Below are 144,179 nucleotides of genomic sequence, written 5' to 3' on the forward strand. Positions count from 1 at the left end.
TTCAGCTCCAGAGGGAGATCGTGCTTTCGGCTGCTTGGAATCAAAAATCCGCTTGTTATTTAGAAACTAGAAAGCGGTATAAGGACGTGACCGCGGTCTTTATAAACATTCAAACCATTCATGAGCAAGAAGATGCAAAAGAAACTCAATTTATTTCCCGCGCGCACACAGAGAGCTGCGTCTCAGACAGACCTTTTTAGAGCAGCGCCATGACAGGTATGAAAGCCAGGTAGACTTAGGCTACTGTGTTTTCAATGGCATCAACTGTAAAAAGCTGTAGAAAGCTCCCTGATTACTTATCTATCAAAAAAACTATTGCGAAACGACGGCGTTTGCGACTAAAACGTCATTTTCAGTCATTCCAAAAATCATGGCAATGGATGTTGGTAGGTTTACATATCCCATCCACCGCACTAGCCATTATTTTTAATCGAAGGAGACGTAGGCGTGTAATCCAAGCATTAATAGCAAGGAAAGCCCCTTATACTTGGGAGCGGCACATATGAGGTGTTTCTCCCTCCTGTCATAAATTGTGGCATTTCTTTGTTAGAATCCAGTTTTCCCGTACTACTTTTGTCTTTAATGAGTATAATGAAGCACTCTGTCTCGTCTTCTGTCCAAATACCACACCGTCAGGTGCTGTAAATGCGTAAAAACTGTTTCCATTGCCTTTTTGCGAAATAATCCTTTTTCGAATTGCCTGAAAAACCACCTCATGCAAGCGTAAAAACTTTTTTGCAATATATGGGAGTTTTTGTGAAATTGACGTGTTTCCACTGGATGTATTTTCAATTTGCGCAATTTGAAGGGTAATGAAAACGTAGCTTTTGTCCATCGCTCACAGCCTCGCTTTCATTCCCGATTAAAAATCAGGGATGGCGCTGCTGTGATAAGGTACAGAGGTCTCTTTTGCATCTTATCGCACTTAAAGGCATGGTAGGTAAGTTTGAGAAACTAGCAGAAAACTGCTGGATTTTGAAAGTATTCAACAGAGAAACTCCCACCCCCTCCCTTCTAGGCTCCTTCCAAAGCCACGCCCCCAAAACACATGAACACGTGATGCCGACCGCTCAGCTGGAGAACGCGTTTACCAGCGCCGAGCGGAGAGGAGCGCAGTGCATGGAGTGACGTCACCTTTTTTTGCCTTGTTTGCCTGCGCTGACTGTATATGCAGGCACAGGTGGTGCTGGGAATTTTGACTGCTCTTTCTCTGCCTTAATTGTGAGAGTTCCTAGCTTCCGGCCGGTACGTGCCTCTCCTCTTTCGAAATGAGCGAGTCAACCGGGTGCGCGCATGTGGGCACTGGGCAGCTCCTGTAGCAGCAGGGGTGGTAGCCATGGTTGCGAGGGAGAGTGACAGTCGCCCAGCCAATCATTGCATTCGTTCCGGATGGAATAAGTAGCTGTGTTTATTGCAGCCCTGAGAGGACTACAGACACTCGATTTTTATACTCTCCTTTAGTCCTTTTCATAGTACTTACATTCTAGATATGTATTGGTATATAAAGACAGGTTAAACAAATTTGGGGAAAAGTGTTTTAGAAACAAACTGCCTACCCTGCCTTTAAACGGACGAAAATGCTCGTTTTAGCAAGTATCCTCATAAGCACAGTCTTAACTGAATTCAAATAAAAAGTCTTAATGAAGGTCAACAGATGTGTGTCAGATGCAAATAACCAGTAAACTCCTTAGCGTTGGGCTCGGTGAGTCCCTTTTATGACCCGCCCCTTTTGTTACAAAATATAGTTACAAAATCTGTTTGTTAAAAATTTGTTAACCCCAACCCACCAGGAATGTCACTTGGCCCATCTCAAAGCTGTGAGGTTACACTGGAATATGTGTGCGAGTTCGAGAGCCAGGTTAGTGTTTTGGACATTAAATTGTGCAGAACGGCGATTCAGTGCTTTGATTTGCTTCCAGGGCACGCTAACCTGCTAACCTGCTAACTGGTAACTTGCAGTACGGCGACGTGTCTTGTCGCCATGACAACAGCCGGCTCTCTGCCTGATGGCCTCCAACACCAGCCAAGAACTAACAGAGAGAAGGAAGACAGGAAAACAGCTAAAAATAAAATGCAAAAGAGCACATTTGAAAACAGACACACCAGGAGTCCAAATAATTACTACCTTATTTTAATTCCTTTAGTACTATATATAATAATATGACAATATGAGTAGTTCATGATGATATGATATGATATGAATTAGCCTATATTAGAGGGCCTATAACAATTGTGCCTGTTTTAACTATACCTTATTAGGCTACCTCTTTCTCTGGATGCTTTTGAGTCCAAGACCGGAAAAATAACATGCAAATTTTATAGGTTCTATAGTTTGTGTAGGGGTGGGTACATGTAAATATTTGTATGTAGGTTATGTAAGTAAAGTATTACAAATTATGAGGGAAAAGGAAATGGAATTTGTTTGTGTGAAAGTGCATTAACCTCAGTTTGTTTTTATCATAGTGAGAAACAATGTATGATCCTAATCTTTGTGAGGAATAACGTCACGGATGCTTTTGGGAGGACTATGACCGCGGAGGTTTTCATGCTTTTATTTCATGCGCTAATGGTGAGTCATAACTGTTAGGACTGGAGATGCTTCTCCATGGAGACGTGCTGCTGCCCGGATCTCGGCACTCTCCTAAAGATTCGCTTTGGCACATCTACATTTTTAAGCAATCTAAAGCTATATTCTATGCTTTATTTAAGTATTTGTTAATACTTTATTTTTTACAGTGTTCTTGTACATATTACATGTAGTTACTGATAACATAATTCCACGATACTAACCCTAAACCAAACCCTAACCCTGGTAAGTACATATCCCTGTGGTTTGGCTTAAGTCTAGTCAGACTAAAATGCATGTTTGAGCTGTTATAACTGAAAGCAACTTGCACTGACATATCTTAAAACATATCAGTGTCATTGTTTTGTCTCAAGACACACATCAGTAATGTTTTTTTTTTGATAAGGCTTGTTTATGAAAGCTAAATCTCCTAATCGAACTAAGGCCTAATCCTGGCTTAATTAAAGTCCTGTCCGTGAAACCAGGCCATAGTTAATGAAGTTAAACCTTAGTTAGATTAAGTGTAACCCAGTATTTTTAGTAATGGTGATGGCTGTCAGTTGGATAAAAAAAAAAAATGTTTGGTCAATTTAGTCAAATCATTCATGTTCATTTTGCATTTTGCAAAAACACTATGGCTGCGTCCGAAATCACATACTCTCTTGAGTTGGTACTTATTTTGAATAAATACTTTGCAACCGCTAAAAAAGTATGTTCTATAGGCTAGAATGTGTGTATGAATGTAATCTGGACGTACTACATATGCCATGCTTTCATTATCATGTGACCTACCAGAGTCAGTTATGTCCATTCACTGCCATTCATAAATCCACTCCGTGGTCTCATGGGATGGAAAGTGTCCATCGTATGCACACTTTAGTATCCCGCCGGAAGAAGTAAGTCATCCGAGTACTTTTTGCCTTCTCTTTTATGAGTACTGAGAATTCTGACGTACTTCTTTTGTCCCATGCTGTTTTTTCCCTACTATATAAAGGGAAGAGTGCGATTTTTTGATCAGTGCAATCAGTGATCAATTGATTACTAATATTTAAATACTGAATCAATTAAAAAATCAACTAAGATGCATAGCCAGAAAGCAAAAGTTCATCAAATGAACAATTTAAAAAAAAAAAAAAAAACATTCAATAAATAAAATAAAATGAATTGTGAATGCAATATTTTTAAAATACCAAATGAAATAAAACAAATTATAATAAAATATTCATATTTTCATAATAAGATGAATGAGATCCTTTTGGTGTTTTATATTGCCATTTAAATACTGTCAATATTTGCCCTGAAGTTGTTAGGGGTAGGCCTATAGACTTTCTATATTCTCTCTCTCTCTCTCTCTCTCTCTAAAGAGAGGGAGAGAGAGAGAGATAGAGAGAGAGAGACTTTCTATATTGCATATATATATATATATATATATATATATATATATATATATATATATATATACATATCTTTCGATATTTTGAGAAGTGTTTTTTGTCCACACAATGTCCAGAACCAACATTCTTTACAATCTTCTTTTGTTTTCCACAGAAGAAAGTCATACAGTCTTTCCTGTAGCTCAAACAGTAGAGTGTTGGTGCTTGCAACGTCAAGGTAATGGGTTCGATTGAGAAAGCAAGAACTGATACGAATGTAAATGTGTACCTTAAAATGCAATGTAAGTCGCTTTGGATAAAAGCGTCTGCCAAATGCATAAATGTAAATACAGGTTTGGAAGAAGATGAGGGTGAGTAAATGATGATGTAATATTAATTTTTGGGTGAACATTTTCCACGTTCAACTATGCAATAACCTGCAACTTTTGAACACACACACACATACATCTTCACTCATGCAGTGTGTTGTATGTATTACTGCTAAACAGAGGGTTGGTTTCAGTGTCATTTCCTCAATCTTTGTTCTGCGTTCATCCTCCTCTTATCCTGTTTTCTCTCTGTTGTACCAGGAAGAGAGCAAAAATTCATGTGTTTGTCCTTGCGGCTGTGAGGTAGGCTAGTGGATGGTTTTTTGCCGTGGATGGTTTATTTTTAGCTGCTTTTCTTATCTGTCAACATGTGCACATCGATCGCTCCACACCACCTTCACATGAATGAGCCTTTGACGTAGAAGAGCAAACTATCTGCCGCTCGCTGGGAAGAGAGAGAGAGAGAGAGAGAGAGAGAGAGAGAGAGAGAGAGAGAGAGAGAGAGAGAGAGAGAGAGAGAGAGAGAGAGAGAGTTTCCCCCTTTGCTTGGAATTCCAGTCTGCTCTGATGCACTGCTTCACTCTCGAATAGTCTGAAGTCTAAGGGCAATGTCATGTGTATAATGTGTATAATGAATCTGTTTATGTGTATAATGAATATATGCGTACATATTTATGTTTAAGGCATGGCTCTGTAGTGACCTGTGGACTAGAATGAGGCATGCAAGCAGGCAGTCAGATGCATCCATGGCAACCTGGTGAATGTGCAGAGCAGAGTAAACAACCACTATGGGCTGTGTTTGCATGTGTGTGTGTGTGTGTGTGAGAGAGAGAGAGAGAGAGAGAGAGAGAGAGAGAGAGAGAGAGAGAGAGAGAGAGAGAGAGAGAGAGAGAGAGAGAGAGAGAGAGAGAGAGAGAGAGAGAGACTGCATTTATGAGACCACCACGATAAGACTTGATCTAAGTGATATAGGGTAATTGCATGTGCACTGGAGAACAGAATACCGAACCACTTGAAATGAACTGTCAAGATGAACCACCCACGAGCAAAAAGCCGTCGTTCCACCTCCAGAAACGCTCATTTGAAATGTCAAAAGCATTACCAATGCAAAAAATCATTTGAGAGTGTTGCAGCATTTGAATGAATAGAATTTAAGCACAAAACAGGTGGGTGTGGGCCTGTGGGGGGTCAAGATGTCAAACCCAGGATGCAAAAAGAGAAAATCCCCACAACTCTCCACCCAGAATGCATTGGTTGAGTACAGACAATGGTTACTCGCTTTAAAATTATGTTCAGAAAGCTTTGCTAATAGGTATACCGGTAGTTGTGGAAGTCAAGAGAGTGGCCTTAGCCCTTTATCCGATTTTCTAGAAGACTTAAGGCCCGTTAACACCAAGGAGGACTATAACTACTATAACGATAAAAATATAGTTCTAAAAATCGTTCTCAATATTAAAGAATATAGCAGAGTTCAGTCACACCACAGCTATAAAGATAATGGCACAGAGATACGACATCGTTGGGAATGGGATCCCTTTCAGAACGATTTTGTCTAGCTAGCTAATTAACGATGAAATAAATTGACAGCCAATCAGAATCCATTCATGCTGTAACGAGCTCGAGCATTTAAAGTGGCAGACAAGCACGCGCTTAGAATAAACAGAACGATGTTGTCCGCTGGTGTGGACGGTAATATAGGCCTACAGTTATTTATATAGTTATCTTTATATTTATCGTTCTTGGTGTAAATGGGCCTTTACATGGAGCGTCTTCAGCTTGTGATGGGAGGATGCCTCAAGTTTAATTTCTCAAAATTGTGTAAACCTTTAATTAGCAAAAAATTGGCTATAGATAATTGAACCTTTAATAAAGACTAAGCCTGCATTGCTTAAGTTAGTCAAAACGGGTTAAATCACATAAAGCAGGGGCTTTCAAACTGGAGACTGCAGGGGGTCTGTGGAAAAGTATAAAGAAAAATAGTGTAAAAAATGTAATAGGCCTACATAAATAAATATTTTTTAAAAAATAAGATTAAAATAAATTAATCATATAAATCAATCATATTAATCACATCAACAGCTAAAAGATTGAAAAGCCCTGGCATAGGCCTACAGCACCTTTAAGAAATTTTGTAAGTAAGTGTTGTAACATCCTCGCTCGCCCACCACATTCTCCCCACGCATCACATACAGTAGGCCTACTCCTTAACCTACCAAAAGGGGACGCCCTCTTCTCTCTAAAACCAGTTTAGTTCCTGTTCAAATATTTATAGGCTATGCATATATAAAACATAGAAAACTCCTGGTAAATTTATACCATGCTTTGAAGCAAACTCAGACACAGTCATAATTAACAGCGGTCTTCACATCGGATTTTGAGACCCGCGAGACCCGCTCTGCGGGTTGTAATCTGTCGTGTCGCGCGCTATTTTTAGAACCCACAGCCGTGGTCACGTGACCGTCGAGAGCACGTCATTAATGTTGTTGTTGGTGGAGAAGCTGCAAATATGGAGGAAAGAGAGTTGAGGCAGGAAAAATTGTACTTTTCATGATCAGGGGAGGAAAATAGCTTGGCTAAAGTGATAAAGTGGAAGACAGACGGTGAAATAAGACGGGCTGTGACGGCGCCCGGAACGACAACAAGTATCAGGTAAAGTAGAAAGAAACATAGGCTACATTATCTGATAGTGATGGTTTATGTTCTGTCTTTTCCCTCCTGGATTTGACACCCACCGAAAGGCAACGGTCTTACCCGCAGGGAAACACATTATGTTGACAACGGATGTATTATGTATTGCATTTAGACAGCATTAGACCTTTTGCACATTGGCGAATTCGTACACCGGACAGCCTTAAACAAACATCAAGAGTTTGTCTGATTTAGTCCGAGCTCCTTCAAACTATCGCCCTTTCTTTGCCCGTGGGAATCGCCTGACGGTATGAGTTTGATGTTTTCATGACCCTCAGTCTCCCAGTATAATATCTGAGCGTTTTATACAGTCAGTTGAAGGATGATCGGCTTGAAATTCAGTATAACGCAGAAGATGTTCTCCTGAGCTGGAGGAGAAGCAAGCGATTATATCATATTCATCATGATCTTCTTGTATTGCGCAACGACATATGAAAAGAAATAGAATCGGTATTTGCAGCCAAACCGCAAGGTTATGATGCCATTTTACAGTGATCAGAATAAATGAGCTAACTGTTATGTCTGAAGTATTTTATTTAGCTATTAATGTATTCTGTGTGTTTTGGTTTCAACATAAGTTCTAGATAATGGTTATAAGCAAAATATGCTGAATTTATTCTCAGACAAAACGTCAACTGAATTATTTTTTTATCAGAGAGAACATTCTGTGCTATGGTAGAAGAGGTAATTTAATTATATCTATCTATCTATCTATCTATCTATCTATCTATCTATCTATCTGTCTGTCTGTCTGTCTGTCTGTCTGTCTGTCTGTCTGTCTGTCTGTCTGTCTGTCTGTCTGTAATACAGCAATGTTTGGCCTACTGTCTGTCTGTCTGTCTGTCTGTAGCCTAATACAGCAATGTTTGGCCTACAGTGACATTTCCAATAGTTACAATTTGGTTATGAGACATTAAGTGTATTTCTCAGAGGTCAAGTCAAGGCTGTCTGCTGTTGAGCGTTTTCACCTCTCTTGTCGAGTGGGTTGACTGAGGACTCCAAGTAATCAAATCATTTCTCAGTTGTTGTTTTTTTTCCTCCTGGTTAACTCATCAAATTAAGTCACAACGTCAACTGTCCCAGGAAAAAAGCTGGTGTATCACTCATGCACCAAGATTGACATTTTTCTCTTGGCTACAGCAGGATGTGGCTCATTTGTTTTGATTTGTCTGAATGGAAGATGATGCCATTATAGCATTATTATTATGTTATGACTTCAAAATGGGTGTAACAATGAACACATCATTGTAGGTTAGTATTAAGTCAGGTTCAATTATGTAACATTTATTAGGCTAGGTGAACTGCAACAAAAATGGTTTTGGTTGCACTTTTTGGTGGTGCTTCTGAAAGTAGTGACATTTTTTTTACATGCATTTAGAAGATTATTGACTGAATGTGTGGTTTTTCAACCATTAAAGAAGCTTAAAAAGCTGTGTTCGCTCTTTAGGGTATGAGAGGGGTCAGCAGATAGTGGATATTATTATGACCGTGCTCAAGGATACAAGCACAATCTGCCTTAGTCACGTTTACTAGTGCCATTAGTTATTTCCAGGAAATTATGCAGTCTTCACTGCTTATGGATCTGGTAAGGGCCACCATCTGTTTTTGAAGAGAGAAAAAAAAGTGTTCCTTAAAAATGTGATTTTAGAATTGGCGAAGCAATGGGTCCAGGGATTGATACACTGATGTGTCCATGTAGATTTAGAAAATTCTGACCTGGTTATACTCAGGATTGATTTTTATGCAAATCAGATGAATTACATATTTAGCCATGACTCTTGGTCTGTGCTCATGTGTTCTGGATTCTGAACCTAAGTTGCGGATATTAACAAAAAAATGAGTTGTGCCCCCTGATAACATTGCTATTTTCACACACACTGTTTGCACTGTTTTAGAGTTATGCAGATCACAAACTGACCCAAATTCACTCACAAAATATCTGCTGTATATAACTTCCAAACCTGCGATTCGGTTAGGAGTGATGATTTATGTATGCACAGGGTTGATCGTTCCAGCCAAATAATTGGATGAATAAGGTGCAATCTACAAACTAGAAGCATAATTTAGGTGTCAGTACAGCAGTAGTCTATGAGAGCAGAGAAGAAATGGAGAACAAGACAGTGGTTTCTGAAGTAAAGGATGTCCTTGTATTCTCTTATACATCACCTTTGACTTGACTATACAATACAGATTCAAGATAATTTGCATAGGATTAGATTAGGATTACTTTCCTGTTTATTTGGCCAATATATTTGCACTAATAGGTGACCACAGATGCATTAAAAGGTTATTAAAAATTGCATAACGGTTATATTTTGGTAGTTTTATTCAATTGCATTTGGTCTTATCTTACAGTATGCCTAGTTTTTGTCTATTTTTGGCCGTTTGCTCGTGTTTGTTTTGATTGGCTCAATCTGACAGGCTATTGGACTTTGATCCGCTCTTTCAGAGACGCTGAGTTTCACATTGCCTGTAGTAAAGTAAAGGGATTGTACGTTATAGGTGCACATATACTTAGTACTTTCTGTTTTCATAGTAGGTCAATAAAAGGTGCCTAAAACATTGTTTAATTTTTGCACTGGACATCTGTAGTTTTTCCAATTGTGTCTGTGTGTAAAACTTGTTCCACTTCTTTGGTTGCCTTGTGCCTCACCTATACACGTCCATGTTCACACCCTCATCTTTACGACGTGGTTTGTCAGAATGGAATGCAGAATTCTGGTCTGTTTTGCGTTCTAAATGAAGGGCACGATGAGTCCTAGTAATGAATAGACCTGAACCTCTGCACCACCCACAGCCACACCAGGCTCCTTTAGCCACTTAACAATATGAGCATAACTCCTCTGGGCCAGAAGGTGAGTGTGGAATGTAGGAGTGTGAAAATCCGAAAATATTTTGATGCGCTGAAAACAGATGTTGCCGTGGTTACGCTACACGGATGACCCGTACCCTCTTTCACGATCCTGTCCGCTCCAAAGGTGTCCAACAACTCCCTTTCAGGATTTCAGCAGACTGTTGAGTGTATAAACACTTATGTTTGAGGTCCATTTTTGGGGGCTTCAGTGTTGGGAAATCCACTTTCTCTTCCATAATTTGTGCAGATGATTGGTGATTTTGTTTAAAAATCGCTCTGGACATTCCAGGCTCAAAACAGTGATTAAAGTGGCTTGTAATCAAGGTGTGTTTCAGATGGTGTGACTTCCAGTTCCAGGAAGAGTTTGTGTAATGAGCTTGTGAACATGGTAGTGATCATAGGGGCAGGAATCAGGTGGTTTAGCTGGGCCTCATGCACTCTCTGCAACAAATGAGAAGTCAAAAAAACAAGACAAGAATAGTCAGTTGTCTTTGGATTTAATGGGTGCAGCATCCACATCCATCTAAGCTAGGCTTATATTTAATATGTTGTGATATTATTAGATTGTTTTTGTCATATACGCAAATATATACACTAGCATTTAAAAATTTGGGTCAGTATTTATTTTATTTTTAAATGGAATTAATACTTTTAATCAGCAAGGACACAAATGATCAAAACAAGTAAAGGCGTTTGCATTGTTACAAAATATTTCTATTTCAAATAAGTGCTGTTCTTGTGAACTTTATATTCAAAGAATCCTAAAAATAAATAATAGTAATGGTTTTCACAAATACATTGCGCAGCATAACTGTTTTCAACATCTGGTTGCAGCCGTTGATAGCTGCCTTTTTCTGCCCCGTCCAGGTAGTGTAACCACTGTTGTGAACTATGCTTCCAACGGTGTCTCTAGGAACATTTAGTGCCTTCCTTATCTTTTTGTATCCTGTTCCTTATCTTTGAAGGGCGAAGATATCTTCTCTCAATTTTTTGGACCATTCTTTTGATTTAGCCATATTTCTAACATGCAGTCAAACTAAAATAAAATTAAAAAAAAGTTAAAAAAAGAACAGTATTTATTTAAAATAGATTTTTTTTTTGTAACATGTACACTACCGTTCAAAACGTTGGGGTCAGTATTTGTTTTCTTCCTTTTTTGAAATAAATACTTTTTCAGTAAAGATGTGTTAAATTGATAAAAAGTGATAGTAAAGATTTATGTTGTTAGAAAATATTTATATTTGGAATAAATGCTGTTCTTTTTAACTTTTTATTCATCAATGAATCCTGAAAAAAGTATCACAGGTTCCAAAAAAATATTAAGCAGCACAACTGTTTCAGTATCAAATCAGCGAATTAGAATGATTTCTGAATGATCGTGTCATGTGCAGACTGGAGTAACACTTATCTCACGAGACGAGACACGAGATTGGGTTCACGAGAACGAGACGAGATTTTTGCACAATATTTTATAGAAATCCTCAATGACAAAATTCATGACTGGAAAAATAGTCTGCAGGTGCCATTTTAATTTTTTTAAACTAATAATCTTGTAATGAATGTCATTTCAGTTCTACTTTATGAGTATGAATTATCAAATGCATTGAAAGACAACAATAGGCCTATACAAGCACTGTAAAAGGTTTTGCAAATGACTGTACATGATATATGAGCTTCCAGAACTTCTGATTGAGGCTGTGTGTGACCTCCTAATATTGAACTCTTTTCCACAAATTGAACATAGAAATAAAAACAGTATAAATGACAAAAATAAATAACACTTTATTAAGTGCAAACAATAAGTGCAAGTGCAACCATAATCAAAGTACTCTCTCAGTAGTCAAGTGCAAACAGGTACCAAGACCAGAGCCACACTACACAGTCCAGAGATAGGTTTGATATTGGGAGACAAGCTATTGTATGTAGCTAATTTGCGCCCATCAGGGAGCTCGTGTTTTGCTTTCACTTTCAAATTCGCGATCACATGTACTCAGTGTTTTGGGAGCGGCAGTGCTGAGCGCACATTCGCCAAGATAAGGGTTTTTTCAGACGATAAGGCTCTGTTGCGCAACGAATCATCTACCATCGTCACACGATCAATCAGTGAACTGTGATTCGTGCTGCACCGTGTGCGACTGCAACTCCTGCTGGATGAGCAGAGCAGACGTTTACAGTACTTTACAATGGTTTTTATTTTTATAAAAACAGCAAAACGATAGCCTGACTTCGTCATACTCATATTCTAGTCAGAATGTGAGTCTAATACTGCTCCATAGGGCTTTGATTATGAGACGTGTCTTAAAGGTATAGCGGAGGATTTTCTTTTTTCCGGGTGGGTAGCCTATACTATTGGTCCACCTAAGTGTCAATCATTCTGGTGATATGTTTACGTAAGGCCGTCGTACGTGCTCGTCCCTATGTAGTTTTCGCTTTCTGCGCATGCGCACTTTCAGTTGTATTATGTGTGATGAGTTACGGTTTCAGCCATTCCTTTGAAAATGGCTGAGGGTCGAAAGAGAAAAAATGTATACGTGTATGATAAGAAGAGAAAGGCCGCAGGATATAGAAACAAGACCAGAGTGATTTTGGGTGAATATTGCACACGCTGGCGTGCGCTAAAAGCACGGCCGCATTAACAATAGGGCTAGGCGGGGCTAAAGCCCCGGGGCCCGAACAAGGAGGGGGCCCTTGATTGGCTGTGGAGCAGATACTACTAGCCATCTGATTGCCAAAGCCTTACCACGCAACGCCCCCCACAAATTAGCCCTGTTATTTAGTAGCGCTTTGCCGAATATTCCATGCATTATCATGGAATCATTATCATTAATATTATAGTGACCGTTCGCAAAGACCCGCCTTTTTTAGTTACTGTGTGACAAGCCAGGCGGCTCTCACGAGTCACGCACATCATGTTCTCACTCACGCACTGAAAAATACATCGCGGGGCAAAGACTAACGTTACACAATTGACTACGAGAGAGAGTTCAGAGCAGCTTACTGTTGATATGAAACAAAGTCTCAGCTTTCAAATATTGTAATTTAAATAATTTAAACAATACCGTTTTCAAGTTCAAGTCCACTGACGTTAATCTACTGACAGCTTTGTTGTCGGACAAAATTGCGTATTCGGCGTTATGATTGGCCATGTCGCCTGTCAATCAAACCCCCGTGGTCAGCAGGACAGGGCATGGTGAAATGAAACGTCACGTTTTAATTTAACATAATACATTTATTCTATATTTAACTTGTGAACGATCGACCTGCTGCTGGACATAGGCCTATAGATGGCTGCCTGGAGTGCCTGCGCCTTATTAGAATATAGCTACGCATGCATCAACCAATAAATCGCCTCCACCCTTCACTTCATCTAGAGTCTAGACTATTTTTTAAAACACAGCGTCATCGTCGACCCCACAAATTTTCGGTAAGTTTGATTATTAACTTGATGGATGTTTGATATTGCTTTTTGTGTTTGATCAAACTCTATATTCACCTAAAGGGCTGGCGATAATATATCCGGTAGAAATATGTAAATTTTGCTGAGACATCATGATGTAAGTTTATAAATTAAACGCGTTTTTAATCATTGTGGTTTGACTTTGGATACAAATTATTTTAAATGATGGTGAACTTGAGGCGATTTTGCACAGCACACTTGAGTTCCGACCCTGAGGTCTTAAAGTGACAGTAGCTGCTAATAAAGCTGCTGTCGCCATTTGTGTCCATAATGTTAATCAAACATCAGAAAGAAAGTAATTTACTGCCCTTGAATGAATCACTTTTGTAAAAATTAATAAGAATGAATGTTGAATTTATAGTGAAAACTATGTATTGTATATATTTGATTACTTTATACAATATAATATTATTCAGTGCTTTAAGTTTTTCAAGGTCCATTTCTTATGTGACTTTGTTCTATTGTTATTTGTGACTCTTGTCATCGGTAAGCTTGAGATTCTTTTCTTAAGTTACTATTATTTTTTGTGATATTGAAATTGGTCACAAGAATTATGAAATGTTAGTGCCATTAAATTTTGATATGATAAAAAATCGTTTTAAAAGTAATATAACTTAACTGTGAAGTATATCATAGATGGATAAAATGACTCTTATAATGATAGAACATTTAGCTCATGTAGTTGGTGACCTGTAGTGGTGGGGGGGCCCTGCAGTAACTCATAGCCCCGGCGGGGCCCAGTGAGCTCTTAATGCGGCCCTGGCTAAAAGCACAGGTTGGGCTTCCCACTGATGCCGCAGTTGCGAAGATTTTACTAGACAGGTAAAGTTTGTCATGCTATTTGGAGAAATCCATTTAAAATCACTGCTAGTAAACGTTTAATAGGCGTTCCCTCTCGGGAGCAAATAGAGTGTTGCGCATGTGCATTTTTTAAAAAATTGGAGAGGGCGGGTCTTCTCTAAAATTCGGAAAGATCCTCCGCTATACCTTTAACCGAACCAGAAAAAAAAAAAAACTCTGCACTCAATTGGATAGACCTACAACCAATCAGAGCAACGCAGTAAGTGACGTATGTTGAGCTACGCATAGTTGTCAACAGAACTCAACTGCACGCACGCTGGAAGAAGTAGTAAAATAATGAGTGTTGCTTCTTTTACTTGGTCCTCCATGAGTGCGACCAAAGGAGAAACCACAAGGACCACATCCCATCTTCTTAGCGACCATCGGAGCCAGCTGATAAATTAAACTTTTGCCGAATCCCGTAGGAAGGACGGCAAACACATATTTCCTATCGACAAATGCCTTGATTGCAGGTCTCTGTTCGTCTTTTAAATGAATGCGCTGTCGATTTCTTTTACAACAGACGCGATAGCGGAATCTATACATCTCAATTCTGTGACAAGATGGCCGCCAGGTGCGGACGTCGACCTCCATTGGCCAGCAGCGCGGACGAGACATCTTGCCTTTGTTATGTATATCTATGCTCTAGACTACATTTCAGGCGAGGCAAGGCGCATCTCAAACAAGCCTCTTGTCACATTTTAGTCTCGCGAGATCTCGTGCACACCCCTAGTATTTATCATTGAATCATACAATGACAATTAGTCTTTTTATTCATCATTCTGAATCCCCCCCCCCCCCCTCCCCCACACACACACACACTGTTCAGCCTCCCTCTCAACTTCTGTGTATGCAGTCAAACCTTTTGTGTGTTTGTCTGTAAGCGTTCTTGTCGGTTTCTCTGACGTCTGGTTTCTTAGTAATGCTCTGGATTGTGTGGTGTTGCTCAACAGAGCTCTGTGTGAATCTGAATATCATTCTTTGTCAAAATGTAGTGAACTATTGGGTGAGTGAATAGCAGTCTTTTTGCGAACTGTGTCACACAGCTTATTTTAGACATTACTGTTTTAATTTATACTGGTCTATATTTCAGCAGAATATTGAAAGGAATGGACCAAATTTCCCAATAGACGTCTGACAGTTTTCTGGGTTTATATTTTTAATGGGTCTCTTATTCAGGGTGATTTGCGGTGAGTAGGCTATGCACAATTTTGCCAATTTTGAGGGACATAAAGCCAGGTTATTTTTTTGGGAAATCCACTTCTACCTCCACAAGATGCATTGATTCATTGTTTTTTTTTTTTGCTTTTTTTTTTTTTATTCCTCTGGGCAATACAGGTTAAAAAAGAGCTGAGTAAAGTGCCATGTAATCAGTGAGTAATCTAGTGACTACATCAAAGGTTTGTTTCAGAACGTGGGTAAACGAACAGCTTACAATATAGCCATTGACTTAAAAAAAAAATACTATGGAAGTCAATGGCTACTGTTAACTGTCTGGTTACCATCATTCTTCAAAATATCTTCCATGTTCAGCCCGTGGTCTGGGGACAGTAGAAAAGTTTAGAGAAAAATAAAATGTATTATTTGTTCTGATTATGTAATTTAGTTTAGATTAATTCTTTATTTTATTATTATTTATTATATATTAAAAAGGACAGCATTATTAATTGTATTTATTTATTTCTATTATGTTAAAATTGACTAATATTGGCATTTTAGCACTGTTTCATTCTCTAACGAATGGTCCGAAATCATAAGATTTATCACTTTATTTTTTTACAATTTTATAGACAGTCGTCAGTTGTATGATTCTCTTTAGTGTTATTTGTTAATTGATCATTTATCAGTACTCAGTACATGGTAGACAGAAAAAGATACATTGTTGACTTCATAGTTAATATTTTGCAGAAAATATTTTACACATTTATATTATTTTTTATGTTTATTATTAGTCTTTATACATTGAAAATATATAGCTGCCATTGTATTTGGGAGGGGGTCTCTTTTTAATCGCAAAGTGATCGTATTGTGGCATCCAAATGACTGAAAAGACTAGATAATGGCTTGAAGTGTGTCATGCAGCCGTTGCTAAAGGGATAGAGAGATTAATTTGTCTTTGTGGATGTGAGCCACGCAGGATCCTGGAACACAGCGGGCAGAGACTCGAGGTCTGACGGAGGACACCACCACTCTCTTGGGCGGCTGCCATACCTGACATGCTCCATGCTGCATGCTAATGACCAATTTCAGCTTTTCGTTTGACCGCTCTAAAGCAGCAAGGACTCTGTAACCTTACCTAACTGCATACACCTGCTACTAAATATGTAACTGTAAATATTATAGACCTTATATGTTGTAGAATGTTATTAACGTGTCCATTGCATGACGACACATGACTGATTGTCCGTATTTGTTTAAATTAGTGTTAACTCTGGTGTTCATCTTTGAATTTGAAGGGCCTCCTTTAAAATCAAGTCAAACAAGCCTCTTGTCTCATCTCGGTAGAATGACCCAAGGGCTTTTGTCTCCGCCGTCTCTCCAAGGTGAGCACTTCCTGGGTCACCAGGCAGTGTTCACCTGATTTCGTGTGGAACAGCTCACCCGTCGCCCTGCAATCGAACAGGCTGCTTATTCCCACCGGCCCGTCGCGTCTGTATGTTCGTCCCGAGGAAGGTAGAGCGGCAGGGAGAGCGGCAGCACGCTAAATCTGTTGTACTATTATAATCCTTACATGCCACTTGGATAATGCATCCGAAGTGCTCCAGCCAGCTTTCAGAGGTGGTTAAAGGTTTTAAATACTACAATTATTCTTGTGACTGCTTTCTGCCACAACTCCTTACAGTTTTGTGTCACTAAAGGCACCCACACACTACAAGATAATCTGTCCAATTTTGTGCCCAATTCTCCCCTTCTGACATTCCTTGTTACAGGTCTGCCAGGTTCCTGCACTAGATTTCCCATCACTCTCCTCTGTTCCCACCTGCATGTAATTTCTGATCACACACACCTGCACCTCATCATCACTACCACTACAAAGCACTCACTTCACCACAGTTCACTGTCCGGTCTCGTTTGTTGGATAAAGGACTCCTTACCTTGCCTTACAACAATCGGCCTGACTTCCAGCGATCTATCTCCAATCTCCACTCCAGCGTCATTCTCCAGCGTCTTGTTTCCCTTCACCTCCGTGTGATTCTCCTAGTATCTCCGTGTCTCTAAGTCTCCAGCGATTCTGCATATCCTCCTTCCATGCCTTCAGCGATCCACCACCATCCCTGTAAGAAGACACATTCTTTTCACTGCCAGCACACCACTCTCCAATCCAGAATTGCACTTCCCACTCACCTGCTTCCCGTTCACCACCCCTGTTGTTGTCAATAAACTTCCTGTTAGCTTTCATCTCTGTCGCTCGAATCTCATTCCGTAACATTCCTAGGCAAAGTCCTGATTATCTTGATGGTTCTACAGATTATTTTATCAGATTTTCCTTTGGTGTGAGGTGTGTTAAGAAGAGTGATTAAATCTGCTCGGAAGAACATTGTCCATTAGCTATTTATTTGATATATTTATTATTTTTTTATTGACTATTTAGTCTTACTTTTATTTTACTTTTTTATTTCTATTTTACAGTGTGTAATAGCTGTGTGTAAAAGGTCAGCAAAGATTTAAAGATCAAAGTGCACAATAAATAGTTATTATCTCCCAAAAGAACTGCTGAAACGAGTCGTCGTCAGTAATTCCAGTCTTACATTCGTAACATTCATACGTAACAATGTAACAAATTTGCATAATGCCCAGGTTTTTATGGGCTGCCCGCGAACAACATCTACTTTGACCCGCCCTCAAATGCTGTAGCTGTGTTGTGTACTTGTCTAGAAGACACTTTTTTCTGCGCTGCAAAATATTCTACACATATTCACATATAATATTCTATACATATTCTCCTTGTATACTCTTCCAAAGGATTAGGATGTGAAGTGTCAGTGGTTTAAATTACCACGGCGATACAACAGCAGTATTACCTTTTGACGATTGTTTCTCAAATCTCTGCGAGGTCAACTTTATGAAGTGAGTTTGGAGTAAAAGCATGTTATTAAATGTTGTCTTTTGTTGGACAAGAGGTTTCATAAATGCTTCTCATGTTTGGAAAGATGTTTGACGCGGGTTTGTTTTTTCAAATGCACTCACAGTGCTTTCAGATGGAGCAGCGTTTACAGAGCCGTACATCAATGACAAGCTGCGCATAAAAAATGATTGCAGCCGTTGTGATTTCAAAATCGCGATAAGCCAAATCGGTTTAAGTGCGATTACATGGAAATTGCGATTAATCGTGCAGCGGCTAATCCACTGTAGGCCTACTATTACCTAAAATTGTCTCTGTTAATGCAGATTGTCTGTTGTTCTTGCTACTTTGAGTAACGATAAAAGGCTGGAGCAAGATTTGTTTTACAAACTGTAATGTTACATCAGTCATTCACATTAGTGCTCGGCTAACATATGCACCACTATAAATTAGACATCATCGGTTTGTTGATAGACATGCACTTGTTAATGCTAATGGTGAGGAATTACAGTTGCAACATCTCATAATGTAAAGCGTATCACTGAGAAACATCTTGCTCAAATCGTCCTTGTGATGGATTTGGGTTGAATAACTAGCCTGGTTCTTCCAATGTTTCATCATCGGACTCGCGCTTTGATTGATATGGTCAAATCGACTTCAACTTACCGTCTTTACAGTGTGTACAATCGCTGAGGACTCAGGAAGCCTCCGGAGCTGAAGTCTAGTTATGGTAATGGGTCTCTGACATGCAGTAGACCAATCATAACAGACTAGGCCATCTGACCAATCAGAGCAGAGTAGACCAATCATAACAGACTGGGCTGTCTGACCAATCAGAGCAAAGTAGGCTCTCGGAAAGGAGGGGTTTAAAGAGACCGAATCTTCGAACAAGTTGTTTTAGTGTGCTTGAGAAATGAGGTGATGTGCAATGTATATTATGAGAAAATGAAAGAAAATTCGATTTTTTTTGGACATTTGAGGCATGTAAACTTTTTTAAATCAAAAACAGTGTAGCCTGAATCCTGAAATTAATACTTAATGAGTCATGAGAGATTCTCTTAGGTGTTCTCTTAGATTCGTTTGACTTGTGTGATCGTTCCTTACCATTCCCAGTGCGGTTCGTTTAACCCTCTGGGGTCTGAGGTGTTTTCGGGGTCCTTGAGATGTTTTGGCATGCTCTGACATTTGTGCATTTTTCAGTTGCTTATAAACATATTAATGGCACAGGTGAAATTACACTCTATATAGCACACACAGGGCTACCATTATATGTGAGCAACATGTATGTACATGTTTGTATTTTTGAGAGAATATTGTTTATGCGTGGTTATTGAAAAAACTAAAAAATAAATTTTCTAATATATGGCCACAAATAACATACTAAATATCTGTCCACAAGACTTTTGACTAGTGGATGTTGTCGCCTAGAGTATTTGCTTCAAATTGATCTGAAAATCATTCTGGCTAATCATTCACATAAAACAATAGATTGTTTTAAATTGTGAAAAACATTTTTTTGTTTGCAAAGGCAATATGCGGATGGGCGGATCGGCCCAACCCCCTCATGAATAATTAGGCAGTTCTCACCTGAGCAGACTGCATACTAATGAGCCTTTCATTCAGGGGTGTCACACAAGAAAGAATGCAAGGACAATATATATATATAAATAAATAAATATTTATATACACACACACACACACACACACACACACACACACACACACACATATATATATATATATATATATGTGTGTGTGTGTGTGTGTGTGTGTGTGTGTGTGTATATAAATATTTATTTATTTATATATATATATATATTGTCCTTGCATTCTTTCTTGTGTGACACCCCTGAATGAAAGGCTCATTATATATATATATATATATATATATATATATATATATATATATATATATATATATATATATATATATATATACACATATATATATATATATATATATATATATATATATATATATATATATATATATACATATACATATATATATATATATATATATATATACAAACAATCAAAATATAAATGAAAGCCAAAAGCACATTTTTAGTCACACATTTTAGCCATCCACATACCATTTTTAGCCATCCACCGCGGTAAAAATAAACCAGTCGCATTTCAAAGTCGTACGCGAAATGACCGCCAGGTGGCGCAAAGGGACATTTAGCAAAACGTAAGTGGGGCTAATGTCTATTAACAGTAGCCTAAGGATGAAATACTACAAGTTATGGTAATTTCCAAATAAGCCTACAACAAATTGTTGGTCATACAGATAAGATATAATCTTTTAAAACTGTAAAAGGTTAAAGTAGGCCTACACTCACAGGCTAAAGACAAAACGTTTTCTCGCTCATGTGAGAATCAAACGTTTGGTTATTTCTCAGTAACAAAATTCATAGCCGAGCGGTAGAACTGATGGTTCATCATCAAGATGACACAGGTTCAAATCCCGCACAAACATGGTCTGCTGTATATTTTATATTTATTATTGCAGAGAGATTTGTCTAGCTCTAAAACTCTGTTACACCATACAGTTTTGTTTTATATAGGCTATATATATTTTTTTTTTTTTTTATTCCAGGCTCTCACGCCACCCCCCCGATTTCTCACGCTGAAGTGTCAACCCGGTCGGTCAAATTCCTGAAAGATATAGTTTATCTATAGATCTACCTGTTGAGCCACTCGTGATCGACTAGTTATACCGTAAATTAGTTAAAATATCCCGTAATCTATTTAGAGCGAGCGTGCATGCGAGACAGATATTGTGCTCCAAACCGTGCGCGCGCATGGCAGAGAGGTCTGTTCCCTACAACCTAGAGTTTTTAAAAACATGGTTTTAAGTAAAGTGTGATTTGCCAGGGGGGACTGGGATTTCCTTCTGGTCTAAACATCCCTACTTCTGCTGAATTATTTTAATCCCCACACCCCTCCCTCCACAGCTAATCAATGCTATAGGCTACTTCACCAATATCAAATATATAAAATAGAGATATGCAACAGGCACGTTTAAACGAAAAACAATAAAATCAAAACCAGCGTTTCAGTTGTTCATTAGTTCCAGTGGCCTTAATGCATGCACGGCTTTTCAAAATTTCACAAAGCGTGTTGAGATTATTTTGAATGAAATATTGAAGTTTATAATTAAGTGTTTTGGCACACCACGCCGAGTGACCCTATGCATTTTTCTAAAGTCGGGTTTTATTCTGGCATCGTGAGTTAGTGTTCGACAAACGCGGCGGCGCGTTCATTTAGATTAATTTATTTATCTCATTATTACAGCTAAAATAACTTAATAGGCGACTCCGTAATTTTTTGGTCATACAGATAAGAGTAGAGTAGCTTACATCGTTCAAAACTGTAAACTTGTATTCATATTAGGCTAACGACAAAAACAGTATATCTGTCCTCTCTGTCTCCGGGAACTGCGCGTCACAAAAATGAACCGAAAGCCACTTCAGCTCAGTCACGATAAGAAATCGGCTATGTCTAAAGCCTTTAAATGTCTAAATATTTAGGCTAATAAATGTTATCTGATTATGTAGGCTAATCCATATGAAAACGAGAGGTACAGAGGATCTACTCAAACATGCGCTTCCCAATGAGAAAATGACAAGACATGGGTGAAAATCTCGCTCTAATTAAATGTAGGCTAAATCGCCCTGAATTAAAATGTAAAAACATAATAATGTATTTGTCGAAATGTTGCGATATTGTTTCATTTAAGTTCATAATTATTCTATAAATGTTATTTAATTTAGCAGCATTACCACGAAGCACCGTGTTTCGATATTTATTTGAATAATACAAAATAAAATAAAAACTTAATTCACAAATTGCATGCCTGGTTGTAAGGATCCAAAGATCCCTGTAGACTTTAATATTAAGTGACAACAAATTCACAAGCGTTTTTTCAGATTATATTTAGTTTTGCTTGGAAAAAGCTGCCCCAAACCAGTTTTATTTCATCAATTATTGAAATAATGAAATATTTAGTAATAAACTTTTATGACAGAAATATCACTAGGCTACATGTAACTTAAATCATTTAATTCCTTCATTATCAACACTGTCTAGAATGGCGATTTAAGTGTGAATTGCGACTTCTCTTTGTGTTAAGTCAGCCTCAGACTCCGATAGCCTGTGGGGGGGTTGGAGGGACAGTTGCTGGACAAAGGTGTTAATGTTCCTCTTTCATATGGAGAGTGTCGGATAGCCAGCCTGATGAGCAGGCAAAATTATTGTAAGGATAAATCTGTGTCCAAATGTAGGCCCCATATCTTATTAAATTATAAATATTGTAGTTTATTTATTGTAGCCTATTTAAAGTTTTTTTTTCACACAAAATTTCAATTGAAGTTATTGTAAGGTGAATTCAACAAGGCATGCTGTGTCTTTGAAGCAACAATTAAAGGTTAAATAATTTTTTCGTGATTTGTATGGCTGACACGCAGCGACATATACAGTATTATCAGCTGTATGATGTGTTTTTACCCTGAAATGATTAATTTCGAGAGAGAGACCCGCGCGCGCAGCGAGGGAGACTAAATAAACTTGTTAAAAAGAGATCCAGCGCGAGAGAGGCAAAGAGAAACGCATGTTTTTAATTTAATTATGTTTCTTTGGACAATTTTCGTTTTGTAGGCCTACTGTTTTAATTGTTTAATTTAGCTGTAATTTCTTTGGCAATACAAATTTAAAATGTCGCAAGAATAAGATTAGCCTAGTGTTTCTTATTTTGCATCGCAAAAGAAATAAACTCTAAACAAGATGCAACCCTGTTTTAAATTAAACAATTTAAACCTTGAAATGTTCGAACTTGGTTTCAAACTTAAGTAATTTTAGTGTTCTTTTACATTACACAATAATTTAGCAGACTAAAGACGAGCTTCTTCATTTTCATTTTCTGATCGGCTGACAATCTTCATCAGTTTTTGTCGTTTGTGCAGCGGCTGCGGTTCTACAGGAATGTAGCAAATTTATGTTGTAATGATAATCAAACAAAACTCTTGACTTTAAATAAGTAAACAGATATAAACAGTTACCTATTTAAGCATCAAGGTGGGAAAATATAAACGTAGGACAACATCGGTTAACAACATCTATGCTACATTGAGATTCGATCTCGGGTCTGTTGAAGCTCCTCGAAGCTCGTGTCGTTGCGTTGATCACTGAGCTATCGTCTGTACGCTGTTAAAGTTGTAAAGCCTCGTTCATGTAGCCTAAATGTTTTTATTGCAATGTTTTATGTTGAAATGTTTTCATTATTTATTCAATTACATTTCAGTAGCCTAATTTCAGTATTGTGATTATGAATTATTTTAACTACGTTTCACTTGTTGAATTCTTCTGCTACCAGCTTTCAATCGCTCTGAATCAGCGCGGTGCGGCAGCAGATTACGCATTAGAGAGAATAAACCGGAATAAACGAACACTTTTCAGAGTCTATGATTGTAGCGCCTCTTAGCGGTAAAAGGCAGCAAATACACCACACATTTTACCGCCGCGGTGGAACAGCTGATGTGGGCGTTGTCATGGCTTGCCTCGACATTTGCGTTTGAATAGCGCGCGTCGTCCGTGGGCGTGTCAGATTAACGCGTAATGAAGTGTAATGAGCTGGGGGAAAAAATACTGACAGCACTCTCTTTTCATACAGATTGCATAAACTGAGAATATTTGTTTTTTATATAAATTACTTCATTTAAAAGAAGAGAATTCAAGCTTCATAAAGAAAAACCTCTCGTGCCTGTGTGACAAGTAATCGCGGAGTTACAGTTAATCTTAGGACGCGTTTCAGAATGGACTTCACTGACAGAGAGAACGCAAAACTCGCATCATGTTTGTTTTTCTTTATTTGGTGAAAAGCACAACACTTTGTTTTTATTGTGAGTATCCACAAAAAAAATAGAAACTTAACAGGATCTAATGATGTACAACACTTATATGTAAGATCAAAATTAACAGAGTAATTTGAGTCTCTTTTGCACTGATAAGGAAAAAAGTGAGCTGGTATCGCCGGCGAGACCGCCGACCCCAGAGAGTTAACCGTCCCTGGCCCGCTTGGAAGAGGTGAGCCAGAGCGGGTTTCAGTTGGGTTCGGGCTCGGTACGCATGTAGTGTGAGCGCTATCTCTGCACCGGAGCACGGAACAGTGCTCTACTAGCCAGCAGCCATATCACCCTGTAGCCCAAGACTGGTTGCCCACTGAAGCTAAGCAGGGCTGAGCCTGGTTAGTACCTGGATGGGAGACCTTCTTAGAAAACCAGGTTGCTGCTGGAAGAGGTGTTAGTGAGGCCAGCAGGGGGCGCTCACCCTGTGGTCTGTGTGGGTCCTAACGCCCCAGTATAGTGACGGGGACACTATACTGTCAAAGAGCACCGTCCTTCGGATGAGACGTTAAACCGAGGTCGTGACTCTCTGTGGTCATTAAAAATCCCAGGATGTCTTTCGAAAGAGTAGGGGTGTAACCCCGGCATCCTGGCCAAATTTGCCCAGTGGCCTCTGTCCATCATGGCCTCCTAATCATCCCCATATATATATATATATACTGATTGGCTTCATCACTCTGTCTCCTCTCCACCAGTAAGCTGGTGTGTGGTGAGCGTTCTGGCGCACTATGGCTGCCGTCGCATCATCCAAGTGAATGCTGCACATTGGTGGTGGTTGAGGAGATTCCCCCTTCCATGTGAAGCGCTTTGAGTGCCTAGAAAAGCGCTATACGACAGCAAACATCTTCAATCGCTGGACAATCACGCAACCATGCCTAGAATGAGAACACCCTTCACCCAGTTTATTGTTCTTTGACTACTGGTATGCCATTCATGGGTTTATCTCCCCCAAAAGTGTAAACATCGAGCCCCCGGGCACCATCAAAACATGAGTGGTCTGCGCAGATCCGTCAATCTCTTTCCTTCCTATAGTGTTAGTTGGGGGCGTGGCTACTGTAGCAGACGGAGGCAGAGGGTGTTTAGCCACTAAGATGAAGACTGACGCATTACATGGGAAAAGACATTCAGGTTCGATTACAGACGTACAAGCAAAAATTCAATGCTTTGCGACCTTCAAAGATTAAACAGGTCATGAACACTTCAAAGTGAACAGGGCATTGCTATGCTATGCTACGTGCTACAATGGACGCTTCAAAATAACATCATCATACCCTTTCAGAAAGACAAATGCTTCTTATACGGTTTTATGATTTACTTTATTGTGTGGGCAGCCTCAAACAGCTGTGGCGCTTCGTCAAAAATGCGCCCGGTGCATATACTTTAGATTGGTTTTATTATAAACGACACGCTCACATTCGCTCTAGACAGAGAGTTAGCTGCTCAGTTGCTAACTCATGAAACACAGCTAAGTATTCCTAATATGTTGGACCTTTTATTGAAAGTAACCTACTTTAACCTGTTGAGTCATGCCTTCACAAGCACCTGTAAGATCTGTGACGTTTGAGTTAGGGGAGGCGCAATGTGCGAAAGACTCGTTTGCAGAACATGCTTAATTTTTGCTTTAAGTGCCTCTAGCGTTGCAGAAAATTGCATGCCTTTAATGAATAGTTCAATAAGAAAAGTAATTAAATTAAAATCTGGGAAATTTGTGTCAACCCAGCCCCATGAGATACTGTGTTTAGGCCTAAAAAAGCAAGAACAACACTTCAAAAATGATACAAGACAACAATAGATGACTTCCCAAAATGAGTAAAAAAACACAATATGAGTGTAATAATTGTAGTGCAGTGTGTGGAATGAGCTGGAGCTGTGCTTATATTGCTTAAGGTAAGCCTGAATCTAAAGATTATGAAGTGTGCCTTGATGCTTTACCGATTACTCTGGGGTTTGCTTCACCATTTTGTGACACAGATGGTAAAATTAGTGGACCTCGATGGTCTGGAAACCTTCATTCAGAGAGACGCGGGAGGCTTTAACATCAAGCACTGACACTAATCAACACATCTCCACCCCCACGCTATTCACACCTTGTTGAGTGACTGATGCCTTCTCATATTCTCAGCCTCAAAGAAAGAGAGCTAAGCACCTCAGGAAGGATGATTCTCTTAAGTGAGCCTGTGTTAAAACTCTTATCAAATGTCCCATCCTTTTAAAGAGTATTAAACGCTGATCAGCACTCTGGAACGAAGCCTGACCACTTGTACGAGAGTGGAGAGAGACAGAGAGGAGTGACAAAGATTTGGACAGGAGGAGCTTTCAGCTCTTCCATTAAATCACTGACAGAGCTTTAAAGACCAGCTTCAGCCTGTTCTTTAGTCAATACAGGGCTTTCCAGGCACTGTACCAGCATGTTAGCGCCCCACAAGGCCCTGGGACATGTCAGAGCTGGCTGTGGCCAAAGAAAAGAACAAGCCTTTCAGAATGACAGAAGAAACAATCCATATTGGCCCATAGTTTTATTAGCAGACCATGGCAGAAAATACTCAGACTTTCTGTAATGAAACTTGATTTCTATGGTTTCATGAGTGAATGTAAGTGGTGCTTATGCCACAATTTAAGGAAAGCGCCGATGGGACTGGAAAGATCTGCATGTCTGTCATGGCGCAAAATCGGTCAAGACATGCTTTTTTTTTTGGTGGTAAATAATACTAGAGATGTCCCAATTTAGCACTTTTTTAAAGAGATTTTTTTAACTGATCGGTCTCGGCCCGATCCTTTATTTTACGTCAGCTGTCATGCAGGTGTCGTGCAGGTGGGTTTGCCAACCGCCATTAGGAAAGCAGAAGCTCAAATGTGTGGTGCCCGAGAACCATTGAGGTCTGTTCTAGCACATCACATGCACGTTCAAGCTTCCATGTTTAACATATTTGATGTGCACCTTTGTAACAAATCACTCGAAAGTAATTTATTACTCGGTTCAATCCAGACGGTTGTCGTGCTGGTCCTGTAGTTGCAGCCGTCGCGTGCGCTAACGCGCCAAGTACACTGCTGCCGTTAACGCCGGACAGAAGGGGAGTCACACTACCTTATGGAAAGAAGCGTAAATGGATGGAGAAGCATAGTTTACTGTAAAGCTACGTCTTAGTTTTGCTTATCTTGGCGAAAGCCGAGTACAAATCAGCATGAAGTTTTAACATCTACTCTCGTGTAATGGAATTCATTTATTTTTATCTGCCTTCAGACTATATGAGACGTCGTTGTCATAACGCGTTGCTATGGGTTGGCGTCTTGCTTTGGACTTGACTGACAGACTGACATTCTGACGCCACAAGCTTCATGCATTCTAACTTTATATTCACTTTTTTTCTTTTTGTTGCAATTATTCTGCTTATAGGTCTATAAATATAATTACTGTAGTAATTGTTATATTGGAAGTGCATGATAGATGATTTTACATTTTTGCCCCTGAGACATTGGATTGATTTGAAAACTTTGATGTACTTGAAGTGTGCTCAAACCACTTGGAAAATACAAGTATCGCATAGGGACTCGGTGTTAGCAGATACTCAATATTCAATTACTCGGATTGGGCGCACATTTAAACAATTGAATTTAGTTTTCAGTCGTTTTATTTTTAAGTTCATTAGACAAAATGAAATTGATATTTAATATATCATTTATTTTTTCATTTAATTCATTCACTTAATATTGTTGATGAGATTTTAGTCAAAAATAAACATCGATTTAAATAAATAAATATAAGAAAGTATTTGTAGATTGAAGCTATTTGGTTAACTTAACCAATATACACCTCCATGCAAAACTGCAACCATTCTTGATTGTGTTCTATTCTTTATACATAATTCATCGTTTATATGTTTTTAAGAAGCAGTGCTTTGATATTTTAACTAAGATTTATTTGCATTATGTGTCCATTCCAACTGTTTATTACTTGATTCTCAGTCGTTGATGACTTGATTTTTCTCTTATTTCATTGGTGAGCATCAACACGATTGCAGGTTGTTAAACTAGAGAAACACACAGATCTAAAGAACAGTCCTGTAGACCTTCATTATGTTGAGCCACATTCTTAAATGCTCATAAATTGGGGATTTGCAGTTTGAGATTAACGGTTTGAGATTAGCAGTCGAAACATTACACTCAAGAAATCCAGCTGCCATAAAGTCCTGGCCCAAGTTCAAAAAGTGCGTCAAAGCAAAACAACAAGACTATTTCCGACATTTATCAGTCACTCATTACGGTTTATTGGCTCTGAGCTGAAAACACACATGTGTTCGTACATATATTGATTCATTTGGATATGCAAGGAGGGACCTGGAACACTGTTCTTCACTCAATAATTCAAGAAAACTGATTGATTGATTGATTGATTGATTGATTGATTGATTGAACTATTCCATACCAAAGGAAGTGTGCTGTGGTCACACTGGGTCATTAGACAAATCGCACTGTCGGGGGACAGCCAGACTTTACTTGCATGATTCAACCAGCAGGTGAGGCTACCGTCCCAGTGCATACAAGGCAACTCGAAGCTTGTTATCTTTTCAATGCAGTGCTGCAGTTTTACCAGTGATTTAATGCAATTAGTCTGTGCATATTGTTCAAAAGTATCTGGCAAATTTGTCCAAAAAGGCACCTGGTGTGCAAGGAAAGGTTTTTGAAACCTACAAAAAAAACCTATTTTCATTTTTTTTTTTTTATATTAATATTTCATGTTGGTGTGTTGATTTGCATAAGAATGTGTGTTTCAGAAACTCGAATGCTTTGTGATGCATAACATTATCTTCTTGAATACTGAACAGACCTAAGGCTCAGGAAGTGTGGGCCAGTGTTTTAATAATCACTAAAACTAGACGGTCGAGAACCTCTCTATTCTTTGCTTGGGGCAGGGCTCATGGTAGAATGAAAGGCAGCGTGGGTAATGTGCTATCCTGCTGCGTATTCAGTCGCTGCTAGGCAGCGTGGGTATTGTAGTGCGTCTCCACTGACTTAGAGGCAGGGTGAGTCATCCATTAACATCCTCTGGATCTGTTTTGTAAGCTGCAAACATACAACTCTGTTATGAGCACAACATTCTGACACAGGCGTTAATGACTCTTACAAACCCCGTTAATATGCAGCTAGGGGACTTTATTCACTCTTTGAAAAACAAATGAGCTGTTTTGCTTTATGTTATTATTTATTAATGTTTTTGGTTTTCAGACAGGTCACAGCCACAATCTACTGTAATTTTGAGGAGGGTATTTTTTGGCTTGAAGGATGTCAGTGGTCTCAGTTTCATTAACGTCAGTGTGTTTGTATCTGTTGCAGTGAGGGTGTTCAGCTGGCACCAGCGGCCATCACAGCCCTCCCCGTGAGGGTTACGGTCATGGCTGACACCGAAGACCCCCTTTAGAACTCGCTGTCTTGCGGCATCTTGCCTCTGAACCAGAGGTTGCACACTGAGGTTTATCCAAAAAGCATCTTTGCCTGCTACTTGGGGAACTTTAGAGGCAGAGAAGATCAGTGTCAGCGTCATCCATGAATTCACCAAACACACCCGGTAAGAGTTTTTACTCATGTTGCACTCTGAAACATTGATGTTTGCTAATAGAAGATTTTGTCTCAGTTGATATTTTTTCCAAGTATCAGATTTTTAAACCTCCATGTTTTAAAGATCCAATTTTTAGTGTGAATAATTGAAATTATACATATAAAATATTAGTCTAAAATATTATTTGAAAGATATTTGGTTTCTATTAAGTTACCTTATTTGGTGTAATTTTTCTACTCATACTAGTATTATTTATTTTGCGGTCCCTTGGGAAAACCCCTTGACTACACGACTTTTGCCTAGATATTTGCCCCTGTCTGCAGTCTGGGGGAGTCGACACTAGTTGCTGAAAGTCAGAGCCAGTCTGCGCATTTTCAGTAGTTGGAGTTTCACAGAAAAATGCACGATAGGCACAGACTCTGGTTATTATACAAACATGTCTGATATTCACATATTGTATTCATTTGTCATGTGTCTCCTAGCAGCGATGTATTACATGGTTGGTAAGTGTATGATGTCTGGTGTTTTAAAATATGTATATTAGATTTGAAACTTCAGAATCAGCTCTTCAGTCTTCAGATTCCATCTGGGCCTCCAAAGAAGAGCTGCAGCACATGAACGTTTGCATTGTCTGATATTGACACTGCTCGTGCTCACCATGGTTGGACTTGCACTCGTTTGCTTTTTGTTCAGCAGCCTCCATCACAGATTTTTTTTGTGTGGTGCTTTTCCTTAGATGACCTGTGTGAGAATAGAACTTTTTTGTTGTTGTTGATGTTTTACGGACAGATGAAACAAAAAAAATAATAGCTTTTTTGGCAGCAAACACTTAAGATGGGTTTGGTGTACACAGGGATAAAAAAGTACTCCATGTGTAAAATGAAATACTCTGCTGTATCTTTAATGCTGTCGGCCTAATTTTAAGATTCAGAAATTGAATCTATTAATCTATTTGGAAACTAATGATTAATATAGTTTTATTTAAAGGCATTTGTTCTTGTAGTAGTAGTGGTAGTGATAGTGGTAATGCAACCTGACTCACAGCTGAAGCATTACAGATCACGTTTCGAAGAAGATTTTTGGTCTGTCAGCGGGCGAGTAACCATTTGTTATGATTGTGTGCGTAATTGCGTGTAATTGTCTCGTCTCAGGTGAAGCTTAGCCAGATTTGTTGCTCAGGCAAACAAAACCTGTGGATTTTGTCCATCGTTCTTTATCTGTTGCCGTACCCTGCAGCTTTCTTCTCCTCCTCGCCCCTTTCTTTTCCCATCAGCCCCCCCCCCCCCTCTTAATGCGCCTTTAATTCATACCTTCGGCCCTGTGCCCGCCCCCACTCTCTCCTCCCCAGCCTCTCCTCGCCTGGGTCTCTCTGACTCTCTGCCGTTTATAATTAGAACCGGTAACAACCTCTATTAACCCTCTGTCCCCCTCATGACGTCTTTGAATGTCACTGGATGCCGTGGCAACCTTCGACGCTTCGCCCCATTCCACATCAACACTGCCCAGAGCTCTTTGCTGATTGGCCTGTTTGCTCACTGTGATGCAAACTCATTGGTTCTTTTGCGTATGGTTTCTGTGTGTATGCCAGTGTGATTGACATTTTATTGAGCGTGCGGCTCCAATGAAACCAGCTGAGGAAGGTGCTCTTAATATTTAACCCTGCAGATGGAGTGTTTTGTGTGTGTGTGTGTGTGTGCAAGGTTTTGTGTTTCTCTATTGATGCGATTAGCTGATTTGTCATGATAGCTATTCAGCTAGCAGGTTTCAAGTCTTGTCCTTTCATTTTCATCACATTGAGGAGTTTTACCATCTTCTCTCTTTGAGGTCCCATTGAATTTGAAAACAACTGTGAACAACAACAGTGGGATAATGGACCAAATGTTTGAGTTTGGATTTTGAGAGCTCATACTGGCGCTACTATCATCAGTTACAGTACAACTTTTTGTGCTCCTGTTATTGATTGACTCTACAAACAGATTCACAGCTTAATAGAACAACAGTTAGAAGTATCGCCATGAAAAGTATGTTGTCATGGTTGAGTGGCTATAATGAGCGCACGACAAAGGAATATCACTAATAAAGTCTTTATTTATAAGGTGGTTTGGCTAATTCAGTTTATTTCAGTTAAAAATATTTTTAATTAAAAAAAGTTGTGAAATAGCGGTGATTATTCTTAATAAATATTAAATTTATATAAAAATGATCATTGTAATTTAATACGCACTTAACACTTTTAAATGTAATTTTTTAGCAAATCCATTTCACATACTGTACATTATAATGTTGTTGTGATGCCTAAATGATTTACATCTAAGTGATTTACGATTGATTTTAGATTTTTTTTACTTATGCAAGCTTAGAATTTTACTATCTGCCATAACATTAAAATAATTATCGGTTTATCAGTACCAGAAATGTTATAGCATTGCATCCGCATCGCTTGTATCATATTATTGTTGTAATAACTTCACGTACCTAAAACACCCCTTAAATTACAGTGAAATCACTGTGATGTTGTTCCACATATTTTGGCATATTGCTTTATTGTAGAGCTCTGTCATAGATTAGCCAAGCTCTCCAAGCTGAAATAATCAGTTAGCTTCATGTTAATCATCTCTAGATGCTTTTGATGTTTGTAGAGTGGCAAAGGACCTTGCTTTGCCTGTCTGTGATTATGTCCAGTGAGCCTGGAGCTCCATGTGATCCAGCACATCCAAGCCCATCAAGGAGAAACAAGTGTCAATCCATTCAACCATGCAGTTAGGCCTTTTGTTCTCTTGGGGACATGTCGTACAGTTCTGTTCCCCCAATAAAAGGGCATTTCATCTGCTGAAGCCCGGCTTCACCATAATGGGCTCCATGCTTCGCACCAGTCAAGTTCAGGGACACAAGTGTCAAACGTTGTACACTGTCACTTTGTGCTCATATTCTTTTGGTGGTCGTTTGGTACAGCATGTCCATGTCTAGATTATATCGATTATTAATGGCGTTTTTAATGAAGTTATCACCAATAACACAAAGTGATGCGTAAACACATTCAGAGAAGCTATGAAGTGACGAGAACATTTATTTTGATCCCCCTTGAGTTTTTAATCGATAGTTTCTTGAACTCGGGTTAGATATTATCTAATATGTGACTTCTAAAGGGTTCTTCATTGAAGAATGTACTAGTGTTTGTTTAATAATAAAATGCTCTTAGTGTCTACTTTCCTTCCTCACTTTTAGTTTTAATAATGAGTAGGGCGATTTGGTCAAATCTAGGGGTGTAATGGTATACAAACAAGAAGACGGTTCGGTATGAACCTCGGTATTGAAGTCACGGTTCGGTATGGGTTCTGTACAGCAGAAGGAAGTAAACTAAATACAAAATTGCTTCTTTTTTTTATTTTTTATTAAACAGTGGGTTATTGAACAAATTGTGTCTCTCTCTTTAAATAAATTCAATTATAATTAGCATTTTCTTAAGGATAAAAATATCTATCTCAGTTAATGCTGTAAACTATATATAGGGAGCCATTTCTTGCACATTACTATAATATTAAAGGTTACAATTAACAACAGAGCCCAAACTATTAAATTCAGTTTATATTTATTTTTAGATATATATATTATTCTCAAGCTGTTTTATTGATGTCTTTTCACGTTTGAAACACTGATCGAGAGATTACATGTAAACATATCTATGCTTAAATCGTCTGTTCTTCTTCTTCTGCGCTTTTTCCTGTTGTGGCGGTTAGCAAACAGCGTTGCATTACCATGCACGCCCCCTTCTGGATTGTATTGTGATTCACCTGTGAGTGACTGTCGTTGTCTGACTGCATGCACCGAACCGTGACATCCGTACCATGACTATTCGGGACGAATACATGTACAGGCGAATACATATGCATGGTTTTGGTTCGGTCATATTTGGCCTAATAGCAATTTTGATGTTATTCTGATTGTGTATAATCCCTAATAATGAGATATTTCTTATTTAACAGTAATAATCGCTGTTAGGGGTGTAAATCGGAGCCTTAATGACGATTCGATACGATACCGATTTCTTAAGCCAACGATTCGATTATTTTCGATACTTCAGAATTTCCCACGATACGATTCAATTCGATTCAAAACTCGATATTTTTTTTGTACACGATATCTAGTTTCAAATAAATCAACAACATTTTTTTTAATAATAATAGCCTTTTATTGAGAATACTGAAACAACATTTGTGGCGAGCTGGACATTTCACTTTAATTGCCAGCTCGCTCTGACGATTCCATCGCTCTTGAAAGTCAGACTCAACAATGTGTGTGAACATAGATAGACTAACGCGTGTGAAGTAGAAGAGAATAATGAGGTTAGCGCCACCCGCAGCTTAGGAATAGGTTGTACGCATATGTCGAGCTGATGCTGAAAATAGACAGGCGGCAAAATAAACACATTAATCGATACTCTTGCGGACGCATCGATGCATTGAATCGTCGGCTGTATAATCGATGGATCGATACGAATCGATTAATATTTACACCCCTAATCGCTGTTATATCTGTTTAAAAAGAGTGCATCATGTGGAAAATCTAGAGTTATATGTAAAATATAGCCTAGTATTTGTGTATTCACAAACATAAAACAAAATTTACAGCGATGACCCAATATTGTTTTTTTTTTACTGATTGTTTTTTTTTATGTTTAAAGTATAACTTGGCTGATTTTTTCTTCAGATTTTACTTCTGCTTTTTTTTTGTCCCTGCCCACAGACAGTCGGATCGGAAGATGGTTATTAACAAAACGGTTATTGTAAGGGTACCGGATAAAAAAAAAACCTCCTTTCTACTGTATAGGCAGACAAGTTTTATTGAAAGCCCATTTTGCAAGTGATGAAGTACTCCTTTAAGTGTGTAATATGCAGATCTGGTCAGAGTCGAATTGTTATAATCTGCTTTTTTTTTGTTGAAAAATTGAGAACATTTTTTGATAGATCTGATATTAAAGAGTGGTGAAAGCATTTGCGTAATAATGCTCTTACATTCATTTTAGCAACACATCACATTTAACCAAAAGCTCTAAACATAGCATTTTCCAGAAGAAATTGCACACATTAAATAAACATTGCGTTGAATGTGCATGCGCTGTTCTTCATGCATAATTTTTATTAACTTCTGTTTGCAGTTGCAGCTCAACTCCCATTATAATTGGACCGGTTTGTTATCTGAAAAGTGAGCGAGACACGGGTCAGTAAGCACCGCTTTAAATGAGTCAGCCTGTTTGAAACATTGATTTTTCTGGAATACCGCAGGAGGCCTTCCTCCAACACAGAGGATCTTGTCATTTTCTGCATGTGTTAATATTTGAATCGGTGGAATAAATACACACAAGTGTGTATGTGAACGTGTGCGTGTTCTCTGGCAGGGAGGAGCATTGCAGTTGGGGCTGTGCAGAGAATGAGTCATCGCAGCGTTCTATTTGAGGAGAAATAATCTGTATGCATCCCCTGTGCTGTGTGTGTGTGTGTGTATGTGTGTGAATCCTCACTTTGGGTGTAAGTGCATCAGTCTATGCCTTGATATGAGTCATCAAATGATGATTCTAAAAAAGGTTGTTTTTCTCGCTGTAAATGTATACGGGCTTCATATCAAGCTTTCATGGGCAGTTTATTGACATGTTTGACCGCATTTGCTCAGCCGGATTTTTTGGCTTGTGTGTGTGTGTGCATGTCCTTTCCCATTGCAGAGCAGAACTGAAAGCTAATTCTCTTTGCCTTTCCCTCACAGGAATGTCTGGCAGTCGCTCAAACGAGGACATTTAAGAAACAGTTTTGCAAACTGGAGCTAATTTCTCATTCCTTCCAGGTGATTCCATTTCATTTCTTTTATTGGGTTTGTTTTTGGACTTGACAGCACTTTCAAAATAGATAGTGCACACCTGAGAAATTCTCTTTGCTCAAAATAAAGACAGGTAACAAATTGCTCATGGTTGGTTGTTGTTGTTCAGGCGATATAAAAAGGCCATGGACTCTTCTGTTCTGTGTTGGATCGACTTGCAGTGAAATGGATCACACAGCACAAGCCGAGTTCTTTGAGCGACTGGGTCGGATTCAGGTGCAGCGACATGTTACTTGTCAAAAATAAAATGCACAAAAAAAAAATGTTAGGGTGTTATGGGTTGTTGCTAAGGTGATCTGAGTGATGAGCACATAGCTATGCCATTGCTAGATGGTCTATATGATATTTTGGTCTCTACATCGGGGATGTGATTTTTTGTCTATATTTATACAGATATCCATATTTTCCAACCTAAGAAAAGTGTGTCCCACGTGAATTCAAGAATGTGAATCCAAGGCGAAAAATAGCTGCATTTTGTAACACATTTAAAATATTTTCATTTCATGCATGGAGACTGTAGCTTCCCGATTCCACAGCACAAGCTAGCAGTGCCATCTAGTGACTGTGTGGGACTCCCTTAACATCTCAGCCAGGGTCCAAAATTAACACCCGCCAAGTGCCGTATGTGAGTAGAAATCGATGTTGGCGAGTATACTGTAAAAAAAATACTCGCCAGTTGGCTGACGCTGTGAGTTCGGGTCGTGCATTTGAAAACGCAACATGTGCCAACCATCTTCCCAAATTTGTAATGAGAGTCATTTATAAATTTGTTATCAGTAAGAGAAGCTTTAAAGAGCTCTGCAGTTTTTTGTCAAATAAAAAGGTTCAATAGTTTACATTTGAAAACAAACAAAAAAAGATTTAAAAAATGAAAGCATACTTAAAATACATTTTCCTAACATGGCAGCGGTCACAGGAGAGTCCCCAGTAAGAGAGTTGGTTATCTGTGTGAGAAACCACTGTGTTTTTTTTGGCTTTGTTTTAATTAATCCCATCCAAACCGAGACTATTTTTGTGGGCTCATAAGTGTGAGTTAATATAGTCCATGTTATTTAGGGTGGGAGAGAGAGTTCACATGCTCCCAAAGCTTCAACGCATATTTAGCCCATCTGTCCGCAGCCACAGTGAGGAACGGCCACATTTATTTACCATTCTTCTCCAGCGTCCAAGATTCCTTCAGAACCCAGTGGCAAAAGGTTACGGCTCGCTTTGGGTTGGCCTTAATTGGGTCAGGTCTGGCTAAAGGCGAGAGACTAGCTGTCAAACAAAGTCTGCTGCCCAAGTCCTTGACATTACCAACATGAGTTCATCACTCGTAAAAAAATGGGCTTAAAAACAAGTGGTGCGCTCCCCCCCACCTTCCCAAGGCTAAATATAAGCCCAACTAACGTCAGTAAGCCTAAAAGGTACATCAACCTATAAATAACAGGGGCGGCTGGAAACTAAAGCAAACAGACGAGACTGAAGTTAAAAGGACCACGTAAAATCTTCAACGTGCGTGCAGCTGTGGGACAGATAGCAGTTAGGCATGCCTAAAGAGCAACAAGTGCAAAGTCTAAGCGATTTGCAAGATGCAAGCATGCATTGCATACGCACACACTGATCATGATGCATGCTGTCGAAAACTTGCTTCTATTTACAGAATCAGATCAAATTATGTGTTGGCCCTGCAATGGGTGCCAAAACATTGAAAGTTGACTGCTTTGATTTCGCCAGCGTAAACACACACACACACACACACGTGCGCAGCCTGTATTTGCCCTCTCAGATCCCGCCCTTATGGCCAGGCAATGATAGTCGATGCTGGGTACGTGCACTTCTGTTCCATGTTGTTTTTTTAACATGTCCTTTTTTCAAACAAGTGCTTGACAAAGCTTCTCTTTGATTGTTGCCTGCTCTTGAGCCAAATCCATTTTCACCCTCCAACACACTAGTGGTCATGGTGACAGACTGCTCTAAGAAAAGCACGTCAGAGGTCTAATTTAGGCGCTCTGGATAAATCTTACCCTTTAATATTGGTCTGCGACCAACTTTCCTTGCATGAAACAAATGTTTAGCTGTCATTGTAAGAAAACTGTGAAACAGTGATTTGTTTTATCTTCCTTCTCAATTCGTTTTATCTTCCTTTTTTAGTCTTGACACATCTTTTCTGGGGCTTTGTGCTTGTGCAACAGGTCTGTCTGTCTTGTATAATAAATGCAATGAACAGTAGGCGATGGGTCTCTAAACTGATGCAGAACGCAGATGCCCGATAACCTTGTCATATATCATTCAGGAGGACATGAAATCAATGGCGCATTTCACAATAGATGCATTTTGCTGTCCTCACGTCAAAAATATTTAGTACATTACTGATTTAAATTCACCTCCAGACATCATTCTGGTCTCTTTAAACATTGTAATGCTCATGTAGGTCACCATTATCTATTGGAAAATGTGCTTTTCAACAGATATAAAAAAAAAAAAAATCTCAATACAGTTTAAACACAATTTTTTCTAATTATTCTCTTGTTTTAATAAATGGCTAATTTACCATATATGTGCTTTGTAAGTTGCTGCTGTTGATTTGAATGATAAATAATATAGTGCCCTCGCAGGTTTGGTAACGCTGTATTGGCCACCCTAGTCTTTTGACCCACATGCGCTTGTGAAACGGTGACCCTTGTGTTCTCTGTGTCAATAGTGCTGACGCAAATTCCTTGTGTAAACAGCAAGCAGTTCTCAGAGCTTAGATTTAAATGCTTGCGTTTCAAATGCGTGAATTAGTTCCAATCATAATAGCGTGCATTGGCACAAATTAAGCAGCGCTCGTGTTGCTTTGTATCTCGTTTGCCCTCGTGTTGGCTTGTATTATCAAGTTAAACTCTGTTTGGTCTCACTCCTCCAGTCCTGTCACGGTCTTGTGTCAGATTGGCTCCTTTTTTGGCTCCTATTATTTTTTTTGGCTCCTTTATTTACGTGATAAACAATCAACCATCCCCTCTCTTCCATCTTCCGTCTCTCTCTCTCGCCCCTCCTCTCCCTTTCTCCAAGTAAGCTCTCAGCTCCCGACTCTATTTATAGCACGGTCCCGCCCCTCCCCTGTCGCTCGGCAGCTATTTCCAGCAGCCTGAAGCAGCTCCAGTCTGTTTGTAAACTCCACGTCTCTACACCTCTGCTCTCCCGTTCGCCACGCACAGCGGGCGAAGCTGCAGAGATTCGGCTTTAAACAAATAGGCTACATAAAAGCAACACAGTCACACTAAACAGAACAACGTCGGACGGTCCACTTTAAGCCCATTCATCAGGAGAGCGAGTTGTACTGTGCTGTAGCGAGGACTGGCTGGCTGTACAGAGAGGCGAGGGGAAGGAAGGAACAGAGAGACCGGCAGGCATCAAATCCCCCAGTGATCTATTTTGTGATCATCTCTCCTGTTTCGGTCGCTTTCATCTCGGCTTTCCAAGCTCCGTCGCATTTCGTCATGGGGAAGTCTCTCTTTTGGAGTCTGCCGATACCACATGCCTAACTTCAGATGATTGCAGGATACAGGCTGCACGCTCAGACAGGGGGGACTTGGATACAAGCCACACTCGGACTTGTCGGCGTGAATTAGCAGTTTGTTTCTGACATAGACAATTAGACAAGAAGGTGATGTGGTTTATGAATAGACTCGTTTGTGTGTCGTACAGCTGATGGTTCTGAGTGGACAATTTAAGGATTTGTCTACGGCATTTCCTTCCACAGAGACGGCTTCTGCTTGCATTTTTTATTTGATTTATTTTTTATTAAACCATGGAGCTAAAGGGCAAAGCGATTGATGATTCTTTGCATGCATGTACATTTTGATAAAAAAGGACGCACTGCCTTTTCCCCTCTTCCTTCAAATGTGTTTGCATTTTTCACTTTTTTTGATGGAGAGTGGGTTGCCATCTCCTTTTTCATGTTGATTTTGCTTTATTTTTGCATTTATTGTGTGGCGGTATTTTGAGACTGGCATGCTTTTGAAGCCAACCGTACCGGGACTGTGCGCGATGTTGCAGACGATCTATGAGACCGAATCCTGCTTTTCTTCAGACAGCACGTCCAGCAGAGAGCGACCCGTGGAGCTGCTTCCTCAATCCAGAAGCACCAGCATGCCTAGCACTGGTGAGTTAGAGAGAGAGATAACGGGCTAGAGAAATACAGATACACAAATGCAAGCATGCTTGAAGATAAGTGTATTGGTTTCGGGTGGCAGGTAGAAATGTGTTTGCTTTGCTCTCATTTGAAGATGCATTGAAGTCAAAGGTGTTGATGTTTCTTTGATAGCACAACAGACGTGCTGTGGCTACACCTTGACTTTGTTTTGTCTGGGTCAAGCTATGTTTGGGTAAAACCATGAGGGTCATGGTGTAAACCTGAAACAAAGGTGGCTGCTTTTCCTTTACACAGTACCATGACCAATGTCACTCTTTTGCTATTTTTTTTTCATTGCATTCTCTTTGGCTGGTTAATCTGTTGAGGATATTAGGTTAAGATAGTTAAGTTAATATGGTCAACATGTGGTTTCGAATGCTCCTGAAAGTATTTAACCCAGTATTAGACGCAAATGTGTTGTGGCAGTTGCAAATGACCACTGTGAATTTGAACTTGAAGCAGTTTTTTTTTTATGTTGTCAGATTTGAAAATAATATAATTTTGCTCCCCAGAGTTCGAGAGGCTCTTAGCCTTATATTGGCAGAGCAAACTTGTCTCTCGTCCTTGTCAGAAGTGACGTCAACATTCCCGTCAGAGCTTTGCGAGGTTTGGCCATCTCTCACCTGCGCTTGAATCAACACAGAGGAATGACTATATAACAGTGTGTGGGTGTGCAAGCGCTTCTTTTGCCTCGCACTGGCCCTGTTTATCTGTCACCTGTTCAAATAGATAGATACGCCATTATTTTAGATCCATTCACCTCTTTATTTGTAGAAGGGATCCCTTTGTATATGTTTAAAATTTATTAAGGCATTTCTCTGTTGATTTAGGGCAACAGAAGTTTTCCCATTTAAATAACAATTTTATATTTTTCATTATTGTACAGAGTTAGGAAGTGGAGCCTTTATATTCATACTTTGTTTTATTTGAATTATGTTCCCATTGTTTTCGTCATATCCTGGCAACTTAAACAAATCAGTGACACTTATAATGTCTTATTTGTTCACATTAGTTAACGCATTAACTAACATGAACTAACAATGAGCAATATACATTTACAGCATTTTTACTAACTTTGTTAATGTTAGTTAAAAATGTTCATGTTAGTTCACAGAGCATTAACAAATGTTAACATATACAACTTTTGATTTTAATAATGTATTTGTAAATGTAGAAATTAACATTAACTGAGATTAATAAATGCTGTAGAAGTGTTTTTCGTTGTTAGTTCATGGTAACTAATGTAGTTAACTGATGTTAACAAATGAAACTTTATGATAAAGTGTATCGTGTGATTTAAGTATTCATTTCTTTAAAAAAATATTACTGACCCTGAATATTTGAATGTTAGTGTACTAATGCCTTTTTGAAGCTGTATAAATTCACATCAGTTACTGGATTATGAACAAACTTGAATTACCAATAGTAATTCATAAAAAAAACAAAAACAATAGTCATGCATAAATTAACATTAACCAAGATTAATAAATGCTGTAAAAATGTTGTCTGTTGTTAGTTGATGTAACATTGAAGCATTAACTAATATTAACCGACATAACTTTTTTTAAAGTTACCATTATCATTTTCTAAATATACTTTGTTTTGTGTTTTGTTGGAATCCTATAAGAAAATTCCCAGGGTGCCTTTGTTCCATTGTATGAGTAAAATCCAATACAATTCCTTTAGGATCTTTTGACTAGGACTAGACAAAAAATGTCAAAAGAGTAGAACCTTCTCCTTTAATAAAACATGCTAGGTGTTTTAGCATGTGTCATAGTTGTTTACTCTTCAACACTAGTGTAGAATAGAGTGCTGACATGTCTAATTGTCCTTAAGGGAACCTGACACTCATCCGCATATGCTGTAACACATCATGTACAGCATGTGTTCTGATTATGCAACACAATCTATAGCATCAGGGTTTGCACAATTATTGTACGGGTCTACACATCTGTCTGTGCAATTGTGTGCATTCTCCACTGGTTACTTACCGGTAGTTTGTTTAAAAGTGGAATAGCTGCAAGACATTCTGTAAAATATTCAACCGGGAGGTGTCTGACATGTGTGGATGTGTTTTGTTACAGCAGACGCTTTCAAATTTGCAGACTCTACAAAGAAATGTTCTGACGTCGGTCAAAAAATAGTTGGTGCACCTTTTAAGTACTTTATGATTGAGGCCAAATGAGTTCCCTCACCAGTGTTGGAACATTTCTTTGCAGATTTTGCAAGCTATGACGAATTTACCGGATAAGCTGAGCTGATCTTCTAAACTTGCTGAACTGGGATCGAATCATTATAAGTCGATACTCCCTGAGGAGGTTTTTAATTAATTATACCTGTGTTATGTAATGGAAAAAGCCTTGCAACATCCTGCTGAATCATTATGGATTAGATGGACGGCAGATTTGATGACCGACTGGTGGCTGCCCGTCCGAGCTTTTATCTGACTGAAAACATGTGACCGTAAAACAGTCCTAGAGAATAAAGAGAAAATAATTTAAATGCAACTTTAAACAGTTGACTTTGTGATAAAGAAAACCCCTGCTAAGAATTCAGACAATTGAAACGGCTTTGTTCTGTGGTCTGTTTAATCTGCGTTGCAGAAATGTAGACCATAATAGTAGTTTGTGTTGTGTCAATCACTTCAAACAAAGGCAAAGAACAGTATCTTTGAAATCAGAGACAGAAACTATCAACACTGAAGCCGAAACATTACATAAATGTATTGAATTTGGGGTGCTGATATAGAAATCAATGGCATGACTTTGACATGCCCCCGTCCTCTCGGTTCACCACCTACACTCTTTATATGTTTTAGATATTATATCATTAATTTCCCTGGGATAACCCACATATAAAGATCTCTGGCAAACTTCCTAAATAACAAAGAAGCAATATCAATATTTTTTGTAAGTAATGGGACATGCAAACAATGCTACATTAACGGTAGCGAATATGAATGGCGTATTGGGTATACAAGTGCCATCTGAGTTATATGTCAGAAATAGCTAATGGATTTAGCCAAACAGACTGGAATTGTCATGCAAGGCCATGCTGTCATTTGCCACCGGAAAATGTTGCCAATAAATGGTTATGCGAAAAAAGGCCCTGAGTAATAGTCAATGTGAAACACAAAGTACAATGGGAGCAACCCTTAGGACTTTGGTAATCTATTGTATTTCTTGGCTATTAAACATTTATTTTTATCCATAGATTTTTGTTTTCTGGTGGCTTATCAGTTGGGCCAGTAAATCAGATTTTTACTTTTTTACTTTCACTAATAACATTTTCACTGCCTACACCATAAAAGAATGATCAATTTATATTTTTGATAATGTTTTTATGTGTTAGCCTAGGCTATGTCTTTTTGCAACAAGCTGGGAATTATACAGTTATAATGTAGCCACAAATAAAACATGTTTTTGCTGGAAAACTCATTTTATATTATGTATGTATGTACTATTATGTAGTTTTTTAACACATTCTTACTGATTCTTTCATTAATGCAAAAGAATGTAACTGTGGTTTGAGGGAGTGGCTAAAAAGTAAGAGAGGCTGGTGATGTCAGACAACAAGAAAAATCGTTTCAGAAAAAGTTTTTTGTTATTTGGGATGAATAATGCACAAGTAAGTCAAGCAATTTGCATTAAAAATAAATTTTGATTTTGTAATCCCATGAGAAAGGTGAACTTCAGAGCTTCTTTGTCTTAAACTTTCATTTGCATTGCAAGTGTGCTTTCTTATAGTCGCCAAAATTAAGAGCTCCTCTAAATTTAGGTGTATCGTTTCAACCATGGCCAGTCAACTGTCTCCCTAGTGATGCCCTGTGCTATAATAAGCAGCACGCCTGTTTACAGCCCTATGGTCTCACCGCCATGTCTTGAATGACAACTGGTGCTTTCATGGCACTATGGGAATGCATTAGCTCCACCCACTATAACCTTTCAACACCTACTTTGAGGTCTATTCTCAAACTGCTGTGCACTTGGTGTCGTGGTTGACAGACGATCTAAATGAAACAACATGAGTCAGTCAATCAGTGATTCAGACGTTGATTCAGTGGATGATTCAAATGATCAGTTGTTTATCTGTTGCTCTTTCTTCGTGCTGCAGTTATCGATGTTGTTTCCGTGTAGGTGTTCTTTTCACGGGTTACAAAAGTGCCCCCGTCTACAACAATGGGGGTATGATGCAAAAATTACAATCTGTGGTGGACTACAAAATGCATCACATAATCATTAAGGGAAAGTTGGGTGCTTTTTACATGGTGTTGACAGGTGAAGCTTATTTTAGGTTTAACAAAAAGAAAAAGAAAATAATGAATGCTAAAATGTTCTTCACTAGTAGTTCAGTATCAGGAGATCATAGCGGACACTGAACATTCAGTTCAGATTGAGGACATTGTGCAGCATAGTGGACATAGTATACAGTATGTATATACTCCAAGATATTCTGTTTGTATCCTATACATGATGAGCTAATAATATCTCACTGGTCTCAATTTATTATCTTCTATTATTGGGTTTTAGAATAGTATAGTCTTATTATGGCACTCAGGGATATTTCTGGATGCAAGATAGTATTGCAGACAACAATATGCATAAATTGGTGAGGGGTGAGGCCTCTTCTTTGAGGTTGTGTCCTGGTTGTTGTGTTAGATTTTTTACAACAAGTCGCACTTAATTTCTTGTTGTTGCTAGGCTTTTCTGGGTGATTGCATATTAATTTACTATAAGTCAAAAGAGCCACATCGGTTTATATCCAATATAATTTTGATTTGGCCATTTTGTCATCATTTTATAATTTGCACATAATCTATGACCAGTTGGGGAGAGTAAATGAAGACAGAATTTTAATTTTTGGGTGAACAATCCCCAAACAAGCTCATTGAACAAGAATAAAAGACAACAAATGATGAGATTTAAAATAATTGAATAAAGATACATTACAGCTGCAAAACTGGAAAAATGTATAGCATTTTATATTGATACATTTTGTTTTTATGTAGCCTAGGCTTTATTTAAGCTGTCAGACCACTAAAAGGCACATTTATAATGAAAAAATATTATGTATGTTCCTTTGTTTTTTGAAGGTTTTGTTTGTGTAACGGTGTGGTGTAGTCAGGAACAGGCTGAAGACTCTTTTTTTTTTTAATCCAAACACTTTAATAGCAACACTCAAGAATCAGGTAACAGACAGGGGAACTCACATTAACACGATGTAGGTATTACGGTGACCGGACAAGGAGTGAAGGAGAAGGAACAACTTAAGTAGTGAACACAACGAGGATAATTACTAAACACAGCTGACGCACATGAACTAATAATGATGGTAACCAACGACAGTGGCGGGAAACTGAACAAAGAAACGTGACAGATGAAAACACACTGAAAGTCCATGAACTAAACTTGACAGTTTGAATTTATTGGAAAATTATATGAGTGGCGTGGAAGATATGTGTGCAACCCCTGAAACTCTACCAGGGCGCAGACGATGGACGCTTAATAGTGGTGGTGATGTGTACACATTCATAGAAAACAATGGTTTAGAAATTGTGGCTACTGTATGATCTGCTCATCTTCATTTCCCTTATGGTCTTAATAAGAAATGGCAGCAAGCATGGTTGCTCAAACATGGATACTAGGAGATAAAAAATACTCAAACATAGATACAGATCCATTTTGTTTCTCTTGCCAAATGACCCATGACTGTAAATTCCTGATATCTTTTAATATCCTTTACTGGAAATAGTTTCATAAGAAAAGGAATAACCTTTCTTCGACACATGCCATCCAAACACCTCAGGAGATCTGTAGAGTAGAGGCTGATATTCAAAGCAAAGATCTAGTTCCTTCTCCGACTTTCACAATTGCCGGTCACCCAAATGAAATTTGTTTGTAAGAAGAATCAAAAGTGTTGTGGGGATTTGGGATGTTGTACCCACCAGAGGCAGTTCAGGCCAGAGAAATGAAACCACTGTTGGTGGCATTTTGTCAAGGATGGTCCCTTTTGTGGGCCACCCACCTGTTTCTCTGCTGTTTAGACTGAATATTAATAATGTTAATAATTAATAATCTTAATATATATGGTCATAATTAAATTATCATTTCTAAAGGTTCTAGTTCTGGAGGAGCTTTTCCCCATCCCACCCAAATGCTTTGCAGAATAGTAATGGTGCAGTGAAAGTACTGCTATTAGTATTTGAAAATGAATCAATACTAACTTGAAAAACCATAACACCACCTTGATATATATTTCATGTCTTTTTTGAGGGGGGGGGGGATCTTTTTCTTCTTCTGCTGGAATACACCCTGCGACCCCCTCTCTGCTTCTTTCTAAAAAGTGGTGTGAGATGAATTCCGCACCACACATTGAAGTTTACCCAGAAAACAACATTCCTCTCATGCAAGCGTTTGACGTCAATGCTGGTGCATTTATAGAACCTGTAAACAGTGGCCGGCACTCAGCCTGCTACTTAGCGATGACATTTCATCGTCTGAATGTTTATGCTTTGCATGTGGCTTCATCTTCTTCTCTGCTTTTTTTCCTGCTCATGAAAGGTTGTACCATTTGAACCAGAGCCCTAAGGAATGGTGGTTGGGCATACGCAGCTCACGCTATGATTGGTAGAGGTTTTGCTGTTGAATGGGACACTGTTTTGGGGCTGATGGGGAAGGAGGGGGGTGATGGGAAATGGAGTTGGTGGCTCAAGTTTAGTGCCATATGATGCCTACAAATGACAATGGATTCAGCTGTTATCGGTAGGGACTGGTTCTGCCACTACCGTTACCAATGCAGGTAAGGCAGATATTAAAATTCAATATTTTGTCAAAAAGAAATAGAAAATGGAATACTATAGGCTAAAATCAATCATTGTAGATGCTAAAAGTGAACTTATGCATCACAACATTATAATGTGCTGTATACCAAATTGATATTAGTTTAGAGATTTGCTAAAGTTTAACAGTGTTATTAAAATATTATACTTTTTAAGTATCAACTTTAAGTGTTAGATCACAAAGGTTATCTAATTGTAGAAAATAGAGAAAAATGAGCATGCACAATTAAATATTTAATACTGACTGACCTATATCTAGCCTTCTATATTTAATTGTGCATGCTAGTTTCTGCATATTTTTACTTTTTCATTTGCATTCAATTTTTATAACAATATTAATTTAATTATTTAATAACAATGTTACATGTAATCTTTAGCGGGTCTCAAAATAACCATTTTCATACTGTACATTGCTGCTACATCTACATTAATCCACATTTTCAAGTGTTCAAAAGTTTCACATCCACACTGAAACGTCGGAAAATGCCAAATTAATCTCATTGCGCATGTGAAAAACTTCATAAACACTCACTGAGATGATATAGACGGAACTGACAAAATGAAGTTCTCATGCTATTCTTCTAGCAGGATCATTTTGTTTACCAAAATATCTCACCATTAACTGGTGCGTCCAGGTTGCACTCACTCACCATTATATGTTTGGTCTAAAACGCAACTGTCCTCATGTTTTGCCACTGGACTGCAAATGTGAGTACATTTTCTGTCATCTTTGCAGGACTGTGATCTGAAGAGTGTACAAAGAAACATATCTTTAGCAACAGTGTGAAAGTGAAGAGCATTTAAAGTTTTCGAATACCTCCGTTTTCACAGTCCACACTACAACAATTTTATCCACTTGGGAGTGCGTTTTCAAAAAGCTCCATCTTTGTTGATAAAAACCAGTGTGGACTGAAGGCCAAAACAGAGAGAAAAAAATTAGTTATTAGTAACGTATTAGTGTGGACAAGGCCTGCGATATTGTAAGCATAAAATCATGCTTAGCATTTAATTTTTTTTTTTTATGTTTTTTTTTTTATGTTTTTAGTATAGAATTTTAATGATCATCATGCAAGTAGTTGTGAAAACCTTTATACGTAATCTTCCACGCACAAAGCAACAGGAAAACAAATTGAGCCTAACGGTTGGTGCATGTGCTCAAACTGGCGACATATCCCGATAACACTTTTCCCATAATATGCCGTCTTCTCTCAGCTGTCCTATAAATAATTAAAAGGCCAACAATAAAAAATAAAAAGCCCTGTTCTCGCTAAAATAAAAAATGGCACCGTTCAGCAAGCGTGACGTGAACAAATCGACATGCATTAGCCGATAAATGCTGTTGACTTCCAGCAGTGTCATTATCCACTTTAATTGACGTCATCGTCTGCATGTCTTATGGATCAAGAGTCATTATGAACTAACATCATGTGGTGCACAAGCCCTCTCTTTCCCTTTTTTTACAGCTGTCTTTTTTTGGGCTTCCACCAAGGAACTGCTGGTTTCTTGTTTTCCCAGGGCGAGGGGAGCCTACCCCTCCTTTAGGCCTGCCAAGGCATCGGAGGTTCCTGGGGCCCATAAATCACACTGGCTATTTGTAACTCTCCCTTACCAGCTTAAAACCCCAAGTTTAAGCTGCCAAGAAGCCCTTCCAAAGGATGTAAATATCACCCAGCTTTCCTGCACCTCTTCTTTTCCTCAAGTTTTGGTCTCAGTGTCGCAAACCATTGGCTGGATCTGACCGAGTCCATTTGATTCTCTCTCTCTCTCCCCTAGTTCTCTCGCGCTCGTTCATCTATGTGCCGTTAACAAGGAGAGGATGCAGAACCGATTTGACAGGGCAGCCTACCGCACGTCGCTGTGTGCTATTTCTGGAAAGCAATATTCATGCTTTTTTCTTTCTCTCTCTCTCTGCCTTTCCATCTCTCCCGCTCGTTTCTCTGAAGCGTAGCTGGTGTACCGTTGCTAAAGAAAATAACCATGACGTAAACCGGGCTCTCTGCAAAATAGACTTTAAAACAGGGGGATGGTAGAACGCGCCCAAAGAGCTCAAATAATAAATGGTTCCTCCAGGGAGGCAAGAACTCGTTTCAGTCAAAAAAGCAGTAAAATCAATATGAAACCACAAACTATTTATAAAAATGAAGTACATTTAACGGAAAAGTAATCAGCCCTGTTGGTTCTGAAAACGTCACCCCTTGCACTAAAGTCCTAATTGATTGATTGCAACTTTTTCTTACAGCGATTATTTGCTCATTGCCGTGTGGTTTCCACTGACAGCTTTTATTTGAAGGCAAACTACCATGGGCTCCTAAAAAAAAATGTCTTTCTTTCATTTTTTTTTCTTCCCCTCATTCTGTCCTCATTCACGAAACCTTCTTAAGAAAGAGGTTAAGAAAATGATTGAGATCAATTCTAAGAAGTTTGTAAGAATGTTTTTAAGTGCAAATCTTAAACAATTCTTAAAATTTTCTTAAGAGTATCTTTTTTTTTCTTAAGAAGAAATAGATAGGCTTTGGTGTTATTTGATTGAAAGGCAGGTGTTCCTGAAAACTCCTCAAAGGCCATCTTTTTGCACTGCCTGCAGATTACCGTAGTTCTCAAAAGCGCTTGGCTTGACGGGAGTTAATCACTCAGCGCTGTGATTTTAATGCACGGTTTCAAGTTAAAATAGTTTTTTTTTGAAAGAGCCTGTCTCAAGATGCAGCGGTATTTCCCATTCATTTGCGCTCCATCTTTCTTGCGCTCTTTCAAGAGTGAATGCATCATGTAGCCTGCGCGTCCACTCAGTGCACTGTTAATGATCCATTGGTTTCACTTGTCCACATTTCTGGTACTAGTAATATGTTCATGTCAATTCATTAAACACCTTACCTTTGGGGATTTAAGACAGGTTTTGGGTTATCCTAACTTTAAGAAGTTATATATAATTGTTTTTAAGAACATTCTTTTCAGGAATATGAATACTACTTAAATGTTTTAAGAGCAATCTTAAGAAAAAAGATAAGAACATTTGGTCACACTTTAGATTAGGGTCCAATTCTTACTAACTAACTATTAACTACAGCTTTTGCCTTAATAAACTCCTAATTACTGCTTATTAATGGTACAATATGTAATATTTTTGTATTAAAATATCCAAAAACCACTTGCACAGTGTTATATATTTCATTCAATTGTGTACTTACATTATCCTAAATGTTTCCAAGAATTTGTAAATACAGAGAAATTCACAATTTTAAATAGTGCCCGTCACTTGTTGCCTGTCAATGACGTAATATCTGCGTTATCCCTGGTTTCCGCTTGTACTGCCATGGTAACCATGGCAACAGACGTGGACAACTACGTAGTGTCTAGCGGCACCCTGTTGTTTCGTTCAAACATTATGGACCATAGCAAGCAGACTTTTGGACGAAAGGAGAAATAGGAGAAATGGCGTTTTCGAGATGCCGAGAGCTTCGCGACAAACTTTGATTTTACAGAGATGCCGTTCCTTGCATGTGCTTTATTAGACAGGTGAGCAAATGTACATAAAACGAATCAATGTTATAACATGATGAAATGTTAGAATATGGTCAGTATGATATTCTAATGTTGATCTAGCTTACTGCTAGTCTCATACAGCCAACAAACTAACACATAGAATAACATTATAACTTTCACCACACTCAAATGCAGTTTAGTGTGATAGTGTGGACCAAGTGCAACCTCATTACTTTATATCCGCGGGACTCGCGTGAGGCGCTAAAATCTGTCTTTCATTAGCAATCGCGCCCTGCTTCATACCACAGTCATGTTAAAAAACATGAATGTATTCACTCATCCATAAGCATTATTTCCCCATAAACATTACTAGATCCATCGGCATGACGACAAGTTCCATGATTCCACGCTCATTCACTGCATCATCAACCTTTGTTATTGTTTTGAAGAGGTTGACAACCCCTAGCGGTGAAAAACTATATATTGTTCCGTTAATAGTTAGTAAGGTAGTTGTTAAGTTTAGGTATTGGGTAGGATTCAGGGATGTAGAATATGGTCATGCAGAATAAGGCATTAATATGTGCTTTATAAGTACTAATAAACAGCCAATATCCTAGTAATATGGATGCTAATAAGCAACTATTTAATAGTGAGAATTGGACCCTAAACTAAAGAAGTTACCAAACATTCATAAGAAAAGCTTTTGCGAATACAAAATGGTCTTATCTTTTTTTTTTCTTAAGTTAGAAAATAAGACTACAAATAGCAGTTAAGAAAAGTTGTATTCTTAATGTTTTGTGAATCCGGCTCCGTAATATTGTTGGTTCATAGTACGAATTTATCTCGTTCTTGCTGTGGGTGTGTGTACGGTATCTTTTTTAATATATCACTGACCTGCACCTTATAAGCCCCTAGTTTGTTTCTGTGCTGGGGAAACACATCCCATGATTCACTGCTGTGTCCCAAAGCTTACCAACAGAGATGCTTCTGCAGAACAGAGGGAAGTGCAGGCACATTTATTAATGACTGTCCTTGAGGTCCTACCTCAGCGTCCTTAGCTTCTCTTGCACACTTAGTGTCCTTTTTATATCTCTCTCTGTGTGTGTGTGTGTGTGTGTGTGTGTGTGTGTGTGTGTGTGTGTGTGTGTGTGTGTGTGTGTGTGTGTGTGTGTGTGTGTGTGTGTGTGTGTGTGTGTGTGTGTGTGTGTGTGTGTGTGTGTGTGTGTGTGTGTGTGTGTGTGTGTGTGTGTGTGTGTGTGTGTGTGTGTGTGTGTGTGTGTGTGTAAACTTTGTATGTATATAAACAAAAAAACAATATTATAATTTAAAAATATAAAAACACATAGTATATTATAATATAACATTTTTGCTAGGTAACGATTATATATCATTTGTATAAAAAAGTTTAGCCAGTTCTTTTTTTGAAGATTCTTTGTAACATTCTTACAAACATCTTAGAATTTTTTTATCCGGCCCCTGATTCCTGAATAAAATGTTTAGCTGTTTCCACATAAATATTAAGAAACACAACTGTTTTCAACATTGACATTAATAAGAAATGTTTCTTGAGCAGCAATTAGATCTCTAAAGGATCATGTGACATTGAAGAAAAAGTCTTTACTATTAAAATAACTATGGTATGGGCCGGGGCTGTTTTTGAACTTGGCCTCTTACTTCCATTCAAGGGAAATCTTAATGCTTTAGCATACAAAAGCATTTTGAACAAAGCTATGCTTCCAACTTTGTGGGAACAGTTTGGGGAAGGCCCCTTTCTATTCCAGCATGCAGTGCCCCAGTGCACAAAGCAAGGTCCATGAAGACATGGTTGGATGAGTTTGGTGTGTGAGAACTTGACTAGCCCACACAGAGCCCCCATCAAACACCTTTACGATGAACTGGAAGCTAGATTGCGAGCCAGGCCTTCTAGTCCAACATTAGTGCCTGACCTCACAAATGCTCTACTGGTTGAATGGGCAAAAATTCCCACAGAAACACTGCCTGGAAAGCCTTCCCAGAAGACTGGAAGCTGTTATAGCGGCAAAGCGAGGACCAACTCCATATTAATGTCTGTATTTAGAATGCAATGTCCCTGGTTTAATGGTCAGGTATCCCAATACTTTTGTACACACACACAAACACAGACACAAACACACACACATAATATATATATATATATATATATATATATAATACTTTTTTGTTTTGCATTTCTGAGGTTTTTTTCTTGTCACCCCTACTTTTTTTCTTTCTCTGTATGTCTATTCCTCTTTGTCAACGTCTCTCTTTGTCTCTGCACAACAGGGCTTTGGACTAACTGCTAAAATAAAGCTCCCCTGGCTGGAATGAAAGCAGGAAATGGTGTCAGCAAATTGTGTCAGCTGTAAGTTTCTCTTTCAACTGAGCTCTGAAAACAAAAGGAAAGCCCTTCGGGAGAGAGGAGAGGAGAGCGTTAGGTTGTTGCTGCCATGAGGGATATCGTCCCTGAGGATATAGCGGTTAGATGTCAACTTAACCACTGTTTTCGATGGAAAGTTATCCTTAAAAATGTTTCAGTGCTTCAGCTAGATAGTGTAACTCATTGTCAGATTATTTTCTGGTTAGGTGCTGGTTTAGATCACAGCACATCGGCTCACATCTATGGATTGTTCTTGCTTGGAGTCCTTGGGCAGAGCTTTTATGACATTATTGAGAGGCTAACAACATGCTTTTCACGAGGGTCCTCAGGTTTCTGCAAAGAAACTACATGCTGCATTCATCTCAGACGTCTGTAATGCCGATCCGAGATGGGAGGGAGGGAACAGCGAGAGAGAGAAAGAGAGAAGCACAGCCGCCTGGCAATGTTGTGTCTTAAAATAGATTTGCGCACTTTTAAAAGCGCAGAGTGCACCCCATCCCCCCCTCGCTCCCCTCCACTCCCCCCAGAGCATTATTAATCCAGGGCTATTTATAACTGTGCTTTTCGCAGGCAGACTGTGTTCTGTCGCTGCTTGTGTTTAATCTCTTTTGGGAGTGAAGGGGAGAATGGGGGCCGGGGAGGATGAGGAGGAGGCGAAGGTGTAGAGGAAAGCGGGAAAGACAAAGGGGAAGGAGTTTAAAGCCAGGAAAGACCCCCTGCTATGGTGGAAATGGGGTCGTTTTTTTCAATACTTACAGTAGACGAGGGGAAAAAGCAGCATGGTTTCTTTTTAACATTTTTTTTTTCGACCAAAGAGAATTCCGTATTGTGATAAACATCTTTCCATGGGCCAACTATTGCAAGCTTGGGTCTCTCTAGACTAGATGATTGTCGTCTGTTGTTGTGGAAGTACAGAGCTGTGTATGAAGGTGCAGGAAAGTGATTAGAGGAAAGGCAATCAAAGCTTTTGTCTGCAGAACTTTTCACCTGTACAGATCCTTCATCACATGAGAAATAGCCAACAATATATCCTCCTCATCCTCCCTGTCCTCCACTTCACTTCCAGAAGAGACTAAACACAAGCAGCGACAGAACATATATATGTATTTATTTATTTATTGTGACTAAAAGAGGTCTTTCCTGCATTAAATAAAATAATAATTATTATTATTATTAAATATAATTGTACTGAAATGTACTGATCCAAAAAAGTATTGTCCGGACCAAGGAAATATAGAGACCGGACCTCTTGGAACTTTAATTGAATACCCCTGATCTAGGGTGTTACAATTAAAAAACAATCCTGTGTGCTCTAGTCTTATTGTCAAATTCAAATCTGACTGTGCTGGGAATTGTGATTTAACAATTGCCTAGCTGCTTTTAAACAAACTAAGCTAACCGCTGCATAACGGGATCAAGTGTAAATAAACACACACACACATTTACAAACACACACTGGCACCATGCTTTAACGCCAGTGACACGGAGTGAGAGGAAGCTATTTCTAGTCCTTCCACCAGGCGATTAGCATAATCCATGGAGTACGATTTAATCTGATGAAAGGTAAATCTGGCTACTCAAGCACTCTCTGGCCCTCTTCCAGACACTCCATTGATTAGTCCTCCTTGGCTTTTTATCCAAATAACATCACCCAGTTTTACTCTGTCTGTCGTATCTCGTTCCTTTGCCCTTCTCTCTCACTCACCCAACCTCACCCATAGCTTATGCAACACCTTCTTTTATTTTTAATGAGGAGGTACCTCTCTCTCTCTCTCTCTCACTCTTCTATTTCCATCCTGTCAGGTTACAATGCTCTTACCTCGTTTTTAATACATCGTAAGTGCCTCAGCAGAAATGTTTTTTTTGCTTTTTAAGGCCTTCCCCTTGGGACAAGCTCACCACTGTCCTCATTTATACATCACCTGGAAAAACTTTGAACAACATGGAAAGATGTGCATATATTGATGTACATGTATGTGTGCAAAACGTATTGGTATATTGGTACCATTTCAGCCAAAATAATTTTAAAAAAGTATTTATTTTTATGTTCATTTTACATTTAGATTACCTTTCCTTTCATCGAACGAGATGGGCATTTTTACAAGATGTAAAATAAGTCTCTGATGTCCCCAGAGTGTGTATGTGAAGTTTTAGCTGAAAATAGCCCACAGATCATTTTGGATAATTTTTCATACAATGTTAAAATTGCCACTTTTTGTGTCTGTCCCTTTAAATGCAAATGAGCTGGTGCTCCCGGCCTCCTTTCAAGAAGAGGGCGGAGCTTCAAGAGCTCATGCTCCAGCATACCGACAACAACAAAACAGGACAATCTGAAAATGTCAGAAACTGTCAGTATCGGAGTTTAGCCTTGTTTGTTCGAACCGGAGTCTGACAATGATGGAGAGACTCAAGAAGAAGTGACAACATGTAGAATGCAACAGGACGTTTCTGAATGGTTAATTGATGAAATCTTCAAGTCATCGATTAGCATGTGTTCCGTCATGATAATCATAAATCGCTGTACAGGTGCTCGTGTGGGAACTGTTGTAAAATGCCTACAGAGCCAGTGAATATATGCTGCATGGAGATAGAACAGGTATAGTTTAGTTTAATTACGGTTATAAGTTATGTTGTCATCTTGCTTTTATGACATGCTATTGCATTTGTGTTACGCACTGTATTGTAATAAAGGTGAAAAGACGGATGCGCCAGCTTGAGCAGACTCACAAATGTATGATTGACCATCCTGGACTGGAGCCTCGAGCCTGTTTGTTTAAACGTGTATTCTCTTCAGAATTCATGTATCATTTATTGAGCCGACTATGGTCCAGCGTTGAAAAGACTCTCGTTTGTGACGCAGTCCGGCGCGAAAATGATTGGTGCAAACGTGTAAAACTTTTGCGATTTTCTTTGGGACATTTCCTTCAAAAATTTAATTAAACCACAATGTCCTCAATGACTCACATGGCGGGAGTCTATGGAGACTCCCAAAACACGACACTTGCAATGCCTCTTTGGCGCAGACATTATACATCTCCAGCTGCTACAGCGAGGACATAGAAGTGGTGGACTCTGTGCTTCTCACTCAGGGCTGTCTCTATGCTAATAGGGCAGATCGTCACCAGCTGTGGGCGTGGCTTGTCCCTACAGTAATGTCATTGTAGGGGAGAATCTGAATCAGCTCGTTTCAAGAGACTGCTTTTGATTTATGGGAATTATAAAAAAAGAAGTGGAGTTTTACCATTATAGGCTGGTTGTTCTCCCACACTGCACACACACATCTGTGTTCAAACACCTTATAAAAGTGAATGTTGCATAGGTCCCCTTTAAAAATACTAATACAATTTATTAAGCAAATCTCGAAATGAATATTCATTTTTCTTACGGTACATTGTTGTGATGCCTTAATTCACTTGTATTGGATTTAAAGCAATTAATTTTAGTATGTAGTGTTTTATTTTTTCTAATTTATATAGACATATTAGTATAGAACTTTAATATCAGTAATCTTTCAGTTAAAAATAATTCTTGGCTTATATTGTCCAGAATTTTAATATAACGATGGATATTAAGCTTTTGTGTGGCTTTACTATAAAAGTACTAAACATCCTTAAAAATGTTACATTTACTCGAGAAGCAGATTTCCATAATATATCTTAAATTAAGTTTATTTTTCCTTTCCCATTTGAAAATAGTTTTTTTTTTTAAACAAGGGACAAGAAGTCTTAGTAACTTTGATCTTTTTATGGCCTAATTATATTGTCTTGTACAGTACACAACATGCATGCTTGATTCTGTTTTTATCAGTCTGCTAGTTTGTGTATATGTGCGCTATATGTGTGGGCGCTGCAGTAATCAGTCGAGACTCCACTTTGGTCAGAGCTCTCTGAGGGAAATTGCCTGGAAACCCCCTTAGTCTGCCCAACCTCCTCACTGAGGACTTCCTCAGAGACTCCAGTCCCAGAGTACCTCCCCCTTTTCTATTTTTGTCCTTCATGCGTTTTTCATTTCTTCCTTTCAACTTAAAAAGAGGTCCTTAATGAGTAACTACCAATTTGGAGGCGGGTGATATTTCAAATGGACGAGAAGTTTGAAAAAGGATAGACATTAGCTGTGACGGAATTGCCATTGTCTTTTGTTGGACAGGAAAGTGTTGATAGGAAGGCTGTCTTTAATAGTCTCTGTACTTGCTAATTATCACCTCAAAGGAGTTTTCCTTAGGCATGTGGGAGTCTTTCACATAGATGTTGTGTTTGGACAGATTACTTATCTGTGGTGCTACTGCATTCACGGTAGACTGTGAACAAACATGTTAACAAAACATTTAATGGCTGTAACCAAGTTTCAATATTAATAGAGCTTAATTTTAATTACATATTTAGAAAGTCTTAAGGGAAGTTTCACAATCATAGGTACGGTCATATGTTCATTCTTCAGGATTATTTCTTTAGCTGGTATTTTACGATTGCTTTTGTACACTCTGGAACTATCAGCAAAAAAATGACATGAAATAAATTTGAATTAAAGATACAAAAGGCAGTATTTGCAGTGAGGAGACCATTACATTTGTTAGAGTAATTCACACATGCTTACTTGAGTCTATTTGAGTTATTCATTTAAATAACTGGCTTATAAGTAGGGATGTACGCCATGACTAAATTCATTAACATTTAAATGGAAGTCAAAAGAATTATCCTTTTAAAAATAGCCTAATTCATCTATGGATCAAATAGTGAAAAACCCATACTGAATCCCGCTGAAAAATAAGTCATATACATGGGATGTGCCTGCCTTGCATTATGATTACTTGCATTATTGATTACAATGTACATTAAACGTAAGCATTCAATCAACATTAACCAATGTAGACATTTATTAGAATAAACTGAATCAATAGGACCAATAAGTACAAACTCAACAGTCTGTCATGAACAGAATTCCTCAAATAAATGTAAGCCAACAAAAGTCAGCAAGTCATGGTATTGCTGTTGGGTATTGTTGTCCCTCATAACAGGTAGTATAACAAGCCCATAAGCGAGCTTAATTGTTATATTGTAGTTTTATGTTGTTGACTAGCAGCAGCAGTATTGTTTAGTTGACTGGTTGACTAGTCTCGCACATCCCTACTCAGAGTCATTCTTTTGTGAATCAGACTACAGTGTTCTCACAGTATGTTTGTTTTTGCAGCCCATGAAGACAACACAATAGTCTATCTATAATTTATAGCCTTATTATTATTTCACAATTCACAGTCTTTTAACATGGAATTCACCCATAATCTCACCATTTTTGGACAGGCTTCTTCATTAACTGAAGTTTTGGGCCATTTGTTGCATACCACACTGAACTTCACACAAGGGAATCATACCTGTTCTTCTCCTGGAAGACTAAGGGTATCTGGGGAAACTATGGTAAGCTCGTCTGGTCAGAACAGTAGCGGTAGCCCTGGCGACCTCGGGTGGCCATGCTCTGACGTCAATGGCTTGATAAAGTCGGTCGGCCTGAGGGCGCTAGGAAAGATATTTTTAGCCCCTGACTGATGAAGGGGGAGTAATCTGATTTTCATGTAAGCCGAACGCTTCCGCCAGGCATCCAGCAAAGAAACCGGATCATTATCATGTTGGTAAACTTTAGCCGATGCTGGGAGGGCAACCCGGCCCACGGTAGAGGCTGAGTGACATGTGAGTTAATGTGTTCTCAGCTGTAAGTGGCCCCCGCGTAGTGGTATCCTACCTCACACTCGAGGTCTCTGCAGATTCAAGGACACCACAAAGACTCTATAACTTCATACTGCCTATTTCGAAGTGATGTGCCAATTTGGTTTATTAGTATACAGCAATGCAAGGATTTAAAGTGCTTTTCATAGTTTGATGAAAAAAGTATGCCAGGCATGTCCAGGAGGTGTAGTATTCTGTGAAGTATGCATGCTTTTTTTCCAAAATTGGCTATTTCTCAGTTATTTAAAAAAAAGTTAATAAATGTGATGACGATGCCACCCTTGAAGGTAATGAATTATCCTAGATGCTACCTTGTCTGTCCCATTGCATTTACATTTACATTACATTTATGCATTGATTTGTGAGATGCTTTTATACACAGCGGCTAAATTACATTGAGGGTATATTTTTTTTCAAACCGTAACCCATGGCTTTGTTGCTTGTGCCATGTTCTACTGTATGAGCTACAAGAATGCAATACCAACATTTCAGTGCAGGCACCAATTTGATTATTATTGTTTCATTTAGTATTGGGAATAGAAATTAATACAGTTTTTTTTTTTTTTTTAAGAAATGAATACTTTTATTCAGCAAGGATGCATTAATCAAAAGTGACAGTAAAGACATTTATGTTACAATAGGCTTCTATTTTAAATAAAAACTGTTCTTTTGAACTTTTTATTCATCAGAGAATTCTGAAAAAATTCACTCGATATTTGTAAAAAAAAATATTTTTTTATTTTTATTTTTTTATTATACTTTTATGTCTAATATAATTACGAATTAAATTGCAGCCTATGAGCTTTCCTTACTCATAATCCAACCATAATATGCCACAGAAATCAGGGGCAGGGGCAAGTTCAATTCCTTTTGTTCCCCAATGCCGTTGAAGTTGAGTACTTAGATTCGGACTAATGTTTGGAAGCTGCTTTGACCTGGTCACCTTTAATTGGTGAGATTTGTTTCCCTGCCTTTGTAGAAAGCTCATGCTAATGTGCACACGAGCCTGGAAACACATCGCTATCCCCATGGCAACTCATTAATGCCACCTTACTGCAGGGAAAATGATGTATTTGATGGAGGAAAAAAAAGTACAACACAAACAAAATCAGGAATGTTGGGTTTTCCGAGGTCTTTTTTTAGTACATCAGTTGTGCAAAAGACTGGCTCAGAAGCTTTGGGAAGCTCAGTATTCTTGGGTAGTGGTACTATTGGAAATAGCAGAAATGGAGAGAAAGTGACTGGTTGGGCTGATTTTTAGGACGAGCCTCAGGCCATCACCTTGGTTTCCCCTCTAGGTTATATAACCACATCCTCTCTTTACCAGTACAGTGCCCTACCATAAGGAAGGTCTTGGCTGTTACTTTTTTTCTAATGATCTAAAAGGAAGCTGTCGCCCTTTTACATTGAATTTACAATTTTGGACATTTTTCTGTGCTGCCCTTCCCTGATAAAACCGAGCTCAGTTGGATTACATTCCCAACGGGCTACAAAGGACGACAACGTCAACTAGCCAGTCAACATTTGAGCTTGATTACACCTGATTACGGTAACATGGGCAGACACAGACAAACGTCAGCCCTGCATTTACAGACACATCATACATGAACCACAGAGTACCCTCTCAATTTCAAATGCACCCATTGGCCTTTGCTTATGTAACTGTGTGTTCTAAACAAATTGTATGTTTATGTGTCAACATGCTATTTTAAGTGCTACTAGCATAGAGGTTAAGGGAACATGTTTGAACCCAGGCAGAGGTGACTGATTATAAAATACAAATGCAACAGGTGCGTGCATGTAAGCTTTAGTTGTTAGCTTTAACAGGTTATCATAATTCTAATGGCTGGTAGATGACTCGTTAATTTACTGTATCGCTCTCTTTCCAGCCGTGGATGTGAAGACTTTGTTACCATCTGGGATGCAGAGCCCGGTGGGAAGTGGAGGAGATCAGGGCGGAGGTAGCGGAGGGCCGGTGGACCTGCGTACAGACCCTCGTCTGAGCACACTAAGCACAGTGGACCCGGCGATGAGAGAGAAACAGCTTCAGCACGAGCTGCTCTTACTCAAACAACAGCAAGAGCTCCAGAAGCAGCTGCTGTTCGCCGAGTTCCAGAAGCAGCACGAGGTTTTGACACGCCAACATGAAGTGCAGCTACAGGAGCATCTTAAGGTATGACCCTTGCTGTCCTCTCGGTACACATCATCTCCTTGAGCTCTGATTCTTGACTGATTTTCTTCCTGAACAGCAACAGCAGGAGATCCTTGCAGCAAAGCGTCAACAGGAGCTGGAGCAGAAGAGGAAGTTGGAACAGCAGCGTCACGAAGAGATGGAGAAGCAGAGACTGGAACAACAACTGCTCATGTTACGGAACAAAGAGAAGGGCAAAGAGAGTATGCATCTCTCCATTAATCCATCTATTATATACAATAGATCTACAGCGAGCGAACTCATTTCATGGCATGTTCACCGCTCATCATTTCCTGTTATTTAATTTCCAAAATGGGAATAGTTTAAATGCACTGTTCACCTTTTAGTTCAATGAGTAAACACCTTGCTGAGCAGTACGTGGGTGATGTTTATCTCTGTTTGCTGTTATAATTATGCATTGTCATGGATATTCTTTAAAGTACTTTAGGCACAGCAGGCACAAATTGCTGTATTATTTCTCTTTGGTTGTTAACTATTAAAAATAACACAATGCAGTACTAGGATTTATTGAGCCACAAAATTAACATATTGGATCTGTTCCAAAACCTTGTGAGCTGCCTACATAGTATTCTAACAGAGATGGAACCTCATAAGTGCACACATACTGTAGGCACCACTTATTTGCAGCACCTGTGGGAAAAGTCTCTTCTCAAAGTTGATTTCAATATAGTTTGATTAGCATGTTGCTAATGTCATGAGTAATGATGCTGAAAATTAAGCTTTGACATCACAGGAATAAATTACATTTTAATATACATTAAAATAGAAATCAGTTATTTACTGTTTTTACTGTATTTTTGTTCAAATAAATGCAGCCTTGATGAGCATAAGAGACTCATTAAATTGACTTCTTATTTTTAACCAGTAATGTATTTACACTGCCTGTCCAAAAATTGGCTAATACGTTAGAGTCTATGATTGGATCATTATTGCAGTAATTATGTTTCTAGCGTGTTATATGTTTGGCAACGGTTCTTCTAACTCTAATTGATGAAGTGTGTAGCTTTACATTCCTTGAACAACCACGTAGGAAGACACATCATGTCCATGCATTGTCAATGCAAGATCTTGACCAATAATTGATGCTCCTCTTGATGGAAATAAATGTTGTGATGTTATTTCCATCAAGAGGTAAATACATTTTTTTAATAAATCCCCAACTTTGTTATTTGTCCAGTGCTATTAACATAAAACCATGCAGGTTGTTAAATAAAGGTGCTCTAAAATGTTTCTGTGATTAGATGTAGAATTTTCACCTAGCGGACAATAAAACGGAATGAGAAAAGCCCATAGATTTTCATTGAAGGAGGGGCACCAACCATATATAGAGACCACAATATCACAGAGACTTCATAGAGTTGTGTTCTTTTGACTTTGGTTAGTTAGCAACCTCAGAACACCCTAGCAAAGGCATAGCAATGCCCTAGCAACTACATAGAAGACACTAGCAACCGCATAGCAACACACTGGCAGCTATCCGCAAACCCATGATAATGACTTTTCCAGAGGTGAACGAAACTCACTGTTTAAAAAAATATATATGTCAAAAACTGATTCAAAATCACTCTCCTCCAATCCAACATCACCTGTGTCCTTTGACTCTTGTTATTAGGTGCCATCGCCAGTACTGAGGTCAAACTGAAGCTGCAGGAGTTCCTGTTGAGCAAAAAGGAACCTGGCCCCGGTGGACTTAACCATTCCTTCCCCCAGAAGTGCTGGTAAGAGGAACCTTGCTAGTCCATATCACTCAGCCTTATTCTGGGCTGGTAAACCCAAATTCAAAGCGCATTTTTAAAACAAAAAATTTTTTCAGCAGTAAACAAAATTAATGCTTTTGAGCATGAGCCACATTATGCTGGAAGTTTATGGGTCTCGTGCATTGTGATGGATGAGTCTTTGTAATGGCCTGTGTTTGTTTTCAGGGGGGCTCACCACGCGTCCCTGGAGCAGAGCTCCCCTCCGCAGAGCAACACACCGGGCACACCGCCCTCCTACAAACTCCCACCGCTGTTAGGGTCCTATGAGGGCAAGGATGACTTCCCTCTCCGTAAGACCGGTGAGTAGACGTCTTGCACGTGTGTTTCGTAAATATTGCATAAATGTTTCGCATAAATGTTGAAATGAACAAAGATTAATAATAAATGCTGTAGAAGTGCAGTTCGTTATTAGTTCATGTTAACTGATGTAGTTATTTAATGTTAGCTAATGAAACACTATTGTAAAGTTTTACCAACAATTATATTTGAACTTTATATTCATGGAAGAAATCCTGAAAAAGGTCATGGTTTCCACATAGAGATTAGGCAACATTGATAATAATCAGAAATGTTTCTTGAGCAGACAATCATCATATTAGAATGATTTCTGAAGGATTATGTGACACTGAAGATTGGAGTAATGATGCTGAAAATGTAGCTTTGATCTCAAGAATAAATTACATTTTAAAATGTACTGTATTAACATAGAAAACAGTTATTTTAAATTATAATAATATTTCACACTATTACTGTTTGTACAATATTTTTAATCAAATAAATGCCGCCATAGTGAATATAAGAGACTTAATTTAAAAACACAAAATATATCTTACCAACCTCAAACATTTGAACGGTACGGTACATTTAATGTTTGAAAATCTCCCATCGACTTGCACTGTAAGAATGTAACGTCTAAATAATGATGATGTCATACTGGCCCACTCTCTTCAACTGTTGATGTCAGCTGGGTCACATTTTCTTTGTCTCCCATTCCTCTGGCTCTCTTCTCCTTTTCTGGATTATTATACCAATAAACACTATCCTTGTGCTGCCTTGCAAGCCCTCATATTTCCTCCGGGAAATGCAAATGTATTTTAATTAATTGTTTCAATGAGTAATAGTTGCGACATTGACACTGCATTATAAAGGATTACTGTGTTTGCATGTAAATGTCAGATGATGATTTTCTTTCTGTGCATGAATGACGCTGTTATGGAGTCAACAGTGTTTTTGTGTGGAGAATTTTGAGCTCTTTAACATTCTAGAGGTATCACAGGAGGTGTGTGTGTGTGTGTGTGTGTGTGTGTATGTGTATGTGTGTGTGTGTGTGTGTGTGTGTGTGTGTGTGTGTGTGTGTGTGTGTGTGTGTGCGCGCGCACAGGGTTGAAGACTCTTCAGTGAGGAGTCTGCAGATGTGAGTCATAATGAGTCATCAGAACAGTGGACCAACACATAAACGCACACCTTAGTGGCTATATTAGTGACGAAATGGATTTCATACTAAAATAATGATATTTATTATACCCTACCTCACAATCTAACCCTCACACAATCTATTGGCATTAATACATTTCAAGCGAAACACAAATTGGCCTGATTTTGAGAGTTTCAAATACCAAGGACCACCTCAAATGTCTTGGATGTTGTTTGACTATATTTGTGAGGATGTTTTCAAAGTATAACCTGAGTACACACACTCATACCGGTCATCTGCTGTTCACTCTCATAGCTGCCAGCCATACTCCAAAACACCCACACAGATTCAGTGAGTTTGTTCCCACACAGACACACATCTGCTATCTGCTTTTTACACACAGCTATCTTTTAAACTGTCACACCCACGCTGCTTTATAAAGCTCACTATAATAGAACTGACACACATATACCATACAGAGGATAGGAGGACACTTGCGCACACACACGCCCTCTAGCTTGGACTTCAGCACACTGATAAAGTAATCGCAGACGGGTCTGTTACCGTGGGCGAAGAGCTTACTCCATATTACCACTGTTATGGCAACACCACAGCAATCTCCTTACATAACCTGGCCTCAGTTTGTGTGTGTGTGTCTTTCCATCACGTCCCCTCCCCCTCGTCTCACACATTTATTTTTAATTTAATTAAACTCATACTAAAGTCACTGATAGCATTAGGCACTAAAGTCCTTTCTGCTCTATATGCTTAGTGTGGCTGTGACGCACAAACGGGCCCAGAAAAAACACAGGGCTCGGTCAAGCCGCATTACACACGGCGTGTTCGGGTAATTGCCCCACTTCCTTAGTCTTTTTTCTGTTTCAAATCCCTTTTTACTTCAATTAGTTTAATTTGGCCCATCATCTCCGGAATCAACAAGAGATAAAATCAGCACACTGTAAATATAACTTTTATCTACAGCTCTGTGTGTGAGTGTGTATGTGAGTGAGAGAGAGAGAGAGAGAAACAGGGAGGGATGTGCGGTTGCTGTCCATGGTCCTGATGCACAAGAGCGACAGATCCAAAGCCTCATTAGTAGTGTTCATTAAGGCAACATACATAGGGTTGGTGACTTTGAACAAGCCCCTAAGTGTAATTAGTCAACTTTGCTGTGCAACTAATCTTGCACCGTTTGTGCCACGGACACACGTGATACCTCAAATCATGCGGGTGTGAAATCAAGTGATTTGAACTTTTTTCTTTCTCTCTCTCTTGTTCAGCCTCTGAGCCCAATCTGAAGGTACGTTCACGGTTAAAACAGAAGGTGGCTGAGAGGAGAAGCAGCCCACTGCTTAGACGGAAAGATGGTACTGTGATCAGCACCTTCAAGAAAAGGGCAATTGAGATCTCAGGTAAACAATATGTGAGAATACAGAACTGTTTGCACAACCTCATGGGTAATAATGGGACAGGAAGCCATTAAAACTTTTTTAAGCTGAGGACTCTCCACATATGATGATCTCTATCTGACAGATCTTAAAATTATCTTAAAATATAAAGGCAGCTATAAACATATCCACATTTAGGATATTTTAAGTTTTACCATATATTTGTCATGAATATAAATATATATAGCGGTCTAAATTTTAGGATAGGGGCCACCAAATATGTATAAAATATTATATTGAAAAATATTAAATTTCTATTATTTAATTCTTTTTTGACCCAGCCGTGAAACTAAATGTCAAATTCAGTACATTTTTATTTACAATTTATGTATTTGTTTAGTTATTATTTATTAATCATTTTTTATTGTATTTATATGTATTTTTAACACTATTTAGTTTATTAGTTTGCAATTCAGATTTAGATAAAACATTATTATTTAAGTTTATATAAATTTAATACAAATAAAAAGGTTTGGGATAGGTGTGCGTTCAACTTGAGTTTATATGGAAGTTGTAATTCTGAGATTATATCAGCACCTGAGTTGTGTTCAAATGGCCTGTGAATAACAGACCTCTGCCGTCAGATGATAAGTGTGAAGATTTTTCAAACATAAGTAATGAACACGTGGGTATCGTGTGATTTCTGTACTGTTAAGATAAAAGAGCTTGGAGGAAGGGAACAGTTTAACATCCTGCTGATACATTAAAACGGGTTCAATCAGTCACAAAATATTGTGAAATCATCAGCTATATTTCCTACCGATGCAGCTAAAATGTGATTGTTGAAATCTGTGTGTGTTTCAGTGTCCTCTATGTGCAGCAGTGCCCCTGGCTCGGGTCCCAGTTCTCCGAACAGCTCTAACTGTGCCATTGCAGAGAATGGCTCCAGCGGATCCGTCCCAAACATCCACGCTGAGGTGAGAGACTTACCCCCAACACGTTTGCTTCTCTTCTGCTCTTGCACTCTCCTTGGTTCACAAAAGGTTAGGGATGAAAAAAGACAATAAATTGGCTTCACCTAGGTAATGACAGCGTTTCTATGGAAACAGTCTACCGTACAGAGCCTTGTGATGGCTTGGGCTTACATTGATATGCTAATCCTAAAAAAAAAAAACACATGTTCTGAAAGTCATCCTTGCAGTAAGTTGTGTCTGTAGGCTCTAGAATGGCCGCAGCTGCTCTGGATGGACAGCAGGAAGCAGCCTGGGGTCGACCATGCATGCTAAGCAGCTAGCCTTGAGCATCACCTTAACCTTGAGAGCCGGAGAAATTGTGTGTGCACATGCCACAGAGGACTTGAAGCTGTAGGGGAGGAACGCTGAATTCGAATGAGCTAGTTTGTGTTTGATTTTGGATGACCACTCTATTAAATGCAAAACAAAACACTCTTTTTCAGACAAATATTACCATTTATAACAATTACATGTCGTTTATGCTTTTATAATTTTTTTAGTTATGCTAAATAATTCCATGTAATTGTTTTATGGACAAAATCTGTGTCTGTGGACAAAATTCTATTATGACTCTCTGTGGTCACAAAAAAATCCCAGGATGTCTTTCGAAAGAGTAGGGGTGTAACCCCGGCATCCTGGCCAAATTTGCCCAGTGGCCTCTGTCCATCATGGCCTCCTAATCATCCCCATATATATATACCAATTGGCTTCATCACTCTGTCTCCTCTCCACCAGTAAGCTGGTGTGTGGTGGGCGCTCTGGCGCAATATGGCTGCCGTCGCATCATCCAGGTGGATGCTGCACATTGGTGGTGGTTGAGGAGATCCCTCCTTCTATGTAAAGCGCTTTGAGTGCCAAGAAAAGCGCTATATAAATGTAATGAATTATTATTATTATTATTATTATTAAAATAGATCATGCAATGCACGAAGGTCAGACTTATCTTTTATTTGTTATGAATAATTGTATCTTTTGAGAAATAGAAAATAATCCAATTAAATATATATATATATATATATATATAAAAATGGGTATTATAAACGAGGTAATTTATGATATTAATATTTATATATAATATTAACATTATAAAATATACATAGAATAATAATAATATTTACTTATATAGTATACTTAAATAGTATTTTATGATAATGTTTTTAATTTTAATAATATGCAAAAAAAATTCCTGCAATTATGTACCTTTAACATAATATGTAGCATTGCATAGTATCTTTTAATTTGTTACATTATTGCTGTGAACATTTTTCAGTCTCATCAACCAGCAAAAAAGGAAATCCCTCTGTCCAGCGTCTAAAGGCTGCATACCACTCCCCAAAAATAGTGTTAGATCGTTATTCCAGAGCGCCTTTGTAGCCTAGCAGTGCAACCTCAAGAGATGTGATGGATAAATGTGAAGGAGAATAGAATGCTGACATCATCGCAGCTGCAAGTAGGGCACTTTGCCACGGAATGTCCGCTTTGTCTCTCCCTACCTCGTCTTTTCTGAGTGTAACCTTTGAGTCAGAGTGAGAATGACGTAGCTCAATAAACAACGTATAATGAAAGATTTAAATTGTGTCTTTGGGGATGAATAAACGTTGCCTTGTAAAGCAGATCCATTCGTTTTTGTTCTTTGGCTTTAAAAAATGGCTGCACTCCAAGTCTAGGGTCAGATGATTGGATTACCAGCACTCAGAAACACCTCTGGATTTCTCACTTGGATCTTTTTGGGATAATTTTTTATTCATTCGGAATTCAAAAATGAACCATCCATATAACTGCTTTGCCCATTTCTTGAACATGGCACAGAAACTGTTGTCTTCTTCAGGTGGTGCTCGTCTATTCCCAAATACAGACAATCCATTCCCACATGCTGCTTTCCCTGTCAAAAACTTAGTAAGGATTTCCAAAGAAGAATGCTTTTAAGTGATCAAGTCATGCCGAGACTTCTTGTCTGGGATTCCTTCCTGAGATAAAACGGCTTCTTTCCTCAAAGTTGTGGTGTTTGAAGTGTACAACCTGAAATACACAGTTGTGTTCAAATAAATAGCAGTGCGTTAATAAAAGTGAATAGAGTGCAACTATTTTTTATTAATAGCTTTTATTTCCAGATTTCAAATGTTCTGGAAACATTACACATTCCAAATCAAAGCATTAACAAATTTGATCAAGTCTGCATTATTTCTTTTACAGGAAGCAAAGAAAAGGAATATCAATCTGTTCAAAAAAATAGCAGTGTCGACATTTCAAACTTTTTTAAGATTAAACTTTACTTTAAATTACTGAACTAATATTTAGTTGCATAACCATTGTTTCTGCGAGGCATCGAGTCAAACCAACTTCTGGCACCTAGAAACAGGTATTTCAACCCAGAATGAACAAAATACATTCCACAGTTCCTGGGAATTTTTGGGGTTTGCTTCAGAAACTGCATTTTTTATGTCACCCCACAAGTTTTCATTGGGTTTGAGGTCAGGAGATTGAGAAGGCCACTCCACTACCTCGATCCTTTTCGTCTGGAACCAAGATGTGGCTCGCTTACTCGTGTGTTTGGGGTTGTTGTCTTGTTAAAAGACCTATTTCAGGGTCACTTCCTCTTCGGAATATTGCAATATAATCTCTTCAAGTATTTTGATGTATTCAAACTGACCCATGATCCCTGCTATGCGATAAATAGGTCCAACACCATAGTATGAAAAGCATCCCCATACCATAATGTTTGCGCCACCAAGCTCCACTGTCTTCACAGTACTGTGTCTTGAAGTCAGTACCTGGGGGGCGCCTGACGTACTGCCGATGAGCACTAGACCCGAAGAGAACAATTTTTCCTCTCGTCCGTCCACAGAATGTTATGGCATTTTCTCTCTGGGGCTATCAATTGGCAAATTTGAACCGATTCTGCATATGCCGTTTTTTCAACAGTGGTGCTTTACGGGGGCTTCTTGCTCTTAGATTAGCTTCGATCAAATGTCTTCTGCCTGTAACGGTACTTACAGGTAATTTTAGATCATCTTTGATCTTTCTGGAGGTGACGATTGGCTGAATCTTTGCCATTCTGACTATTCTTCGATCGGTTTTAACAGTAGTTGCTCGTTTTCTTTCGCGTGTTTCAGGTTTTTGTTGCCATTTTAAAGCATTTGAGATCATTTTAGCTGAGCTTCTTTCTACGTTTTTTCCTCTCCAATCAACTTTTTAATCAAATTACATTGTTCCTCTGAACAATGTTTGGAACGGCCCTTTTACTTAGCAATTCAGAAGGAAATATATTTTATAACAATGTGTGAAACATTTGCTTCCCTTCTTCCTTAATAAAGGACAATGACAACAGTTTTTTTTTTACAGAATGAGTGAATTATCTAATTAAACTCCACACTGCTATTATTTTGAACACGCCCCTATCAATGAATGAGTCAATTACTCAGAACAAGCAGCGTGCATGTCATGACAGTTGGGTCTGTTCTTTTTCTATTACACTACTACATCTACAAGTAAATGATCTGCAGTGCAGAAAAATCACTACTACTAAATAACAGTGGTTCATCAGGTTACTGATGTTGTACTGCTATTTTTTTTTTATTCAACTGTAGGTCTCGTTGTTTGTCCTATGGGGCTTATCTCTTTCTCTCCTTTTTATCATTCGGCAGCAGTTGCGTTCTCTGCATCAGTCTTTGACTGGGGATGGGACACCAAGTCCCCTGAGTCTCTACACCTCTCCATCTCTGCCCAACATCTCTCTGGGACTGCCTGCCAACGCACACATCACGGTAAGTGTCCTCTGCTAAAGCCTGGTGGCTTTGTGATAGTTGAGATGATTCAGAGTTTGCAAGTGGTGTAGGCTGAACCCTAGTGGGCTTGCTAGATTATTAGGTTGGTTTCACACTAGGGCTTTTGGTTTAGTCTCAAGAGTTTGGTTGAACTGATTTTCAGAAGTCAGATGCACACCATCAAACCGCACCCTAGTCTGCTTGAAAATGTGGTCTTGGATACGGTTCATGACCCAAAAGTATGTCAAAGGATGGAGAGCGGGGGCCAGTTGGAATGGAATCGAACCTCTTCTGGATTGGTCCAAGCAATGGAAACTTATAGACCTTATAGACTATAGTTGTAGCTTTATGGCAAAAAGCAGCTCAACATTCCCAAGAAATGGCTAAATGAATAGGATCAGTGTACAAACAACCAACTGTATAAAATTAACCCTACTCTGTGTAAAAATTGCATCTTTATTTTCAGCTAGATCAAATATACCGATAATGCCGATCAGGACATTCAGTATCTCTTAAACATATTTTACTAAATTGTTCTGGTTATTGGAAATTATATTACTCAGGAAACACTTTTAGAAGAAATTTAAACAGTCAACCCTGAATCCGTTTTTTTTTTATAGGTTTATATATAGGTTTAACCAACCAACATTATTCCCAAGTCTGCAGAATACATTTTCGTTCTCTTCTTCTCTACTCTAGGCCCCCCAGAAACTCAGTCCCCAGCAGGAGGCAGAGCGGCAGACAATCCAGAGTCTGCGTCAAGGTGGGGCACTGACAGGGAAGTTCATCAGCACATCGTCCCTACCGACGTGCCTTCCCACCGGGGCATCCCATGACCCTGAGCCCCCTTCCGCCTCTAATAGCCACAGTAGCCATTCCTCGCTGCTCCAGCACGTCCTACTCTTGGAGCAGGCTCGTCAACAGAGTGCACTTCTCGCAGGTACAAACCAAAACGTATAGAATACAGTCATCTTACCTCAAATGCACTGTTATTTGCTTTGGGTAAAAAGATTATGCAAATACTCTTACGTTGTTCTGGCAACAAGAAGTCTCAGTGTGTAAGGGACGATACATGCTGCCACGAGTTGCAAGTAGTTGACCTGAAAGAGAAAACTGACCATAAAAAGAGAAAATGTATTAATGCCCACTGTAGTATCCCTTGAGACAGCACATTGTTTAGAAATAAGCAACATGCAAAATGGAGCATGTGTAGCTAGAACACTCTATGTCTAGTTTAAGTACTTGCGCTTGTTTCAGGCCTTACGGTCATACTTTACCTCTTTTTCCTTTGTCATTTTGATGACTTGCTAATATGGCTAACATTATGGTTGATAATATTAATGGAGTTTTGTGTATATACAGTATGTCGGTTGCACAAGAAGGACTGTGTGTGAAGAAGAAATGTGAAAAGTCATAGTACTTCTGTACCAAGTTGACAAAACTAACATTAAAAACATTGTTTGCATCGCTTCGTAACCTTACTGGAATGTCCAAACATAGTTAATCTGGGAATTTGTATTAGCTCACACTTTATCTCTATTTTCAACCCACAGTTCCCATGTACGGACAGTCTCCGCTGGTAACGGGTGAGCGAGTGTCCAACAGCATGCGTACAGTAAATAAGTTGCCTAGGCACCGACCGCTGAGCCGTACTCAGTCAGCGCCCCTGCCGCAAACACCACAGGCCCTGCAGCACCTCGTAATGCAACAGCAGCATCAGCACTTCCTTGAGAAACAGAAACACTACCAGCTACATAAGGTAGAGGGAGCTCTGATGGTATGTTTGATGCTCTGGCCAGCATTTATTCAAGCAAAAAACTTTTTTGGTTTATGTGGTTTGAACGATTTAGTAAAAGTTGCTAACGAGCCCCACCTTTGTTTAGATCCTCTCCAAAGGGGTGGAGCTTCCACGACAGCCTCCCACTCACCCAGAGGAGACGGAGGAGGAGCTTACGGAAACCACAGAAATGCAAGACGAGCGAGGGGAGGGGGCTGATCATGTAAGGGAGGGGCTACAGAAAGAGAGCTCTGGTGAGACCACACCCCCTTCGGAACATCTGGTCCAGTTTAAGGGAGAAAGCACAGAAAGTGACTTGGAGGAAGAAGATGATGATGATGAAGCCATTGAACTAAGGGAATGTGATGAAGAGGGCGCTCCCTATGGCCAGGTGAGAAATTACAGCGTGTTGCCTTTTTTATACTGAGGTTTTTTGTTTGTAAGTTAAAGGTGAAGAGTATAATTTCTGCAGCACTGGTGTCATTAAACGGAATTGCAAAAATTATTTTCAAAGAGGTTTCTTGAAAGCCATCATCTGCCATAGGTCTAACACCATTGGTATTTACATGGGGGAAAATGACACACACAACCTTTAAATGTGATTTTCTGAGCCACCAACATGTACTTTGCATGGTTCAGCTAGTTTCTTGAACTTCTAAGGATCTCTAAACTTCTAATACTCCTGTTAACCTTTGTCTACCATTCTAATAACAACTGATATGGTCAGCTTTCTATATTTATCCCTTTCTCCTTTATTGCCGTTCCCCATTCTATTTTGCATAACATGCAAAGCAATCAAAACTTATTCAGAAACTTCAACTTTAGTGCCGAGCGAGCAAGGCAGAGCAGTGACTACGTATGAGTCACTTTTCAAAACCTATGCACCTGTGAAACTTAACTTACTGTTTCCTTTGATATGAAACATGTTTTTTACATTTATTATTTTATATTTATTAAACTAGAAGCAGCTGTGCCTCAAATCTGTGTGGATTTCGTGTTGTTGTTCAGCTTTTAAGATCCATCTGAACGTCTTTCCGATGCTTCTGTCACTGCACATTTCGAGAGCTTAAGTGCGTAGGCAAGTTCCTGATGAGCGTTGCGACACTCATGCGGGGGCTTGGTGACTGGAGATCGAGGGTATCCCTCTCAACCAGAGCGATTGCAGCTTTTTCGCCCCCTGAAAAGGAGGGATTAAAGAGGAAGATTGCTCTCTTCTCTTCCTCCCACCAGTGACTCACCACTGGAGGCTGGAGGGGAGCGGACGAGAAGAGGGAAAAAGAAACGTAGAAATAATTGCTAGATGGGAAGACGCAATGAACTCGACTTGGTGGAGGTTCCTCTGAGAGCAAAGGTTTATCTAGTTTGCGGTGCTTGCTTAGGTGTTTAGCTTTAGGGTTTTACTTTTGCTCATACTTCTGAGTTAGAGATTTAAACAAACCCCTATCTCAAATGATTAAACTTTGATATGAAACTAAGGCATCTAGGAACCAGAAAAGGCTTAAGGCAAGCTTTTGCCACCTGAGCTAAAACAATTCTTAGCATTGTGCTGCCATTAGTGGCAAGCAACGTTCACATTTTGTTCAGAAAATGTAAAAATCAGTATTTGCCAAAGAGCTAATTTTCATAGACCTGCACTTTTATTCTTGGATTTATACTTATCTTGCAAAAAAGTATAATATAAATATTATACTTTATATAATATAAAACTTTATATAATATACAATTTTTTACTTTATATAATATAAAGTAAAAAAAAATATCATGAATTTCAGATTTGGTACAATAGTGTTTTTTTTTTTTTTTTTACATTACTATGATAGTAATACCATGGTATTCTTCAAAAAACTGTTTAAAATACCATATTATTTAAACAGTACTTTGAAGAATACCATGGAATTATAATCTGATATGGTCATTTTAGCAAGGTACTATACATTTTTATGAAATTTGAAATAAAACCATATTTGAGCAGGCTTATTCATATCTTACCAGTGTTATTTAAGTATTATTTATATTGTAGTATATTTTTAATAGTTAAGTTACTGTGGACTTTTTCAAAGTACTAACAGTACCATCTAATCTGATACCATCATTATACTGCAACATCATTGCACTTTTCATAAAGACTTTTTGTGTGTAGTTTTGTAATATGTTATTAATCTATTGATAAATGTGCATTATTTTTATCTCACAAATCTTGAATCAGTGAATATATACAGTGCCTCCTTAAAAAATTTAATGAGAAAAGAATACATATTACAAAAATAAAACAACACAAATATTACAAAATGTGATTTAAATTTTTTTTGTGTGAGTTTTAACAGACCCCCTAAAGCATGCGTTGGGTAATTGAGAACAAATGGGGGAAAGTCATATAACTGTATATGATTGGTTTGTGCGATAAATCCCGCCTCTTGTTTTCATACGTGTTCGCGAATCGGTCTAAATGAACAAAATTAAGGCGTTAATGGGAATACTAATTAAAAAGTATGTAAGCAACACCCACTTAGATATCACCGCTTTGTCATGTCAAAATCAAACTTGAAATTGCCTAAAAACATAGGCAATAGTTGTGGGGGTTTTTTGAGCGAGCAATTAGCTTGGTGAAATTAATGTTAAAGTAATGTTTTTAATCAGGAAAATGCGACAACATTAAATGTAACTGGGACATGAATTTACATTTGATTTATAAAAAAAAAACATAAAAAAAAAGACACTGTGAGGTCTTTGCCTCCCCATTTCAGAACACCACTGCACACCACTGAGATTGCATTATCTATTCCAGCCCATTCGTTTGCATTTGCAGATTTAATCCTCCAAAAGAGCTCATTTTGATCTTAAAACAGCCCCCTGGTTATGAGGGAGGGGGGAAGGAAAAACAAATGAATGAGTGAGAGTGAATGAGAGGGAGAGGGAATTATTGAAAGAAGAGCAACACCCTCCTCCTCGCGCTCACTCTGCCTGCAATCATTGAGAAAAAATTTCAAAAGAGCACAGCATTAGAATTCAGACTGCATCCTCCTCGCGCAGCAGCAGACTCACACACTCACACACATCTACACATACACTCCTCCGTGAATGGACCTTCTCTGACTCATCTCTCCTTGGTGATTCATCTCCTCCTCCGGACCCCGCCCGCCTTTGCTGCCCTGCACTTCACACCCAATCACAGCCCACCAGGGTGATGTGACACGCCGCAGTGTGTGTCTGTTATGCGGTGACATGTAGTCACCATTGAGGCAGCGATATACGAAACACTCCATGTCACTTTGGTCAGTCACGGCCCCTAGCTGGCCTTTCCTTCTCATTAAAACACACCCACCTACACCCTTGTGTGTGTGTGGATGCTTCTGCTTGCTGCTGTGTGTCTTGAATACAAATTGAGCCCCCGTCACCTGCCATAGTGAGAGAGACAGATGCTGCATAGCTTTAGTGTCTCGAATAAAGAGAGAGTTGGTATGAAGAAGGGAATTGTGCATATATGTGTGTCTGTGTGTGTTGACATAACTTCAACCTCAAGGTCTCATGCAAGAAGAAAAAACAACTAGTAAGAATCCCATCATCTCGCATGGGCCTCCATTGCGCGTTGTACTGCATCAGCGGCTGTCTTGCTGCACACACACACGTTCATTCCGCTCGTCTGATATAGAGCAGACTCTAGGGCTGTTTACTGCAAAAGACTTTTGAGTAGATTTTTGGCAAATGTCCGCTGGGTTTCTTTGACATGCTCCAGACCATCTACTTGTACATGTACATCATGTACTGATGTTTAGTCTGTTATGATCTTAACTTGCTCTTTACACTCACTCACTCCTGTGTTATTTTAGTAGTATTTATATAGAATTATAGTCTTTATTAATATTTAGAGTTTTTTTAGTGTTCATTTTAATTTTTGTTAAAGTTTGTGTCATTTTGTTATGTGCTTTTGTCAATTTGATGTTTTACCAGTTTTATTAGCTCTTGTTTTTTTGTTTTTCTGTAGCTTTCAAGTTGATTAAAGATTTACTTTATATTTGACAAGGCAACATTTCTTTAAATTTTATATTTATTATTATTGTTGTTATTATTATTATTATTATTAGGGGTTCAGGCACAAAGTGCTGAAACCCTATTGTAATTGTAAGGATTTGTAAAACTGATCGTACAGACCAAACTGTAAGTGCCAGAGACTTGAAACCTGGCCAGATGGTAGGCCTCAATTTGGGGAGAACCTATCAGAGTATGACCCCGATTGGCCCATAGGTAGCGCTACAGCAACCAAAAGTACTAAATTGCTCATAACTCCTAGAACGTTTGACTTAGACTCAAGGTTTTTACACCACTGCACTGTGATCCTTGGCTCAAGACGGACAAAATGTATATCTCCAGGGTCATTTAGAAAAGGGGCGTGACAAAATACACTCAAAAGCCTATAAATCCTAAAGGAAAACTCAGAACTTCACAAAAAAACGATGAGCATATGTGTCATAACATGCTGAAGAAGCATGGAAAGTTTCATGGAGATCGGACCATAGGTGACGCTATAACTGTTAAAAACCATATATTACCATATATTGGTAAATTGCCTTTATTAGCTGTAAATGGTCTTTTCCATCTATTATGTCCGTGGTTACATGCTTGCTAAATAAAACTTAATAACTTTTGATGCTTTAGTGCTTAAAGGCCTCAAAAGCTTGAACCCCGATAAATGCTTTTACATTGATGTGACTGTGTCCATGTTTCTGATTGGTTGATCTTGGCTGGAGACTTTTTCAAACTCTATTGAAGTGACTCCAAAAAGTTTTTTTTTAAACTGAATTACATGAAATATTGTTGATAGTGTACTGAACCTAATGAAACTGTACTGAAGTGAATTGAGCTGAACTTATTTAGAGTGTAAAGAATAAAACAGTACTGTACCATAGAGAACTGAATTCAATTGTTCTGACAAGAACCGATTCAAAGTGTGCTGAACTAAATCAAACTGAGATGAACTGAACTGCTGAACTGTAATGAATTAATGATGATTGTGTGCTTTTTCCGCAGTATTTGGACCAGCAGCATGTGCAGCAACTGAATGTGTTCCAGGCTTCCCTGTCCATCACGGGAATGCCCCACAGACCCCTGGGAAGGGCACAGTCGTCGCCCGTCACTTCTAGTCTTAAAGCAGCACCCCTGAACGAGGTGCCCATTAAGCACCTCTTCACAACAGGTACGCTGCACCGCTGTCCATCAGTCGAACAAGACAATATCCTTAGTAGATTGTGTTTTTAATCATTTCCTCACTCTCTGCAGGGCTGGTGTACGACACCTTCATGCTAAAGCACCAGTGCATGTGTGGGAACACACACATCCATCCCGAACACGCCGGTCGCATTCAGAGTGTTTGGTCTAGGCTGCAGGAAACGGGCCTGCTTGGTCGCTGTGAGGTGAGTGCGCCATCTTCTGGAAGGGTGGAAGAATTGGCCAGAAACAATTAACGGGAAGCTTCATGTTAAAGCTCATCTTTTTCCGTTAAAAAATACAACACCGCTCCATTTACCTGAAAATTCAGCTCTTTCTGTTCAAAAAGTTTGGGTAAATTAATACTTTTATTCAGCAAGGACACCGTAAATTGATTAAAGGTGACAGTAAAGTCATTTATTTTGCAAAAGATTTCTATTTCAAATAAATGCTGTTCTTTTAAACTTTTTAGTCATCAAAGAATCCTGAAAAAAAAAATGGTCGCGGTTTCCACAAAATATTAAGCAGCACAACTGTTTTCAACTTATAATAACATTTAAAAAAAATGGTTTCTTGAGCAGCAAATCATCATATTAGAATGATTTCTGAAGGATCATGAGACTGGAGTAATGGTGCTGAAGATTTTTGAAAACATTTTAAAATATATTAAATATAATACATTTTCACAATTTACTGTTTTTACAGATTTTACTGTATAAATGCAGCCTTGGTGAGAATAAAAGACTTCTTTCAAGAGCATGAAAAAATCTTAGTGCACACAATTGTTAAATACTTTTGAGCAGCATATTTTTAAATAGATAAAGATAATTTAAGCAATCATTTAGTGGTAAAATTGCACAGCTATTGTTTACAATGTAATTCAGGGTTCCGTCAGTCACGGAAAATTTTAAACAAAACTGTTGAATAATTTATAATGGCTCAGTCATTATACCAATCAAAATGTTTTTTTTTACAAATAACTGTAAAGATAATAGGCCCCTTGTAGTGGCTTGGTAAATCATGGATGCTGTCTCAATGTACTTTCTATGTTTGTTTGTGTGCAGAGGATCAGGGGAAGGAAGGCCACACTAGATGAAATCCAAACCGTTCATTCTGAGTACCACACGCTGCTCTACGGCACCAGTCCACTGAACCGACAGAAACTGGACAGCAAGAAACTTTTAGGTGTGCTTTAGAAGCTCTCTGTTGTGATGTGTGAATGGAGTTTCTGCCGTCTTGATTTTAGGACACCAAAACAGGATTCTCCTCCTAGTACACCATCCACAAAAAGCTTCCCTTGCTTGCTTCCTATTTGATGGGTTGCTTAAGCAAACCTCCTTTGACAGACGCCTAGGCTTTTTTTAGGTCCTAGACATTTGCCCACCCCCGCTTCTGAGTCACCAGCAAAGTGTGTGTGTGTGTGTGTGTGTGTGTGTGTGTGTGTGTGTGAGGGTGAGAAGGTTCAGCTACGGACAGAGTTGCCATCACCACCTCCACTTTTATGTGAGGCACACTTTGAGGAAGTGCAGACTGTTTTGACCTTGAGTGCTCTTTGTAGAACAGTGAGACAGATGATAGTTGTCAGCGTCCTCCAATGAGCATCCTTGAGACTGAATAAGTTATGTCAATTATGTCATTACCCCTGAATAGATAATATGTGAACAACAGATGTGTGCCTAAACATAACACTCCTTCAGATCAGCTTCTAATTTCCTTTTTTAATTTTCTAGGCCCAATAAGTCAGAAAATGTACGCTGTCCTACCGTGTGGAGGCATTGGGGTACGTTTTTTTCCATTTTTGTGTCCATTTGTCCCACTTATATAATAAAGAATGAAATGGCATTCACATTGCATTTAACTCTATGTACTAGGAAGTATATATAAACAAAACAGAATTCATCTGGATTTGTTTGGATTGTGAAATGTAGATATTATTGGATAGCTTTTTTTATTTTTGGTTATTGTTAATATTATTATTATTAAGGTACACTATGTAACTTTTGGCCCTCTAGCAGTAAAAAAACAAAACTAATATGCATTTTTCAGAAGAACATTGTTTTGTTTGTGCTTCTGCTCTGCGTGACTGTGTTTAATGAAATGACTCTCACGATAGATAATGCTTTACAATGAACTCTGTTATATAGCTACATATGGCAATTTATCTGTCCAATAAAATACCCTTCTCACCTGAATAATAAAAACGCCATCTACATGTCATTTCAAACAGTTTAAATCCTTCAGTTCTCGCCATCTCCGAAAAGCCAATGTTGATTTTGGTTTTATTACGAGCTTTGTCGCGATCTCCTTTTGCCAGCAGACCCTCCTCTGTTCTGATTCTCCGGAGGTTCAAGTTTTAGCTGCTCCATGTTAATCTTTCTCGCTCGTTGTGTCAACTAAACTATGCCACTCCCACATGCGTCAAAGTAGCCGGAGCAACGTTTCTCTATTTACGAATATGATGAGACACGCTCAAACGAATCACGCAAGTACGCAATTTACTGCGAAAAACCATCCCACTCGGTCTAAAGTGTAAATAATTATAATAAGCTTACCATAGTGAATCAGGGTAAGACACAAACACATTTTGGAAGATTTGCTGATGTATTTACTCATTATTTAAATTTAGTTAATTTTGAACAAAAAGTTACATAGTGCACCTTTAATAATAATAATGTTTTACTTTAATGTTATAATTTAATATAATAATATTTAATGTTATAATTTAATATAATAATATATTAAAAATATATAATATATTTTTATAATAATATTTAAATTATTATATTATTATTATATTCAATTATGTAAAATAAATAAAAAATCTAAATAATAATTAGAATACTCACTATTAGTTATTTAAGTATAATATTAAAATAAAATTATAATAAAAAAACATTTAAATAGTAAAAATAGTAAAAAAAAAACATTTAAATGAATTGTCCCCAATAAAACCATGGACATTTATTGAGGAAGTGAATAGGATCAATTCTGAGTTTGTGACAGTAGGTCAGTATAACAATGATATGTAACTAGAAGTGACGTCATCTTCGAAATCGATGGACTGCATAAGATATGTAACATGATTTTATGTCCTGTAGGTGGACAGCGACACAGTGTGGAACGAGATGCACTCGTCAGGTGCCGTCCGTATGGCGGTGGGCTGCGTCATTGAGCTGGCCTTTAAAGTTGCTGCTGGGGAGCTGAAGGTTCATATTCGCTTCTCTCACCACGGATTCGTGTCTATTTGATGTATATTTGGTATAAATATTATTTGCTTATATTATATGACATTTTCTTCTGTTGTCCTCCTCTTCCTTCTCTTCTATTTTTGTTTGATGGATAGAACGGTTTTGCGGTGGTGCGTCCTCCTGGTCATCATGCTGAAGAATCCACTGCCATGTAAGTAGTTTTGAAAACTTTTGAAACTTTAATTGAGAGTCTGTATAAAATGTTTAATTTCAAATATTTTAATGTAATTTAAAGCCGTTTACTTTATCATGTTTATTCTACATAAACATCCCCACATGTTGAACATTGGATTGCTTTATGTCATGCTGTGAGTTGTGTGTGGCCAGATGTTTGATATCTAGATGTACTGTACTGTAAATCATTTATGCGGGTTCACATAAATGAGTCCACTGCTCTGTGTGTGTCTTGGCAGGGGTTTTTGTTTCTTCAACTCAGTGGCCATCACTGCCAAACTCCTGCAGCAGAAACTCGGGGTGGGCAAGATCCTAATCATAGACTGGGTGAGTTTTTAGGGTGAGCTCCATGCGATACACAGTCTCCTGTGATGTTACAGTCCTAACAAGAAATATTATTGTACTGATTCAGTTTAATTTTGATGAACAAGAAGATTAAAATCTTCTCTAAAAGATTTCAATTCTTTTCATAGGATATTCACCATGGAAACGGGACCCAGCAGGCTTTTTATAATGACCCCAATGTGCTGTACATTTCCTTGCACCGTTATGACGATGGCAACTTTTTCCCAGGCAGTGGCGCTCCTGTGGAGGTAACAACATTTCAGTCACTGTGTGAAGATGCTTAAAGGAATAGTTCACCCAATAAATTTAATTTCTGTCATTATTTACTCGCCCTCGGGTTTTTCCAAACCTGTATGAATTTCTTTTTTCTTCTGAACACAAAAGAAGATATTTTGATGAATATGGGTGACAAAACAGGCCCAGGGAGGCATTGACTTCCAAAGTATGGAAAAAAAATACTGTGGAAGTCAATGGGATCCATCAACTGTTTCTTCAAAATATCTATCCCTTTAATTTGTGAATGGTGGCTTCCTGTAGTCATATGACCAGAATTGTCTTTTTTTTCTAACTGGTTTTCTCATGGGATATGTATAGGTAGGTGTGGGTCCCGGAGAGGGCTTTAACGTCAACATTGCCTGGACCGGCGGAGTGGAGCCACCTATGGGTGATGTGGAGTATCTGACTGCCTTCAGGTGAGATATGCACTTTCTGTCTGTTAGGGGGAAAAATGCTAAATATAACTCTTTTAACATTAAAAACATTTACTCTGAACCCATTACATGGTTTGAGGAGCTGTGCAGATCATTTGTAATTCAAACACTTCCTGTCTGTGTGCTTGTAGAACGGTGGTGATGCCCATAGCCAATGAGTTCTCCCCAGATGTGGTGCTAGTGTCAGCTGGCTTTGATGCAGTGGAGGGCCACCAGTCCCCCCTCGGTGGATACAACGTCACCGCCAAATGTGAGTTTGCTGTTTTACTGTTTCCAGAACCAGAGGTCAGATGGCACAAATTATCATTTTGTACCCCCTAATTGCATAGATGAGTTGTATTATACACATAAAAGACCATTTAAAATGCAGTCATACATGGACTACCTAAGATCTTCTGGGTCAATAAATATTGCTGTCATACTGGTCGTACCACTAGACAGTATTAACTCGATAGAATTATAGACTTTTAACCTGCATTTCTGTTAAAATTGGGGGCGTTTAAGGTTTTTCATGAAGGCTTTTGAGTTTGTTTATAGTTCATGAATTACCCAGCATGCTCCTGGCTCTCTGCGTAGGTTTCGGCCATCTCACTAAGCAGTTGATGAAGTTGGCTGGCGGCCGTGTGGTTTTGGCACTGGAAGGAGGTCACGACCTTACCGCCATATGTGACGCATCTGAATCCTGCGTGGCTGCATTGCTTGGAGACGAGGTACCCGTCATTCATTCACACACATCCAACTAGCACACGATAGGATTATATAGGCTGTTCTATTTTGGGGTCTCGGTGATAAAACAAAGGGTTAAATCTTAAATAATATCTGTCTGCTAGCATTTAATTATGCCAGGGGTACATATTAAAAGATCTTGTAGAGTAAATAAGTTCATTTCAAAATTGCTGTTATTATTTTTGGTGTCTCTGGGACCCTAAACATAAAAACAGTATCAGCAGAACATGAGCTTTTAATAGCTTAAAATAAGTCACAGTAGGTACTACTTTTGAATAAGTAATTACCAGCGAACCTTAAAAAGTACATTCTATATAGTATGAATGTGTGTAGTGTGAATATAATACGGATGTACTACATACGACATGTTCTCATTGTCATGTGACCTACAAGAATGAGTTGCGTCACTTCAATGCCCTTTACAAATCCTCTCCCTTCCCCTCATGGGATAGTGTCCTTTGGACGTGCACCTCTCACCGCAAATAGTAGATCATCCGAATACTGGGAATTCAGACATTCTACACACACTGTTTTTTACTTATTATATAGTAGGGAAATATGCAATTTTTTGATGCAATAGTGTTCCTGTTGGTGAAATAAACATATAAATTATTTTATTTCTTGATCTATTAATGTTTTGTGTGTGTGTGTGTGTGTTGCAGTTGGATCCTCTGCCACTGATGGTACTTCAACAGAAACCGTGTCCAAAAGCAACAGCCTCTCTAGAGAGGGTCATTGAGATTCAGAGTAAGTGAGAAACCGAAGGAAACTTGGTTAAGAATTACATTAATTTCTACATTCAGTCCCTCTTTATTTTATAGTACGAGAAAGTGTGTTCAGTAGGGTTTTATATTTAGACATTTCTTTAAAGGCACACCGTGTAAGATTTTTTTGGATTAAAATATCCAAAAACCACTAGAACAATGTTATATATTTTGTTGATTTGTGCACTTACATTATCCCACATGTTTCTAAGAATGTTTAAATCCAGAGAAATAAGCAGTTTTACAGGATCGTGTCACCTATCAATGACATCATACCCGCGTTACCCTCGATTTCCGGTTTTATTTTGTAGAAACCACGCTGAGCGAACGCACAGAGTAGCATTATAACAACTTTCATCACACTCAAATGTATCTAATATGATTAAACATCGCTGCGTTACTCCACATACGCATGACTGGAATAGCGGAAGCAGTCTGTGGCATAATACAAGCTCCACTGTTCTCGAGCCGTGTGTCACGCTCGTCTCTCATTAGCCATGAATATGAACATTAGATAGATCATCCATGAATATGATTTCTGCCCGAGACTCTGTCGTATTCTCCACCGGCTGTAGAGGTGAAGACAACAACTCCCATGATTCTGCGAAATCAAGGCATCATCAAGCTATGCCTTTTTAAAAAAGCGACCTCTAGCGGTGAAAAATCACATAGTGTGCCTTTAATGTACTTCATTTCATTTTATTAGAGGATAACCCCTTGAGATGGAACATCTCATTTTCGAGGGGGTCCTCAAGATAACACCAAACACTTACACATTCGCACACACTAATGCTCTTCTTCACAACCAACCACCTCAACCTGTCCCACCTCTGTCCAAAGCATTTTCACATAAACAATATAGTATGACATTAAGATATTACAGGAGAGAACCATTTTTGACGAAACCACAAAAGCAAACAAATATAACCTACATATACATACCAATACAAAAATACATACCTATATACACATATGCATACAAACGTGCATGCACATACATAATTTCTTACTAAGGGCATTAGAGACACAAAAGCTCATATACCAGGAAAACATATACATTGGTCACACGATTGCAAATAAGTTAAAAGGGCTGACTTAAAGAGTGGCTGACTTAAAGAATGTTTATTTAAAATAAATATCTTACCAGGAAAAACTGCAAAATTTCAGTTAAATATTAAATTGAATGATCTTATACAGTTTTTCTATTATAAGTTTATTTGTTTTTTGTTCAGACATAGCATAGAAAATGTTAATGAAATGTTTAAAAATCAGTTTTTAGGTCTTGATATGTAATTGCTGATCATTTTTTATTTATCTTCTCGTGATCTGTAGGTAAACACTGGACGTCTCTGCAGAGGTTGGCTCCTACAGTGGGTCAATCTCTCCTGGACGCTCAGAGGCGAGAGAAGGACGAGGCAGACACTTTGACCGCCATGGCCTCTCTCACAGTGGACAACGATCAGCAAACGACTTCCACAGAAACCAGCAGGTATCGCAACTGGAGTCGAGTCTGTTGTTATACACCGTATACCAAACATTTAACATATAACTTTAGCCTAACTATAACCGGTTCACCAATTATACCTTCCTCAGATCTGCAGAGGAGCCAATGGAGGAGGAGCCCGTGTTGTAGAAGAGCGAGTAAAGTACATCACTGCTCCAACCTTCTTGTTCACGTGTGCTTGGCACTGGCCACCCTGACGTCACGCCTCATGTTCCTCCTCCCAGCTCTTTGATTGGTTCCCTCGGTCCTTCACTCATTTCCAGGTGCTTGACTGACATGTTCAAGGCCCACCCACTTTCGCTTTTCTGAGGTAAAGCATAGCAAACTGTTGCCGAAAGGGGACGACAAAGGCATTATGGGTAATTGCAGGACCACTCAGTGAGGGTTGCTCAGCTGGATAGGCCGAACAATGGAGTACTCTTCAGAGAAATGCCTTCGATTTCAATTAAGCATTGTATTGAACTGGGGACGTAAAGAAGAAAATGCAACAAAAAAAAAAGTAGAGGAGGAGGAAGGGAAAAACGACACGACAGCATGTGGATGTTGTTGCTCGGAGGGCCGCGAAATAAGCTTTGTTTTCTGTACAAAGTATAAGAAATGTACAAAGTTCCAAAAAAAGCCAACAAGCAGCAAAAATACTTCAGCACAAAACACACATATACACTCATTCACAAACGAACATGGTTCCCAAAAGAGGAACCAGATGTTCGGGTCGTGACAAAACACCTTTTGCAGACAAGTATACTCGTTTACACTGTACCGTGTCGATTATTTGGTATACTTTTGCATCTGTATAATAACCTGTTGTGAAAAGCACACAAACATATGAGAAATATAAATATATATATAAATATACATACATACATATAAGCATATGTGTTTTGTGTGTACCGTATACACAATTGAACACTGAAAAATATATAAATACTTTATATCTCCTTTATGAAACGTTTTCTTATCAGCTGTGGTTGTACATACAGTAAAAGAGCCTGCAGACTTTTATCTGGAAGTGGAAGAACGATGGTTAGCCTTTTTTTCCCAGAAGCATTTCTTTTCTTTCAGAGAAAACTGTACTTTTTTTGGAATATACGGCTTTGCTATAACATGCTCGCACATAAACATAAATGCGTTTTACGACAAAGGTGTAAAATACGGAGAAGGGATTTTCAAAGCGTCCATCTCGACCTTCGTGGAGAACGAGGAAAGACGCGTTGTGGTAATGTCTGAAGAAAGACTCTTTTTGTTTTTTCAAAGAACTTGGTGCCTTTTATACTAAGGAAAACATTTAACAACACCAATACTTAACAAAAATCGCAAATCCTCAGAGTTAACTTTCATTGATTTGTTTGATTTTCAAATTGCCTTAATTTTTTTCAAAGAAAACTAATTTCAGCCATGAACGACAGAGCAGCACAAACCGATTATTATCTTCCTTCTGCCCCGGTTTCTTTTCTTTTTCTTTCTCATTGTTTTCTTTTTTTTAAAGATGTAAATGTTGTGTTCTTGGAAAAAGGTTTTGATACTCCTCCTTTTTATTTTACTGTTAACGAATGAAAGAAATTCAACGATTGTTTTATTTATCCGTCCTGTGCAATAGACTAGCGCATGACGTGATTTGTTTGGAAACACTGACAATGTCGTGACCAACTTCCTGTTTGTTTTCTTTACCGTATATTAACGCCACCTTCCTTTGTACATGTATTTGTTTGGCTCCCTTACACTCGTTTATTTTACTTTATTTCCATTGGCGAGAGAGTGTTAGCGGTGACTTTTTGTATTCAAACATTTCCTTTTTTTGTACAAAAATGTAAACGAAAAAAGAGTCTATATCAGTGTTAATTTCATCATTTGATTTGAAGTATTCTCTGATAAGGAATGTACAGCGTGGTACAGATATTATTGATGATGTTGATTTATGTCACTGTGCAGTGCATTTGCCATTGTCCTTTTTCAGGATTTAAGGATATTTTTTTCCGGCAATAAGAGTGACTAGGCTACCACTTTTTTTCTGTTTAATACTGAAATACTAAAAACCTTTTGGTTACATTTTCATCATCTTTTGATATAGCTTTTGTGCTATCGATATGGTTGTTTTTCACCAGACTAATTAGTATTGTTCATAACTGTTCATAACAGTTTGTTGTATGCTGATTAATCACTTGTGCACTTGTGGATGAAATGCAATGGCTTGTTTATGACCCTGAAATAATCATCCTTTATTACATTTTCACTGTGTGACAACAGTTTTGGGGGGCCAAATTCGATTTAATCTGCTGCGTCTTTATTTAACGTCGTCACCCTCTTCCTTCAGCAATGTCACAGAAGCAACATTACTTGGTCTGAGAGGTGACAACGTGTCTAATGGCAAGTACTTTCAGTGAGACTGAACTGGGTCTCAAACATCTTGCACTAATACTACACTGTAGGTCCGAACCTAATTGTGTGTTTTCTTTTTTCTTTTTCTCGGTTCTCAGACGCAAATTATGAGGCATTAAAAGCAAAGTGACTTATCTCAGCAAATGCGTTTAAATGACACGTGAACTCTCTCGTCAGCGTTTTTTCTTTGTGTATGTTCATTGGTTCACCGATGAACTGTTGATGTTGAAGCGACAGACATTTCGATGCGCGTTTCTTGACTCTGCTCTCATTTGATTTATTTATTTGGAGTCAGAAATGGCAGCTGAAAGCAAGTTGCATCGCTTCTGGATCAATGCTTGTCTCGTTGTAAATCGATGAAAAATTAAGTACCTGCATTTTGTCTCTTCTCTTCTTCGACAGCCTCATAGCCTTTGGGCAATAACATTACATTATAGTGATCAACAACAACAACAACAAAAAAGGCCAGTTTTTTCACAACAACAGTCCTCTAAGAAGAGCCATGTCACCATTGGATAAAGTATTTATACGTCTGAACTGTATGTTGAAACACTAAAGTCAACTGTTTTGCGGTTGAAGAGAAACAGGAAACAAACACTTTGTGAAAATCAGGCTGACACTAGCCTCTGTACTTAGATACTGTAATATACACTAAGAGAATTTCCCTCTTCTATGTGGCTGTCTGAATCAGGAACTACTGTGATCAGGTTTTGTAACGTTTGGATGTAGATCACCAACCATTTGTGCATAGTTTTGTATCTTCACCCTATATGGTGTCAAAGAGTTTATTGACCGTGCAGTTGGTGGTGAAAGCTTTTTTTCTCTTGTTTTTCGTTCCTCTTTTTAGTTTTAAGGATGAATCCAGCTGGCGTGTTGGTCCCTTTTTGAGACCTAAACCTTCTCCTTAGGTGTGTTGGGTTAAGCAATACATAGAGAGGGAAAATAATCGATCAGATGTAATACAGTATATGACGCTTGGCTTTCTTGAACAAGGCACTGAGGGAGGCTGTTCATTTTACGCAATGATCTTTACACAAAGAAAACAACGTGAATGGCCTTACGACGGACACCGGGAAACCTCTGTATGTGTAAAAGACATCGACATTCGCCATGGAAGATAGCTTTACTGTCTCTGCCACATATTTTGCTATTGGGTAAATATGTATATTTATTGATAATTCATATGTTGTGTATATGTTGTGACCTATGATCGTCAAGGTTCAAAGAGTGCTTGTATATTTTTTGACTTTTTTGAAAGAGAGGTTGTGACTCCTTCACTGTCCCTTTGTTTCTTTGCTGTTCTACATCACTTGTTGTGATTGGTCGTTTCAATTTGTGAGACCTTTTAACCTTACATTTTTAAGATCCTTTCTCTCTCTCTCTCTCTCTAATCTCCTCTCTTTTTTGTCTATCTTCTGGTCATATTGATATGCAGAAGTTATCTGAAATTATCAAAGCACATTCCCTGATTTATTGTGTTCTTTCAATGCTTTCATGTTGCGACAATACAAAGGTGTGTATACTAACTGCTACACACGTGTATATAGGGTGCATATATGTGTACACATGTGCAATACACGCTATTTGAGCAATCTATTACTGTGACTATTAATCATTAAAAAGTGCTGTCCCTTTGAATCTTTTTTTTTTTTTTTTGTCATTTCTTTAAGCAACAATGAACTGCTCAACATATACAAGGAAACCTTTGGGCCAGTGGTGATACACATACTGGACAAGACATTTAGTTTGTGAAATAAGTCTGTTGCCCTTCGTCTTAACTTCCTGCAGTGTTGTCTAGATTTGTATGCTCTGCTTTTTGTCTTAAATGGGTTCAAATTGATGCATGGATATTTGTGACAAATATTTAATTTTAAAGCTAAACATACCCCCTGATGCATTTGTTTTCATTCAGCTTGTCTCTATTCGTATATTTAAGATTTTGTAATATTAAAATCTTCTTTGAAATAATTAAATCACTGATCATTTTCAATAATGTATTATTACTATTATTATTTGTATTTTTTATTATACTTATAATATATTTTTATAAAACTTAAAAAAAAAAAATATATTGTTATTTCATATTCTAATGTATTTTATGAGTATTTCTAATGTAATGCATATAGAAATATTTTCATTGGTACCATGTTTTTCTGTACCATAATAGAAAATATAAATATTGTGAGTGTGAGATGCAAGTTTAGCCAAGAAACCATGTAATGATTTTTTTTTTTTTTTCATATAAATTAGGTGTTTTCAAACATGGGAAAGTTCAGTGAAAAAAATTATTATATATATACAGTAGTCAACATTTGAAGTGGATCAAAACCTTTCATCAAAGTTATACATGAATTTTGAACAATACCCGTTCTTGTCTTAGGACAACTTTTTTGATCCACTTAAAATGTTGACTACTAATATATATATATAATATAATTGTTTTTACAATTTTTTAAGATATAAAGTATTTGACATTGCAGTTTCTTTCAAAAAATTATCAGAAATCATACGAATTACGCTATTCTTTAGTCAAAATTGTATGTTTCTCTTCAGGTTTATACATCTATAAGCACTTACAGATACAATGTAATGTAAACTGATATTTTAGACATTTATAATATTTTTTTTTTCCACTGTATAAAAGGGTCTTTATTCTTGAAAATATGTAACTGCCTTAATGGGGATCCCTCGAAAGCAGGCCATCATATTTGGGGGTCTGGAGCATCAAAAAGTTTGAAAACCTCTGATTTAGGTCACAGATGGTAACAACTGGCTCCTATAATTTCAAAAGAATCTTGTGTAGGCCTATAAACCAGGAAGACGAGTAAGTGATAAGTGGTTAAATGAGGGCGTATAGTGCACTGTAGTAAGATATTCATGATCTACTACTCCATAGTAAAGCGGGCGTGGCTTCAATTGCAGCGCCCGTTTTCGCGTCACTTCATTCATCCCGCGGAACGCCCACTCGCGCGCCCACCCATGCTGACGCGGCTGCGCGTGTTTACGTGAGGCGAGTCGACTGCTCCCGTTTCCTGGCGGAGAAGATGGCGGCTCCTGGACCAGGGGAGTATTTCAGCGTCGGGAGCCATGTCTCCTGCCTCACCTGCCTGGGGCAGCGCTTGCAAGGAGAGGTCGTCGCTTTTGACTACCCGTCCAAGATGCTGACTTTGAGTATCCTTTTGTCGTCTCAGCTTGTCATTGAATCGTCGGGATCCACAACTGCAAGAGGCCTGGTCTGCGGGTATGCCAAAGATATTTTCACCACGGTGAAGTCAGTCCACTCGGCGTTCGCTTCCGTGTTTCGCGCATGCCGAGTCAGGTGGTGCGCATTTGAATCTCCGATTGGTTATTACATTTTTCTCTCGTGCTCTTTAGTTCTTAGCATGTGAGTGTAATGCCTGGTTCAGATTACACGATTTATATGGCATAATACATCCTCTTTATGCCAACCAAACACAATTTTGGACTCGCACAACATGAAATTTAGCTCTAATGTGTTATAGTGTATTATAAGCAATATGGTGTTTCAAACGACGAATAATACTAGACCTAATTTTACTGGGTCCTGTTCATAGAACACCTTGAACTATCAGATATTTTGAAAGTGCGCTGTAATGTAGCAAATCATGCTGTATAATTGTCTAGTTATGCTGTATATATTGTCTATTTAGTGGTTCATTATGCTCATTTCTGTGGAGCATGAAACGCTCGCAAAACCGTGGTAATGTCAGATTGACATTCTTTTAGTTGGGGTGGATTTTTTATTCATCCCAGTGAGTCGAGTCTTTTGAATCGGTTCGCTGCCCCTTTCTGTAGGTTACATCATCACGCCAGCTGATAGCTGCAAGTCAATGTGCTTGGTTATGAATAATAAAAATAATTTTAATTTAATTTCTTAATTTTGTAAACTTCTGGGTATCAAATTATGAGTAAAGTGTGACAAAACAGCCCAAAATGATATGGTTAACCTAAACCATTTTCGTTATTGTCCTTATGTCATTTTAATGTATGGTCATTTTTCATGTTTACACAATCTTAATTCTTTCACCACCGTAAATATAAATTGGCGCATGTATTATAAATAAATGGAGAATCTCCGTTATTTTACTTATTTTGTTTGCAACCCTCAGATTTTTGTGAGAGCGAACCGGTGCATAGAAGATTTGATTCGCGCAACTCAGCTTTCACTCAGTCGAACTGGTTTATAAATCGGTCTGAATGATTCATTAGTGAATTAGCCTCATTATACAGTAATCTCAAGCTGCTGGAAGGTCATTGAAAAGTCTGGTAAATTCAACTTCAAAAACGATGTTACAAATAAACATGCTAAACCCCTTCATTTTAAGTCAGAGGTTTAGCATGTTTATTTGTAGTATCGTTTGAACTGCAGTCCCGGCCTAAGCCATAATGGAAGTGAATGAGGGGTGGACAGGCTGTCAACTACAGCATTGATGCTCTCCCATACACAGATCTGCGCATGCGTGCTTAGGGGGCGTCAGCTAGCCTCAACGCTAACATCCGAGTTTCTCTGCCTGACACATAATGCACACCCTAAGTGTACATCTAAATGAAGCATTTCACTGCATTTATACACAAAGTATATCATTTTCCCATGCCTTAATTTTATCAGTGCATTGATTAAAAAACAAACAATTGCAGAGTTCCCTCTGGTTTGATGGCTAACCTCCTGATGTGCTGCCATTCCTGTTCAGCATTCAAATATCAGCCACTATGTGTTAAAATACTTTTGTTTGAGGAGCCTTTAACCACCTAAACTAAATAGGGAGGTTTCTGAAACTTAATATAACTGATTTTGTCAGACCTCTTCAGATGGTTAGCTCAGCCAGCTATTGCATTAGTTTTCCAATGACAGATTGTGGATAACCATCACCAAAAGAAGCTCAGTTTGGTCCTTGGTCTGAAAATGCATAGAAAGCCAAATTGCATGAAAGGTTATTTAAATGAAGTACAAAAATGTTGATATTTAAAGTCACCATGAAATAAAAATAGAGGGTAGTATGTGCGTGACGTCACCGTCGACCGGAGTGACTGTGGTTACGCCCACTGCGTGGCAAAAAGACTTAAGCGGCAGCATTGGTTTTCAGTGTGAATGCCACGAAAAACACACTAAACGCATCTAAAATGGAAAAGAGCTTTGAGATTTGACTATAAATAGATTTGAAAAGAAATCTGAGGTATATTTTTACTGACTGACGAAAGCTACAGAACACACAAAGGCAAATGGATCGCTGCAATTCACAGAAACAACTGGACTCCAGGCAGCGAAACGTGGATTTGCAGTTATTTTGTCAATATGTTGAATTTTGGGGTAAAATCATACACTATATATACTGTATTGTATTGACAACTCATCAATTAAATACAACCCGAATTCCGGAAAAGTTGGGACGTTTTTTAAATTTGAATAAAATGAAAACTATAAGACTTTCAAATCACATGAGCCGCTATTTTATTCACAATAGAACATAGATAACATAACAAATGTTTAAACTGAGAAAATGTACACTTTTATCCAATAAATGAGCCCATTTCAAATCTGATGCCTGCTACTGACAGATCTCAAAATAGTTGGGACAGGGGGCACGTTTCCCATGGTGTAACATCTCCTCTTTTCAAAACAGTTTGAAGATGTCCGGGCATCGAGTTTATGAGTGTCTGGAGTTTTGGTGTTGGAATTTGGTCCCATTCTTGCCTTATATAGGTTTCCAGCTGCTGAAGTGTTCGTGGTCGTCTTTGACGCATTTGTCGTTTAATGATGCGCCAAATGTTCTCTATAGGTGAAAGATCTGGACTGCAGGCAGGCCAATTCAACACCCGGACTCTTCTACGATGTAGCCATGCAGTTGTAATAGCTGCAGTATGTGGTTTTGCATTGTCCTGCTGAAATACACAAGGCCTTCCCTGAAATAGACGTCGTCTGGAGGGGAGCATATGTTGCTCTAAAACCTTTATATAGCTTTCAGCATTCATAGTGCCTTCCAAAACATGCTAGCTGCCCATACCGTATGCACTTATGCACCCCCATACCATCAGAGATGCTGGCTTTTGAACTGAACGCTGATAACACGATGGAAGGTCTCCCTCTTCTTTTGCCCGGAGGACACGGCGTCCGTGATTTCCAACAAGAATGTCAAATTTGGACTCGTCGGACCATAGAATACTTGTCCACTTTGAAATAGTCCATTTTAAATGAGCCTTGGCCCACAGGACACGACGGCGCTTCTGGACCATGTTCACATATGGCTTCCTTTTTGCATGATAGAGCTTTAGTTGGCATCTGCAGATGGCACGGCAGATTGTGTTTACCGACAGTGGTTTCTGGAAGTGTTCCTGGGCCCATTTAGTAATGTCATTCACACAATCATGCGGATGAGTGATGCAGTGTCGTCTGAGGGCCCGAAGACCACGGGCATCCAATAAAGGTCTTCGGCCTTGTCCCTTACGCACAGAGATTTCTCCAGTTTCTCTGAATCTTTTGATGATGTTGTGCACTGTAGATGATGAGATTTACAAAGCCTTTGCAATTTGACGTTGAGGAACATTGTTTTTAAAGTGTTCCACAATCTTTTTACGCACTCTTTCACAGATTGGAGAGCCTCTGCCCATCTTTACTTCTGAGAGACTCTACCTCTCTAAGACATCCCTTTTATAGCTAATCATGTTACAGACCTGATATAAATTAACTTGCTAGATGTTCTCCCACCTGAATCCTTTCGATTTTTTTTTTTTGCTTTTTCAACCATTTGTTGCCCCCGTCCCAACTATTTTGAGACCTGTAGCAGGCATCAAATTTGAAATTAACTCATTTAGTGGATAAAAGTGTAAAATTTCTCCGTTTAAACATTTGTTATGTTATCTGTGTTCTATTGTGAATAAAATATTGGCTCATGTGATTTGAAAGTCTTAAAGTTTTCATTTTATTCAAATTTAAAAAAACGTCCCAACTTTTCCGGAATTCGGGTTGTATTTACCATCATATTTTCTGCATAATTGGATGTTTTTAAATAAACATTGACAAAACCTATACTAGTTTTAGGGCTAGACGAGATGATCGTTTGTTTTACTCACATTTTCACCGTTTCCCCACAAATGCTACAAATCCAGTCATGCAACAGCACTCGTAAAGCTAGCTTGACAGCTAATGTAATGTCGAATTTGCTGACATCACTAGCTTGCTGCTTTGGTTTTCTTCCTGTTTTAAGTGTTAAAAATAATTGTGTACATAAAACATCTGAAAAGCCATCCGGTATGCTTGTTTTATAGAACAGTGGTTTATGAAGGCTTGAAGACGGTTTTGATTTTAATGTTTAAACCATTGCACATCTTCTCAAAAATATCTGAATACCTTTAAAGTCGGCATAAAAATGGTCTTGTCAAATAGTCTTGTCTTCCCTATTGTATCCAACTGAAACGGCTTCTCGAATAAGAAAGAATATAGGGCGAGACTTGATTGTATCGTTAAATGGTTGTGGTTTGCTATTGCTGTGACGTTATTTGAGTAACAGGTTGTCTTGTCCTCGTGTGCTCCAAGTTGAATGCGGCTCATATCTGATTGCACTCTGTCATGCTAGTAAGCAGCCTCCACCATGACACTCATCTCCTAAATGACAGACATTCATGTCATTTAATCCTGTTTGTTAACATGAGATTCTAAACATGAAACTGGAGTGGAGAAATGCACAAAGTAGGGCTTACAGCTGATATACAGCATTATCCCATGATAATACCCATCTAGGAGGCTTCTATCTCATACATTGCTTTAGTAAATACACATTTGCCAAACAACTACCTTGACTCTTGACCGTATCAGAATGTGCCCCGTCCAGTGGTAAACCCAACCTCAGCGATGTGGTGCTTGTTAACTTGGCCTATGTGTCCGAAGTGGACATCATCAGTGACCGTGCTGAAACTCCTCCCCCTTTAGCAACTCTCAATTTTAGCAAGGTGAGCCCAAATGACGTCCAATTTTCTTCTGCTATCTAGTAATCTATGATTAAGAAAGGTGTTATAATTCATGTCGTCTTATTTCTCCATTGCTGTTTTCAGCTTGTGAATAGAGCACGGGCGGAAAAGGAAGATAAGTTGTCTCAAGCTTATGCAATTAGTGCTGGTGTTTCTGTAGAGGGTCAACTGCTGTTCCAGACCATTCATAAAACGTAAGTGAGACTCGAATTGATACGTTCACTTTCAATTGGCTAACCTTTGGGCTTTTCCGCAATTCGGCTTTTCCCAAGTAATTAATTAATGTAATTGAATTACCTGAAAAAATAAAGAAAGGGATGTAATTGCATTAAATACTGTATAGATTATAGAGCAATTCTATATAAAACAATAGTGGATTTAACCTCAATGTTTTTAATGTAACTTTCTCCCTTTAAATACTTTGGTCAGTTCAAGAATAATTTATTCAATTTTATATTATAAAACTGTTCTTTTATTTCTTTCAAATGTTCAACTGGCCAAGAGAGTAATTAATACAATAATCTTATTACACCGTTGAAAATGTCATTAATTACTAGCTACTTATTACTTTTTTAGAGTAACTTACCCAACACTGATCACAGTCTATACTAATTGAATTTGATATCTGGATCTATATTTCTGTTTATTATGGTGAACGATCCTCAGAATTGTGTATAAATTAAGAGATATGATTATATCAAGCAACTTTACCTTGAACAGAATGAATCGTTCACTTTCTTCCTCCTCGTCTTCATCCGCAGCATCAAAGACTGCAAATGGCAGGAGAAAAACATCCTAGTGATGGATGATGTGGTCATCAGTCCGCCATACCAAGTGGACAACTGTAAAGGCAAAGAGGGCAGCGCTTTAAGCCACGTGCGGAAAATAGTAAGTCGTCTCAACTCTGCGCTGTATTATACACTAGTATTAAAAAGTTTAGGGTCAGTAATATATATATATATATATATATATTTTTTTTTTTTTTTATGAAATAATGAAATTTATACATTTGTTTAGCAAGGACACGTTAAATTGATTTCTTGTCAAAGAATCCTGAAAAAGATGTATTTTGGTTTCCATATAGATTAAGCAGCACAGCTGTTTTCAACAGTAATAATAATCAGAAATGTTTCTTGAGCATCAAATCATCATTAGAATGACACGGAAGACTGGAGTAACGATGCTGAAAATTCAGCTTTAAAATCACAGGAATTAATTACATTTTAAAATATATTCAAATACATATATTTTAATGTATTTGTTGGGGGCAGATGAGCACTTCAATAGGTTTTTGCTCATTTTCTTTTAGAAATAAGTTGGCACAGGACAGAAAACTGCATTGATCAGGTTGTTTTAATGAGTCTTTAAAGGGATAGTTAACCCCAAAAAAAAATGCTGTCATTATTTACTCCCCCTCATGTCGTTCCAAACCCGTAAGACTTTCATTCATCTTCAGAACACAAATGAAGATCTTTTTGATGAAATCTGAGAGCTTTGTCCCTCAATTGGCCGCTATTTTTCTCTGAACTTTGACGCTTCAAAAAGTTCATAAAAAGATAGTAAAACTAATCCATATGAATTGAGTGGTTTAGTCTAAAGTTTTCTAATAAGACTGGATCTCTTTATATGATGAACAGATTGAATTTAGGCTTATATTCGCATATAAACTTTTATTAACTCGCACATCAGTTGTGGTGGTAAATGGAAGCTCAAGCATGTTCTCTCAACGTGCAAGAACCAATGAGGTTCATTCTTGTTACACAACACGTTTGTTGTTACGCAGCACTTTTGAGCTTCAGCAAGAACCAATGAGGTTCATTCTCGTGTGTTACGCAGAACATTTGAGCTTTGGCAAGAACCAATGAGGTTCATTCTCGTGTTACACAGCACATTTGAGCTTCCACAAGAACCAATGAGGTTTGTTCTCGCACATCAAGCAGGTTCAGTAGAGCTTCTGTTTATATTTGCTTATCAGTGTTTAAATGTGAATAATAGCTAAATACCTCAATTAATCTGTTCATCGTATAAAACAATTGAGTCTCTTCGGAAAATTTGTTCTAAACCACAGTGGGATGGGCATGTTTCAATAAAAAATATTGTATTTGAATATTCGTTTATTTAAATTAGCGTTTTTACGAGAAAGACATTATTTTTTATTTTCTAAAGTTTTTGTCACCATTTCTGAACAAGCTTACGATTAGGCAATATAGCTACACAACAAGCGTACGATATATCTCAAGGTGTTCTTTTAGTTGAAAACCTTAAACAATATGTGTAAACAAAAAATATAAAGAACAAAAGCATTTAAGCTCAAGCAGCGCGAACGGGAAAAAACGCCAATAAAAGCAGACTGCGCAGTTACCGTACGCACTCGAGTCAGCATAGGGTTATCGTGTTTGTTTCACGTTCATGTTGAGAAAAACAATAATACCCACAATATAGAAGTTTCTAACAGCACGTTTTCTGTTCTTAAACCTATCTCCCTTAACGAAACTTAAGGGAAGCATATGTCTCAAAATCATTAGCTATCAGATAAGTTATCATCTCGGATACAATTCACTCGGCGTATTGCTGCGCTTACCTGCAGTCGTGAATGCAGTGATGATGGACTGGTGTCTTTCCTCATTCGACTGCTATTTGGATTTATTGAAATTTCTCATTGTGGTAGTGTCGTGATATTATGATAAATCAGTTTAATTAATTCATTTGATTAAAAGTAATTCCATTTTGTAATTTAGTAAGATCATTTTCATCTAAGTAATTCCAAACTTCCCGAGTCAGACGACGACATTATGTGATCAAATACAGTCAACTTAACACGCTCCACAGCGCCACCCAGTGCATTTAATTATAACTCGTTAGTGCTTGGGATTTATCACTAGCTGCGTTTACATGGTTCAATCGGAATGAAATCAATCCGATTGATGAATCCGAACATGGTGTTTACATGAACGATAAATAAAGTAATCGGGCTGATGTGCGCGTTTATATGTCACAAGATTCAAATCGGAATTGATTTTTTGACATGCGCACACTGCACGAATATGCCGCTGTTCGCGCATAACTATTCTCCTCTATTGGTTCTTTATTTGTTTTAAAAACCAGACTTAATATTTATCCGTCTCTGGTCATGATTTGGAGACGATGAGCATGAACCGTTTTGCCGTGCTGCGCAGTAAAACCCCGCGCCCAAAACCAGTCGTCCATGGATGATAATCTGAAACAAGCACTGGTGGGACGTTGTCCTGCTTCACTTCACAGACGCTGAGTGAAACGAGAATTTTTTAATAACGGAAAACTCATTTATATTCGCTTTATTCAACAGGAAGAACAGCTCGTTCCGTGCGTCATACGTCAATACGCTATTTCAGCGTCATTGCACATGCGCAGTCCTTTTAGTTTCGGTTTTCAATCCGATCAAGTGTTTACATGTTCTCTCAATCGGATTACAAAAGGAGTAAACCACCCCTTTCAATCCGATCGAAATTTCAATCGGATCGAGCTCAATCGGATCGATTAAGGTGTTTACATGAAGGGTTTTTAGTCCGATTGAGCCGTCAATCCGATTATAAGTGTCCATGTAAACGCAGCTAGTGATTCACTGCATTAACGGCCAGCAAAGCAACGTAGTAAAATTCGAATTGTATTTTATTTTTCGAATAATAATTACAGATCGAATATTCGTGCACACCCCTAAAACCACTCAATATGGATTGGTTTTACGATCTCTTTATGAACTTTGATGCGTCAAAGTGTCAGTTGTGTTGCTGTCTATAGAGGGACAGAAAGCTCTCAGAATTCATAAAAAAAAATCTTCATTTGTGTTCTGAAGATGAACGAAAGACTTACGGGTTTGGAGCGACATGAGAGTAAGTATTTAATGACAGAACATTAATATTTTGGTGAACTAATAACCCTTTAAGGTTGAACAAGTCAGCTGTTAGATTTCATAGAAGCATTTTCCTCAGAAATTTACAGACATACAAGTTATAAGCATTAACTCATATTGAATGGAAATAAAAAAAAAAAAAAAAAAATTACCGTTGATATAAATAACAATTATATTATTCAGAGGTGTTTTACTTTTCAAACCTTTGTATTCTGTCCACAGGTTGAGAAACATTTTCGGGATGTGGAGAGCCAAAAATCAGTGCCGCATTCACAACAAGCTCAACAAACACAGAAGGACTCTGCTTTATCATCATGAGCCCAGGCTCAGAGAGAGGAAACAATATGCTGACAAAGGAAGTGTTGTTTGTTTTAAATTAATAATTTCTGATGTTGTTTTTTTTTTTTTTTTAAACCAATCGCCAGACAAAGGTTGAGATAGCTGATACTCAGCGTTTTGAGCAGGGATGACGGTCCTACACATCTGAAGAGAAAAAATGCTTCCACTGACAAAAGAGAGGGCAAAAATAGAGTGCTGTCTTAGAATATCATTTCATATAGAATACATCATTTCCAACATCATTAACTCACTAAACCTACCATGCTGGATCTCCAGTTTTTTTCCTCCTGTCATTAAATAACCCATGTGGTTATTTCATCTCATTTGGTTAGCCACCAAAAAAAAAAGTATATCACATTTTCTGTTCAAATCCATGATCTTACTTTGTGCCACATTTTTTAGTGGTAGAAAGGGTGTGAGGGTGGAACAAAAACAATTTTCCTAAGGTAGACTGGATAACTATTGTATGATTTCTTTAGCAGCAAATACAGGGTTTATTTTGTAGGTTTAGAATTATTGAGGGCTGAAGGCACAGCATGGGAAATTGAATTGCACTTAGCATCTACCCAACATCTTATTTTTATATAAAACTCCCTTTTCTTTTTTGTTTACTTTTGTCACTTTTTAAGTGATAGACGAAGGAGTAACACTCTTGAGTGCTGTAAGCATCCTTTCAGTTTACTTGTAGAACGTGGTCTTGTTGTCTCTCTTCAGCTCCAGGTGCAGTTGACCAAGAGAGAAATGGAGAGCCAAGACTACTTGGCGGTATATTATTATTTTGTCATTTTCTTCCATATTGGTCCTGTACTTGCCATTTTGAATACCTCTTCCATAGTGGGACCATTTTCTATGATGCAATGTTTGTTTGTATTATTATTTCCAAACACATCCAAACTGGAAGGGTACATGCAGTGACCAACGAGAGACTCACACCTCTCTTTGACTTCTTGCATTCCTTCGTTATTCCAGCGACGGTCAATTTTCTTCAGATATGTGTCGGCGTAAGGCGGCTCATATCATGCTCATCTCTCGCGACAGAACTGATCTCTTTCTGAACGGGAATATTTGTAATCACCTGTTTGGGAAAAAGAAATGTTAAAGTGATATCTTGCCATGTTAAGAGACTGGGACGGGGGGTATGGGTGGCACTGGCTCGAAGCCGAAATCCTCCCCATCCCAGCCTCGTGAACCTCGTAGCCTGATTGAGGCTCAAGCAGTGGCGCCAAGCTGTGACGTGTATCCGGGTTGCATACCAGTTTATATCGCTGTGTTGACAAGGATGCTGTTCGCCTATAGGTTTCTTTCGCAGTATTTTATTTTTTATTTTAAATAGTTATGAAGAAATAAAAAAAGAGAAAAGTGAGATTTGTCTTGTTTTTATCCCTCTTTTATTTAATAAGCTATAATAATGGTCTGAGTCAACTGGTTGTCTTCCACTGCATCTTCAATAGTAACCCCATATTCTGTGGTAACATAATGGGGACAGAATAAGTTGGTGACTCATTTTCAGTGAATCCCAATGAGTTTAAATGAATATTTACATACAAAATATGCCATTGACTGGACTGAATCATTGATGTTGAGGGTTTTTCCATTATTCATGTACAAACATATGCATTATTTAATCCCACATGATCTCATATTTCTGCCCCTGACCCACATCGCACATGGTGTTGGGGTGTTGGACCGCTGAGCCGTGGGTTTGGCACGTTCACCCAAATGTAACAGTTTTGTACTTGAAACACAAAAAGAAACGCCAGACATAATATTAGGGACTGTTTGTAAGTCAACAATCATTGATGTTATTTTTTGTCGTATAACCAAAATGAATGGTGACTGAGGGAGCCCTTCATTCATGCATAACTTTTTGTGTACCACGGAAAAAAGAAAAGTATAGTAGGCTATGGGTATATAATGGTGAATAAATAATGACTTTATTTCGGGTATACTGTCTCTTTAAATCGGCATATAAGACGGATCCGTTCAAAATGGGTTAAAACTGAAACCTCTGCGTAATCCGCTTGGGTCTTTAAAAATCCATTTAAGACTAAATTCAGGGGATTTACAGCAGTAATTCTGTGTTATATAATCTCTCGTCTGGCATTGATATTTCTAAATTTAAACATCAGGAATTTGGCTGAGATTATTGTGCGTATTGAATCACATTGGACACTAAGAATTTTATATAAAGTTATTTTATAAAAGAAAATGCAACGTTGGCTGCGTTATGCCTACAAGGATATCCGAGATTTAAAACGTATTGGATTATGACCAAATGTGACAGCTGCCCTTGCTCTTCAGAGTGCGCAAATTGTTCTTTTGAGTCGAATCTTTTCGTCGACTCTTAAATCGTTTGAAATAGATTGATTGTTACAAATATCGCTCTGGAAATGTTTACATGATTTATTACCACATTCATTGTGTAAATGAACACGTATATTTAAATAGCCTACATCAAATTTTAATACATTAAAATAATGTATTAAAACAAACAAAAGTTTAAGCACACTAATGTTAATGAATTTTAGCACAGTTTAATGCATTTCGAAATTAGTCTACTTTTTTGCTGAATAATGGCTGCAGCCAACTGAACTGGCACAAAAAAATCATCGCAGATCCATTTGCAGTGAACAGCAATGTGTAGGCTAGCCTACCTATAGCCAACAGTAACATACATAATACAATTAGCAGGTCATTATAAAACGTATAAGAATCCCTGATTGTTTTTAACCGGTTCTTTTGAAACTACCGATTCGCGGAGGTGAGTCTGTCTTCCCATCACTTGTGCGCTGCTTGTCTTGGTGTGGAGCCGGAGTAATTGAGAAAGAAGCTGACAAGAAGCAGTAGCCTATAGTATAGGCTATTTAGTGGAGGAAAGGAATAAAACATTATAACTGTTTTTACGCATTATTTGTATGCTGCTTCTACTAGTAGTAGTAGCCTAGGCAGGCCCGGATTGGCTAATCGGGAGCACCGGGAGAATTCCCGGTGGGCCGGTATGTTTTATTGGCCAGGAGGGCTGGTGTTGTCATGGCACTGGGTTGAATGCTTTATTGAGTGTATATTTTTCTGAGTGTATAATGAACGTTGTGAAATAATTGACTAATATTAACTCTAATTTGGTGCTGCAATGATTTGCATATCGCGACGATAACCGACCTCATAATCTGAGCTGCTTGCGTATTCAAACACCGCTCGTCGGCAATGGCAAAATGTTTGAGATGACCGATCAAAGTAAGCGGGATTTATGTTCGCGAGCCGCGGCCGCGAGCGAATCCAAACGCGACGCTTCACAAGATAAGAGGCAAGTGGCTAAACTAAACAGCTGTTTTAATTACGAAAGAAGTTTTAAACGACCGAAAGAAATAATCAGTTTGTGAAGACTGTATCAATCAAAACTCAGCTTCGGGAAGGGGATATTTAGGTAACCTAAAGATAAAGAGAATGAGAGAAGATGGAGATGAGAAATGAGAGCAGGTAGAGGAATAGCCTATTGCATACTGTGCCCAGAATGAGAATAACTTTATTACAATGGATTCCTATTTAACACAGACATACATATGTTCTTTGCCAATGATGATCAGCTAGTGTAAAAATAAACTCAATTTTAACAACACAAGCACATATATTATATTATATATTATTATATTATATATTGGCATTGTTGTATAAATATATATATTTGTATACCTCGAATGTGTTTATATTTCCCCATATCAGCACTGGGACATTTCACTGTTTGTATAGGCCTACTTCACTTGTCTGGGTGGGCATATGCCCCCGAACCCCCTAGCAAGATCACTTTTCGGACCTCTGTATTTTTAAAACCCTGTATACAGCTATTGCACTGAATATAAATTTATATATTTTTTAAATAAAATGAATAACAAGGCTGTACAGAACACTGCACTATTGCAGACTTATATACTGAGGTTTCAAAGTGGGCCGGTCTAAGGCAAATTCCAGGGCTGAAAATGAGTCCCAATCCGGCCCTGAGCCTAGGCTACGTAATTTATGTTTCGTGTGGGGAGGGGGGCTTAGAAATTGAGTCGCATATGGTTTTAAGGCGATTAAGTGCTTCTGACAGACATTTCAGCTGCACTGCAGACTGCGAATATTCTGCTGATCTGTAAAAGTCTGTTTTGCTATTCCAATAGTGAAACAAATGCAACTGCGTTTATCACAGAGATCTCGCTCCTCTTCCAAAAGCTGAGGATCCGTTAATCGACGTCCTGGTCAAACATTTCACGTTTTGTAGCGCTCCATGTAGATCTCTTGAATCTGTCATCACATCATGTTGCCTTCTGTCGCGATGCTTTTACTCTTTCTTTCTCCGTCGAGGAGTTCAAGACTGTGTAGTCACCTCTGCCAGTGCTATGAACACTCAGACCTGGTGGATTGCCATGCCAGGGGTTTTGAGGATATCCCACATGGACTTCCCCACGGCACCTGGCTCCTAGACCTTGGAGGAAACAAGCTTACGGAGATCCGGAGTCGAGCTTTCGCTGGCCTTTGGTCTTTACGTATTCTAGTGCTCTCGGACAGCAGCATCCAGGTTCTTCATACGCAGGTAAGTTAGGACCATTTATTAAATCCATATAGGCTATAGCCTAAGCCTACTCAAAAATAAAAGGTCTTTATTGCCATTGATATTCTTTGAAGAACATTTAACATTCAGGGAACCTTTCCATAGGTTATTTACACTCTTTAAAATAAAGGTTCCTAAAGGGGGACCTAACCTAACTTAAAAGAACCTTTTTTTGTTGTTGTGCGAAGAACATTTTAAGAAATACTTTGTGGAAGTGAAAGGTTCTTCATGGAACCATTGATGCCATGGCAATAAAATGAACTATTATTTAGTGGAAAAAACGTTCTACAGATCATTAAATTGTGTTATTTACAATAAGACGTTTTGTGCGTTACCAAAAAAGGAAAAGAAAAACATTACTGTGCAACAAGTAACGTTAGGTACGCGCTTATAAGCCGCTGTCTGTTCAAGGAGTGCTGAAATGTCAATTAACTGTAATTTTGGCTTCATTATGTCTTATAACTTTTGGCATAAAGTTAAAATATTTGTCATACCTGACCAAATGTTCAACACTTTTCCTAACGGTAAGGATTAAAGGATATCTGAAAACGAAAAGCTAACGTTAGCATACACTAGTAATAGGCTGTAATTTATAACTTTACAAGATTGCAAACTGCATTAATTATCAGCTAACGTTATTCTGTCCTCCCTTCAGTTAGACTGAACAAATAAATGTCACATTAGACAAGGAAGTTGTAGGTTGTGTTTGAATAATTACGTTTCTTATTTAGGTGAGGTAAATATGCTCGATGAAGAATGAGACGACGGCACAATGAGCCCAACGGCCGGTTGAAATTTAAAAGGCTGATTTTCGCGCTTCAGGGCAGTGACGAGTAGGGCTACATAGTCCAGTCAGTCGTCCAGTCACCCTAGGCACAACCTTAAAGGGATAGTTCACTTTGAAATTAATTTTTGGTATGTTTTAGCTTACCTCAAGGGCATCCAAGATGTAGGTGTCTTTGTTTCCGCAGTAGTTTCAATTTTGATATTTTTAGGTCAAACCGTTCTTGTCTGTCAGTCATATAATGCAGGTCTATGGTCACCACCTCAAAGAGCATGCACAGAGAAGTCCAAATCAAACATGATTTAATGACTCGTAAGTACACATGGATGGCCTAAGACACGAAACGAGCGGTTTGTGTGAGAAAACGAACAGTTTTTATATCATTTTTACCTCTTGTAACCACAGCCACGTCCAAGTGATCTGAGGGCGCTGGCGCTTCGGTCTGCGCAAGCGCCGGAAAGCGTCGGAAGGGATCTCTTGCGCGGTTGCGAAAAAATTCAATGTTGTCTGTTGATAAATCGAAATCGTCTTCCATTGCGATTTCCTGTACGTTTAGATCTTCACAGTAAAAGGTAACACTTCCGAAATTTCTGTGTAAACAATGAGTGACGTACACGCGCGAGAGATCACTTCCGGCGCTTGCCAGACCGAAGCGCCCGCGCCCTCAGATCACTTGGACGTTCCTTGGAAGCCCAAAGCCTGTTCTTGTCCGTGTTTCTCTCCATTTTGGATCGCACGGGCAGAAAGCCTCCTCTTTCGCAGCTCAATGCGCTTTTACACGTGGCATTAGCTGATTCGGCTGATTTATATGGGTACCAGCACACCACTTTAAAGGAAGGAATCATGTTTTCATAATCACTGGAAGCCAAAATCCTAACCCTAACTAAAACCTAACCCTAACCTAACCCTAACTAAAACACAGCCCAAAATTACTACTAAATTGCTATACTTTATCTGTATCTGATTCAGAAAGAGCAGAAATCTGTGAGAAATATAACGACCCAATGACAAAAGAACTGATAAAAATAAGCTGTTATGTAGGAGCAATAGTCTTGTGGGCAGCGCTGTGTCATATGCCATTGCTGTGCACAAAGCAACCCGCGTTCGAGTCTCAGCTTGAGGTTCAGGCTTATTTGTGCATCGATGATGTCATCAGCGACTAGTCAATTCGACTTTAATCACATAAATATTGACTTTAAAAAATCTGCAGTCGTTCAACCTCTACCGTATACATTTACCCAAATGTCTGTTTCCCCACAGGCTTTTTTCTCTCTGTCCTATCTGGAGAAGCTGGACATGAGTCGTAACAACCTCACTAAGATCCCTCCTAATTTCTCTGAGAGCCTGTCTTCCCTGCGTGAATTGCGGCTGGACCACAATGCACTGGTGCTGTTGAAACCTCCAGGCCTAGAACATCTGGAGAACCTTGTGAAGCTGGACCTCAGCCACAATCGTATCCAATCTGTTGAACCTGGCGCGTTTCGTGGCCTGTCCCGCCTGCGCCACCTTTACCTCCAAGGGAACCGCCTGGGTGTTCTGCGAGACGGATCCCTCACCATGCTGCCCGGACTGGAAGTTCTGCTCCTGGGGAACAACAACATCTCTCGGATTGAGGTAAATGCACTAGCACCATTACACAGTCTTTCTCTGTTGGGCTTGGAGGCGAATCATCTGGAACACCTGAACTTCAAGACATTGCTGAGCTTGCACACGGCTGCTACGCACCTGCAGTTGGCTGGGAACCCGTGGAACTGTGACTGCGACCTGCACCGTGTCTTCAGCAAGCTGCTTAGTGTGAGGCACCTCCTTGTGGACGACTATCACAACGTAACATGTCGGGAGCCCTGGCAGCTTGCCGGAGCCTCTTTGGCATGGGTGGACAGCCAGTTGTGTGTGGCTGAGACTGTTACGGTGTTAGTCATCACTGCTACTGTGATTGTGACTGTCTTTGGTGCCTTGGTCATGGCGGAGAGAAAACGCAAGAAAAAATACTGGGAACAGAATGAGGGGGAACCGCAAGAGCAGTGAGGTGACTTATACAGGAGAACAATACAGATTGAAAATACAGATACGATGGTCTTGCTTTGGCCTCTTTTCCCGACAAAGAGCAAATACACGGATTAAAGCGAGAAACTGTACTGATACCATTTGTTCTGAGTTGATGTGGTGGTTGAAATTGAGACTCTTATAATGCAAATCTTGGATAAAAGTATTGGTAACTTGAATCTGATGTAAATCTTTCTAATATGGGATGTTTTTAGATTACAATATGTGCTAGCTAACCAATTAGTTGTCTTGTGTTATGTGATGTGTTATGAATTATATTACAGTAGCCTCTTTCAGACATCCCCTTTGCCACTTACAAAGTCAAAAGCTACCTTCTACTCTATCATTACATTTACATAAAATGGCAAGGTTGTTTTTGTTTAATTTTTTTAAATTTAAGGACTTTATAAGCAGTTTTGCCTCTTGCGATCAGTTTTTTTCTGTTGTTAATTTATTTTTTTAACTTTTGATTTGTTCCTTCTCTCTCTCTCTCTCTCTCTCTCTCTCTCTCTCTCTCTCTCTCTCTCTCTCTCTCTCTCTCTCTCTCTTTCTCTCTCGGTCTTAACAATGACAAAAGTCTTTCCCTCACTCTAAAAAATGCTGGGTTGTTTCAACCCAAATTTGGGTCAAATATGGACAAACCCAAATGTTGGGTTAAAAATGTAATAAAAAATTTACAGTTGAAAGTGAAAGTTGAAGTCGGGTTAAAATTTTAAATTACATTTTTAACCCAACATTTGGGTTTGTCCATATTTGACCCAAATTTGGGTTGAAACAACCCAGCATTTTTTAGAGTGCAGCTTAGTGGTAATCTTGATGTTTTATACTGTTTCAATAGGATATGTTAATAATTATGTTCCTTAGTACAATAAAAACTAAATATTTTGGTACATTTAAATTGTATTTACTAGCCCTTTCTGACAAAACTCATCGTCTGCGTCTGAAAACTTAGGCAGTGACTTGCCTGCTGCCTTATCAGGCATTGACTTTAGAGGCAGCATTTGTGTACGAAGGTACAGGTACCTCATGAAACTGATTTTAGACAGGCTTCTGTGTCCGCGTAACGGTTAAAAGATCTACAACTAAACAGAGGTGATCACCAAGAAAATATTTAATTACTACAGTAGTCATTTCTGCCATCATGTCAAAAGGACACATTCTGCCAAAAGTCATCATGTGTCCTTGTATGCCCAAAACGGACTGTTACATTAATTTCCTTCTGGTTGGCTGTAAAGCCTAAAAGCTTAATTCTCTGCAACTGCTGTCAAAGGATTACACATCAATTAATGTGCATGGTTCCTCAAGCACCCTTATTGAACTTTCAAATCATAATTTCATGATACAGATTTAGTATCATTGCACATGGGGATGCCCTTTAGGTTATTATATCGATCTGTTTTAAAACAAGTACTAAATCAAGCACAAAAAGTGTGCTTTACACTTAAGTCGAATCCTTATGTTCATTTGGCCGAAAGCAATTTATTTAACTTTATAAAGTTTTAAATATTTTTCTTACACAAACTCATCGCTTTGCTTCGGAAGGCCTTAATCAACCCCCCGGAGCCACGTGGAGTTTGTTTATGACGGATGGATGCTCTTTTTTGAGCTTCAAACTGATGGTTGCAATTCACTGCCATTATAAAGCTCGGAAGCGTCAGGGTGTTTATTAATATAACTCCGATTGTATTCATCTGAAAGAAGAAAGTCATAAACACCTAGGATGGCTTGAGGGTGAGTAAATCATGGGATAATTTTCATTTTAAAGTGAACCACTCCTTTAAGGCCCGTTCAACACCAAGAGCAATAACTATAAATGATAACTTAATTAACGTCCAAACCAATGCACAATAACATTGTTTATTATAAACGCGCACTGCAGTTTTGTCACTGCCTCTTTAAATGCTTGCGCTGGTTGCTTTAGTCGGGTGGATTCTGAATGGATGTCAATGTTTTTATTGTTTATCAGCTGGAGAAAAAAAACATTTCTAATAGTGATTCCAACAACATTGCCGTTATTGTTATAGTTGTGATGGGGACTCTATTCATGCTATTCTTTCACATTTAGAATAATTGTCCTTCGTGTAAATGGGCCGTGGTGTCATAATGGACTCCTTCTAGTACACATCAGTCTCTCCTCCCTTAAATGCAAGAAATATTTTGATTTTCATAGATTTTAATCTGTGATGACATAACATAAAGGTTCGTATATGTACAGGTAAAATGCATTGAATGATGGAGAATAAAACATTGCGGTCAAGTAGAAAGCAATATCCTATCGTCGGTGCCGATAGCCTTGTGGGCAGCTCGGGTGACATGAGTTCAAGTTCCGGCTCATAGACCTTTCCTAAAGTTTTCCAATGTTTTCACTGAACAACATAATTGTATTTTATAAATATAAACAAATTTTGATTTTGATGGCTGCAACACACTACAAAAAAGTTGGGTGTAAAAGAGCTTCTCAGTTTTTGCAAGCAAATATGGGTCATGGCTCACCACTTTGTACCAAATATCATGAGAGAATTGTCCAACAATTCAAATTTCTCAATGCAAGATTGCAAAGAATTTATGTCTTTCACCAACTACCATATAATATTGTGAAAAGATTCAGGGAATCCAGAGAAATCTCATTACAATAGGGCAAGCCGAGCTCTGATGAATGTGTGGGACCTTAGAGCCCTCAGATGGCATTGCATGAGAAACCATCATGCTACTCTGTTAAATAAAGCCATATGTGCTCAAGAATACTTTGGAAAACCATTTTCACTTAACACAGTCTGACGCTACATCAAGAAATGCCACTTGAATCTCTGTTACGCAAGGAGAAACCTATACAGTACATCTGTTCTATGCGGAGATGCCGCCGAGTTAATTTCAGATGGTCTAGAAGACAGTGGAAATGTGTGCTGTGGTCTGATGAGTTCATGTTTCAGCTTGTTTTTGGAAAAAATGGACATTGTGTTCTCAGTCCCAAAGACAAAAGGGACCATCCAGACTTTGATCAATGACAGGTGCAAAAGCAAATATCTGTCCTGGTATTGGGGTGCATCCGTGCAAATGGCATGGGTAACTTGCATGTAGGTACCATATGGAGGCATATATTGGGATTGTACAGAAACATTTAATGGAATCAAGATTACATCTTTCCTGGGAAGCAAGACAATGCCAGGCCTCATTCTGCACGTGCTAAAACTGAGTGGTTTCTAGACACTTTGCACCATAGAAGGGATGTGCCTGACTGCCTGCAGTCCAGATCTGTTTCTTATTAAAAATGTATGACCCATCATGAAAAGGAGAATCAGGCAATGATGACCACAGACTGTTGAGCAGATGTCTTTTATCAGGCGAGATTGTGTAAAAATTTCACTTGCAAAACTACAACAATTGGTATCCTAAATTCCCAAATGATTAAAAAGTGTAATTAAAAGGAAAGGTGATGTGACACAGTGGTAAACATGCTTCTGTCCCAACTTTTTTTAGAGTGTGTTGCAGCCATCAAAATCAAAATTTGTTTATATTTACAAACTAAAATGAAGTTGGTCAGTGAAAACATTGGAAATATTTTCTTTGTACATTTGTCAGTTCAAGGTTCGAGAGAATTAACAAATCACAGATTTTTTTTGCATTTTGCAAAATGTCCCAACTATTCTGGAAATGGGGTTGTATATCGATCTGTTTTAAAAGTACAAAATATCGATCCTATCCTCAGTTGCACTGATGTGGCACAGGCTGGGTTTAAACAGATTTGTGTGGAGATTTTTGTGGACAGAGAAAGTGAAGAAATCCAGGTCAGTGAGTGTTTGGCGCCATATGGAGCTCACTGACAGCAGCATCATCAGATTATTGCCTATTCCTTTCTTGAGGGAAATACCAGCTTTTCAAGTTGAATTTGATAATTATGGCCAATTTAAGAATCTTTATGCTCCTTTCTGTCTGATATATCCTCCAGAGACCCATAGAAAAAAAAAAGATTTTCATTTTTTACATCATTACATTGTTTGGAGTATAAGGAAAAAATGGTGGAATTATTTTTACATTTTATATGTCCTATGTAGGGGACACCCGAACTCAGTTAATAAGAAAATGAAAATAAGACTATAACCAAAATAATTTTTTATTACATTTTTGTATTCATTATACCAGTCAATTTTTAGGTTCCAGGCTATATTAATTTCTAAGTTGTCATCTGTAAAACAGATATGTGAATAACGTTGGATAAAGATATTTAGATTGTGTGTAAATGTTTATATTTTGCATTTTGTATAGGCCTACATACTATAGTGCCTGCATTTAAAAAGGGTTTAATGTAAATCAGGGTTTTCAGGACTTCAACAGTTCTAGGAAACTTTCATGATAAGATCAAAAATTATATGATCTTACCAGATTTACATACCGGTATGTATGTATCAGACTTATTATCATTATTTCAATTTATTGGTTTGTTTGATAACTTGCTGTCGTTATAATAACCTATAGCCTATAGATGCTATATACCCCCTCCCCTCTCCCCTCTTTTAATTTAAAACACAGAGTAGCCTATCATTTTTTTAAAAAAATATTGTGTAGCCTACATTTATTTATACTTCAGCATCGTAGCATATGTTGCACTGCTTTTAATTAAATTAGTTATAATTTATTTTCTATTGCACACAACGGGAGCTCCTGACAGCTGATTCAGCCACGTGTCCTCGCCTGGACCATATTCACCCATCCAAATCCTGATGTGGTCAGCTGAAGGTAAGGCTTCAGGGGCCATTAGATTCCTCTGCACAACTCATGGCCAAAGTCAACAGCGGTTCGTCCGGTTGCAGGGCCATGGTCATCATGGCTGACCAGTTTTGGACGAAACCGTCAGCCCTGAGTCAGCAGAGGAGCGGCCATTATCAGCGGAGAGTCCCGGTGAACCTGCGCCTGAGGTCAGCCAGTGCTGCGGGACACGGCAGCAAAACCCCGGCGTGCACCTTACAGGAGCTCCCCAACTACACCTCCCCGAGCGAGCTCAACCTCTGGTCCAACCGCACGCTGATCTACAGAGATGTCAAGGCTTTTCTCAATCAAATTGGAGGTGATCCACGTGAGGCTCGGTACTGGTTAACACACTTTCAGCGGGCCGGTTTATCTCCAGTGTTTGCGGTATTGCAGGTGCGTGTCTTGCGACCAGAGTGAGAATATACATGAAGGCAATTTTTGATGAATTAGCCTACTATATTATATATGTTTTTTTAATGCTCTTTTTAATACAATTCATATTATATTATAATAATGTTTGTTTTATACTGAAAATATATTAGCTTATATATTTAATACATTTTGGATTTTATATATTTAAATATAACGTTATCAATTCATTTCAAATTAATCATATTCAACCTAATACTCTTAATAGCTCATAAAATATCAATTTAAGACTATAGGCTATACTTTTTATACTGCTAATTAATACTTTAACTCTTCAAACAGCTATAATTGTATTTTGTCAATTGATTAAATGTGGTTAGCCCTTAAAGTTAAGCTATGAAATGTAAGGGATCAAACCTTTATAAAGCTGTTTATGTGAAGCAATAACTTGTTTTAATATTTTATTGCTTGTTCATAAGTAAATGCAACAATATATAAATTGCATATTAAGTTATCTGTGCTTAAATATTTAAGTTAATTCAATGAGAAGACCATAAGCCTAATGCTAAAATCCCAATGCAGGTAATTTTTAGAGGTGGACAGTTAAGGACATTTACTTAAGTACACTTGAGTATTTGTACTTAACTTGAGTATTATTTTTTTTCTGGAAACTTTTTACTTTGACCACTACTGTGCATGAATGGATACACATAGATACTTCTTTTGTTGGGGTGGTAGGAGTGTAAAAATAAAATAAAAAAAGATGATTATATTTTATATATATATTATATTTTTGTCGATTCAGTTGTTTAATTTCTATAGGTTTTATAAAATTCTTAAAGCTCTTAATTCCACAGACACTACTAACTGGTAGGTGTATTCACTAGGTCGCATCAGAGGCATAAGGTACTGTAAGTATTACATACAACAATGCAAAAAATAATAAAACAATGCATTGACATTTACTTTTGATACTTAAGTACTTTTAAAAACGAGTACTTCTGTACGTTTACTCAAGTAAAAATCGGTCTTTACAACTTTTACTTGTAACGGAGTAATATTTGACCAGTAGTATCTGTACTTTCACTCAAGTAAGGAAGTTGTGTACTTTGTCCACCTTTAGTCATTTTTATTATAATTGTATAAACTTTAAGTATATATTAAGTATTTATAGCTACATATAGGCCTGTATTATTATTAATCAGTTATTTAAAAAAAAATCATATAAATATATTGTTAAATAGTCTCAAGTGGCATATTTAACCGGGTTTAATCAGAAGCCAAACTTGAACATTTTATGTGAAGACTCTACCGACTTGTCATCTATGCTGCTGCACAAATTGTGCACGAGTGTACATATCCTTTCTGTTGGTTTGTTGACTCTGCAGACAATTGAAGCCCTTTTCTGTTTCAGGATCACTGGTCAAACTAAATTAACCTTAGGTAGGATGCAATACGCTGCATATATCTGAGCTCTTCATAGAAGCAGACTCTTTCCAACTTAGTAGTCTAAATGATACATAACAGTTATGTTTGTTGTGTTTGTAGTTATTTTGTAAAAACCTTAATGGCAGCTAAAACACGCAGTTGTTCCTTGGGGTCATGACATTTAAAATAGACATCTGAAGCTGATTTCTGTGTTGTCCTCCTCAGGTTGACACGTCAGTGTTTGATAGCCGTGAGATGGTTCAGAGCCTGGCTTTTGGACTCTCCTTCCTGCAGCGAATGGATATGAAGCTCGTGGTGGTGATAGGATTGCCTCCCGAGATGGAAGAAGAGGACAGTGACAAAACTGGGACTAATTCCTCCCTCGCCAGGACTGTGATGGTGAAACATTGCCAGGCTTTAACAGTAGCACTTCAGCACAACTCAGCCAATGTGATGCCCTTCTTTAGTTCAGAGGCCCTCTTACAACTGCGGGACCCTCAGGATGAGAGCAGGTTTAGAAACCACTTTAAGGCCCGTTCAACACCAAGAGCAATAACTATAAATGATAACTTAATTAACGTCCACACCAACGCACAATAACATTGTTTATTATAAACGCGCACTGCAGTTTTGTCACTGCCTCTTTAAATGCTTGCGCTGGTTGCTTTAGTCGGGTGGATTCTGAATGGATGTCAATGTTTTTATTGTTTATCAGCTGGAGAAAAAAAAAACATTTCTAATAGTGATTCCAACAACATTGCCGTTATTGTTATAGTTGTGATGGGGACTCTATTCATGCTATTCTTTCACATTTAGAATGATTTTTTTTAAACTAGGCCTATATTGTTATCGTCCTTTGTGTAAATGGGCCGTGGTGTCATAATGGACTCCTTCTAGTACACATCAGAGTCTCCTCTCTCTCTCTCTCTCTCTCTCTCTCTCTCTCTCTCTCTCTCTCTCTCTCTCTCTCTCTCTCTCTCTCTCTCTCTCTCTCTCTCTCTCACACACACACAAACACTTTGTCTCTGTGTCCTCTATCAGCAGTGGTCCCTCAGTTGTTGTGGACTCAGCTCTTCTGCAGTGGACTCTGGACTGTAGAGTCATTCCGCTGGTCTGTCCAGTGGGCCGCGATGCAGGTGGTCGTTCTTCTGTTCTCAACTCGATCCAGGTGACGGCAGCCGTCTCGCTGTCACTGCAGCCTCAGAAAGTCATATTCCTGAACAGCTCAGGGGGCCTCCGTAACCAAAACCACAAGGTACAGTATAGTAATATGTGAATCTGACTAACAAGAAATCATTGTATTACTTAATTTTATTAATGGAGGCATTTGTGTATGTGTGTTTGTGTATTGAGGCCAGGGGAGTAAGGTTTACCTGCACAGCTAAACCTTAAATTGTCCCTTTTTCAGGATACCGTATTTTAAAGATTACTTTGTACACTCCCAATAAGCTTTACAGATCTTTATTTTAAAGTTTTTAAGCAATGTTTGTCATGCTTATTCAATGAACCATAAACATTTTTTGCACATGCACCTATGGAACAGTCCTAATAACAGTTTACAGGAGGTATCACAGTTCCATTAACTCAGGACAGTAAAGAAAACCTCTCTACTGACTCTGAAAAACACCAGGAGAAAGAGGCTCAGGGTCCCTGATCACCTACATGAACATGCCTTGGGGTACTTTCACACAGAACAAACATAAACTGAACCAATTTTACTGACACTTGACGAACAGAAATGGAATAATGAGTGCGTGAACAATATCAAAAGTAGCAGTCAGAATCTGGTTTCCAACAGCTGCTTTAAGTCCTATAGTGCATCTCATCTTCATGGACGGCAGCAGATTAATGCTGTGAGATGTTACTTTATTCTTCCACCAAGTCTCCCTGTAGCACTGTCTTAGATGTTCTAAAAACGCTGTTAAAATCAGTTTAACTTTTAAAAAACACGTCTTGAGACCTTGCGTTTTCCCCCCGTTCCACTGCCCCCGTCTCGCGTTTTTGCTTTGGAAAACGTTTGATATTGAACCTCCCTTTGTTCACGGACTCATTATTCCATTTCTGTTCGTCAAATGTCAGTAAAATTTGTTCAGTTTATGTTTCAATAGTTGAATCTTTTTATGTAAGAGAATTATTAGAAATATTTTTTTTATATCTAAGAAATTTGCTGGGGGAAAAAGCAGTTGAAAGTTAGAGGATGTTTAGTTTTCTTTCTTTTTTTTTGCTGAACATACATTATATATATATATATATATATATATACTTTTTTTTGGCCAGGCAGTGTGTGTGTGTGTGTGTGTGTGTATATATATATATATATATATATATATATATGATAACTTTTTCATATGTACAGAGGAAAAATGTTTGTTGTGAAAGATAAAAAATATGTATTTTTCCTCTGTAAATATGAAAACGTTATAATGTTTTCAACATTATCGCTGTTTAGATTTATATAGGCAAATACTTAAGAGTCTATGATTGGATCATTATTGCAGTGATTATTATGTTTCTAGCATGGTATATGTCTGGCAACAGTTCTTCTAACTCTAATTGATGAAGTGTGTAGCTTTACATTTCTTATATAACCAAATAGGAAGACAGTTCATGGCCACAACATCACAACATTTATTTCTATCAAGAAGTGCATCAATTTTTGGTCAAGGTCTTTTCTTGACAATGCAAGAGTCCAGCACTCTGTAAAGTCTCCTCCAGCACATCCCAAGACTTTCACTGAAATAAAGGTCTGGACTCAGAGGTGCCAATTCATGTGTGAAAATGATTCTTCATGCTTCCTCCCAACCATTCTTTCACAGTTTGAGCCTGATGAATATTGACATTGTCTTCCTGGAATATGGACATGATGTGTCTTCCTACATGGTTGTTTAAGAAATGTAAAGCTACACACTTCATCAATTAGAGTTAGAAGAACCGTTGCCAAACATATAACATGCTAGACCATTATAATCACTGCAATAATGACCAGGTCATAGACATTTGCCTATTTAAATCCAAACAGTGACTTTTTTTTTTTTTTTTTGATGGGCAGTACATATACAAGTAATATGTACAGTGCTGGTCAGAATTATTTGCCCCCTTGGTAAATATGATTAAAGATGGCTGTAAAAAATAAATCTGCATTGTTTATCCTTTTGATATTTTATTTTAAAAAAATGCAAAAATCTAATATTTTATTGAAGTAAAAGAATTGAAAGTGCCCCCCACTTTCAATTCTTTTACTTCAATAAAATATTAGATTTTTGCATTTTTTAAAAATAAAATATCAAAATCACATTATTATTATGAAATAAATGTTTTTCTCCAAAACACATTGGGAACAATTATTTGCCCCCTTTTATTAAATACTTTTTGCATCCTCCTTTTTCCAAGATACCAGCTCTGAGTCTTCTCCTATAATGCCTGATGAGTTTGGAGAACACCTGACAGGAGATCATAGACCATTCCTCCATACAGAATCTCTCTAGATCCTTCAGATTCACAGATTCCATGTTGGCGCTTCTTCTCTTCAGTTCAGCCCACTCATTTTCTATAGGGTTCAGGTCAGGGACTGGGATGGCCATTGCAGATGCTTGGTTTTGTGCTCAGTGACCCATTTTTGTTTTGATTTTGATGTTTGTTGTTGGAAGATCCAAACATGGACCGTTATAAATTTCTAGCACAGGCTGTCAGGTTTAGATTTTTTATCTGTTGGTATTTAATCGAATCCATGATGCCATGTATCTGAACAAGATGTCCAGGACCTCTGGCAGAAAATTAGGCCCGTCCAAACTCATCAGGCATGTATAGCTGTTATCTTGGAAAAAGGAGGTCGCAAAAAAGTATTTAATAAAATGGGGCAAATAATTGTTTCCAACGTGTTTTGGAGAACCTCCCCCCCCCCCTTTTTTTGCTACTTTTTTTGCTACTTTTTTTAAATAAAATGTCAAAAGGATAAACAATGCAATTTGATTTTTTACAGCCATCTGTGATCACATTTACCAAGGGGGCAAATAATTCTGACCAGCACTGTATTTATATATCTTTTTTTATTATTATTTCTCTTATATAATATGCTATGTATCGTTCTAAAACTATAAAATAATATTTGAAGCCTATTCTCTAACCAATTTTGTATCTCATTACACATATAGCCTAAATTTTAAAATTGTCATAGCATTGTAAACAGGTTTGCTTTGCAGCCAACTCACAATATATAGTTTATAAAACTGTCATAAACTAAATGTCTAGCTATAAATTTCAATAGAGTGGTTTAACGGCAGAAATGTGTTCAAGAAATGATTGTTGCCTCATAGCGTAAAGTGAACACAAGGTGACAGTGTTACAATTTCTACGTTTCTGGGTGGTAGGCCTATGCACCAGTTAATGCCTTCTCTATTTTTGATTCTATTTAATTATTCTTTTTCTCAAATATAAATGCGCACATAATGAATACACATTTGAAATCATGGTGTTTCTAATTAAAATCATGGTCTGTTTTTATTTTTTAGGTGTTGGGTTTAGTGTCACTGCCAGGAGATTTGCCAGGCCTGAGTTGTGCGAAATGGCTGAGTGAAGTGGAGAAAAGACGCATCAGTACCATTGTACAGCTGCTCAACCTGCTGCCAGCTGACAGCTCGGCCGTACTCACCTCAGCTGGCACGCTTCTCACTGAGCTCTTCAGCCATAAAGGTGAGATAAGAGAGAAAACACACACTTACCGAGACAAATGACACTTATATCTACTCTTTTTCTCTCATTAATGTCAAAGGACATATGACTCCGAGACAGCTCACTAGCCGAAACTGGCGACGAGGGTTTGTTTTGTTAAAATTTTCCATCCACCTATTTTAATGCGCATTTTGGGATATCGCATAAAAAAACTGCTGGATGGAAACGCCAAGATGCGCCTACATTTCTAAAAATGCGCTCTTTTGAGTCGGATGCATTTATTATCCGATAAGCATGCGCATAAACTACGATGGACACAAATTTAGGCTACCGAATAAATTACTCGATACGCATCAAAAAAATAATGTGACTTTGCGCGATGGGACGGCATAACTGGACTAACCAGAGAACTGATCTGAACTAAACCTGGGAACCGATCTGAAATGCTGTTTTAGTTGTTCTGAATGCCTGAGCAAAGTTTGTGGCTTTGTCATAGCATATTGCATGAAATCCATCCATCCAATGCTATGACAAAGTCACAAACTTTGCTCAGTAGTACTACGGCACCTTGCAGCTGCTGAATGCGGTGGATTTTACAAGGTTTACTAATATTGGTTAAGACTAAGAGTTTGATTAATGATAACAGATTTTCTTGGACCAGTAAAAAAGAGCAAAGTGTTTCAACTGTTTGTATTTCTTAAACCCATGTAAGGAAACATGTCTGTATTGTTGTATCCGTCTTTCAGGCTCAGGCACCCTGTTTAAAAATGGAGATCCCATCCACAGGTATGTGATTTTTGCAGTTTTTTTCTTTTAGTCTTTACCTTTTAAGATATTTTATGCCCAAATGTTCTATCTATCCACCATATGGAACATTTTACAGTGCTGTTTGCTGCTATGTGTGTACAATCACGGTTTCCATATTTCACAATCAGCTTGGTTAGAGTTTTAGGCTGTCATTAAATAATCAAGAATAAACACAAGTGTCAGGCTGGATATCTCAGTCGGAAGTACTGTATAATTAGACCATAGGCGGTTATTAGAGACAAATATTTAAGATTGTTCACACTGTGTGTCATCTGATATGAATGACGACAAACCTGACAAAGATTAGCAGTGAATGACAGTTTTTTTTCTGGTCTGTTCCTCACAGAAAAGCTTTTGTAATAATCCAGAAGACGTCATTAGGCTCAAAATAAACTATAGTTGTATGGGAAAGATCTGAGTAAAATATTCTTTGAAATGTCTCTTTTGGTGTTCAACGGAACAAATATCAGCATACGGGATTGAACTTAATCGTTCATTTACCAGTATATGTCATGTGAGTATCTTTACTCTTCACAGATACAACAGCCTAGATGACATTGACATTGGCCGTCTCTTGGCACTGATAAACATGTCTTTCGAGAGGAACCTGAGAGAGGATTACATAGCATCTCTCAAGGGCAGACTGCATTCTATTTACCTGTCTGAAGGGTATGAACAAGTTGTTTCTACACATCAAGCCTCAAGGAAAATGTCTTACAACATGCTGTATGGCCAAAGAAATATGAAAGAAAATGATCCTGTGTCACAGTTTGCTCCATGTAAAGGGAAAGTTGAATCGTTGGGAAATGAAAAAAAAAGTCAATAGAAAACTTAATATTTTCATAATTAAGCCAGGACCAGGTTTAATATTTATTTTATTTTATTTTTTAACATGTGGTAGTAGTATTCGTAGTAGTAATAGCATTAGTAATAGTATTTTAGTCAAAGACTACGTCCGGTGTTGTGTGAATTTTGACTCCCTGCCAAATTATTACCCACTTTGTTGAGGCCGCCTAATCCTAAACCTACCCATACTGGGGATTTAGGGAGGTAATAATCTGGTGGGGTAAGAATTCGGCACAACACCATGACAGATGATCAAAACATAGATGGAGTAGAACGCGTCCATCAACACCCCCAAAACATGCGTAGTCCTGTACCTCTTCATGGGTCGACATTTCATTCGGTAACATTAGGCAGTTTTGATTTATATGCTGTGTAATTTTTGATGATCGCGTTATTTTACATGTGCATAAGCAATGCTTCTATTGCTTGTTTCTGCTGCTTCTTCGGCTGTGTTTTGATCTGGAGATTCTGTACTCTTTCAGAAGATGTCTAACAGCGCCCCCTACCGTATAACACTAAAAACACGGATTGCCTGAAAATTCCATCAATGGCAGGGAAAGAGTTAAGGGTTTAACACAGCTTGCTCACTGACATACCTTACCCCTCTCACTTCTTTACATGACATTTTTAAATGATGTTTCACCTTTGTGGTAAATCATGCTCATAGTTTTATGCTTCTAGATTAGAATATAAGCTTACTGAATCTGTGCCTGTATGCATTTTATTGCAGGTACAGTGCGGCTGCTATAATCACCACAGAGCCTGTGAACAGCGGCACTCCGTACCTGGACAAATTTGTGGTCAGCAGCAGTAAACAAGGTCAAGGAACTGGCCAGATCTTGTGGGAGTGTATTCGTCAGGACTTGGGCAAGCTCTTCTGGAGATCCCGCGCCACTAACCGCATCAATCCCTGGTGTGTCCCGTCCTCAGCATTGCATTGTTGTGATTCCCATTTTTTGCCCATCCATCATTCATCTCTCATTCTGCTTTCAAATCCTCAGGTATTTCAAGCACTGTGATGGCAGTTTTGTAAATGGTCACTGGATTGTATTCTGGCTTGGCCTTACAGACATCCGTGAGTCTTACGAGCTGGTGGGGTACGCCAAGTGCCTTCCTGACTCTTTCTGCTCTCACACCGCAACAGAAGTGAAACCCCTTCAGCAACCCCAAGGGTCATAAAACCATACTCCTCCCATGCCCTGCGAGGTCACTGCATCTTCACATATGACATATCTTCACATTTTCTTGGAGTATTGGTTGAGTAGCTTAAAGGAACAAATCGAATGTCTTCCCAAACCCATAAGACATCTTTTCTTGAGCACAAAAGGAGTTTTGAAACTGATCATCTACTCCTGGCCCCCCATCACTTTCTTTAAAAAATAAAAAAAACTTACTGTGAAGAAAAGTATCAAAATCTGGGGCCATATGTAGAAAGCCACTCAGAGTAAAATTTTAGTTTTCCAAGAATGACATAATTTTACTCTTATTACTAAACTTAAAAATAAGTGTGATTCATAAAGGTTAAGACTAGGTATCAGCTCCTAAATTATTTAAGAGTGCTGGAGAGGTATCCTAACCTAGTTAGGAGTAACAAGATGACAGCAGAGAGGAGGAGGCAGCACACTTTTCAACGAAAATATAATGTATTGAGTTAAATGATGATGGAGTTGATCAAACGATAAAAGTTTGATCATTCAAGGTATTGTTTTTGTATCTTATCTTTAAGAAGTTGAATAGCCTCTCCCACTCTACAAATAAATGCTCTAACTGTAATAATTTCATTTTTGGCGACTGGAAAAATGCAGCAGTGCACCGGTGATGACTTGGGCTCATCAGTCCACAGTAAGCAGGGCCTTAAATTAAATAGCACTATATGGCACTGACTGACCACACCAAATGTACAGTAGTGGCCAAAAGTGATGTGCAGAGTTTTTTTTTTTTTTTTTTAATTACCCTTCAAGTTTGCTTAAACCATCAAATTATGAGGAAAATATTTTGATATTTATATATTTAAAATATGAGGGAAAACAAAACACTAAACTTAGTGAAGGTATTTGTCTGACAAAATTATTTCAAGTCTGGAGAACACCGCTCAGGAGAAAACCAGAAATGTCATCGTCCAGCTCAGTTCAGTTCTCAGACAATGGTGTCAATGCAGGCAGATCAATAATATTGTTTTACAAGTGACAAATATTATATGACAAAAATTCATACATTGACTGCAACATAGTCAATTAATAATATTTTACTGTCCTCTCTTGTTTTTTCATGCGTTTATTATTTCTTTGTATGACAGCCTGGGTAAAAATTATGTCTGTACAATTTGGCATGTTTCATTGTGTTATCACAAATAAACAACTTATTCTAAGCACAACTAAGCAAATGTGCTTACAAAATCTTTAACACATTTTTAATACTATTTGAATAAAGGATGAATATTTAAATTGATCTTTGCCGGACATCACTTTTAGCCACTACTGTATGGCAGTTCGTTGACGTTCCAACTGATCTTCAAATCTTGCAGCAAAATTAAGCCACTTTTATGAGGATTTCAGGCTTCCCTGGAGTTGTTAGAGCAATTGATGGATCTCATGTTCGCATCATTGCTTCAACTGTAAATGAGGAGATATATATCATTGGAAAAGGATTCCACAGCATCAATACTAATTTATGATAATTTTGCACAATGCAAAACAATTGAAAAAAAAGAAGTAAATATTAAAGTTAGTGTCTTAGTTAAATTATTTTTATTCTAATTAAATGAAATGATTGGTGTCATGCTGCTGTGACTTCCCCCATTGCAGGCTCACTATTGGCTAATTCCCAAGGGGGTAATCCACCAAGTCTCCCTGGGGGCCGCCATTGGCTAGCAAGCCTTCACCTGCTGTTAGCATTCCATTGACTCCCATTCATTTTGGCGTCACTTTGACAACTTTACACCTGAGGTGTTTAAAGACTCTATTTTTCCATTGTTTATTTCTAAAGAAACACGACAATGTATAAAAGGCTCCATTACCTTGTATGTTACGTTATGGCCCCGTAGAAGCAGTTTTTGCAAAAATAGGCTAACGATTGCGTCATAACTCACGACTCTTGTCGCACAGTAGAGAAATTACCGTATAGACAGAAGGAGAAGCTCGCGCGCAATCGGTGGGACGTGGAGGCATAAAGTCAAGGGAGAAGCCCATAGAGAGTCATAAAGTTGCTCCTGCTGCTAGCTCATGGACAGCTCCTACTCACGCTCTCCGGCTCTGCAAGATTCGTAAGGGAATGATTCAGATTCCTCTTGGCACAGCTACTAGAAGACTTACAGCAGTCAGACAGGTTGCTCACGTCACATCTAAGTCATCAAGCTCAGTTTGAGCCTGAGCAGTACGCTCAGCCATCAGGAAGTGAGTGCTTCTAATTGACTTCACTTTTCTCCGTTGAAGTCTATGGGGTCGCTGTGTCCATTTCTTTTACTGTCTATGGCTGATTCAGTCATAGATATCCATAATAAAGGCTAGATGTCTCATCCGCGCTGCTGGCCAATGGAGGTCGACGTCCGCACCTGGCGGCCATCTTGTCACAGGCAGCTCGCTCACTCGTAATGCATTGAATTATGGAGAATAAAACATTGCGGTCAAGTTTAAAGCAATGCAAGAGTTACAAAAGGGTGAAGCAGTGGTATTTGCAGTCAAACCTGAATTTCTGCTGTGGATTCTCAGTCATTTGAATAAAAAGAGATTCTGGTTCTTTAGTCATCTCAAACAACATTTTGTGTAAGTTTGACTCACCAGAGAAGATGGAAAAGACATTTACAAAGTGCAAATGGGTTGACAGGAAGTTAGGATGAGGAATGTATTCTGGTGTTTATAGGCATAAATGTTGTGTACATTATTTAGTGCTGGGAAATTATATTTTTTTACAATTACAATTTTACCAAATTACAGTTTTGCTGGTGGTCATTTGTTGTGTGAGGCACACATGCCCACCCCATTCACAAATGCCGTTTCTTTCTCTTTTTTTTTCTCGACCAGAACTAAGTTTATTTAGACGTAGAACCGTCTTACTGGATATTTTTAAGGCGCGCACACCAAATTCGCCTTATTGGCACGAGCTTCAGTAGATGAACCAGGCACGAGATAGTGGGACAGTTGGGTTAATACAACATGATTAAAGATGATTAAACACTTTGCATGCATGTTGTTATATAGGCTATGTGTCATATTTAAGAGCATGTCTAAAAATGTGTAAATATGCTGTAATTTGAGATCATAAGACGAATTTATGTACTTTGTAATTTTTATTTAATGTAGGCCTACACGCTACGTACATTTTATTTGTAGCCTATTCGAAATGAATCACATTTAAATGTGCATGAAATTATTAATATTTTACATTATAGTATGTGCTGCCAACTGCTGCCCTTATTTACACTCTTGGACATGAACGAAAACACATTTTTTCCCCCCTTCGTACTGGTTCAGTTCGATTCGTTATGATAGAACTGTAGCAATTAATTTATTTTGCAAGTAGTATAGTAAACATTCAATTTTCATTTGCACGTTTTCAAAAGACCCCGCGAATTGTTGAAGAACTGACAAAAATGGTCAGATTCACCCAGTAGTCTTGTGTTGTAGGCACTAAAACAGTCCAGTACTTTATAGCCAAACTCTTTTTTTATATTGAAACAATGATGAACATTTCTGGTATACTGCTTTCTGGCTTCTGCCTGGCCAACCCCGAGCTAAAAAGAAAAGAAAACTGGATGACCCACTGCATTCACTGCCTATACTTGTTGGGTGAGTTCAGAGAACCACTATCATGTCCCCCTGTGTTAAACTGGTTGAGCAGCCATTATTGCCTCAGTTACAGAGTCCGGACTCGAAAGGAAATCATTTTCCGTGTGGATTTAAGGTGAGTTTCTTTTCTGAATAATTTGTCAGTGCAGCACGACTTATGGGCCCATTATCTTCAATAATTACTAATTACATTATTTGTAAATATTTAGCCTAAGTAAAACGTATATAATTAAGTCAAACTTGTCATTTGTAGTTTGTACATGTACTGTGGGGTTTGAAATGTGTATATTGCTGAGGCTTACGATGTGAAAAATGTAGGTAATAATGCTTTATAGTGTTAGTGATTTTTCAGTCTACTACAATCTACCCTACAGTTAAATAATGGCATCACTGTTTTATACAGAGCTGAACTGAACTCATTTCATAATTGATTAATTGTAGACAGTAATTGAATTGAACTGAATGAAATGACTTCGGCTGAACAATGACACTTCTTTTTAGAGCTGCTTTACAGCAAAATTTTATTCAAATATAGGTGACATTTTACCTAGAGTACAATATGAAAACTGTCTGATTTTATAAGAGAACATATTGGAGATTTCATAATGATAGAAGGTGTTGATATATTATTTTGGATTCATGTGTGAAATATGCAACAAAAATTCAGAATTGCAAAAAGTGTCCCAGGTTACCTTACTTAGTCGTCCAAAACAGTTTTAAGATGAATTGATCTAATTTCATCTGGAAAATAGTGATTATGACATTGTAGGCCAATGTTTAAAATAAGGTTTTTTTCTGTTTGTTAATGAGGGATTTGTGGAAAAATCAATGTTTTTAGATTTGTTTAAAAAAAAGATAATTTCTAAATTAACCTACAGGCTAATTGAGTGAAATCATTCAATTTGAATTCATAGTGTTGCTATTATGACATATCTTCAATTAGAATATGGGCAATTAAATATGTAAATATATTGATTTGTCTGTGTATATAATTCTATATTACACGCATACCTCGTTTCCACCCAAAAAGAACTGGTTTCGAACCGGTGCTAGTTCAACTTGCAACTTGTTTTTCCACTGACTTTCCACTGTTCAGCCCAGCGAACGACGTCGTTACGTCACTGTGTACGTCGCCATACGAGCTTTCCCATCCCCGTTGTGTTGTTGGTCACAATAACCCCGCCCCCAGCCCCCGACGTAAGCATGACGTGGTAAAAGCACGGTTCTAGTCCAACAAAGAGTTGGTGCCGCTTTGGAACCAATTTTCCTGGCCGAGAACCGATTCTTTGGCTGTCGAAACACAAGGAACTGGTTTAGCAGGGGGATCTGTATGAAAGTATTTTTGGTGCAAAACAACTGAACGCCTGTGACAGTGGAATTTGTAGTTGTAGAGAATAGCCACACATGTGTATCAGTAAATGTGAAGTCACAGAGATAAATTTTTTAAGAGTTGCACACTTGTAGACTTTTTTTTATCTTCCACAAACACAACACAACAGTTACACCTTCTCAAATTCTTCATTGCAGGCGCACAAATCCTATTCTACAAATCACAAATTAAGAAACTCGTACGCTCACATTTTTGCTACAGTTGCTGCAGTGAATATGGGGCAAAACGCATTTACACACCCGCATCAAAAAATGTGAAGTCACAGAGAACTTTTGCTCATCTGCAAATCAGTATGTGAATTCATCCAATGAGAGTTGCACACTTGTAGAATCTTTTCTCACAAAGGTCTTGTATATTTTTCTAGCACAAACACAAGTACATAACTACAGCTGCTTGAATCTGCTGCGACGAATCACAAGCTCTGTTTTTCACTTTCAAGTGACAAGTTTCGTACGCTCCGCCTTTTGCACCAAGTGCACCGTGAAATGTGGTGCAAAAGTGAGTTGTGCATCTGTAGAGGCAGTGGGCGGAGCCTACATTAATATCAATGAGTTTCCCGGGCATGCGCGTGCAACTGCTCATTTTAGTTCACGCGCCTCGTTTCTCAGCAGGTTTAATGGATTATTTCAAAAAAGGTAAATATAGTTTCAGCGCGAACTTAAACTGCAATTGTGTATCGTTTCGTTAAGTTCATGTTTTTATTTATTCGTCACTGACTGAATGATTGCTGGCATTCACTTCGTGTAGGCATAAAGTAGGCTACAGCAAACTTCAACTCGTCGTATAAATTGCACCTTGCGAAGCTTTTAAAATGTGGCTTTTAGGCCTACTAATTGTTATAATTTGTTGATTGCAATAAATTAAATAAACCCTCATAAATGTATCCGTTCCGTTAGCTAACACTTTAAAAAAAATATATAGCTATAATATATCCTGGTGTGATTGTTCTTAAAATCTTGTTCATTTAAATAAGCCAAATCATTAAGACCAAACACAAGCATAAATGTGTTGCTTTAATACATATGTACAATTTGGATTAAACAAAATTGTATGGACAAAAGTGGATAAATTACATTTGATACAATTAGGTTACTGTAAATGAGGGGGGAAAAACACAACATTATTTTACGGAAAATGAGGGCATGCGCGTGGAACTGCTCATTCTAGTTCACGCTCCTCGTTTCTCAGCAGGTTTAATGGATTACTTCAAAAAAGGTAAATATAGTTTCAGCGCAAAATTAAACTACAATTGTGTATCATTTCATTCATAATGTTTTTATTAGTTTGCACGTTTTGTGCATTAATTAATGACTAAATGATTGCTGGCATTCACAGTATAGGCTAAGCACAGCAAACTTCAACTCATTCATTTAGATGTGCTTTTCCTTTGCACATTGCAATGCTTTAAACTGCCTTTTGTTATCATTTGTTGAATGTTACTGCAATACAAAAATAATACTAATATTAAATTAAGACATAATATATTTTTTAAACATTAAAATAGAAAACAGTTGATACAAATATTTCACAATATTACTGTTTTTAGATAAATGTACCTTAGAGGTAGCTTACCTTAGACCCTTAATACCAAACATTTGAACAGTATTAGGCTACACACGTTGCAATTAAAACATTCAAATTATGCATAATTTGAATGTTTTGATTGCAAGGTGTGTAGCCTACTACTGTTCAAATGTTTGGTATTAAGGCCAGTATGTATGTTTGTAAATATATTTTTTAGAACATCAAATTAGTGGCTTATCATATTCCGTAAAATAATGTTGTGTTTTTCCCCCTCATTTACAGTAACCTAATTGTATCAAATGTAATTTATCCACTTTTGTCCATACAATTTTGTTTAATCCAAATTGTACATATGTATTAAAGCAACACATTTATGCTTGTGTTTGGTCTTAATGATTTGGCTTATTTAAATGAACAAGATTTTAAGAACAATCACACCAGGATATATTATAGCTATATATATATTTTAAAGTGTTAGCCAACGGAACGGATACATTTATGAGGGTTTATTTAAATTATTGCAATCAACAAATGATAACAATTAGTAAAAGCCCCATTTTAAAAGCTTCGCAAGGTGCAATTTATACGACGAGTTGAAGTTTGCTGTAGCCTACTTTATGCCTACACGAAGTGAATGCCAGCAATCATTCAGTCAGTGACGAATAAATAAAAACATGAACTTAACGAAACGATACACAATTGCAGTTTAAGTTCGCGCTGAAACTATATTTACCTTTTTTGAAATAATCCATTAAACCTGCTGAGAAACGAGGCGCGTGAACTAAAATGAGCAGTTGCACGCGCATGCCCGGGAAACTCATTGATATTAATGTAGGCTCCGCCCACTGCCTCTACAGATGCACAACTCACTTTTGCACCACATTTCACGGTGCACTTGGTGCAAAAGGCGGAGCGTACGAAACTTGTCACTTGAAAGTGAAAAACAGAGCTTGTGATTCGTCGCAGCAGATTCAAGCAGCTGTAGTTATGTACTTGTGTTTGTGCTAGAAAAATATACAAGACCTTTGTGAGAAAAGATTCTACAAGTGTGCAACTCTCATTGGATGAATTCACATATTGATTTGCAGATGAGCAAAAGTTCTCTGTGACTTCACATTTTTTGATGCGGGTGTGTAAATGCGTTTTGCCCCATATTCACTGCAGCAACTGTAGCAAAAATGTGAGCGTACGAGTTTCTTAATTTGTGATTTGTAGAATAGGATTTGTGCGCCTGCAATGAAGAATTTGAGAAGGTGTAACTGTTGTGTTGTGTTTGTGGAAGATAAAAAAAAGTCTACAAGTGTGCAACTCTTAAAAAATTTATCTCTGTGACTTCACATTTACTGATACACATGTGTGGCTATTCTCTACAACTACAAATTCCACTGTCACAGGCGTTCAGTTGTTTTGCACCAAAAATACCTTCATAGATCTGGGGCGGGACTTGATTTGATGTCCATGGGTAATTGATTGGATTATGTGATTTGCTAGGCTTGTTTGAAATGAGCAAAATCTGCGCAGAACCGATCACCGGTGATCGCGAGATGCATGCCGCCGGTTAGAAATGTGTCCGAGTGCGGTCTGCCTTGCTCTGATGTCATGCTGACGTATGTAAAAAAAACTCTCGCAAGTCAGGGTTGCTCTCCACCTCTCCACCGACTGCGCTGATCAAAAGCATGATGGGAAACGACTTGCTGACGACACAGCTTAATGCTCATTGGTTTAAACAACCATGATGTATTGTTCTCTTTTAAAATGTTTGATTTTAAAACTCTGATATCATGTTTTATGTGTATAGCTCACGTATGTTATGTGTGAATAAACTCTCTGACAATGCGATATGGGTTATGTAATGTCATTTTTATTAAAACACTATAAAAACACATGTCTGTAATAAAGAAAAAAGTATTGATAAACACGTATTTGGAATGTAATTAAATAACAAGTAGCCTACTTTGGCTGTCTTGTTCATTATATTTATTTTCATATAAAAGCAACAGAACTTAAATTCTTGCCTGCACTTTTTTCACTCCTCCCTCTGCAGCCGCCTACTCTCGCATACATTTTAGGCGAGGCAAGGCGCATCTCAAACAAGCCTATTATATTGCTGTGAGTGACGTCATGTGAGTGACAGATTGCCCCGCCTCACGCCAGTAAACACTTCATCAGCGAACAATTGGAGATGTTAGTTTGATTAAGATTAAATTATTTATAAATACTCCAATATTCGATAAAATAAGAACTGTCAATTTACATTTCAGGAAAAATGTGTGCAGATGCAAACATGGTTAAATAAGTGTTGTGTGTGTGTGTTGTACGTACAATAAGTGTTGTACGTACAACCTAGAAGCTTTGCACATCCACTATGTGAAATCTCGAGGCCCACAGGAAGGAAATGAATAGTTGAATAAAGTCGTTATTGTTGTTTGTTTTTTGCGCACAAAAAGTATTCTCGTCGCTTGATAAACTTATGGTTGAGCCACTGTAGTCACTCGGAGTATTTTAACGATGTCTTTCATAACTTTTTGGCCGACCAGTTTCGATCCCTTAAAGGTTCTCTAAGCGATCCTGGGTGACGCTACTTCTTGTTGACGTTCGAACTATTAGGCTTGTTTGAGATGCGCCTTGCCTCGCCTGAAATGTAGTCGAGAGTAGGCGGCTGCAGTGAGGGGAGGAGTGAAAAAAGCGCAGGCAAGCCGGACAGATCTCGCTTCTCGCAGTGGATCAGACACCTGTGAGATCAAAGGTGGATATCGCGGGATTCACGGGATTCACGCTCGTGCATGGTGTTGCTAATAAACTGGATGTAATTTAAGTTTTGTTGCTTTTATATGAAAATATAATGAACAAGACACCCAAACTCCCAAAGTACTTATTTAATTCCATTTTAAATAGGCCTACGTGTTTATCAATAATTTTTTCTTTAATACAGACATGTGTTTTTATTAAAAAAATAAAATTACATCACATAGATCGCACTGTCAGAGAGTTTGGGAATATCCACACATAATTTATACACATAAAACATGATGTCAGAGTTTTAAAATCAAACATTAGGCTTGTTTGAGATGCGCCTTGCCTCGCCTGAAATGTAGTCGAGAGTAGGCGGCTGCAGTGAGAGGAGGAGTGAAGAAAGCGCAGGCAAGCCGGACAGATCTCTCTTCTCGCAGTGGATCATCAGACACCTGTGAGATCAGGCGGATATCGCGGGATTTACGCTCGTGCACGGTGTGGCTAATAAACTGGATGTAATTTAAGTTTTGTTGCTTATATATGAAAATAAATATAATGAAGACACCCAAAGTACTTATTTAATTCCATTTTAAATAGGCCTACTACGTGTTTATCAGTCATTTTTTCTTTAATACAGACATGTGTTTTTATTTAAAGAAAATCATAAAAATTACATCACATAGATCGCACTGTCAGAGAGTTTGGGAATATCCACACATAATTTATACACATAAAACATGATATCAGAGTTTTGAAATCAAACATTTTAAAAAGAGAACAATACATCACGGTTGTTTAAACCAATGAGCATTAAGCTGTGTCGTCAGCAAGTGGTTTCCCATCATGCTTTTGATCAGCGCAGTCGGTGGAGAGCAACTGCGCGCGACTGCAGAATCCGACACGTGCGCCTTGCGCTCGCGAGAGTTTTTTGACATACGTCGGCATGACATCAGAGCAAGGCGGACCGCACTCGGACACATTTCTAACCGGCATGCATCTCGCGCTGATCACCGGTGATCGGTTCTGCGCAGATTTTGCTCATCTCAAACAAGCCTATTGTCAAACAAAACGGAGGCTAGCTAGACCCTCCCTCCTCCTCATCCGCACACTAACCCCCCAAACCACACCCCCAAACCCTTCTTGTCGGTCATTGGCTGGAACAGTTTGTTATGTTTTGTGGTGCGGGTAAGCCCAGTTTGTTTTTGTGGAGCCTGGGGTGTCTGCAGAGACCGCGTTTTTTTCAGTGTGTTCAAGGGACAGGCAGCTAGCGGATAGTGAGGAGATGTTTGCTGTATGTGACAAAAAAAGTTTTGGAAAAGAATTTTCATTTTTGGGTGAACTAACCCTTTAATAAAGTTACCTGTTGAAAGCTATGGTTGAAACTAGAGATTCACACCAGAGTTCATACAACATGCTTCTGTTTGAACCCATGTGCATTTACCATACAGATGTTCCCATAGTCAAAAAATTTTTTGACAGCGCCACAAATTCTACTCCAACAGAGGAGATCTGATTTAAACCTGAAACAAATAGGTCAGGTGCAAAGATGGAAATGATTTATTTTTAACCCTTTCACGCATAGAGGTCACTTGGACAAAACATTTTCTTGTGCATGCATGGGTTTTGGTGGCATAGTTGCACATCAACCTCAGTGAACACTAGTGCATCATCCTATACATTGCCAAGTAGCAAGCCGTTGTATGTGGATTTTTTTCTCCAAGCAAAGATAGCAAATGGCCAGTCAGAAATGCCAAGTTGCTCCGAAACATCAAATCCAACCTAGAAGACTTTTGCAGGTAAAAATATTGTAAAAAAAAAAAAAGATTGTAGCATCAAGCAACATCTAAGAAAGTGTATTATTGTTAAGTAAGTTTTCTATGTATTGATTTTAGATTGGGAGGAAATTATGATTAATCACCTGTTCACTAAATTAACATCATGCATCACTAGATATATTTCAGCTGCAATTACTATTACTGACTAATGTTAATACTTCATCTGCAGTAACTTTTTGTCTGTAAATAAATGGTTTTGTGTTATTAGAATACAATTTGCAGTAGTGCTGCACGATTAATCATATCGCAATCGCGATGTCAAGCCAATGCGATTATATCATGCAAAATGCTGCGATTTTATGTAAAGTAAACAAATTAGGGCTGTTAACCCAATTAACGCAGCATCTGTTATTTTTTGTCGTCCTTTCGCTAGTGTTACATGATCCCGTTCTTATTCGTGCGAATGCTTTAAAGTCCAAACCATTCATGCGCGACAAGTCAAACAAGCTGTGTCCCAATGTGAAGGCTGCATCCTCCGAAGGCCGCGGACTTAGTAGGGTTAGTATTATTAAGTTCACTTAAATTAAAAGCTGTTATATTTTTTGAAGCCTAATGTTTTTTTTTTTTTAATTATAGCTTTCAATTGTGGAATCACTGTAATGTTGGATGGCTATAATTAATGTTTTAAATGGGGGTGGATTAATTTTTACCCAGACCTCAATGGCTTTAATGATCATTATATAAGGTATCAATCATTTAGTTGTTGTTGCTAGTTTGAGTTGAGAAATACACATTTCAGAATTATCACACATCTGTGTGTGCATTTTGCTTTAGAATCAAGCAAGTTGACTCATGAAACCATTTGTTATTATATCGCAATCGCATATATTGACCTCAATAATCGCAATATGACATTTTCCCCAAATCGTGCAGCCCTAATTTGCAGTAATGTCAAAAAAAGTAATGTGATTAGACCTACAGATAATGTAGGCTACTAATACATTACTTCACTCGTTACATCAGTAAAGTAATCTGAGTAGCCTACGAAATGTATGTTACCCGTAATGTGTTACTTTACTTGTTTCATCAAAAAGTAATCTGATTAGCTGTTATGCATGATGCTAATCCTTTTCTTCCAACACTGCTCATTTCAGATGAGATTGAAAACACCTGATAGCTAGATTTTTTTTTTTTGCCACTGTCTGAAAACATTAATAGATCAGTGTAAATTTTTAGCCAGAGGTTTTCTCAGAGGAGAGCTATACGGTACAAATTTGTCAATTTTGAACTTAATCAGAATTATCATCTAATAAGGGTAATCAACATACTCTGGTAGACTGGAGGGAGAGCGTTTCCGCCATAGTAGACTGTAAAAAGGTTTCCACAGAGTTGTACCTTCATCACCAGTTGTAGATATCTTTGATGGAATCACCCTTATATCAAAGACACGCGAAGTTAAACTTAATTGTATTAAGTTCTTCATCTGCTGGTCGAATGGGAACAAACTCAATTGAGTTTGCAACAATTTAAGCTGTATTATATTGTTGTGTATTTGTCTTGAGTTAGGTTTGTTTTCTCTCTCTCCCCTGCTTCAGTCCTGCACCCAGTCCACCTGTTCGCAATCGCAATCAGAGCGCACGCTGATTGAGATCGTACCTGCTCATCCTTTGTTCTTATCTTTCTTGCTATAATATTTAGTTTTGGTTTCTTTGGCAGATTATTGCTTGCCGCATCACGTTTTTGGAGTTATTAGACTACTACACTCGGATTCATGTGAGTCTATCGGTACTGATCCACTTTTGCTACACGACTGAAGCGTGGTGTCGCACCCTCTCCACATTTGTAAGTTGATGCGCGTTCCTCAAGTTTACCGCTATGGGCGTGGTTTTGACCCAGCGGCCAGTCTAGAACAAAGGCCCCTCGAGAGACTACTTCTATTGGATAGACGCGTCGCGTTTGACGGATTCATTTGCATAAAGCTGGGCATCAGCCTATGGCAAGCCATTTTAACATTTAACAGCTAGACTGGATATGTGTTGCAGATATCTGTAATTCAGTTTTGCCTAGTCAAAAAGAACATTTCAGATATCCGCAATTACATTCTTCCTATCCATAATTGTCATTTCAGATATCCACAAAGACATTCTTCCTAGGACAAATGACATCACTTTTGCCATTCATTTGTATGGGGTTTGTCATTACAGATATCTACAATTCAGTTGCAGATATCCGTAATTCACATAGTGGATCCACTATGTGAATTACGGATATCTGCAACTGAATTGTAGATATCTGTAATTCCAGTTTAAGATATCTACAATTTGATTATGACTAGTACTAACTCCAATTCAAGATATCTTTAATTCACCTCAATTCTATGGCAAGCCCTTTTAACATTTAAAAGCTAAGTTTGACTATCCGGAATTAACATTGTAGATATCAACAAGTTCTTTCTGACTAGTCGTAATTACATTTTGAATAGTTGGATTTGTCATTGCAGATATCTGTAATTCAGTTTTGCCTACTCAAAACTGAATTACAGATATCTCTATCTGTCGTTTCGACTAGTCACAATTACGTTACAGATATCTTGAATAACAATTCCAACTATCCAAAATGTAATTACGACTAGTCAGAAAGAAGTTGTTGATATCTACAATGTTAATTCCGGATAGTCAAACTTAGCTTTTAAATGTTAAAAGGGCTTGCCATATCGGCCAGCTTTTTGACGCGCATCATTTTTCCAAATGAAGTGCCGCCTTCCCGGGATGCTTTGCGGGCGCGTTAAAGTCGCGTGACGTCACCCATAGGAATAAAGTGGAGTGCGGCGCGACTGAAGTGTCGCACGGACAAGTGGATCAGTACCGTGAATCTCGTGAAAACGGCTTCGTTATTGTTTTTTGTCCCCTCACAATGACAGACTGCCTAAATTCTTTTGTGACTGAATACATTCCGTTAATCTGCACCTCTTTTGTTTGGGACCGCTCTCCGACAATATTTGATAGATTTTTACATGATTTTATATAATTTTATTAATTGGTTTGTTAAATACACACAGTATTGCAGTGTTATTATTGTATTATGTTTAATACAGTATCTCTTTAAAAGCAAAAATGCACACTGTCCACTCAAGTGGACATCTGAACATCTCTTTAAAAAATCATTCATGCCTTAAGAGCAAAAAAAAAAAACATATAAGAAAAAAAAATGTCTGAGGTTGTCATAATTCATGCATGAAAGGGTTAATATTTCCACATTTATGTAGAGAAGGCGTGGCCAGTTTAAACTTAAATGTGCAAGGTATCTGTCAGTACAAAACAAGTTGCAAATGTTCTTCACCATTTTGTTTAAATTTATATTTACATTTTAAAAGTTTTCCATTTCACTGCCTGTTAACACACCTTCCTTTCAGGTAATCTCCAGAAATGAACTTTCTCCTCAAGTTATTTCTGATTGGGCTCAGTATTACTGCATTGAGTATTTACAGTATACAACAAGGATTTCTGGATGTTACAGATGTCACAAACAGACTGTTTCCATTAGGGTATGGCCCTACGGTGTCTCAGTCATATTTCTTTGTTTTCAATTTGGTTGTTCTTCCTCTTCTGGCATTGGAAAACTGTTTCACGGGTGACCTTTTTGTCTTTTTAGCAAAGGGTACCTCCAAGTCTTTCCTAAACAAAGGTCAGTGGTTGGTTATTTATTCAGAATACTATATTTAGTCTCTATAACATATTACTTCTGTATCATTCTGTGCAATGTTTCCTTATTATTGCCCTCATTTTTTTCAAATATGACCTCAGCATTGGGCCATTTCCCAGTAAAAATCGTTCGTCTTGTTCCTGTAATGGATTTGCTATACTTGCGCAGAATGTGCAAGTGGGTGAACTGGAAGATCTTCAGAGACGTCGGTCGGAGGAATACCAGAAATGCCAGCTCAGGTCAAAAGTGCATTCCAGTTCCTGCCTCTTAATCAATTTTGGTTTGGCTTAATTCTAAAAGTTCTAATTCTGTTTTTCTTAGAATGGGGACAAAGATGGATTCACTTATTCTTGCCCAAGCTAACTCGCCCCTCCAATATCCCACCCAGGGTTTCGAAGTGCCACCTCTTACAAAAAGAGTGATACCAGGTAAAACTCTTTCCTTCATGTAATACATGTTTCAGATCTCAGATGTGTTTACTTTAAGACACTCGGTCTGTTTTGGGATGTTACTGTAGAAAATTCTTTTAAAATGAGTAATTTACTGTATCTTCAAACTGAATTAGAAGATGAGATGTAATGACCAGGTAAGAATGCACTTTCAAATAATTTTAGAATTGTATTTGTCGTTATTTACTCTTAATGTGACATGAATTGTCAAACTGCCCATTTTCACAGGTTTGGCTCTGCATGCACAAAGAAGAAGACTATATAAGGTTTGTTTTGAAATGTGTGAGGTCCTTTGGGGTTCTCTGGTTTTATGTTCTCAGTAAAGGTCTGAGTTCTCAGTTTTTGGAATGCAAACTCAAGACAGCTGGTTACTTTCTTTGCAGGAGAAGTGTCCAACAATTTATGAATATCACACACTGAAGGTCCATTAATACCACTTTTGTGCAACAGGTGTCTTTGAGTGTGAAGAGTGGAGTGCTCTCAGTAGAGGATGTTCTGGATGGACAGCAGGTGGATGGACAGGGTCAGAGTGAACTGAGCATCTCATCTAGCAGCATCACACAACTCAATGATCTGCTGTCCAGAGTGACCTACACCAGCACTATCTACCATGTCAAGACTAAAGATCTGGGTAATGTCTGCAGTGCCCTATATGTCCATTAAGTTCAGAGAATGGGTGTGAGCTATAATATGTAACTATTGAGCTGTCTAGTCCAGCTAACTTTTTAATTTTTTTTTATTTACATTTTAAACTTACCTTTAAAAAAAAAATTATATCCAAATCCACGTTTCCTTGTTTCCTTAGTTCATTTTTCTTTTGAGGACTATGAGGCCATATTTCCCATTGTGATCAAGAGAACCTCAGTTCCTGTTTTGTACGACCCAGGGACAGGTAAGACGACAAAAAAATAAATACACACACACACACACACACACACACACACACACAAATCTAGATTTGGTCTAGTCAATGACCCTCCCCCTTCTTTCTCAACTTAGATATTAACTCACAGGTAACCATAACAACAAAGACCTTTCTGAGATATGAAGAGCTGAACGTCCTCATCAAGAGTATCCGCCAGCTTTACCCCAAAATCAAGATCATTGTTGCAGATGACAGCCTGACGCCAGAAAAGGTGACTGGCAACAATGTAGAGCACTACATCATGCCTCCTGCACAGGTAAATACTTTTTTAAGGCCACAGTGACATATAAGGGCTTTTCACACAGCGCTCAACCCCGTGTTATCGTCATTCTAAACCCCACTTTTAACCCCGGAGAGAGAATCTTTCTGCTCTGGAGCAGGGTTATTAAGCACTGCTTTTGCGCTGTTAACTCCGCATTGTGGGGAATATGGGCTAGATGCTTAGCAAACGACAGCCAATTGTGTGCCTCATATTTATGTGCTTGGGTTAGCTACGGAAACGCATAACGGTGTACGTTATATAAACGGTTGTTTCAGTGTTTGAGGGGAAAAATGGCAAATGGAGACGGAAAACGCGTCAAATGGAGTAGCCAATATTTGCTTTTCCACCATCGGGCCAAATATTAATTTGTGTTTTTATGACACTCAAATAGTGTGCTTAGCCAGCTAGAAACTGGTAGCCAGGCAACAGACAAGTGACCAATCATGAGTGGCGAAGTAACTACATTCATTCTACCACCACGGTCAGCCAACCGTTTAATTGTTCTGTGCCGAACCAAGTTCAAGTGGAAATATAACTGGAACCGGTCTTTACCGTTCTTAGAACCATTCGACCCGTTTCAAGTGTGACAATGCCTATATTACACTTTTACTGCAAAATGACTGAAGATGATCTAAACCACAATATAAAATTGCTTTTTGTGCCTGTCAACTGAGCTAAACCTATAATTTCTCTTTATCTGTTTACTTAGGGTTGGTTTGCGGGAAGGAATCTGGCTGTTTCTCAAGTCACCACTAAATACTTCCTGTGGGTTGATGATGATTACATATTCAATAACAATACACGGATTGAAAGCTTTGTGGAGATAATGGAGAAAGTTCCAGAACTGGATGTGGTCAGTAAAGAGAATTATTAAAAAATTATCAATTTTTTTTGTAAGGAACTTTGTGTGTGAAATCTGTGTACAAACGTTTTACCAAAAAAATGATTAATCAATTTACGCAAAATGTAGGAACAACTGAAACCACATATTTTGTGGCCACTCTCTCTCTTGGTGGCCTTTATAAACGTGTTAGGATTACATTTTATACATAGATTTTCTTAAATGTATTTCTGTGTGTGTCTATATATATATATAAACACACACACACATAAATACATTTAAGAATATCTATGTATATTTCTGTGTGTGTGTCTGTCTATATATATATATATATATATATATATATATATAGACACACACACACACACACACACACACACAGAAATACATTTAAGAATATCTATGTATAAAATGTAATTCTAACACGTTTATAAAGGCCACCAAGAGATCATTGTATGTTTGCAAACCATTTCTATATGCAGTGTTTTATCCAATTTACTAACTGCGGCATGTTGTCACTCATTTAGGATACTCCAAATTTATTAAGACTACCATGAGGTTAAGAAGAATTGTGTGTGTATGCACATGTTGTGAATTATGTGGAAATTTTTCAAGAGAAGTTTTCCTGTGTGTAAACCTGAATAATTCATAAAATCAATAGTAAATGAGACCAATTAGTTCTCTCCCAGATATGGAAATGATCTCTGCTCCCTCACAGCTTTGTGTTAGTGTTTATTCTGACTGGATGCAGGAAAGATGATCTGTTCTCTAGCTATTAAACTGTTCAATAGAATGCAGTAATGATACTGGATCATTTCAGGCATAGGAACAGGTCTTCACTCACTCTCTTTCCAGGTTGGTGGTGCAGTGGGAAAAGATCAGTTCTATTTCCGCCTTCAGTACGAGGAAGGGGATGAAGAGGAGGGCGGTTGTCTCAGACGTTTTCATAGGAAGAGCCATCAATCAGTCCCAGGCTTTAAAGGCTGCTCCTTTGTAGACGGGACCGTCAACTACTTCCTGGCACGGACAGATGCGGTGCGACGGGTTGGCTTTGATCCGTTTCTGAAGAGGGTGGCTCATACTGGTAGGTATATCTCGGGGTTTCAGATTAAAATACATGATTCTCATTTCAGATTATTACCTTACTGGAGGTTTCCAATATATACAGTATTGTTCCAAATATAATTCCGAATATGTTTTTCTTGGAAATACATCTGAAAAAATGGGGTTGTCTTGTATTCAGGTTCTAGACTATTACAAGTCAATAATACACCCGCAACAATAGCTAAATGCGTGTAAAATCAGTGTACCCCTCAGGACTGAAGCGGCCCACCCCTGTAAACTACCCGTAGTTGACACATGGTCACACGGTCACACGTGTTTTGACACTGCAAGGATGATCAGCTGTCCTTGTCTCCCTGCATTGCATTTTATTGGTCTTGGTAAAATATATATTGTAGAAATTCGTGTATATTTAGTTCACCCAAAAATGTTCCCATTATTTACTCAAGCCATCCTAGGTGTATATGACTTTCTTCTTTCAGGCAAACACAATAAGAGTTATATTAATTGTATTTAAACTACAGATTAAATACAATTCTAAAATATAATCACATGCTTTCGGTAACGGGCGTACGTACGCGATTCTAGTTCCGGCAGAAGAGTGACCTCTGACCCGACAAATTGACTCGACGTATTGACAAATGTGGAAGCGCAGGGGACAGAACAAAACACCAGTCACGAATTTGAAGTCTAAAACGAGAATTTTTAAAGAGAAATGTCAGAGGAGCTTGAGTTTGTTGCCCAGACCTATTAGTTTGAACCGTGAGTCCTACGTCATGCGCAGGGTCAGAGGTCACTTCCGCCGGAACTAGAATCGCGTACGTCCGTTACCAGAAGCATGTGATTATAGATTATAAAGTTATAAATATGGATATTTTTCTTACAAAAACACATCGCTTCGCTTCAGAAGGTCTTTATTAACCCCCTGGAGTCGTATGGATTAGATTTGATGAATGGATGCACTTTTTGGAGCATCAAAAACTCAGGCTCTATTCACTATATTCACCCATTATAAAGCTTAGAGCAATTATATATATATATATATTAACTCAGATTTTGTTTGGCTGAAAGAAATAAGTCATATACACCTAGGATGGCTTGAGGGGGAGTAAATTATGGGATAATTTTGATTTTAGGGAGAACTATCCCTTTAAACTTCTTGAGTGTCTTTTTATGATTGCTCATCTTCTGCTGTCTCTCTGACATAAACCCCACAGAGTTTTTTCTTGATGGTCTCGGAGATTTGTTGATTGCCTCTTGCAAAGGACTTGCAGTCGGCCACCAGAAGAAACGTAAACAAAGCAAATACAGAAAATTTAGGTTTCCAGGACGAAATGATGGAAAAAACAAATTGGCCCATCATTACTTCAAGAATTATTTGAAATGCATCAAGTACTGAGTGACTGTTGAGGAGAAAGGTGATCATTCACCCACAGAGAGCAAACATCATTTTACTTTTTGTCGAATTGAAAGATTGAAAGAATGGATATGAGGAATATTCACATAAGTGTTTTGGTACAGAAAAGACAAGAGTAAGGAAATTGTGTGACATTTTAATACAATCAGCCATTCAAACAGTGGAATCAAACATCAACAAAAATTTTAAGCCAAGTCTTTGTCTTCAGGAGAACTGATTTAAGAGAACAAATATTTTCAATATATCTTGTATCATTTATTACTGTGGGTTACTGTTGTGCAATAAAATAAATGCCCCTCATTAAATATAGACACTCAGACTTTTTATTTATTTATTTATTGTACCTTTAGGGGTTCATGTCACAGGGGCAGTACCCTTGAAAGGACATATTTGAAGAAAAAAAAAATGTATCCCCTAAAGTTGCATATTAGAGTAGCAATACATACCTTACGGTATATTGTGAATGTTTTAGAGTACAATTTTGCACATTTTCTGAGAGTGCAGTGGTATAAATATGATTGTTATGTGCAATAATGGTTTTACTTCATCTAAGAAATGCGCAAAATGTTTACAGAGTGGGCAAAAATTTGCTATAGATTGAGCTGAAATTTGTAAGTTTTAATAGCACTGAAGCAGCTGGAACTGTATTTCTTTTCATATGAGTGTTTCTTTTCATATAAAATGTAATAATAATTGTCCTTTTTTTGAAGGGTAAAACTTAAAAAATCTAAAGTTAAACTTTGCGTGGTTTTTCCTGTGCATAAATGTATTAATTTTTAATTGTGTATGGTTAATGGTGGTGTTGTACAGCAAACTGAAAAACCTAGCATGGCTAATTCATTTTATCTGAGGAATGGAAATTAAATTTTACATGTTTTGGATTTCCTGTTTTTCGTTGTTGTTGTTGTTGTTATTATTATTATTATTAGTAGTAGTAGTAGTAGTATTATATATACTTAAAAAACATGAAATGCTGAACTGATTTATTTAAAATTTTACATGTATGAACTTGGACATATCTTGAAGGAATAATTGAGAGCTCAAACTATTTAAGGACAATCATGTATTTTCTGTTGTTTATTTGGTTATATTATCATTGAATTTTTTTTTCTTATTTATCTTATTCATTCTGACAGATTTTTACATGGTATTATGGGACTGTTTATATTGAATACATTCTGTTGTGGAAAATTAAACCAATACACTCTTAACACACTAATTGGAATGTTTGTCCAATTGAGGAGTAAATCTAGTCAGATCTAGTCTGAAAACCAGTCAGTATCTGGTGTGACCATAATTTTCCTCACGCAGTGCAACACATCTCCTTCGCATAGAGTTGATCAGGTTGTTGTGGCCTGTGGAATGTTGGTCCACTCCTCTTCAATGGCTGTGCGAAGTTGCTGGATATTGGCAGGACCTGGAACACACTGTCGTATACGCCGATCCAGAGCATCCCAAACATGCTCAATGGGTGACATGTATGGTGAGTATGCTGGCCAAGCAAGAACTGGGATGTTTTCAGCTTCCAGCAATTGTGTACAGATCCTTGCAACATGGGGCCGTGCATTATCATGCTGCATCATGAGGTGATGGTCGTGGATGAATGGCACAACAATGGGCCCCAGGATCTCGTCACGGTATCTCTGTGCATTCAAAATGCCATCAATAAAATGCACCTGTGTTTGTTGTCCATAACATACGCCTGCCCATACCATAACCCCACCGCCACCATGGGCCACTCGATTCACAACGTTGACATCAGCAAACCGCTCACCCACTCGAGTCGACGCCATACACGCTGTCTGCCATCTGCCCTGTACAGTGAAAACCGGGATTCATCCGTGAAGAGAACACCTCTCCAAAGTGCCAGATGCCATCGAATGTGAACATTTGCCGAATTCTCTGAAACGCCATTGGAGGCGGTTTATGGTACAGAAATTAACATTCTATAGAGCATCACAGTCCCGCCCACAGCCCGAGAGAGCTTAGGTGCCGGGAGTAAATTTCCCATTCATTTCTCCCATTGACGTTTTGGAAAAATCAGTATCTAAAGAGTTTTAGAGCCTGTCTGAGGATAACCAACTACGGCTGAACTCATAAGCATACAACATATCATTTCGAGTGAAAAAACGAAGAGAAAATCCCAAAAAGTCAAAGGTACAAGACTGTACATATTTTCATTTCCGAGCGAAGGAACTACTCATCCCATAAACCACCGCGCCTCACTGAAGTCGACTGAAGCCACAACCGCGAAAGAGCCTTTTGGGCGACTTCCAAATCTGACGACAGCCACGCGCACTTTTTCCTCCAGTGAATGAATGTGCAGTTTATAGCAGTTCTTTCAGTGGTAATCGTGTAAATAACAGTGTTTTATATAGGTATTGTGTATTGAATTTTAAATTTATCATTGTGTATTTTATATTGTGTGCGTGTGTGAAAGCTGTTAACGATAACGATAGCAACATGGTGCAGTGCTTTGTACCTGACTGCAACACATTATACAACACAAAATATTGTTTTGACAGTGGCATCATAAAATGCTTGATATGACTCATACCATATGAAGGCTACAGTAGCCTATAGCTAAAGTGAACGATAATGCTAACTAACGTTACCAACCTCCCTGCAAAACTCACCACAACTTTGTAGGTCTTGTCACTCATGCTGGCCCTTACAAAACCCACAAGCTGACCCTTGGACACGCTACACTCAACTACATGACCCGATTTGAAGTGGTTTTCACCCCTTTGAACACTTTTGTTTTCCTCGAAAAAAGCCATCATGGCAGCCAAGGAGATCATGATTGCACTGATAAGTGTACCATCCAAAAATGCTACACAGGTATTTTTTTATTATTATTATTTTTTTAATGATCTTCAGTCTTCACGGACCTTCGCGGGGTTTAACCAGGCAGTTACACGACTTCCACCAATCAGATGCATCACTGTGGGATTGTGGGTAATGAAGTACTTATCCAAGACATTGCGAATAAAAGGCATTTATCTCAAAACAAGGTTAGTGCCCCATGAACTTTTGGCGTTTATATGAGCATATACAATCGAGTAGTACAGCCGTATCTGGTTTAAGTCTACCATGTATGGTTACGTTTTTATGGCTTATACCCCAACTGTCAATGGAGAAATTGTATTGAATTCTTACTTCCGGCACCGGCTGTGGGCGGGACTGTAATGCTCTATTCACGGCAACAGCTCTGGTGGACATTCCTGCTGTCAGCATGCCAATTGCACGCTCCCTCAAAACTTGCGACATCTGTGGCATTGTGCTGTGTGATAAAACTGCACATTTTAGAGTGGCATTTTATTGTGGCCAGCCTAAGGCACACCTGTGCAATAATCATGCTGTCTAATCAGCATCTTGATATGCCACACCTGTGAGGTGGATGGATTATTTCGGCAAAGGAGAAGTGCTCACTAACACAGATTTAGACAGATTTGTGAACAATATTTGAGTGTAGGCTACATAGAAAAAGTCTTAGATCTAGAAAAATGGGGGCAAAAACAAAAGTGTTGCATTTATAGTTTTGTTCAGTGTATTTGAAATCGCCAAAACAAACATGCGTGAGCTAAACGTTGTTAAAACACAAATGACACCTATTTACAATCACAGTAACGTAGACAATGAGCTACAACCCAATTTTACTCAAAACGAGCTTTATAATATAAATTGATCTCTATGAGCAGGCGGCTAAGACACTGAAGGTGTGAAGGGACCGTCTGCAAAGTGCAATATAACCCCAAAAACGTATGTTACTACAAAAATAGTCCTGGGCGCGTTCAAAACCGCATACTCACTGAGTAGGTATTTCATTTCAATAAGTACTTAGCCTACTTAACAAGCGCCAAAAGAGTAGGTACTTTATAGCCAGATCTCGTTAAGTATGAATGTGAGCCGTACATCATCCGCCATGTTGACGTTTTCATGTGACCTACGATGTTATCACAAGCGCAACAACTTAAAAGACATGAGCGACAGGTTTAACTTATCTATCTGTAAATATATTGACAAAATTTGCTCATTTTCTGTTTTGTTGAAGAAACAGCTGCCCATTTATTTTCTGAATACTCAGGGTTGATTTCCTATATTTTAAACCCTAATGTGACCCAGTTTTATCCTTAACGATATTATTTTTCATTACAAAAACCCCAAATCGTCATCTTTTGAATATGTTGTTAATTTCTTTATTTTATCCACAACTGTTTTCACCCACAAGCAAAAGTGGCTTAAATCCCCTTTGTTTCCCTCTTTTTCTCGTTGAATTTACCGTTTCATCCCTCAGGCTTATAGGCCTAGCCTACAAATAACAATAAAGAAAATCTTTTTTTTTTTTTATGTAGGCAATATGA

General features: G+C 38.3%; 5 protein-coding genes across 10 annotated transcripts; all 5 read left to right on the top strand.

Moving 5' to 3' along the window:
* Nucleotides 1-6,724: 6,724 nt before the first annotated feature.
* Nucleotides 6,725-85,202, top strand: hdac5 (histone deacetylase 5). 5 transcript variants are annotated; one of them, XM_056234704.1, is made up of 26 exons: nt 6,725-6,917; nt 29,408-29,639; nt 59,974-60,257; nt 60,334-60,478; nt 61,909-62,014; nt 62,219-62,352; nt 64,748-64,879; nt 65,720-65,832; nt 69,513-69,632; nt 70,332-70,572; nt 71,186-71,409; nt 71,516-71,800; nt 76,435-76,600; nt 76,684-76,817; nt 77,676-77,796; nt 78,342-78,391; nt 79,710-79,817; nt 79,955-80,010; nt 80,273-80,360; nt 80,507-80,626; nt 80,973-81,070; nt 81,220-81,338; nt 81,665-81,798; nt 82,477-82,561; nt 83,911-84,067; nt 84,172-85,202. In XM_056234704.1, exons 2-26 carry the CDS (start codon nt 29,618-29,620, stop codon nt 84,209-84,211), a joined length of 3,282 nt encoding a protein of 1,093 aa, XP_056090679.1. In that variant the 5' UTR covers nt 6,725-6,917; nt 29,408-29,617; the 3' UTR covers nt 84,212-85,202. The 5 variants fall into 5 exon arrangements, with proteins under 5 accessions (XP_056090679.1, XP_056090677.1, XP_056090676.1 ...); XM_056234702.1 differs by lacking the exons at nt 6,725-6,917; nt 29,408-29,639 and adding an exon at nt 38,874-39,624 and having other exon boundaries at nt 71,186-71,391; XM_056234701.1 differs by lacking the exons at nt 6,725-6,917; nt 29,408-29,639 and adding an exon at nt 38,874-39,624 and having other exon boundaries at nt 69,516-69,632.
* Nucleotides 85,203-89,444: 4,242 nt separating this feature from the next.
* On the top strand, nt 89,445-100,032 carry lsm12a (LSM12 homolog a). The gene is made up of 5 exons (XM_056234650.1): nt 89,445-89,629; nt 94,290-94,423; nt 94,526-94,635; nt 95,203-95,329; nt 98,553-100,032. Exons 1-5 carry the CDS (start codon nt 89,503-89,505, stop codon nt 98,646-98,648), a joined length of 594 nt encoding a protein of 197 aa, XP_056090625.1. The 5' UTR covers nt 89,445-89,502; the 3' UTR covers nt 98,649-100,032.
* Nucleotides 100,033-102,707: 2,675 nt separating this feature from the next.
* Nucleotides 102,708-106,329, top strand: si:ch211-237i5.4 (slit homolog 1 protein). Its single transcript, XM_056234647.1, has 2 exons — nt 102,708-103,239; nt 105,302-106,329. Exons 1-2 carry the CDS (start codon nt 102,964-102,966, stop codon nt 106,067-106,069), a joined length of 1,044 nt encoding a protein of 347 aa, XP_056090622.1. The 5' UTR covers nt 102,708-102,963; the 3' UTR covers nt 106,070-106,329.
* A 4,474-nt stretch (nt 106,330-110,803) lies between these two features.
* On the top strand, nt 110,804-120,322 carry nags (N-acetylglutamate synthase). Of its 2 annotated transcripts, none has more exons than XM_056234687.1 (8): nt 110,804-111,226; nt 112,856-113,142; nt 113,672-113,885; nt 117,139-117,319; nt 118,045-118,084; nt 118,643-118,774; nt 119,682-119,864; nt 119,953-120,322. In XM_056234687.1, exons 1-8 carry the CDS (start codon nt 110,861-110,863, stop codon nt 120,128-120,130), a joined length of 1,581 nt encoding a protein of 526 aa, XP_056090662.1. In that variant the 5' UTR covers nt 110,804-110,860; the 3' UTR covers nt 120,131-120,322. The 2 variants fall into 2 exon arrangements, with proteins under 2 accessions (XP_056090662.1, XP_056090663.1); XM_056234688.1 differs by having other exon boundaries at nt 113,675-113,885.
* A 3,485-nt stretch (nt 120,323-123,807) lies between these two features.
* Nucleotides 123,808-139,898, top strand: LOC130070324 (beta-1,4 N-acetylgalactosaminyltransferase 1-like). Its single transcript, XM_056234689.1, has 12 exons — nt 123,808-123,850; nt 134,570-134,701; nt 134,809-134,841; nt 134,961-135,098; nt 135,181-135,287; nt 135,537-135,574; nt 135,759-135,939; nt 136,114-136,200; nt 136,308-136,489; nt 137,205-137,348; nt 138,192-138,420; nt 139,616-139,898. The coding sequence occupies exons 2-12, from the start codon at nt 134,583-134,585 to the stop codon at nt 139,795-139,797; spliced, it is 1,440 nt and encodes a 479-aa protein (XP_056090664.1). The 5' UTR covers nt 123,808-123,850; nt 134,570-134,582; the 3' UTR covers nt 139,798-139,898.
* Nucleotides 139,899-144,179: the final 4,281 nt, after the last annotated feature.

Source organism: Rhinichthys klamathensis, unplaced genomic scaffold (assembly GCF_029890125.1).
Source record: "Rhinichthys klamathensis goyatoka isolate OS25496 unplaced genomic scaffold, OSU_Roscu_1.1 h1tg000401l_1, whole genome shotgun sequence".
Taxonomy (NCBI): domain Eukaryota; kingdom Metazoa; phylum Chordata; class Actinopteri; order Cypriniformes; family Leuciscidae; genus Rhinichthys; species Rhinichthys klamathensis.

Excerpts from the sequence above, each read along its gene's own strand:
- lsm12a (XM_056234650.1), top strand. The coding sequence starts at position 89,503 with ATGGCGGCTCCTGGACCAGGGGAGTATTTCAGCGTCGGGAGCCATGTC. Across the intron at positions 94,424-94,525 it reads CAACTCTCAATTTTAGCAAG|CTTGTGAATAGAGCACGGGC; the intron begins GTGAGCCCAAAT and ends TGCTGTTTTCAG. Across the intron at positions 95,330-98,552 it reads TAAGCCACGTGCGGAAAATA|GTTGAGAAACATTTTCGGGA; the intron begins GTAAGTCGTCTC and ends TTCTGTCCACAG.
- LOC130070324 (XM_056234689.1), top strand. The coding sequence starts at position 134,583 with ATGAACTTTCTCCTCAAGTTATTTCTGATTGGGCTCAGTATTACTGCA. Across the intron at positions 135,288-135,536 it reads TACAAAAAGAGTGATACCAG|GTTTGGCTCTGCATGCACAA; the intron begins GTAAAACTCTTT and ends CCATTTTCACAG. Across the intron at positions 135,575-135,758 it reads AAAGAAGAAGACTATATAAG|GTGTCTTTGAGTGTGAAGAG; the intron begins GTTTGTTTTGAA and ends TTTGTGCAACAG.
- nags (XM_056234687.1), top strand. The coding sequence starts at position 110,861 with ATGGCCAAAGTCAACAGCGGTTCGTCCGGTTGCAGGGCCATGGTCATC. Across the intron at positions 118,085-118,642 it reads AATGGAGATCCCATCCACAG|ATACAACAGCCTAGATGACA; the intron begins GTATGTGATTTT and ends TACTCTTCACAG. Across the intron at positions 118,775-119,681 it reads TCTATTTACCTGTCTGAAGG|GTACAGTGCGGCTGCTATAA; the intron begins GTATGAACAAGT and ends ATTTTATTGCAG.
- si:ch211-237i5.4 (XM_056234647.1), top strand. The coding sequence starts at position 102,964 with ATGTTGCCTTCTGTCGCGATGCTTTTACTCTTTCTTTCTCCGTCGAGG. Across the intron at positions 103,240-105,301 it reads TCCAGGTTCTTCATACGCAG|GCTTTTTTCTCTCTGTCCTA; the intron begins GTAAGTTAGGAC and ends GTTTCCCCACAG.
- hdac5 (XM_056234700.1), top strand. The coding sequence starts at position 39,474 with ATGCTTTTGAAGCCAACCGTACCGGGACTGTGCGCGATGTTGCAGACG. Across the intron at positions 71,801-76,434 it reads AGGGCGCTCCCTATGGCCAG|TATTTGGACCAGCAGCATGT; the intron begins GTGAGAAATTAC and ends CTTTTTCCGCAG. Across the intron at positions 80,011-80,272 it reads GCTGAAGAATCCACTGCCAT|GGGTTTTTGTTTCTTCAACT; the intron begins GTAAGTAGTTTT and ends GTGTCTTGGCAG.